General features: G+C 39.4%; 3 protein-coding genes and 1 non-coding gene across 15 annotated transcripts; 3 read left to right on the top strand and 1 right to left on the bottom strand.

Annotated features, from left to right (window-relative positions):
* Nucleotides 1-72,123: 72,123 nt before the first annotated feature.
* LOC131353944 (uncharacterized) lies at nt 72,124-81,548 on the bottom strand. Of its 4 annotated transcripts, XM_058391097.1 has the most exons (15): nt 81,318-81,548; nt 81,078-81,116; nt 80,493-80,537; nt 80,353-80,400; nt 79,557-79,601; nt 79,105-79,152; nt 78,961-79,008; nt 78,705-78,749; nt 78,228-78,350; nt 77,005-77,088; nt 76,398-76,505; nt 75,376-75,480; nt 74,045-74,182; nt 72,952-73,002; nt 72,125-72,857 (listed from the first exon to the last, which is right to left on the bottom strand). In XM_058391097.1, exons 2-15 carry the CDS (start codon nt 81,097-81,099, stop codon nt 72,526-72,528), a joined length of 1,242 nt encoding a protein of 413 aa, XP_058247080.1. In that variant the 5' UTR covers nt 81,100-81,116; nt 81,318-81,548; the 3' UTR covers nt 72,125-72,525. The 4 variants fall into 4 exon arrangements, with proteins under 4 accessions (XP_058247083.1, XP_058247080.1, XP_058247081.1 ...); XM_058391100.1 differs by lacking the exon at nt 76,398-76,505 and having other exon boundaries at nt 72,124-72,857; XM_058391098.1 differs by lacking the exon at nt 80,353-80,400.
* Nucleotides 81,549-82,939: 1,391 nt separating this feature from the next.
* On the top strand, nt 82,940-100,354 carry LOC131354646 (uncharacterized). Of its 6 annotated transcripts, none has more exons than XR_009204769.1 (17): nt 82,940-83,020; nt 86,678-86,712; nt 87,826-87,870; nt 89,563-89,607; nt 91,007-91,051; nt 91,545-91,598; nt 92,260-92,298; nt 92,835-92,879; nt 93,373-93,411; nt 94,499-94,537; nt 95,781-95,825; nt 95,931-96,014; nt 97,527-97,565; nt 97,749-97,871; nt 97,979-98,013; nt 99,538-99,588; nt 99,691-99,773. XR_009204769.1 is itself a non-coding variant. In XM_058392546.1 (17 exons), coding segments are annotated over exons 2-17 (966 nt in total). In that variant the 5' UTR covers nt 82,941-83,020; nt 86,678-86,687; the 3' UTR covers nt 100,217-100,354. The 6 variants fall into 6 exon arrangements, 5 of the variants coding, with proteins under 5 accessions (XP_058248530.1, XP_058248529.1, XP_058248528.1 ...); XM_058392546.1 differs by lacking the exon at nt 97,979-98,013 and adding an exon at nt 100,215-100,354 and having other exon boundaries at nt 82,941-83,020; nt 91,548-91,598; nt 99,691-99,939; XM_058392545.1 differs by lacking the exon at nt 97,979-98,013 and adding an exon at nt 100,215-100,354 and having other exon boundaries at nt 82,941-83,020; nt 99,691-99,939.
* A 458-nt stretch (nt 100,355-100,812) lies between these two features.
* Nucleotides 100,813-126,638, top strand: kansl1l (KAT8 regulatory NSL complex subunit 1-like). 4 transcript variants are annotated; one of them, XM_058392543.1, is made up of 17 exons: nt 100,813-100,952; nt 101,045-101,148; nt 105,628-106,740; nt 112,891-113,032; nt 113,738-113,911; nt 114,153-114,277; nt 115,572-115,767; nt 116,157-116,286; nt 118,407-118,529; nt 120,133-120,234; nt 120,375-120,481; nt 120,637-120,758; nt 122,479-122,539; nt 122,760-122,872; nt 123,895-123,994; nt 125,939-126,189; nt 126,279-126,638. In XM_058392543.1, exons 3-16 carry the CDS (start codon nt 105,686-105,688, stop codon nt 126,179-126,181), a joined length of 2,793 nt encoding a protein of 930 aa, XP_058248526.1. In that variant the 5' UTR covers nt 100,813-100,952; nt 101,045-101,148; nt 105,628-105,685; the 3' UTR covers nt 126,182-126,189; nt 126,279-126,638. The 4 variants fall into 4 exon arrangements, with proteins under 4 accessions (XP_058248526.1, XP_058248525.1, XP_058248524.1 ...); XM_058392542.1 differs by lacking the exons at nt 100,813-100,952; nt 101,045-101,148 and adding an exon at nt 103,605-103,830 and having other exon boundaries at nt 125,939-126,185; XM_058392541.1 differs by lacking the exons at nt 100,813-100,952; nt 101,045-101,148 and adding an exon at nt 103,605-103,830.
* Nucleotides 110,366-110,556, top strand: LOC131355356 (U2 spliceosomal RNA). The gene has a single exon (XR_009204863.1). It is a non-coding gene; the product is annotated as a U2 spliceosomal RNA (small nuclear RNA).
* Nucleotides 126,639-144,179: the final 17,541 nt, after the last annotated feature.

The raw sequence follows: 144,179 nt of genomic DNA, 5'->3' as shown, positions 1-144,179 counted from the left end.
ATCATTTATTCATTTTACTTCTTGTATTATGTTTACAGTTGAAAGAAAATGTATTATTCCAGCACTCTTGCACAGAAAATAATTTGAATAGGTTCCACACCTGGATGGAAAACATAACAAGCATCATTTATGAATCACAGATTCGGACGAGAGAATCCGTTAAAGGTTCATGACTAGTTAAGTGATATATTAATTGATCAATAATCAATAATTTCCTAAAAAAAATATAAGTATTATCTTAGTATGTGATACCTTCAATATAGTTAAAATGATGAAATACATTTACCCTTAATTTATGATTGTGATATTAAGTTGTCTTTATTTGTCACATATACTGTACATTACTGCACAGTGAAATTCTTTCTTCGCATAGCCCATCCTTGGAGGGTTGGGGTCAGGGCACAGGGTCAGCCAGGATGCAGCACCCCTGGAACAAGGGGAGGTTGAGGGCTTTGCTCAAGGGCCCAATGGTTGCAGCTTGGCAGTGCTGGAGCTTGAACCCTGATCTTCCAGTCGACCACCCAGAGCCGTTATAAGATTACAGTAAAACAAAAATAAGCCTTATTTCAAGTATTAAATGTTTTGGCAGATAATACTGGGTTTTTTGTACAGCATTAAATGCTTAATTAATTAATAAATAAATTAAAAATAAGTAATAAATTAAATGATCTGCAAATATCCATTTTACTAGCCATTTTCTAGCATTAAATGCTTAAAATTATCATCAAATAGCAAGCTAAAAATGAGTAATCTTACAACAGGAACTATTCAATCCATTTGGCTAGCTTTAAGATAATTCCACTAGCTGTTACTTTTGCGGAGAACAAAAGAACCAGAGACTGCGTATTACAACTCTTGTTTTTAGCACACAGTTCACAGTTTGTGAGTTTTGAATGAGTGTTTATTACACCGAATGCTTAGTGGAGAGATACAAAGACCATACTCACTAAAACTTTTTGGAATGTACAAAGCTGATTGATGCTAATCATATCTTATTTTAAGCAGAAATTATTACGTGTGTGCGCGCACTCTATACATATTATTGTTTTACACTCTTTCTCTATCACTGTGCCGATTCACTCATAAAGCATGGGCGGTGTGTCTACACCCTCGTGTAATTACAGATAATTAGCACCCCATTCTTGTCTATGGCTGAATGCAGGTGTTGAATACACCGGTTATTAGCACGGATAGGATGACAGCAATCTATCAGCCTGGTTGACGTCAGCGTGCAGTGAGATGGTGAGATCTGCGTCATCCAGGTGCCATAGAAACAGCATCACACATCAGACCTGCACTCCATCCTGTGTGAGTGGTATATTAATAGGAAAAAGAGGGGAGGATGTTCGAAAAGAAAAAAGCATGACTTTGAAAGTTAAAAGCAGCCTGATTCTTTTTGTTTCTTCCACACGCTGTCCCGTGCTTAAAAGCATGACCTTCACACTTGAAATTCGCTTTAGATTACCGGGGATTCATCTCCATCCTCCAGCCTCGAGAGAGACGCTGAATTTCAGCGTTTGTCCATTATCGCATTCTAATCTGATTCAACACGTCCCCTGCAGTCATTTCCAGACCTCACTTTGGCTTAATCAGGTGTTTGAATAGAAGGAAAAATCCTATAGTCTGCAGTGTCCTAACAATACAAGACCGGAATTCAATAGTGTTGCTCTACAGAGGTCGATAAGTGGCACTTCTTCAATTCTGATGTCATATGCAAAACTAAGAAATGTGTTGAAGTCATGCTTTTTACTGATTTACGGAGGTCAAAACTTCTGCAGCTTTTTTATGGTTTGGGGGTAGATGAATAAATAATTAATACCCCCTTGTCATAGTAGTATGGATTTATTTTAGGAAAACAATCCAGATATTCAAATATTATAAGATATTCTATTAAAAATACCCTTTTTAATAGAACAGGCAAAATGATTTACATTATACAAGCAAACATTCATGCATACTATATACAACATACAGGGGTTGGACAATGAAACTGAAACGCCTGGTTTTAGACCACAATTCATTAGTATGGTGTAGGGCCTCCTTTTGCGGCCAATACAGCATCAATTCGTCTTGGGAATGACAGATACAAGTCCTGCACAGTGGCCAGAGGGATTTTGAGCCATTCTTCTTGCAGAATAGTGGCCAGGCCACTACGTGATGCTGGTGGAGGAAAACGTTTCCTGACTCGCTCCTCCAAAACACCCCAAAGTGGCTCAATAATATTTAGATCGGGTGACTGTGCAGGCCATGGGAGATGTTCAACTTCACTTTCATGTTCATCAAACCACTCTGTCACCAGTCTTGCTGTGTATTGGTGCATTATCATCCTGATACACGGCACCGCCTTCAGGATACAATGTTTGAACCATTGGGTGCACATGGTCCTCCAGAATGGTTCGGTAGTCCTTGGCAGTGACGCGCCCATCTAGCACAAGTACTGGGCCTAGGGAATGCCATGATATTGCAGCCCAAACCATCACTGATCCACCCCAATGCTTCACTCTGGGCATGCAACAGTCTGGGTGGTACGCTTCTTTGGGGCTTCTCCACACTGTAACTCTCCCGGATGTGGGAAAGACAGTGAAGGTGGACTCATCAGAGAACAATACATGTTTCACATTGTCCACAGCCCAAGATTTTCACTGCTGGCACCATTGAAACCGACGTTTGGCACTGGCACGAGTGACCAAAGGTTTGGCTATAGCAGCCCGGCCATGTACATTGACCCTGTGGAGCTCCCGACGGACAGTTTTGGTGGAAACAGGAGAGTTGAGGTGCACATTTAATTCTGCAGTGAGTTGGGCAGCTGTGGTTTTATGTTTTTTGGATACAATCTGGGTTAGCACCCGGACATCCCTTTCAGACAGGTTCCTCTTGCGTCCACAGTTACTCCTGTTGGATGTGGTTCGTCCTTCTTGGTGGTATGCTGACATTATCCTGGATACCGTGGCTCTTGATACATCACAAAGACTTGCTGTCTTAGTCACAGATGCGCCAGAGAGACGTGCACCAACAATTTGTCCTCTTTTGAACTCTGATATGTCTCCCATAATGTTGTGTGCATTGCAATATTTTAAGCAAAACTGTGCTATTACTCTGCTAATTAAACCTTCACACTCTGCTCTTACTGGTGGAATGTGCAATCAATGAAGATTGGCCACCAGGCTGGTCAAATTTAGCCATGAAACCTCCAACACTAAATTGGCCAGTGTTTCAGTTTCATTGTCCAACCCCTGTATATACTACATGGCCAAAAGGATGTAGACACCTAACCATGATGTAGTTCTTCCCCAAACTGTTGGATTTGTCTAGAATGTCTCAGTATGCTGTAGCTTTACATTTTCCCTTCACTGGAACTAAGAGGCTGAAACCTGTCCCAGCATGACAGTACTCCTGTGCACAAAGCCCCTGAGCTCCATGAAGACATGATGTGAAGGTTAAGGTTGGAGTGGAAGAACTGGAGTGACCTGCAGAGCCCTGACTCTGACACAACCCAGCTCAACACCTTTGGGATGAACTGGAACACTGACTGAACCCAAGACCTCCTCACTCTTAAAATATCTCACTAATGCTCTTGTAACTGAATGAAGCCATGCTCTAACATCTAGTGGAAAACCTTCCCAGAAGAATGGAGCTTCTTATGTAAATGGAATGGGATGTTCACCAAGAACATATGAGTGTGATCGTTGTTTTGGTTGTGAGTTCAACTTCCAATGACCATCAAACTGCCACTGCTGGGCCCCTGAGCAAGGCCCTTAACAGTCAGTTGTATAAATCAAATAAATAAAATTCTCTCTGGATAAAGGAGTCTGCCAAAATGATAGTAGGGTTAAAATGTAAACAAAGTGTTACTTTTCCAGTGTTTTGTTCAAGTGTTGTTCTTTTGGCTGCCCCCTGTTTGGGGTCGCCACAGCAGATCATTTGGTCCACAGGTTTTGATTTAGCACAGGTTTTACACCGAATGCCCTTCCTGACTCAACCCTTTCATTTAATCAGGGTTTGTGACCAGTGCTGAGAGCTAACACTTCACTGGCTGGGTTAGCGCCATGCCAGGGCATCAAACCTGGACCGTGACAACGAGAGCACTGCTACTTGACCACCAGGAGACTTCCATTACTTTGTTCCATTATTACCATATAATAGCAAGGTATTGTTAATATTTTCTAAAACAAATCCATTTTTTCTCACTCATGCCAATTTATTCACGTTACTCCCCATGAGCACCCCAGATGTAGTTTTGCTTTCTAGGTGTTTCCTGGTCAAGGTTTTGTTGTTATAATGTTTTTGTGTTGTCACATGTGCCACAGTATCGCTTTGTACCACAGTTCATGTTTACACTCTTGGTTGTCACGTCGTTTGCTGTTTTATCACTTTAATAAATAATCTGCAGTTAAACCCGCCTGCGCTTCCAGCTTGTGACACAAACTCATTCTACATAATTCAATTAGAAACATGTTTATACTGTGTATAAACAATAAAATAATGTTTTGATTTAAAAAAAAAACTTTTTTGTAAACTGATCTCTTAAATCAACCAACCAATGACCAAACACATATTCTATTTCTATTTATTTCCAGTCTACAATGATGTAAATAATAGTAAGGTAATAGCAGTGCTGTTATAGTTACAATATGTAAATAAAACGAAGCAGATTTTCAGGAATCCGAATGATGATTTACATCCCAAAAGAAAGCACCGGGGTTGAGGGTTCAATTACTGCCTCCACCCTGCCCTGAGTGTGTGTTTCCTCCAGCTTCTCTAGTTTCCTTCCACAGACCAAAGACATGCCTTCTAGGTTGATTAGTATCTCTAGTATCTCTTGTCTGTAATGTGTAAATGAGTGTGTGATTGTGCCCTGTGATAGATTGGCAACCCGTTCAAGGTGTCTGCTGAGTTCTGCCCCAAGTCCCTTGGGATAGGCTCCAGGGTTCCTGCAACCCTGTGGAGGATAAGTGATACAGAAAATGGATGGATGGATGAATGAAGCCAAAGGAAAATCTCTGAGGAAAGAAATGTCAAGAGGAACCAGAATGGTCCTGAGTGTGTTTCCGAGATGTTTGCGAGAGTGTGAGCTGATTTTGGATGAAATAATCTTTAGACAGTCTTTAATATTTACAGCAGAAGGTTGCAGGAACAAATTTAGAGTAGCCAGGTGAGAGGATGTACTGGAGAAAGGGTAAGGTTTGAAGATCTTATTAAAATATTTTTATGTGTCTAAATGTCTGTGAAGTATTTTCTATATGGGACCATGCATAAGAGCAGATTAGTATTATTAGAAGAAGAAGCGTTTATTATCACCACACATTGGACAGCACAGTGGAATACTTTTCTTCAAATATCCCAGCAAAGGAAGTTTTGGTCAGAGCACAGGGGCAGCTATGATACAGTGCCACAGGAGCAGAGAGGGTTAAGTGCTTTGCTCAATTGCCCAGCAGTGGCAGCTTGACAACCTTCCAATCAACAATCCAGACCCTTTAACCACTCGAGCCCCCACTGCCCTGACAGGACCCAGCCCAGGAATCAAACCCGGCCGTGACGGTAAGAGCGTGGGATTCTGGCGCTAGAGCATGGGATTCTGTCATAGGTAGGCATGCTTATCCTGCATTGCTTTCAAACTTTGTCCTGTAGGATGGCTGTAGCTTGGGAGAATGAATCATCAAGACCATCTGTGGATTTTTTTCCGTTTGGGAAAAACTAACTATATTTTCCTCTCCTTGCTGTTTTCTTCGGAAAATAAATGTAGTTCTAAGATTAGCTAACTAACAAACCTTCAGCTTTGACTGATATGTGAAGAAAACAGACCAAAAAATACCTTACAGCACTGTCGATGAGACGTCATCCAGTAACTAAACACTTTGCCTTCTCCACCTCAGATTGCATTTTCGGCGTATGATGGATAGCTGGCCTCAAAACCCTTAAAAGTAATATAAGATGGAACACGAGAGTGACACAAAGATGCTCACGCTTCAGACGACTGCTTCTTCTGTTTTTTATTCTTCCCAAAAATATCAGCCTACGGATATTTCCTCTGAAATGCCGAGCCATTGCATATAAAGTATCTGCTGACAGAAACTCGTTATCAGTTTTCTCAGATGAAATGCAATACATGCTGAAGCTTACATAAGCGCTGACCTGAAGGTCGTTTCTCCAGGCGCCGGGAGTCTCTGCGGTGGATAATTATCAAACTGATCTTGTTTTTATTAAGCATATGCATACATCATTCACCATAGCCACTGATAATCACATTAATCAGTTGTACTACTGTTTATTCTTATCTGTAGAAAGAAAATGATATAATGTTTTAAAAATAAATGAATTGGAAAACTACGTTCGTGCATCTTCCTGGCAGCTGTTTCAGACTTTTTACTCGGCTTTTATCGTGCCATTCAATCGCAGGTTTTTTTGTGTGTCTATTTATTGTTGTGTCTTTTGTATTCTTTGGTTTTCCCAATGACAGTAGATGACAGAAGTTTTATGTAATTAATAATACACCAATCTGTGTCTATGTTCAAACAATTTACAATCTACCAAAAAAAAAATCACACACATTTTTAAGCTGTCTAAGCCAGTATAATTGTGGCTTTCTTGTTTGTTTAAAAAAACTGTTAGCAATAAAATACATTTTTAAGAAAACGAATTAGCAGCTACAATTATGATATGGCCATCTTGGCCATCCTGTATAGCACAAATGGATACAACATAACAATCACACAATGTAATGTTTCAGACATGGATTTTTAATGCCTGTTAATATCATAAATGGTGTAAATTATTTTGAGTATTTGGAATGTATATTATACACCGATCAGGCATAACATTATGAGCACTCAAAGGTGAAGTGAATAAGATCTCCTCATCATGGGACCTGTTAGTGGGTGGGATATATTAGGCAGCAAGTGAACATTTTATCCTCAAAGTTGATGTTAGAAGCAGGAAAAATGGACAAGCGTAAGGATTTGAGCGAGTTTGATGAAGGGCCAAATTGTGATGGGTAGACAACTGGATCTCCAAAACGACAGATCTTGTGAGGTGTTTCCAGTCTGCAGTGGCCAGTATCTATCAAAAGTATCCTTTGAGTCCTGTAAGATTCGAGATGGGGCCCATGGAGTCCCCCACCTTGCAACTTACAGGACTTAAAACATCTGCTGCTAACATCTTGGTACCAGATACCACAGAACACCTTGAGGGATCTAGTAGAGTCCATGCCTCGACAGGTCAGGGCTGTTTTGGGAGCAGAAAGGAGACTTACGTAGGTCATATTGTTATGCCTGATTGTACTGTACACTATGCACTTACGTTATGCACTATGTTCTTTATCGTCTAGTGTAAATTTTAGAAGGTATCATCATAGTGTCTCAAATAGAACACTAACGTTTTTACTAACCGGAAACACAAGCAGTTTCCCAGGTGATAGCAAATGATGACGTCAAACACACGTGATACGATGCCACTACTGTTGCTTTAGGAGACCATCTTTAAATTTTTTCTCATGCAGCGCCAGCGCCTGGTAGCCCCGCCCCACTTTCACCATGTAAGCAAAGGGCAAGTGTTGAGTCGATGGAACAGGAGGAGGACCGATACCCTCAGCATGAGATAAACTCTTATCCTTCTTGCTACATAAGTTCAGTTCTCACACTTTCACTGTTGATTCAACAGAAACTACGTCACCATCTTTCCCCGAAGTGATCATAATCACAGGAACAGGAAAAGGAGGGAGAGCCTTTGCTGAAAATCTGCATTACTGTTAATAGGGGTCAAGTGAATGTTATGTTGATTAGATGATGTAGATAAACAATAGAATTAATAAATAAGTAAATAAATATTTAATATTAGCCTGACCCTGGCACACTTCATTCCACACTTCAGATGTAAACCAGTTTCACAGGCACATTTTACATCAGAGAAATATTACACTCCTACACAATCCAGGAAATGAATCCCAAATAAATAATCTAGATCTAGAGACTGAATCGTTTAATGTGTTATTCCAGTTGCATTAAAATTCAGGAGTTTTAACTTTTAGATCTCATCAACTTTATGCCTGATTTGGTGTTACTCAGAGCAGAATGAGAACCAAATAAGCCATAAACAGTGTGCCTTATCCTGTAAAACTGCTATGACTGTGCAGAGACAATGGTGCAACAATCGTCTTAGATTTTGTTCATGTTTATATCATAAACCTGAATGTTAGTAGCTATATTGCAAACTACTTTCAACCAGATCTGTTTTATCCAGTGGAACCACGGCATATGAGTTTAATTCATGCTGGAGGCGAGTTCTTAAGGTGAAAATTTGAATTTAGAAACGAATTTTCCCATAAGAAATAATGTAAATGCAGATAATCCGTTCCAGACACCCAAAAATATGACCAATATGAAGCGTATGTAAACTGTATGGCTGTTTACAAAGAACTGACCCAAGCCAAGCATTCCATGTCAAGGGTCCTCACAGGAAGTCATGGCACCAAGCTTGGGCTAAAAATAGAACAGACCGCCCACACCACCAATCTATTATAAAAAAACACCCGAAGGCATCGTTGGTATCGTGGGGTTGACTGTTTCAAAAGAGCTTTCGCTGACAAAAAAATTTCATAAAATTCATAAACTCGCTTCGCTTGGTTTTCTACTGATGCAAACAAGTTTTGAACAGCTTCCGGACGTACGCGCAACTTAGCCGGCATTCGGTTCGTTCATATGCCAAAAATTCTTCGTATGCCAATGCAAATTTCTCACAAAATTTCAATTCTTAATGCGAAAATTCATAACGGGGGCATTCGTATCCACTGTATACATATACATAAAAATACATACATTATTGGCTTCCTGCTGTGGCTTTATTTTTATTTATTTTTTTTTATTTATTTCAAATTACGACTCAAAAGCCTCTTGAAGACAGTGCTACCATCATAACTGCTTTGACTTTTGAGGCACTTCTGAACAATATTGAGAATAGGCTTTCTTGATGGTTAGCATGTTAGTTATTTTGAGTTGTAAAGCTAAACAAAATACCCAGAAAGCTAGCTAACTCCATCAGGTAAACTCTTTTGTGGATAGTTAAATGTTAGCTAAAACATTTCTTGGACTAAACAATGTCCAGAAAGCAAGCCAATGTTATAATGTATACAAACTATAAAACGTTTTGTTTATTAGCTTGCTAGATGTTCATGTTCACTATAGATGTTCTTAATGACTATTCTGTTGATTTATTTTTAGTAGCGGTGTTAAATTATTGAAGTTATACATTGAGAATGTTAGCTAATGCCAGATAAATGACCATACAGTCTTTTAACCACCTTGTTCACTGGAAATGATTGGATAATTAGCCTGTTGCTTCATTTTAAATAGCGGTGTTAAACTTCCCAGAAATGTAATTTACAGTAAATGTAAAATCTTTTGTTCATTTTCTTGTTACTGGACTAGTTAGCAGAAATCCATGTCTATAGAACTAGCATGGTCTAGTAATGACAGTAAGCAAGCATGCAAACAAAACAGCCTTGCTAAATCCATAAGATATACAAACCATATACTATTTTGTTTGTTGACTAGATGGTTGAATAGTTGAAAACTAGCATGTCTATATATTTATTTATATTAGTAGTTTGTTGGCATTCTAGTTAGTGCTGGATAGAAAAACTTATATCTATTAATATTTAGTAGTGGCATATAAACTTTAAACTCCATCAAGGTATATAACCATAAAGCTTTATCCTTTTTAGCTAGCTAGTTAATCTCCACTTGAATCTTGCCATTTGTTGGGTTGCTAGTGAATTTTAGCAAGAAACTTTCATGAAAGTTAGCATGTTATACACCTGTAATCCCATGTAAATAAATCTTTTATTTTTATTTCATTGGCTTGTTAGCTGGCTTGTGTTAAATATAGACTACCCAGAAAGCTAGTTGAAGCCTTAATGTGTGTCTAAATCATAAACTATTTCTTTGCTGATTTGACTTTGCTGGCTAGCTAATGTTGGCCATAAAGTTTCTTGAAAGCTAGTATCTTTAATTCCATAATTAATAACCACAAAGATACTGTTTTTGCTAATTTATCAGCTGGCTAGTCTGTATGCCTGAAACATATTTGATAAACTAGTGGCAAGCAACTGAACTGAAAACTAGCTAACTCCACAAGTCATTTAAACCATAAACATTTTTAATACTTAATGCTAGCTTGGAAGCTACAGTAGAAATAAAGAATGATAGAAATCTAATTAGCTAAATTAGCTTTTTGGACAATCTTGAATACTAGACACATGTTTCTCACTGTGTGTTTATTTATATTCTGCCCGTGACACTAAGAAAAGACCAACGGATGAAAAGTCAGAGTGGACTGTGAAAGTCGTGTCACAGCTGCACTCCACAATGGATATCAATCAGTAACTCATCTTCAGCACACCAGCCTTTTATTAGTTTCCTATAACAGAACTTGCCTTCCTTACTCATCACACACTGCCTTGTAAGATGATATTTAGTTCAATAACACCGTTTACTGAATTGCAGCTGCTGTATATAATCCATTCATTATTTTCCAGCTTTGCTCTTTCCACTACATGTGGTAATGTAACTTCCTGTAATTGATTACACTATCTAATTAGACACACACAATTTCCTACACAATGGTGGAAGTATGGTGGCATAGTAGTTAGCATGTTTGCCTCACACCTCCACATTTGGTGGTTTGATTACTGTTTTGTGTAGAGATTGCAGGGTCTCTCTGTGCTTTAGAGGTTTTCCCCTGGTACTCTGGTTTCCTCCCCAGTCCAAAGATGTGTTGAAGGCAGACTGGCATCTCTGAATTTTCTGTAATGTGTGTGTGATTGTGCCCTGAATCCCCTGGGCTAGTTTTTGGGTTCCCTGTGACTCTGTTTAGGATAGGCACTATGATGGATGGATGGATGGAAGCATGGATGGGAGCATGGATGGATGGATGGAAAGATAGGAGGATGGAAGGGAGCATGGATGGATGGATGGGAGCATAGATGGATGGGAGCTCGGATGGGTCCATGGATAGAAGGGAGCATGGATTTATGGGAGAATGGATGGATGGATGGAAGGATAGGAGGATGGAAGGGAGCATGGATGGATGGTTGGGAAGATGGATGCTTAGAAGGAAAGAAGGATGGATGGATAGGAGGATGAATGGATGGATGGACAACACAAAAAAACAGGACACTTAGTGCCGAAAAAGAGAACATGTGCAATGAAATGTAAGATGAAATAAAATGAAATAATGTACAACATTTGAGAACTGTAGAAAAAAACAGGTAACTAATAACATATATGATTGTAACAGGTGTAACGAGTGACCAGGTGAAGTACCTAGGTGAATACCAAGGAATTTGGTGCTCTTGATGATCTCCACAGAGGATCCGTTGATGAACAGCGGAGAATGGTCACTCTGTGCTCTCCTGAAGTTAACAACCATCTCTTTAGTCTTGTCGACGTTCAGAGACAGTTTGTTGGCTTTACACCAGGCTGTTAGCTGTTGCACGTCCTCTCTGTATGCTGGACATTCATAAAAAGCATTTCACTACATGTCATACTGTGTATGTATAATGTCCAGGACCCCCCGGCCTATGCAGAGTTCAAACCAGGATGCCCGTGGTGTGTGTGCACACGCCAGCACACGGTGGAATGAGACCCATTCACAGGATTCAGTGAAGCGCTGCTTTTATTACATTTAAGACACAACATAGGGAAACAAACGTAACACAAGACATGGCGTGGTTTACAAAACAAAATGAGAACAAAACCTAGATCTTAACTTGGGCATGGAACTTAACAAACAAATCCCAGACAGAAACCACAGTACAGGTAACAATCATGGACAAAGACACAAAGACAAGGATCCCTATTTATAGGGATAAACATTAAGGTTAATAGGGTACAGGTGACACAATCAGGACTAGAACAATAGGAAAGGCTTAACACGAAAGACACACAAAGAAGCAGGCTTCCAGGGTTCACCTGCCAGCGCCATCCCCAGGCCCAGCAGGGAACTGTCCAGCTGTTCCTGATTGTATGATTTCGTATTTGGTAAATGAAATTTGAATATGAAGAAATGATGTGTAAAGATTGGAGTGGAACTCACAGCCCACTGAACAAATTTGGACATATAAAATTTAGTCTAATTTAAATCTAATATTATTATTATTATTATTATTATTATTATTATTATTATTATTATTATTATATATAATTGTAGAATATTATTATACAATATCAGTATTGTCAAATATAAAACCATTTAAATGGAAATTTTGCTTCAGTCTGAAATCACTAAAACCCCTTTCAAGCATCATCTCATCTTTATGGAATAGTCCAGCATTTTGCTAGTTTGTTTTGTTTTTTTTTGTTTGTTTTGTTTTGGGGTTTTTTGCTGAGACTTGAGATTATTTTCTGCTCGCTGAGTTAAATGTTCCCCATGTAGCTGTTGCATTATTGATGTTCCCCTGAGCTCACTGAGAGAATCTGAAATGAGCCTCTCATAGATTTCAGGCCAAAGAAATGGCTAAGCCGCCCTCGTATGCCCTCCTACACCTCCGCTATATTCACCAGGTGATGTTTAATTCACGAGCTGACACCTTGCTTATACAAAGGAAATATTAGTGTCCTTCCTTCATCACACCTGTGATTAGCTTCTGCGGCTCCGGTTTGAAAGAAGTCACTTATTTCCACTGGAATGGAGTTTCATAGAAAGTGGAAAATGCCTGTGTGGGGAATGAAGGCAGTTTGTTAGGGTGTGGAAGCCTGAAGCACAGATTCTCCATCATTTAGCTTCAAACTTGATTTGACGAGAACAGCGTGACAACAGGGTCCAGTGGTGTTGCTGATGATTTACAGCTTAACCCCAAATTTTATTTAAAGTGGTTGGGTGTAGAGTTGAAATTCTGCTGAGGTTTGCAATTTCTTGTGTTTTTGGGATTAAAATGAAGTTTGGAAGAAACAGTTTGTTTATATATATATACTGTATAAATAAAATGTGTATATGTGGTGTTGTAGCACAAATGTCCCTGGTTATCATTCTAGTAAACATAATTCTTGCCAAAAATAAAATGGGAGAGAAAATAGAGACTTTTAAATGGTACACGTTGTTCAGATAGGAATGTGGAAAATCAGCTGAAGATATCCCTTGTGGTGAGCTTTTTGCTACTTTTTATTTTTATCCAGTTTGTTTTCCAAAATAGACCACATAGCCTCTGAGACTCTTAAAGCCAAACCCTGTATTCTCTTTTTTTTTTTTTTGTACGAGTGCCATTCAGGGAGAGTGTTAACTGATCTGTTCTGTATACGAGTTAGCCGACTCGTAGCAGCGATTAGCAAGTGCCTCCATGCTGGGAAAAAGAGAGCAGGAGGCCATCAGTCCCCACACAGGCGCAGGGTTGATTATACCCTCTCAACAAATCAAATGTAAAAATCAATCAAGGAGGATTTCTAGGCATTGAAAGTGGATAATAAAGGTTTCCGTGGTTCCGTTTTCAATGTAGGCAATTAACATTTATTTGTATAGCACAAATAAAGCTTATGTTTGTATTTGTTTAAAAATAAATTTAAAATTGAAATTTATTTATTTATTTATTCATTTTTGGCCCAAATCAGTTGAGCGTGTAAATCTTTCAATTTCTCCAGTGTTGAATTTGACACATCAAATCCCTGGCCATTTTTTTTTATGCTCTCTCTCAGCTGAAAAACTGCCATTCTTGATGCACAGGGGAACGTTCTCTCTAACAATGTTGTTCGTGTTGATTTTCTGCTCTACTGGGTTTAATTCCAGCACTTGTACCACGCAGCCGTGTGGAGTATTGAGGTCCTGCTGAGGTCCGTGATTAGCTGGATCAAGTGTGCTGCATTAGGATTTGGAAGTGAAGCCTGCACTAAGCCTGTGTATCCATGCTCACTCCATCATTGTGCTTCTAATAAACATTTCCTCTTCACCAACAAACTATACATATCTACAACGTATAAACTGAAAATATCTGTAACATATTATTGTATACTTAATGTTAATAATATAGTCATTATGTAGTCATTATATAGTCACATACATTCAGAGCATTTCTAAAGTATTTATAACGTCCCTAGTGTAGTCATTATGTCTTATTTAGAATGTATTTCTAAACTCAATAGGGACATGTGCATTTCTGTGTGTTGATTTTCCAGCCTTTCTAACCTTCTAGATCACAGCACAGAAAAATTCCCTCAAGTCAGAATTCCTTCTTCTAAACCCCCTCAACCCCATATTCAACAAGTGTGCTGAATCAACATGGATGTATTTGCTAACTGTGGTGTAATCCTGCACTCTGCCTTCCCACTCCCAAAGTAAACTGAACACAGCATTAGTACCATTTATGGGAATCTGAATTGTTCCTTGTTATGTGGATGATGTATGTATGTATGGATGGTTGGATGCATGGATGGATAAATGGGCAGGATGATAAATGGATGGATGGATGGATGGATGGATGAAAGCATGGATGGATGGAAGCATGGATGGGAGCATGGATGGATGGATGGATGTGATGACAAGTGATGTCAAATCAGCAGGGATGTATTTGCTAGCTGTGGCCTAATCCTGAGCTCTGAGCTCTGCCTTCCCACTCCCAAGGTAAACTGAACACAGCATTAGTCCCATTTATGGGAATCTGTGATTGTTCCTTGTTAGATGGGTGGATGGATGGATGGTTGGATAGGTGGGTGGATGGATGGATGGGTGGACGGATGGACGGGAGGATGGACGGACGGGAGGACAGATGGACGGATGGATGGATGGAAGAATGGATAGATGGACGGATGGATGGATGGATGGATGAATAGATCAACCCTGAGTTCAACAAGTGATGTCAAATCAGCAAGGATGTATTTGCTAGGTGTGGCCTAATCCTGAGCTCTGACCTCTGCCTTCCCACTTCCAAGGTAAACTGAACACAGCATTAGTCCCATTTGTGGGAATCTGTAATTGTGTGTGTTTTTTGTGTGAGTCTCATTTGAATAGCTAAATGTTCCACTCTTGAGTAATAAGCATTAAGCTGATGAGATACAGTTAGTAGAAACTCATGGGAAAGTGCACTGCTGTTACAATCATGCTTGAAAAGTCATGCCCGGAAACCAGGCCTGGAATATCACACACACACACACACACACAGTTACACAAATTTAACCTTTTCAACCAGCAGTTTAATAGAAGTTAAAAACAAACACACTATACATGAGTGATGCTGTAATGACCATCAGATTCACATTTGGATTAATACAAATGATTTTAAATATAAGTCTAATATTAATATTGAACTTTTTGTACTGTATTTCCTATGTTCTGTAAAGCTGCTTTGATACAATTGTTAAATCATCCATTGTTAAAAGTACTATACAAATAAAATTGAATTGAATTAAATAATGACTATCCGTTATGACGATAACGACAAGCAATCACAATAATGACAATTATGACTGACAACAGTGACAATAATGACAATTATAAACCTTAACACATGTGGAACAGGACTGTCTGAGTTATCCATCCTTCAATCTCACCATCCTTCTCTCTCTGTGTTTTACAGTCATTGTGTCATTAAATCAGTGATTGATCTAATGCTAGCTTAAGCCAAAGTTCACCGAGTCTCTCTCCAGGCTGAACAGCAGGAAGATCAATACTGAAAGCTGTTAGAGTGGAAGTAGCAGTTCATCACCTCCCAATCCACAAGAGTTAATTCCCCATTTTGTTTACTATGGCTGGTATATGGATATTTTTTTTACTTTGAATAATTCCAGAGTATTATATTTATTGGTAGTTCATTTACTGTGTTAACTGAGTGGTGGTAACTCAAGTGATTAAGGCTCTGGGTTGTCGATTGCAATGTCTAGCAATGTCAAGCTGCCAGCATTGAGCAAGGCCCTCGGGCACACCCACCCCCGCACTCCAGGGGTTCTGCATCATGGCTGACCCTGTGCGTTGACCCCAGCCTCTAAGGATGGGATATGTGAAGAAAGAACTTCACTGTAATGTATATGTGACAAATAAAGGCTACTTAACTTATTAAAATATTAGAAACTTGGGTTTTAAACAGAAATGAAACATTTTCTTTGTGACCACACGAGTGTCTTTCAGCAAGGGAAATGTGAACATGTATATTATTGTTGTCAATTCTTAAATTAGTGCTGGTGGATCCTTGAATTAGATTTTGATTTTGTCATCTTTTTTCCCTTCAAAACATAACAGCTGCTCTAAAAGTACTGCAGCTGTCAAATCTAAGTTCACGCCAAATTATAAACAGTAACGATCTCACCAGTCTATTTTGTCACACTCTTGAGAAACTTCCAAGTTCCTTTTTCCTGCAGACTTTCCCATGTTAGCAAGCTTAAATTAATAGCTGTACCTTTGACACTGGACACTCCTACCAAAAATAATACATGAACAAAAATAACCTCTTCAGTGTGGTTCGTCCTTGTGTAAGATGTTACTATAGAAACGCTAAGGTGTTAAAACAAGCATGTTAATACAGCTGCTGTTACAGAAAACTGTATAATACACGCTGACCAATTAGATTTGAGACTTTAGCAGCGCTGTGGTCTCAAGCATTCTAACCTCCCGCTTGTTTCTCTGAACAGATGCCTGTAATTGTTTCGCACATCCTAGAGAGCAGGGCCAATTATGCTTTATTAAACTCCCAGCTGCAGACGGCTGTGTAATCAGCAGGGGTTGAACTTGTGGTCTCTAGATGATCTAGAGCTTAGATTCAACAGCTTTGCCTTTCAGAAGCTTTTCCATCCCGTTTAATGTGTGTATGAACGTAATCCAAGAAGGTGACAAGGTCATGGACATACATAACAGCTCTGTTGTAGTTTATCAAGTCATGTAAGTTACAGTGATTAGACAAACATTTGTGAGCTCATGTACTCTGAGGACTAAGGATAGTGCTGTGTGTTGTAGTTGTTTAGCTTGACGTGTCTCGGAGGAAGCACATGATGGTACATTTTGGATTTTCAAGTCACAAGGTCTATTTTAGTGGATATATAACGCATCTAAACGCTTGCATTAATCTTCTTTATGTTGAAGTTTGACCCTGAAGATCCGGTCCAGCTTACTCAGTAATCCATGTATAAAGATCCAGACCCTGGTGGCCTTAATGCACATTATCTGTAGTGTGTGAGGAGTCAGCTGTGATTTCCTCTCTATAATCACATCCTGGCTCTTGAAGCTTGGCCATGTTTCAGCTCCGTTCCTGGTCACTGACATGGCTATGGGTCAGACTCGGTGCAGTAATGTGGAAGAAAAGATTTCTGAGTGAACAGGAAGGGGTCATGACCCCCGCCACGCTCTGAACAGGATACGATGGCACCGAACATGCTCCTCTTCCTATCTAATTAGACCGGGGTAAGATCACTGCGGAAATGAGGGGCAGGAAGGGCTTCAAGCAATAACAACAATTAGTAGTGGCACTGAGTGCTGCCTCGACTTCAGCACAGTGCCGGGTTTTATGTTTACTACCACGATTCCTGCTTATCGCCTACATAAACAAATGATTTCAGTAAATGGGGAAAAAACAACAATTCCACCCTTCCTGTCATTTCTGAACAAATACAAATACACACACAAACACATGAAAACACAAAACTGTGGAACTAGGGTTTTTGTTTGTTTGCCTGTAGAAGGTTTGTTTGGAAATTAAATACAGAACATTTATGTACAGGTTAATGTTTATATTTAAGTAGATTCTATGTAGATAATTTCTACACAAGCCTACAGTCCCCCCCCCATACTACAGCATTTTGCCCCCGATTACAGTTTATATTTCTTAAAGAATTACACATAATTTTTTTGTCCTTTTTTGGTTACATTAAATGTGGATGTCTATGGAAAAACTTCCATTTATCACTTGTGTTTCCTCACCAGCTTCTCTTTCTCTTAATTGATGCAACTCCTCAGTCCTGAAGACTTTCCTGTTATGGCAGAGAAGCGCAAAACAAAATATAGATCTAAAATCACTAGGACAATTCAGACAAAGCGGAAAAAATAGGTATAGTTCGTGAATGGAATTCCAAAAGAATTGGATGAGACATTTGTCACTCAGGATATACAAGAAGTAGGAAATCGTGTATCTAATTGTGTATGCGGGTATATTTTGAAGACTATTCCAGATTAAAGGAGGTAAGGAGCGCAATAAGAGCAGAGCTGCATTTATACACACACCAATCCACTTTCTACTGCTGCAGCTACTGCTGGACTTCCTGTACATCCTGAGTGACAGATGTCTCGCCCAATCAGCGGTTTTGCTACCGTACTTTCCCAAACAGCTTCACATCACAGCTCTGACACTGACGTCTCCCTACAGAGAGCTTCATCAGAACATTTCACATTTTTGGCTTTCCCCTTCAGGGGTGGCCACAGCAAATCATCTCTCTCCACCTATCCCTATCTCCTGCATCCTCAACACTTACACCCACTAGCTTCCTATCCTCATTTATTCCATCCATATACCTCCTCTTTGGCCTTCCTCTTTGCCTCCTTCCTGGCAGCTCCATGTCCAACATTCTCCTACCAATATACTCACTCTCCCTCCTCTGGACATGTCCAAACCATCTTAATCTGTCCTCCCTAACTTTGTCCCCCAAACGTCCAACATGAGCCGTCCCTCTGATGTACTTGTTCCTAATCCTGTCCAACCGTGTCACCAGCTCTGACTCCTGTCTCTTCCTCAGTGAAGCTGCAATTACTCCTGTTATAGAAAATTAATCAACAAGTTCTGACCAATCGGAAACAGTGCTGTTGTATAAATACAGTAATTCTATATAATTCTAAAAGGGTTTCTTTTAAAGGGAATAAATTGTTAAAAAAGAAAACAAATAACTAAGTAAATATGTGTGTAAACAAACAACAACTAGGTTTTAAAAAATCGAACATTTTACTGGAATGTTGTTAAAGTGCACTGGAAATGATTATTATTCAAAAAAGAAATGGAAAAGGAAAAAGGAAATCTGTGATTAAATATTTTAATAAATGTTTTGTTTGGCAGTTGAATTTTCGTGATTTTCTTACAGCTTCTTAAACCATCATCATCCTAAAGTCTCAGTGAGCACGCCATCCCCCGATCTAAAGAAAATTCCAGGACTGCTCCCTAAAATAGAAACTAATCATTTTACAGAGATGTCTCTAAGGCTCTGGGGTGCAGCTGATCTACAGACAGAAGAGTCAGACAGAATCTGAGTCAGTTCCCAAACAGAGGAACCATTTGTGAACAGCGGTAAATCTTCCCACGGTCTTTAAAGGAACCAAGGCAACATCATCAGGCAAACTTCAGCAGGCCTCAGCTAAGGTCAGTCTTCATAACCTTGATATCAGAAAGCAGCTGGGCATTATGGGTGATTGAGCATCAACATCAAGGTCATTCCCAAGACTTTCATGTTTTATCAGAAGACAAGTGGAAAGTTCTACAGAAGAAGAAGAAGTTTGGTTGGTTCCTTGCTCAGGGCTTGAACCCGGACCACAAGCATGAGAACACAGGATCCTCGCCACAGGACCACCTGGGAATTGTTTACGCATAAATACAGGAAATATCATGATGGAGATCGCTAAAAAAATTCTAGTACAAATCAGAAGTATCAGGAATTTGAATAACAGGAAAAGCTTCACTTGTTTTTAGCGACTTGTTGGTTCAAAGTTTAAAACGTTGGTAACATCATTTAGACCCTCTCTGACTCTTTTAGGACATTTCAGGATGTGGGGATGTGGTAGCTCAAGTGGAATGTTGATTGAAAGATTCAAGGTTCAAGCTTCAGCACCGCCAAGCTGCCACCGTTTGGCCCTTGAGCAAGGCCCTCAACCTTCTCTTGCTCCAGAGGGCATCATGGCTGACCCTGCGCTCTGACCCCAACCCTCCAAGGATGGGCTATATGAAAAGAGAATTTCACTGTGCAGTAATGTATATGTGACAAATAAAGACAACTTACAATGTAATGGATGTTATAATTATATATATACATAACATATATATATATTTCCTTCGGGATTAATAAAGTTCTATCTTATCTTAATATCATTTTCAACCATTCAAATTGAAATTCTATTTGTCCTACGTGAGCATATACAGTACAGCATGGATGAAATGCTTTTTTACTGTCTGCATCATAAAAGTAGAATAAATAATAAAAGAATAAATAAAAATAATAAAAATTAAAAAATAGAACAAATAGAATTCAATAAAGTTAAAAGAAATATAGAATAAGCTATACAGGTGGAGAAGATAAGAAAGCGTATGGACAAAATAAAAGGTATATATTTAAATATATAAAATTTAGATGTGTGTATTTGAAGTGCAAAATTAACGCTGTGCAAAAAATAGAAGATATACTTCTCTTTTCTCAGGATAATCAAATGCATTATAGATGTTTCTTCTAGTTGTTAAACATAAATTGTGTGTTTCTGCTGTCAACAGCTTCATGATTGATTCTTGTAAATAATATCTATAACAAGACTGCTGAAAGAAGTGATACATGCAGCTGGAGAGCCTCTTCTTAATATTATTAACTCCTTGTTATATCTAGGCCTTGTCCCAAAATCTCTCAAGTTAGCAGTTATTAAGCCTCTTCTTAAGAAACCGAAACTGGACCCTGATGAAATATCAAATTACAGACCGATTTCAAACCTTCCGTGTATATCTAAAATATTAGAAAAGGTGGTGTCAGCTCAATTATGCTCCTTCCTACAGGAAAACAATATCCTTGAAGAATTTCAGTCAGATTTTAGGCCCCATCATAGTACAGAAACTGCACTAGTTAAAATCACAAATGATTTGCTTTTAGCTTCGGACCAAGGCTGCATCTCCATTTTAGTCCTGCTTGATCTTAGTGCTGCATTCGACACTATAGATCATAATATTCTCATAGATCGCTTACAAAATCACACAGGTATGCAGGGACAGGCATTAAAATGGGTTAGATCCTACCTGTCTGATCGATACCACTTTACAGATTTAAATGGAGAACTGTGCAGTGTAGTGCCAGTGAAATACGGGGTCCTGCAAGGGTCAGTTTTAGGACCTTTGCTTTTCTCAGTATACATGCTTCCATTGGGTGACATCATTAGAAGGCATGGGATTAGTTTCCATTGTTATGCCGATGATACCCAGCTATATATTTCATCAAAACCAGATGAAATAGACATAACATAGAGATTGGTCCAAAAACTAGTACACAGAAGCTCTCGCAATTCAGCTTGCACCTAGAAGGATGTACTGTTACCACTAGCTCAACAGTGAAAGACCTGGGCATAATATTAGACAGCAACTTATCCTTTGAAAATCATATATCCAATATTACAAAAACTGCCTTCTTCCGTCTTAGAAATATTGCCAAGCTTAGGAACATTTTATCTGTATCTGATGCAGAAAAGCTAGTTCATGCATTCATGACCTCCAGACTGGACTATTGTAATGCATTACTAGGTGGTTGTCCTGCATCTTCAATAAACAAGCTACAGTTAGTCCAGAATGCAGCCGCCAGAGTTCTTAACCTGTCAAGAAAATATGATCATATAACCCCAATATTATCATCCCTGCACTGGCTACCTGTTAAGTTTATTGACTATAAATTAGCTCTACTTATGTACAAGGCTCTAAATGGTTCAGCTCCCACCTATCTCTCCAGTCTTCTAACACGTTACAATCCACCACGCTCTTTAAGATCACAAAATTCCGGACTCCTAGTAGTTCCCAGAATATCAAAGTTCTGACAGTAGTCCTGGATTTAACACAAATATACAGGTTTATATTAATGCACTCAAACGAATCCCTTGTGTTTCTATAGTAACGGGAATAACAGGAATAAAGGTGGAATTGTTGATGTGGCGATTTTTCCTTTTAGCACATTTTTTGAGTCTCCGGTGTCAGTGCTTTGTATGAGTAGGTAAGGCTATAACTGTAAGACTTCCATTATGGGAATGTCCATTATTTTTAATAATTTGTATAACACGCCAAGATGTGTGTATTGTTTCGTTGTTGTTCTCTTTTACCCCAAGTGAGCTGAGGTTTCAAACATGTTTCTAAGATGGTATTTTTGCTAATTGACATAATGAAACGTTAGCCAGACATTCGCTGTGTGTTTGATCATGAATCAAGCAAAGGTTGAAACCTGACATGTTGAAATATTTATAATTACCCCAGAGACTCCTCGTGCATTGGCATGTTCACCAGACAACCAAATTTAGTGTCGTTACATGGGAAATGGAAAACGTGACACTCAAAAAAAATTCACTTTCTCGAGTTAAGAAAAGAAGAACTCTTCATTTCTCCATTTGGGAGGGTTTGTGGTAAGGAACAAAAAAATAAACAAAGACAGATAGATGCTTAGCTGTGATGCCTCTGTCCTCTAGGAAACTTTCCTGCATAAGAGCAGACTGGTGTGTGTGTGTGTGTCTGTGCAATAGAGAGAGAGAGAGAGAGAGAGAGAGAGAGAGAGAGCAGGGAAGATTTATACACAGGAAATGACTTCTACACTACTCTACTCTACACTACTTTGTCCATTAGTATGTACTTAGCATCAGTGAGAGTGAAGCAGTGGAAGTACCTTCAGTCTGTAACACTAACACTTACCGTACACAGTGGCTCTTAGGAGTGATTTACTTCTGACAGAGAAATAACTCATAATGAACGCTGACCATGAAAATCACAAAGTCACTGAACCACACAGATACCGGGACAAAGGGAGGCCATTTTTGCACACAAGAAAAAAAAAAAAATACAAGAGCAACACTAAGATGATTTAGGAGCCTGAAATATCAGGAGAGAGGATTTAGCTTTAGGAAGAATGAGAAAATCTATTAGAGTGGACTAAAATCTTCTAAAAGATCGTCATTATTATGTTTTGATCAAATTCATGATTCATGATGATGCGAGATCTTCTTCTTCTTCTTCCTATTCTTCTTCTTCTTCTTCTTCTTCTTCTTCTTCTTCTTCCTATTCTTCGTCTTCTTCTTCTTCTTCTTTCTATTCTTTCTATTCTTCTTCATATTCTTCTACTTCTTCTTCTTCTTCTTCGTCTTCTTCTTCTTCCTATTCTTCTACTTCTTTTACTTCTTCCTATTCTTCTTCTTCTTCTTCTTCTTCTTATTATTATTATTATTATTATTATTATTATTATTATTATTGAGACAATTATTGAGCTTAAGAATAGATTTGTGCAGTGGGTCTGTGACTTTCTGGCCCGAGGGAGTGGTCAGATATGATAGACCATGATGATATAACAGGAATTTGCAGCACTGATTTATTCATCCTTAGTAACTTCCTGGTCAGGGGCACTGTGGTGTAAATTATGCTACTAGTTTGTTTATATTGTGGAAAATAAATAGATCCAACTAAATTTGTTAAATATCATAGATATAAACAGATATAAACCAAAACCAAACCAAAACCAATAAAAGACCCCTGTCGAACTGTGGAGTGACGGAGCTGAGGCTGAGGAACTGCTGATGTCTTTCAACTTAGGATTTTTCCAGTGTATTTCTGGGGACAGGGTGGAAGGATTCAGCTTTAAATACATTAAATATAATGTTATTCATCTAATGCAATGCATTTCAGAATTTGTTTAAACAATACGTGACACGGGGCAGACACAGGCCCTCTGAGGGGCGCAAGAATAAAAATAACGTCTTCTATTACTCACTCATTAGGGTGCTTCATGATGTTCCTCACATGTAGGGAACCCTTACTGGGCACTGCAGCACACTTTCTCCACACTGAAGCACAACCTAGAAACCTGTGACACCCTAACGGCATTTCATCACATTTTTCCAATTCCTCATGCTTTCTCCAATGCATACTGTAGGGACATGCTACATGTACATTTACATTTCTGGCATATGGCAGACGCTCTTATCCAGAGCGACGTATAAAAGTGCTTTGAAGTCTTTGTCAGTGAATACATTAACACTGGTTCAATAGGTCACAGACTTAGGATACCATCAGCCTGAGCACGAAGTTAGATATATAAATATCAGCCGTAACATTCTGAGCAGTGACAGGTGAAGTGAATGAGACTGATGATCTCCTCATCATGGCACCTGTTAGTGGGTGGGATATATTAGGCAGAAAGTCAACATTTGGTCCTCAAAGTTGATGTTAGAATCAGGAAAAATGGACAAGTGTAAGAATTTGAGCGAGTTTGATGAAGGGCCAAATTGTGATGGCTAGACCACTGGATCAGAGCATCTCCAAAACTGCAGCTCTTGTGAGGTGTTCCCGGTCTGCAGTGGTCAGTATCTATCAAAAGTGGTCCAAGGAAGGAACAGTGGTGAACCGGTGACAGGGTCATAGGGGGCCAGGGCTCACTGATGCACGTGGAGAGTGAAGGCTATATATATATATATACATAACATACAACAATACATAAATAAGAATGTGTTAAATAGTTGGAAGGGTACTAGGATGGTACTTTAGAGGGTACTTAATCACATTTAAGTTACTAGAGGGTATTTCACATTTCTAGCACAATGACATTTTAGACTAACACTAAGACTAGTCTAAAGGTTTCTGCTGTAAACACGCTCTAGAGGGTATTTCACATTGTACCCACTGTAAGAGCACCCAAGAGACACCTTGTACTTTTTTCCACATTGTATGTACTGGCACCCAAGAGGGCAGGTCATAACATTTTAATCTATTGTATCTATAAACCCTATAGAGTACATTTTTTTTTACACTGTATCTACTGTAAGGGCAATTTTGAGAGTACTTAATCAGATTTAATGTGCTGTAGGTACCCTAAACAGTACTTTATCCCATTGTATCTACTGCAGGGGTGCTCTAGAGGGTACTTTATCATCTTTTATCACAAGACTATTCTTTTTTTCAACACATTTTATCTACTAAGGGTAGTCTAGTAGTTATCATTTTTCTACTGTAAGTTCACTCTAGAGGGTACTTTCACAATGTATTCATAGTAAAGACAGGGCAATTCATCAAAACTTATGTACAGTAAAACACCCAAGAGGGCACATTATGACATTTTTATTTATTGAAGGCACCATAGGGAGTACTTGTTCACTTAGCATCTTCTGTTAGGGCACTCTGGAGGGTAATTTATCAGATTTAATCTGCTGTAGATACCCTATAGAGTATTTACATAGTATCTACTGAAGAGGCACTCTACTTTAAATCTACTTTATTATATGTTACCTACTATAAGGCTAGTCTAGAGGGTGTTTTATCATTTGGGGTGCTGTAACAGCATTCTAAAAGGTATTTTATTATAATTTTGGTGTTGTAAAAGGGTCAACTTTATGTCTTAAAAAAAACTCTCAGGGAGAGTGAGATCAGGCATAACATTATGAGCAGTGCCAGGTGAAGTGAATAAGACTGATGATCTCCTCATCATGGCACCTGTTAGTGGGTGGGATATATTAGGCAGCAAGTCAACATTTTGTCCTCAAAGTTGATGTGTTAGAAGCAGGAAAAATGGACAAGTGTAAGGATTTGAGTGAGTTTGATGAAGGGCCAAATTGTGATGGCTAGACCACTGGGTCAGAGCATCTCCAAAACTGCAGCTCTTGTGAGGTGTTCCCGGTCTGCAGTGGTCAGTATCTATCAAAAGTGGTCCAAGGAAGGAACAGTGGTGAACCGGCAACAGGGTCATGGGCGGTCAAGGCTCATTGATGGACGCGGGGAGTGAAGTCTGGACCGTGTGATCTGATCCAACAGACGAGGTACAGTTGCTCAGATTGCTGAAGAGGTTAATGCTGGTTCTGATAGAAAGGTGTCAGAATACACAGTGCAGGACGGGTCAGGGCTGTTTTGGCAGCAAAAGGGGGACCAACACATTCATAATGTCATGCTTGGTTGGTGTATATTGTATGTCTCTAACCAGATTAGTTCTCTCTTTCTATATTAGTTCTTTCTCTAATAATGTGAGAAATAAATGGATTAAACTTTCCCATAAAAAAAGGCTAACTAATCCAACAGAAGTGTCATGAGAAGCAGATGAGTAAACCTGTAAAAATCCAATCTGATCGGAAATGACGACATTGTATATCACAGCTGAGAGGGAAAATTCTCTGCAAAAATGTCCCAAGGCCCACAAATAACATGAATCTTGCCACCTGATGCGTATATTTCACTGCTAGGCAATATGCTGTGAGATTCTCATGAAGTAGCGTTCCTCTGGAGAAGCCAAAGTGCATCACTCCGAGTGTGTAAAGACAGGTGTATGGCATTCACCAGCCAAACAAGGAGTGTGAAGAGATGGATAAAGGCAGTGCATAGCTGTGTGTGTGTGTGTGTGTAACCGGAGCTCCTCCTGCATGTGTGTATGTGTGTGTTTGTGTAAAGCTGCAAGCAGGGCCTTTAGAACATGGCACCAAGTGCAGCGTTACACTCCACAGCGTCGTAAACTGACTGTGAGATACAGATATGATCCAGATCCATGCCAGATCCTCGGCTGTCAAAAATAGCTCGAGTTCCATCGCCGTATCTTTGACGACTAAAACGTAAAAGCTGTCAGCGGCTCTCTGGAAAGCAACGGCGATTCTTTTTTTTTTCTGTGCTTCCTGAAAAATATAAAATCGAGGAGAGAAAAAATAGAGGTGTGAAGAAACAGCATGCTAACATGTTATATTTTACAATGGATTCAAAATCAACAACTCTTTTTATATAAGGAGATATTTATTTAACATTTAAAGAAGGAGTCTCCAGCACTTTGTAACTGACCAGAAGTAAAGCTGGAACATTATCTTCAGGCTGCGAGGCTTGTTTTCAACCTGCCTAAGTTTTCCCACACCGCCCCACTGCTGCGTTCCTCCACTGGCTTCCGGTAGCTACATGAATCAGATTCAAAACACTGAAGCCAAGAATGAACCAGCTCCATCTTACCTCAAAGCTCTTATTACTCTTCACACTGCACCTCGCTCCCTCAGATCTACTAGCACTGCTCGACTGTTCCCACCATCTCTCAGGGTAAGAGGTAGATGTACATCTAGACTCTATTCTGGCACCGAGGTGGTGGAATGAACTTGCTCTAGATGTCCGAACAGCTGAGTCACTGACCGTCTTCAAACACCGGGTGAAGAACTTCCTGAAACATATAAACTAGCTCTTATTTTCCCTTTGTCATGTTCCACTCCACAGTGGTGGTTAACATGAAGCTCATATGAAAGTAGACACGAAGAATTTGTAGTGTATTTCTGTTTTTATCTGTTCTACAAGGAGCAATATATTCATGGAAAAACTGATAGGTTTTTTTTTCCAATCTTCAAAGTAAATGTTGATATAAAACTTATTTCTGCTGTCTGAGATGGCCCAAGTTCTTGTTTGTAAGCAGCTAAAATGTGAAGGTGTTATCCTCAACCACTACAGTTCTGTGTAAGGTTATCCATCTGAGGGGAAATCACACAACCAACAGACTCATTTTATATCAGACTCACAGCCTGAACATCATTCATTCGTTTATAGTGATTGAAAATGCCCAAGTCGATATCTATTCAATTTCCAAATTGATGGAATTTGAATACTGGTAAAAAGGGGAGGGAGAGAGAGAGAGAGAGAGAGAGAGAGAGAGAGAGAGAGAGGGAGAAACAGGGTCTGGTGAGGGAAACTGTTTATAGCGTCCATGACATAAGTGAGAAGAGGAACTTAGCATTAAATGAAACGATAGATAGATAGATAGATAGATAGATAGATAGATAGATAGATAGATAGATAGATAGATAGATAGATAGATAGATAGATAGAATTTGTCATTCATATTCTATAAATTTTAAATATACTTTTTATTCTGACTTTTTTTTATTTCTGTAAAGCTGCTTTGCAACAACATTTATTGTTTAAACAAAATTTAATTCAATATAAGAGGAATAACAGACTTTAGGATCATCATCATCCTCCTCATCATCATCATACTCGTCATCATCCTCCTCATCATCATCATCACCATCATCATCATCTTCCTCCTCCTCCTCATCATCCTCCTCCTCCTCCTCATCATCATCACCATCATCACCCTCTTCCTCCTCCTCCTCCTCCTCATCATCATCCTCAACATCATCCTCCTCCTCCTTATCATCATCATCATCATCATCACCATCATCATCCTCTTCCTCCTCCTCCTCCTCCTCATCATCCTCAACATCATCCTCCTCCTCCTTATCATCATCCTCATCATCATCACCATCATCATCCTCTTCCTCCTCCTCCTCATCATCCTCATCATCATCCTCCTCCTCATCATCATCATCCTCATCATCACCATCATCATCCTCTTCCTCCTCCTCCTCATCATCACCATTATCATCCTCTTCCTCATCATCCTCATCACCATCCTCATCATCATCATCATAATGTAGTTGATTTTTTTTTCAATAACAGTACACCACCAAATGTTTTATTTCTCACTTGTTGTTGTTTTGACTCCTTTCTCTCGTGTCGTGAGTGTTTGGATGTGTTTGGATGGCCGGAGACATAAACAGGATCCATTTTGGTCTCCTTTTATAACCGACAGCGGGTTTGAGGAAAGGGAGCTCATCTTTCCACACAGTAATCGACTTTGGAAATGGTGCAGAAAGCCAGTTCCATTACTCGCCCTATTCATTACATGAAACACAGCTTAATGTGATTTCTATCCTGCAGGCTAAAAGATCTTATTCTTCTCTTTAGTGCATTAGAAAAACAAGCATCAATGTTTTTTCTTTCTTAAGTGATCAAACTGGCAGAGACATAACAATAACCGACCCCATTCATCTACAGCTGGCACGCTAATGCTATGTGTTGGATCATGGATAGTGGAGATTAGCTACTTTAAAACCTGCGGGGAAAAAACATGTTTAGTCGATTCAGAGCGGTCAAGTTAATGAGCCCAGCTCCAGCGCCGTCCTTCAGATGTGGCCGTTATCACAGAGAGGAAGTTTAGGTGACGAACGGGCTTCTGATCAGCTTTCCTGCGATTGTATACAAATCAATGAGAAGGAAGTTTTTTTGCTCGACCACTCCGAGTTACTGCTGCTAAAACAACATAAAGCCGGAAAACATCACAATAAAAAGTACTTTGGGGAAAATGGCTACTTTATCCAAAGCACACAATAAAATCCATGCAAGAATGTTACTTTTTATACACTCTTAAAATAGAAAGCTTTTTATCTAGGACCCTCAATGCTTGAAAATTGATCTGGTCCATCACTTTTCATTTAACTTTTCATTCTAAATTGTACTCATTGGTATAGGTTTTTTTTTTTAACACAAAAATTCAGTACTTTTCTCAAATTCTGTTAGCATAAAAATAAAACAATGACATGATTAATTAGTGATGATATTCAGGCTACTTTAACCCTTTTTAAAACCCATTTATAAGCAATCGTTGAAAAATAGCTGGTGTTTTTGTATGATTTTTTATTTTATTTTATTTTTATATATTTACTTTTTGCCTGAAACTTATTTTTTTTGCCAATTTTAAATAATTCATTCAGATTATGGATTCAGAATAAACTGTTTATATATTCACCCATTTATCCTCATTTAAAATACAGTGCTGTTGATTTCTTAATAATAATAATAATAATAATAATAATAATAATATTGCACATTTCATATATATGATATGTAGAAAAACCTACATAAAATAAATAATAAATAAAACAGAAAATAAGCAAATAATAATGCAATACATGAGACCAGTAAGAGAAATAAAAAAAAAACAAGAATAATATATAATATTAAAAAATAAAAAAAAACTGTGTACATATATAGAATAAAAGTGCAAAAATTAAACTAATATAAAAGTAATGTACATTGTGCATTTTACTACTTAAAAGCTAAAGTGAAAAAATAAAGATTTATTTTTTATTTTTTGGAAATCATAGATGATCAGATCTTGATGCACGTTTAATGGTAATGTGTTATGGATCTTTGGTGCATACATACTTTTTTTAAAAGTGTTTATCAGACATTTATAAAGGTACTGAATTTTCTATAATAATGGTGGTTATAGTTTCCATGGCAACAGCTAATTCACAGGGACTCTATGGCAGATGGTCAACATCATCATTACCATAGCAGTGCAGAAAAGAAATGTTATTTAACATGGTTTATGTGAGTTTTACGGTAGATTCAAGAAACAAGATTCTGTCATTTCCAGATTTTAGCTAGTGTTTAGCTGCAGAAATGATTGTACTCATTAGTACATTGCTGTTATACAAACGGAAGACAACTTCAGAGTGGCAGCAGTAAGTCATCATTGCAGCTCCCACCATCATGGCGATGATTTTTCATAACGAACACAGCAGGAGGAGTTAAAACATGAATAAATGAAGGAATTTTCCCAAGAGAAACATAATTCTTATGTTCTTCTAATGTTATCTTGATAAGAAAAAATTCATCCGGTCTGATTATCCCCACAGGACACTGTCAGAGAGATTTGTTAAACAAATATCAGGAAGTCCTAATCTTATTTTAATGATGTTTTCAAATGAGACTCATGACCCCCCTGGTGCGTTCTCCATAATGTAGAGCTGTCTACACAATGCACTCACGATAAAAAAAACTGAATGTTCTCTCAGGCCAGACGATCAGTTATTATGGATAAATCCTCATGAATGGACATGGACATAGCGTGTGCAATTCTCTTCAGGAGTGAATTGGGTTTAATACAAGAGATCTTATAGTACGACTCAAGTGCAGTCTTTTCCTGTAATGACTTGGATATGTCTCTGATTATTGGCCTTTGGGCTCAGACTTGGTCATTGGTGATTCTAAATAGATCTTAAGTGAGAAGATTGTACAATAATGATGTTTGTGTTGTCTTTTCTTTCCACATGTACAACGCTTGACAAAAAGTAATTCCTTCTACTAGAAAACAGACTAATGATTTGCACAGTGTACAAATGAAGCTAGATAAGATGAGGTTAAAATTTTGCTTCAAAAAGGATCTGATGGATTTCGGTCCTGATCTTGACTCATCTGATCTCGATCTTCAAGCAGGTCTTGATCTGCTTAGTCTTGGATAATCTCATTTTTGAGACAGATGGATTTTGATCCATCCAGACGCCCTACCCCTGGTTGGAGTCTCGTGGCTCGGTGGTGCTCACTGCTGCTAGGGATAGATCTGTGTGGACAGCCCATGGCCCAGGGGACTGCTGTGGATAGAACCACTGTCTCTGAACTGCCTTTGCTTCAGTCAGCATCGGCAGGATGGAATTAGTGCTAAGTCTATAATGAACTCAGAAACTACACTGACCAATCAACATTTACATTATTCACTGTCTAGTGTCACCCAAATGAAGATAAGGCTCCATTCGGAGCCTGGTTCCTCTCAAGGTTTCCTTCTTATATCATCTCAGGGAGTTTTTCCTCACCACCATCGCCTCAGGCTTCTCATTAGGGATAAATGTTAGAGATAAATAGTAACTTCATTTTCTATGTTTCTATTCTTATGTAAAGCTGGTTTGAGACAATGTCTATTGTTAAAAGTGCTGTACAAATAAATTACAGTGAATTAAATTGAATTGAATTGAAGGTGCTTCTCTAAAGTAAAAGCGTTTTATTTAAATGGGCAGACAGAAAAAAAATCAGAACAGGATAAAAGCAGAGGTCGGATAAACCAAAACACAGAGAACCAGAAACCAGAACAAGATCAAGAACAGGATGTAGCAACACGGCTCGGTGTTACTGAACACCTCAGAAGTATGCGCCATAGCAAGGGGGAAAAACCTGGATATTTAATATAGCCCGTTCAACTACCTGAAAAATTTAAGAAAGGCCATTAAAAAGCTGTGAAAGGTAACAATACCTGCTTGTGTGCAGAATGGCAAACCTGTCCTTTTTAATAACTGAAGAAAAAGTTCGAGAAAAGTCGTTTTTTAAAGTGGTTGCATGCTGTGTTAATCAAATCACGGTTGTCGACGTGGCAAATATGCAAATAAGAAGAAGGTTTAGGAATTTTTCCAAGTTAGATTATGAAAACTGTTAACCCTGGGTAAAGTATAAGCAGGATGAAACCAACATAACTCAGGATTCTGTTTACCTGGGGTTTACCATCACCCACGGAAATGTGTTTCACGTGTGAAAAAGCCCTTATTAGAGCTTTATGAGGCATTATTAGCATTCGGAATTTGATCCATTGATTTTCAGCTTACAAATAGTGATAAACAATTTTTTACACAGAAAGAGTTTACTTCTAATTTGTGTCTGTGGCGTACTTCAAATCATTTCTACACCATGAGAGTTTAGAGACCATGTATTGATTTCACTGCTTGAGAAAACAGATCTCTCCCACTAACAGGACCACCATGCCTGCGCCTTCATATGGTGACACGTAGGAATCATAAACCCTGCTATGAGGATTACAAATGTCCCCGCTCTGAGAGAGCTTACTCAAGTGTCACATAATTTCCGTCGCTTATGACGCAGATGACACGTCTGAGAATGACGTGCTAACATCGGCATTGTTCCCCTGCCGTGGGTTTTTGTTTTTTTGTGGGTGTGAACGTGATTATTGGTAGCACTCTGCTAATGAATGATAAAAGCTAGCGCTAACATAGAGGTGAGGGAGAACAGCACAGCAGCATCACGGTGCAATGTGGAGAAATCAAAGCGGAGAAAATATACTCTATGCAGAAAATAGCGGAGTCGATGCCAGTCTTTCAGAGGAAGCGGCGGATCAGAGACAAGCGGGCAGTTAGACAGGAAATGCTTTCTGTCAGTGTTATTACACGCTGCAGAGATTCATGAGGCTTTAAATTTTCTGTCGTAATAGCAGCAGGCCATGGGGTCAGATACTCATAAGCTTGGATACAAGAATCATCTCAGTGATAGATCATAGTGAATAATCATTGGAGCTGTAAAAGAATGTTGATTTAAAATGTTAATTATGAGTAAGAGTCAACATTTACATTTCTGGCATTTGGTAGATGCCCTGATCCAGAGTGGCTTACAATTTAACCCATCTTATACAGCAATTGAAGGTTAAGGGCCTTGCTCAGGGGCCCAGCAGTGGACCTAGGATTTAAACTCAGAACCTTCTAATCATTAATCCAACACCTTAACCACTAAGTTACCACATTCCCAACAGGGTCAACAGTTGATCATGTGACTTGGTTTTTCAATGGAATACAACTACATTTGAGCCACTTCTCTGAATACATTTGTTTTTGTTGGGACATTTGAGTCATTCATTCATTCATTCATTCATTCATCTTCATTAATTGACTTATTCTGGTCCACGGTGAAGTGGATCCAGAGTCTATCCTAGGAATACACCCTTGATGGGAATCCACCACCATGCACACTCACAGTACATTTCATACACATTCACATTTCATACACTCACAGTACATTTCATACACATAGGAGTGATTTAGCATATAGAATCCACTGGTCCATCAGACCAGACCACCTTCTTCCATTGCTCTGTGGTTCAGTTCTGATGCCCAAGTGTCCATTATTGGTGCTCTGTATGATTCATTGTCAAACTTTTGGCACTTGCATATGTATGTGTCATTCTGTGTTACAAAGCCATATTCACTGTCTTTTTTTGCTTTGCATCTATCCTTGTTTTTGTGCATGGTTGGTTTTGTAACATTGTTTAAATAAAACCTGCATTTGCAGTCAATGTCTCTAACACTCTGTGACAGAAAGCTTGGATGCAGCAGATTTATTTTGCTGTCTCAACACACCATACATGCCAGGTTACTTCACCTCTAGTATGGATGCAACAGGAAGGTGAGAGATGTGTTAATCTGGAATGACTACATCGGCCTTCAACTCCGTGCACTTCCCCTAGTGGACTTTCACTTATCCTCTGGACACCTTTGATGGTTCTGAAGACCTCCTGAAAGGATTCCTGCTTCAATAAAAAATGCATTTGCTTCCGCAGCCTTTAACAATTCATTACAGACCTTAAACATGGATGTAGCATTTTTTTTTTCACTGTCCAGGAAGCCATCCTAGAACAGAAACTCCGGCTGTGGGAGCAACAAGGAAAAAGAAGTTGCATCAGAGCCACTAGGGAGTGGTTCAACGCCATGTGCCCCCACCAAGAAATTTTCTGGGGACAGGGCTACCAACCCAATTAAACCAATCTCTCACCCACCCTGCCCCACTTCAGTTTTGTCTCTGCCTCCTTGCTCTTCTGAGGATGCGACCTGTTGAATCACTGTCCAGGAAGCCCTCCCAGAACAGAACCTCCGGCTGTGGGAGCAACAGGGAAAGGGAAGTTGGTTCAGAGCCACTAGGGAATGGCTGAACGCCATGTGCCCCCACTAAGACATTTTCTGAGGACGGGGCTACTGACCCAACTAAAACCATCTCTCACCCTCCCTACCCCACTTCAGTCTCTGCCTCCTTGCTCTTCTGAGGATGTCATTCCACCTTCTTGTGACATTGAGGGTGTCGCTCCACCTCCTTGCTCCAATGAGGGCATCACTCTGCCTACCTGCTACACCAAGGACATTGCTTCACCTCCTTGCTCCGAAGAGCACCTTGCTCCACCTACTTACTACATTGAGGATGTTGCTCCACATACTTGCTGAGGACATCACTCTGCCTAATTGCTAGACGTAGGATAATGCTCAGCCTTCTTGCTAGGCTGAGAACAGCAGTTTATTTCCTTGACTTGTGGAGGACATCACTTCTGTCTTTGACTTTGTGAAGGAATTATGTCCCCCCTCTTGCTCCACCTAGAAATACCCTCCCTCACTGGCTTCCCAGTGTCTGTCAATCCCATTGTCTGCCCATCACGTATCCTGCAAGATCCTTGATGGGTGGCACTCCTAAGAGCCCTGAAAAACTGGGGTATGTCTTGTCTTGGCTGTACAAGACCGCTCTCAAAATTTATTTGTATGTTAGCAGCAGCACCTTCAATTTCTGTCATGATCATAATCTATCCTGAACTACATTATTAATCAATCTCAGCATGTCCATCTCTCACGTCCATGTCAAGCTTTTGTCATTGCCTTGCTCTTAGTCTGCCTGCTTTTACTTTACATCTAGCTTTGGTTTATGGTTGCTGCTTCTAACAATTTGTGACCCCAACTTGCCTTCAAGTGGTGGAACCTTCTTCTGGCTGTCTGGCTTTTAAACTGAAGACTGAAGGTGTACCTCTTGAGTGCTAATAATAAAAAAAGCAATCCTCAACTAGTACTGGTGCTGTTCTAACATTTCTCCTGTTGAATCAGGCATGATATACTAAGTGCTCTCAGATACACAGGAAATGTCAAAAGAGCAATTACAAATGACAACTTGTATATATTCAGGCTCTAGAAAACTCAAACATATGCACCATTATACCTCAGTCATTTCCACTATTACCCAATAAATCTTTCCAGTGATGGTGGTGAACTACACGCTAGACTAAAATACACAAAAAACACCGGACACTTGCCTATAAACATGAATAGTTGTCTTATACAGCACAAGCCTTCTAATCCAAGGAACAAAATAAATAAAACACTCCTAATAATAATAAAAAAAACTTCTATAATACTCTGTGGCCAGCTTTCATCACAATCTATTAAAGTATTCCCATGAAACCATTTTCCATGAAGGTGTGTAGAATTTCATCTTCCTCTGTTTCCTCTTATTGTTTTGCCTGGATGTGTGGATGTCTGAGGTGTGAAAAGAGTCAAATAGATCACAGTTTCCTGCTTGCTAGTTGTTATGAAGGACATGACATGGAAGAGCAGTCAGAACATAGATCAGCGAAGTGAGTGAAGTATTTCCCTTAATTCAACTTGCAGCTGAAACTGAACAATTTAACTCACAATCATACAGTATATGATATTTTGCTGGTCCCCCTTTTGCTGCAAAACAGCCCTGACCCATCGAGTCATGGACTCCACTAGATCCCTGAAGGTGTTCTGTGGTATCTGGCCCCAAGATTTTAGCAGCAAATCCTTTAAGTCCTGTAAGTTGTGAGGTGGGGCCTTCATGGATCGGATTTGTTTGTCCAGCACATCCCACAGATGCTGGATTGGATTGAGATCTGGGGAATTTGGAGATCACTTCAACACCTCAAACTCTTTGTTGTGGTCATCAAACCATTCCTGAACCATTTTTGCTTTGTGGCACGGTCCTGCTGAAAGGGGCCACAGACATCAGGGAATAGCGTTTCCATGAAAGAGTGTACATGGTCTGCGACAATGCTTAGGTAGGTGGTATGTGTCAAAGTAACATCCACATGAATGGCAGGACCCAAGGTTTCCTAGGAGAACATTGCCCAAAGCATGGCACTGCTTCCGCCTGTTTGTCTTCTTCCCAGAGTGCATCCTGGTGCCATGTGTTCCCCAGGTAAGCGACACACATGCACCCGGTCATCCACTTGATGTAAAAGAAAACATGATTCATCAGACCAGACCACCTTCTTCCATTGCTCTGTGGTTCAGTTCTGATGCCCAAGTGTCCATTATTGGTGCTTTTGGTGGTGCACAGACTGCTATGCAGCTATGTAGCCCCATACACAACAAACTGTGATGCACTGTGTATTCTGACCCCTTTCTATCAGAACCAGCATTAACTTCTTCAGCAATTTGAGTAACAGTAGCTCGTCTGTTGGATCGGATCACACGGGCCAGCCTTCACTCCCCACGTGCATCAATGAGTCCTGCGGGTTTGGAGATGCTCTGATCCAGTGGTCTAGACATCACAATTTGGCCATTCGTCAAACTCGCTCAAATCCTTATGCTTGTCCATTTTTCCTGCTTCTAACACATCAACTTTGAGGACAAAATATTCACTGGCTGCCTAATATATCCCACCCACTAACAGGTGCCATAATGAGGAGATCATCAGTGTTATTCACTTCACCTGGCAGTGCTCACACATATATATATATGTGTGTGTGTGTGTATGTGTGTGTGTGTGTATGATGCCTTATGAACACCTGATAACATGAACATAATATCGTAGGTTGTTACTTACACCTAAAGCCTTCGCAGAAAATTTTGGATCCAGTTCAAGGATATTACAAATATAGTACACAGATGTTATTTACACCTGCTTTAGCTAAACTGTAATAGGATCAGATGCTTCTCTCTCTCTCTCTCTCTCTCTCTCTCTCTGATTGATATTCAATTTCTCACAGACGATGTTTCTTATTTTTCCTCCTCTTCATTTTCCTTGGACTGTTTATTTAATCTATTTTCATTTTTCGTCTTTTTAATCTGTTCTTAATCCTTAATCCTGTTCAGCAACATTCACCTCCTACTGAAGATTTCTTCTTTTTCAAATGTTCTGTCTTTCTGTTGCTCATCATCATCCCATCTACTTCTTCTTCCTCTTCTTTGTCTTCTTCTTCTTTACCTTCTTTCTTTCCTCGTTTCTTTCACATTTTTCATTTTACTATTTTTACTGAAACTGTATTCTGGCTGTATTTTTATTAAGATTGATCAAGCACTCTGAGCGCAGAAAAAAAGGCAAGAAGGCAAAAGGGAAAATAATTGCTGAAGGCAAAGCTAATTTATCACTGAATAATTTAGATTGATTATCAGCAGCAGAGAAACAGGAGAATTAATTACACACTGACTTCAATTTATTAAGTACACCTTGAAGATAATTAGTTCTAATTACAAAGAAGTGTGTAGTTCTTGAAATGTTGAACACACTAATATTAGCTTTTAGCTGAATAGCTAATGATCAAGAACTGTGAGAGTCAGAGGTGCATAATCAGGAAGAAGAGTCATGGCTATGGGGGAGCAGCGGATGCCCAGCAGATGACCAGCAGATGACCAGCGGATGCCCAGCAAATGACCAGCAGATAGTGGAAAAAACAGCTGAGCTTTTAGTCTGAGGTTATAAAAGTTATTCAACAATCATATATATTTAAATACACAAATAAATGTAAATATATTTAATATAATTTAAATATATAATATATATAATTATACCTATTATACGATACTAGTTAGGTGATTCAGGATCAGAGGATTCACTGAGTCAGGAGATTCACTCAGTTAGGAGATTCACTGAATCAGCAGATTTAGTGAGTTAGAAGATTCAGTGAGTCAGGAGATTCAATGAGACAGGAGAGTCACTGAGTCAGGTGTTTTACTGAGTCAGGAGATTCACTCAGTTAAGAGATTCAATGAGTTCTTAGAATCAATGATTCAGGAGATTCACTGAGTTATTAGATTCACTGAGTGAGGAGATTTACTGAATTGGGTGATTCACTAAGTCAGAAGATTCACTAAGTCAAGTGATTCACTGAGTCAGGAGATTCACTGAGTTATGAAATTATGAGTCAGGAGAGTTTCTTACATGGTTTTTATTAAGTAGATTCTACTTGCTACTTCTTCTAGGGAAGTAACATACATTTCAGAAGAAATTAAATAAAAATAATTTCAAACTAAATCTGGAAGTAGTAAGAAGGGGAGGTGTGCTAAAACGAGAAGCTGGTTGTAGGGTTGGAGAATTGGAAGGTGGAGATGTTGGGGGTGGATGGAGGTGTAGGGGGTAAGGGGTAGGGGGCGTGGTCAAGCACTGGTTTGACTGGGAGCAGGATTCTTGGAAAAGGATTTCAGTTGATTAAGAATTTTTTAAGTCTGCTCCTAGGAAAGTATGAAAAGCTTAATGTAACAGAGTAATTTCTGAATTGAATGTAAGGCAATGGGCTGTTGCATGCATGTGTGTGTAAGCCAGTCTGTCCTTTGGAGCTTGCTGTAGGCAATGGAGTGGGCACACGGATGAGTGTATGAGAACACGCCCCAGAGTTTTTGTGTTTTGTTCTGGGGAGAGGAAAAGAGGGTAATAAAGTGCACACTGTTCAGTGAACCTCGTTTCATTATTTTATTAATCCAAATGTGTTTAGGCGAACCCAATACGGAAGCTAGGTGACATTGGTGGCAGGGGTGGGATCTGATAATGACATGCTCTGTTCCTCTGAGACCACTGAGGGGGCTGGGAAAGTGACTGTGTCTGCTTGGTCCTTCAACGCAGACAACGTGATGAGTCTGTCTGATTTGTCGTATGATGCACTTATTAACAACACTAAAGAACAAACCCAAGAATCCTATCTAACATTGTTTTAGCTGCCTCCCCTTTGTGAGTGTCTGTTGAAGCTCTCACTGCTGAACAGCATTGCATCAAAGGCCTATGAGAAGACAGGATACACAAGAGTTACTAACAGTGTGGAATAAAACCAAAACACTGACTGACACAACACACACTGTCTGAGATGTAACAGGTTCAGCATTGTTCCAGTGGAATTCATGTAACTCTTCTTTCAGTGTAGAACACATGGCGAGAGGAAGAATGTAGTGGAAAGAACTATCCCAGATGAGCAAGGGGGGATCAGGGAGGTTGTACTGTGGGAACTTCCTGCACATCCTGTAATGAATCTGTCTGATTTAGACCAGTATTCTGGCCCCCGGTTTGCCCTCGCCATCATCCACTGACAGCCACTTTACTGTGCTTCGGGGACAGGATGTGTGTTTGGACATGAATTCTGCTACTCAATGCTTTTTAAGTGCTGCACATGTTTCGGGACAAAAAAAATCTCCAAAGAGATGGTATCACTCAAATGGATCAGTCCAAAGATCTCAAAATTCATAAAGCTCCAAATCACCTGAGGGAAAACAGGGTCAACCAAAAAAGATAAGAAACTGATAATAATAATAATAATAATAATAATAATAACAATAATAATAATAATAATAATAATGAGGGAATATAAGCCACAGACAAGCAGCAAGTTAAAGTACCAATAAAGAACAATAAAATGATGAAAGAGAAAGAAAGAAAGAAAGAGAAGAGAAGAGAAGAGAAGAGAAGAGAAGAGAAGAGAAGAGAAGAGAAGAGAAGAGAAGAGAAGAGAAAGAAAGAAAGAAAGAAAGAAAGAAAGAGAAGAGAAAGAAAGAAAGAAAGAAAGAAAGAAAGAAAGAAAGAAAGAAAGAAAGAAAGAAAGAACAGATAAAAAAACAGCTAAGAAAAGTAGAATAAAGTAAAAGAAGACAGCTGAAAAGAAAAAAGAAGCTGGATGGGGGAAGAAGGGAAAAAAAGAAAATGAAGGAAGAGGGTAAAATAGTAGAGGATGAAAAGGATAATTGAGAGGACAAATGAGAGAACTGAAAAGAGAAAAAAAGAAAAAGAAAAGAAGATGAAAAAGAAAAAAGGAATACAGTGAAAGTACAAATGTGGAATGAGAAAGAAAGAGCAACTGAGAGAGAGAGAGAGAGAGAGAGAGAGAGGAAATTAAGATGCAGGAAGAGTAAGAAAGAAAAAGAGAAGACAGAAGATAGATGAGTAGAGGAGTAGATGCAGAATAATAGAGAGACAGAGGAATAGAGAGAGAGAAATAAAATAGATAGAGGAACAGATATAGAGGGATGGAAATGGAGGAGTAGAGGAATATAAATAGCAGAATTGAGGAAAATGAAGACAGAAGAAATTGATATAAAGGAATATAAGATATGTAATAGATGGAGGAATAAAGGAATAAAGATAGGGGAATTTTAGTGTGTGTGGAATCTGAATCTGCAGCAGGAAGTGGATGTCACTGAACAGGAAGCAGACAGACAGAGAGTCGGTGCTGCTAATGAAGACTGTGATTTATTTTAATAAGCAGACGGGACTGAGAGATGGGAGTGTTTACTACATGATCACTACACTGATGATTACATCATCGCTTCAAATCATGACCTCAGTGTTAATAATCCAGAGAGAACTCTGAGCTAATTCACGATGGGTAAAGCTAATAACACTTAATAAGACCGAAGTGGCTTTTTAGCTAGCTATATCCTCTGGAATTTTAATCAGAATTACCTCAGGTAGCACAAAGTCTCCACTGAAACTCACATGAGGTAAACTTTCTAAATCTCTAACAAGAAATAAAAGCTATCTGAAAGGCTAGTCATGCTAATTACATTATAGAAACTGTCCTTCATTAGCTAGTTGATTATTAGCCATATTTCTTTATCTTTCCGGACGATTCTATGATCAGCTTTGTCCTTTAGGGTTACTAAACTTCTTTCTAAGCAATTCACTGTTAAGGGAAACTTCGAGGTACTTTAAGGTAAAGCACTTTAAGGTAATTGTTTTAAGGCTAAGACCAAAGTGTTTGTCTCAAGTAACACTTTAGCAAATATCATTTAACAGCTAGGAGCTATCGGAATTAAATGATGCACCTTTTAACAAATAAGTTCTATCCTTGCTATGACTGTCTATCTATCTATCTATCTATCTATCTATCTATCTATCTATCTATCTATCTATCTATCTATCTATTAGCTAGCTAGCTAAAATTGATAAGGCTAATCGATCACAAACTTTGGCTAGTGGTTGCATAGAGTAATTATTAATAGTAATTATCATTACAAACTGAGGGACCAAAATTCCTTCAGATCACTGAAAGTTAGCAGACACGTTGTCAAAATTCGTGATACACCCAGCGTAGCATCCTAACATGTCCGTGTCTGAAAGTTTTCCGCTAACACAGACAAGATCATTGAAATCTTCAAAGAAAATAATCAACAATAAGTGCTGTGATGAAACTGCTGCTATTGATAACATCCCAAAAGCGATTATTATCCATTAGAAGGAAGTCATGAAGTTTTATTTAGTCCTTTGCCCTTTAGCCACGCCCGTTTAGCATGCTATATTCCGTAATGATCTGATCCTCTTACATGGAAAAGCATAACTGAGAAGTCATTTCAAATCCCAAATTCTTCATTTCTAACTCAGGAAACTTTCTATACAGATTTTCACTTGAGCAGCATTTATGTCTGTTGTGTAAAATGTATCCAGCTGTTTTATGTTTCTTTTCAGTTCATTTCAGGTCCTTCAGAGCATTTTGCTAGCTAAAAGGTGAGCAGTAGCTTGTAGAAATGCTAAATGGAAATGAATGAATTCTTGGTAAATGAATCTGCTTCACACTGATGTGCATTTGTGTTATTATGTGAAGTGAATAATATTAGTATTACTATATTGTAATGTCCCTGATGTTATGTAAATGTGTGTGTGTGTGTGTGTGGTTTATTACTATTTTCAGACCATACACGTATAGAAAAAAAAGAAAAGAAAATGTGTAGGCACACAAGGGCTCAAGAGACAAACAGAGCTATGCTTTATTCAAAAGTATTGGATTAAATAAAGAATGGAACACTGTGTGGTTGTAAGAAAATAATCTTCGGAGCTTCTGTTAGCAGCGCAATCGATTCCCAATAACAGCAAGTGTTTTGCACACGGTTTTATTTATAAAAGATTCCCTTCATCTAATTTTAGTCATATTTCATGAAACACTTCCAGTGACAATAGAGCAGCTGCATCCGCAAAGCCAACAGCATCGTGGATGACCCCACACACCCCTCACACACACACACACTCCACCCTCCTGCTATCTGGAAAAAGGTACTAAAGCATTCAATCCCTCACAACCAGATTGTGGAACAGTTTCTTTCCTCAAGCCATCAGGCTCCTCAACACCCAGAACTGAACTGTACCAAACTCACACACACACACACACACACACACACACATACACAGACTTGCACAGACGCACACACAAACACACACACAGACACAAACAGACATACGCACACACACACACACACCTAGACACACACGCTCAACTGTGTGAACTGAACTGAATTGGTCTGAATTCAAACACACACTCAAACACTCCATTCAGTATACACCATGTTTATAGCACCACCCACATGCTGTCTTGCACATTCACTCAATTGCTTTTTTCACACACACCTCCATGGTAGCTCAAAAGGTTAAGGCTCTGGGTTGTTGCTCAGAAGATCAGGGTTTGAGCCCCAGCACTACCAAGCTGTCACCCCCCCCCCACCAGCTGCTCCAGGGGTGCTACATCATGCCAGACCCTGTGCTCTGACCCCAACCCTCCAAGGATGGGATATGTGAAGGAAGAATCCTACTATCTTTGCACAATGTACTGTATAATGTCCAGAAGTACACTGGACTTGACTTGATTAATATAGCAGTCTGACACTGGAGACTCCTTCCATTCATCCTGTTGAATCAGTTACTATAGAAACACTTATGTCTTAGAGCCAGCTAATTTGATTTGCTAGCATACATGTTGCATTTTCGCCGTTTTTAAATCCACCCTGTTTGTTTGTTCTGGATTTATGATGTTTAGATATCTACAGTGAAACAATAGAGGGACAAAATCAAATTAAAAAAAGAGTGAAGCATTACTGAATCTGAAGCAATGACTTCCATCACCATGGCGATACCCACCTCTGTATTACTCTCTCTTTCATGCTTTCTCTCTCTCTCTCTCTCACACATGCTGTCTCTCCTCTCCCACTCACATGCTCTCTCTCTCTCTCTTTCTTTTTCTCTCATGCTGTCTCTCACTCACTCTCTCACACATGCCCCCTCTCTCTCCTTTCTCTCTTTTACATGCTCTCACTCAATCTCTTTCACTCACTCTCTCTCACATGCTCTAACTCTCTCTTTTACATACTCTCTTCTCTCTCTCTCTCTCTCTCTCTCTCTCACCTGCTGTCTCTCCTCTCCTACTCACATGCTCTCTCTCTCTCTCTCTCTCTCTCTCTCTCTCTCTCTCTCTCTCTTTCTCTCTCTCACATGCTGTCTCTCCTCTCCCACTCACATGCTCTCTCTCTCTCTCTCTTTCTTTTTCTCTCATGCTGTCTCTCACTCACTCTCTCACACATGCCTCCTCTCTCTCCTTTCTCTCTTTTACATGCTCTCACTCACCCTCTTTCACTCACTCTCTCTCACATGCTCTAACTCTCTCTTTTACATACTCTCTTCTCTCTCTCTCTCTCTCTCTCTCTCTCACTCTCTCACGTTTACATGCTCTCTCTCACTCTCCTTCTCTTTTTCTCTCATATGCCCCCCCCTCTCTCACACATGCTCGCTCTCCTCTCTATCTCTCTCTCTCACTCTCTCACTTTTACTGCTCTCTCTCTCTCATTTGCTCTCTGTCCCCTCTCTCTCACATGCCCTCCCTCCTCTCTCTCTTTCACATGCTCTCTCTCTCTCTCTCTCTCTCTCTCTCTCTCTCTCTCTCTCTCTCTCTCTCTCTCTCTCTCTCTCTCTCTCTCTGTCTCTCTCTGTCTCTTTCTCCATCTGTCTCTTTCTCCGTCTGTCTTCTGTCCCTCTCTCTCTCTCTCTCTCTCTCTCTCTCTCTCGCTTTCTCTCTCATATGCTCTCTCTCTATCTCTCTTTCTCTCTCACACACACACACAGAAGCTGTAGAGAGAATGACAAGATTCACCTCATGAGTAATTCTCTTCACACCTTTGCGCTTTATTTCTCTCCCCACTGAATGGCCAGTTAATTAGGTACAGGATAAGTGCCCTTATACCACAGCACTGCTGAATTCTCAAACACGATCAGTCAAAAGGTGTCGAAAAAGGTTTCGAGAGCCTCAGCTCAGACAAGACCGCCGAGTATAATTCGAATCACAAGTCTACATTAATGCACTTGTTCTTATACATTAGCATTTCCATTCGTTTCTATAGTAACAAGTCATTCATGGAGATTTGTACCGCACAGTCTACACAAACTCCACTTCATAAAAACACACAATCATTTATTATTTTCCTAAAATAGCCCTGAGGCGTCTCTCAGGGTTCAAGCATTTTACACGAGTATATTTGCTTCGCCTTTGCTTTCTCATCTGCGCAGCGGCACGGACGTTAATCCTGTCCTCATTCGTTTGAGAAAAACTCATCATCTCTCACTCCTCAGTACGTGTCTCGGAGCAGCTCAATTAGCATTATTGCCTTTAAGAATCCTCCTTCTGAAGTGAAAGGCGGTTTTAATAAACTCTAAGCTGAGCTATCTGGGGCTTTTCCTGAACTCTAAGACCTGACTCCAACACTGAGATGAATATTTGAACTTCTGGTTCAAATGAGGCAGGAAGAGAAAGTCACGGGCATGAGCCGCCTGTAAAGAATGTCGAAAAGTCCAAGCATTAGCGCCTTATATCAATCCAATTTCTTTCTAAAGGATTAAATGTGATGGCCGGAGGTTTCTGAATGGTCACCTTAGATGTATTCGCAGTTCAGATCAGGTTTTAAGCGCATATCTGATTTCACAGTGACTTCATTTTACTTTATTCTTCAAATTGTATGCATCTCACTGCACAAATGCAGAATTCATTAAGACTTTATTCAGACTCTCCGAGTCAATTTAGGAGAAAAATTAAATGAAAGCTTGTGATTGTAGAATCCTAATTGTAGACGCATGTTAATGTCTTAAAAGTTTATACGCATCATTTTTGAAACACCTTGAATCATAGTGTACATGTAAAAATAAATAAAAATAAATAAATAAATAATAATAATAATAATAATAATAATAATAATAATAATAATAAATCCTTCCGACATACACTACACTTACATCGACTCCACCCAAGGAAGCCTTCAAATGCTGAGGCACAAACAATATTAACTGCTAATTATGTGATTAGTGATGGTGATTAGTGACTTCTACTAAAACAGACAAAAGGAATATCAGCTCTCGGTATCCAGTAGCAACTCGTGATCATGAGCTAAATCATGAGTGTGTCATTTGAGGGCATTAATGTAATGCGCGTTTATAGACGAGCAAACAAATAAAACCCCAGCACTGCCAAACTGCCATTGCTAGGCCCTTGAGCAAGGCCCTTAACCCTTTGTGCTCCAGGGGGGCTGTATTATAGATGTCCATATGCTCTGACCCCTCTTCAGTATATGTGAGGGAAAGAATTTAACTGTTGATTCATTCTAATCTATCATCTTTTCCTAGATGGAATTCTAATAAACATTAATCAATATGTTATTGTTTAATTATCGACTGGGGTGGCGATAGCTCAAGTGTTTAAAACTCTGGGTTGTGTTTAGAGATTGTGGTTCGGGCCCCAGCACTGCCAGGCTGCCACCGTTGGGCTCTTGAGCAAGGCCCCTGATCCACGCTGTATCATGGCTGACCCTGCGCTCTGACCCCAGCCCCCAAGGATGGGATATGCGAAGAAAGAATTTCACTGTACAGTAATGTATATATTACAAAAAAGGTACTTAGACAACTTAACTTAAATTAGGCACTCAGGTGTCCGTATATCCCCACTACCCAACTGCACAGTAGGTGAAAAGCAGTACAACAAAGGAGTAGTATTTTCGGATTCAGAGTAAACCAGTAAGAGAAAAGAAATCTGGATGTCTTATTGCTTATGCCAGGATTCTACAGTATGGAGCCAGTAAACACCGCGCTATCCCATAATGCAACAGGACTGGAGTGGAAAAGCTGAGTGTAAGTGTTATTGGTGTTAAACCCTTGTCTTCCTTGAGTAACCTTTGGAAGGTTTAAACAGATAAGGTTTTTGGTGCATGAAGAAGGATGTATAGGTTGTGAGTTTGAATCCCAGGTCCACCAAGCTACCTAAGCTGGGCCCTCAAGCAAGGCCCTTAAACCTTAATAGGATCAGTTGCATAAAATGAAGGTTTCTCTGGATAAAGGTGTCTGCCAAATGCTATAAATGTAATGAGTCTACATCATATAGATTCAGTGAGAGCATCAAAGTTCAGCTGATTTACTGCATTATATATTTGGTTAGCAATGGCATTCACTTCTGTGTGTGTGTGTGTTTGATAGCTGATGTGAAAGATATATGCTAGGAAAGACATCAGAGAGTTTCATGACATCAGCAGTTTTATGCCTAATGCCGAGTTCACACTGCACGATTTTCTGAGTGGGTGGATCATGGTTGTTTTCACACTGCGTGACTATCTAGGTTAGCATTCAGTCACTGCTGTGTTTACACTGCACCATGGATCGGCACCAGGAGGTTTCACACTGCATGACTTCACAATAGGAAGCATCGCCGACAACTCTGTCTGGTCCGCAAACTGAGTTTCACAATCGAACGCACGCTAGAAATAATAAAGAAATAATGCAAGATCACGTGTGAGATCAGAGTTCTCGCGCGAAACTGGAAATGGAACCCCGCAAAAAGTTCGCGATCCAAATGGTCTGTGCGAGGAACAAGGATTGTATGTTCTGCAGAATTGAACAAATGAATAATCTTGCAATGTGCTGCTGCTGGTCAAGCAATTGTTTCTGCTTTATTTCTGTTCAATGTAATTTAGCTGATTTATTCTGATATAACTATATTTAAGACATTTTTCTGATAAAAACCTCTATTAAACTATAATATTGTGCTCCATCTGAAGCAAAGCTTGCTGATATTGTGGTCTATAACTCCTCCCCGAACTGCCCTCTGCCCTGTATCTCGCTCTCTCATTAGCTGTAGATCATCACCGATGTATTTTTCAGTCAGAACTCCTTTCACACTGCAGGATTTTGAGTCACCGACAAGTCCAGATATTTAGCGTGTCAGATATTTCACGGACGTCTTTGGTAATTCACACTGCGTGACTCATGTGCATGAGCTCCTATTTGTCATCAATTTTGGCCATTTGTTGACGACTTTGCAAAACGAATTGACTGAAAATCAGGGCTAAAATCATGCATTGTGAACTAGGCATAACATGTAGTCTGGACTCCATGAAAATTGACTCCGGAAAAATGGAAAAAAAAAAAAATCAATAAATCACTGCAGGTTGTTGGATGTTTGAGTCTTTCTGTTTCTTGTGCTTTACAGTGAACCCTTGCTATGCTTTTCCCTGTAGGATACCATGAAGTGAAAAGCAAACAGGGTGATAAGTAGAGGTTTATGAGAGAGTAGAAATAACCTTTATTTGTCACATATACAATATAGCACATTGAAATTCTTTCTTCACATAGCCCATCCTTGGAGGTTGGGGTCAGAGCGCAGGGTCAGCCATGATACGGCACCCCTGGAGCAGAGAGGGTTAAGGGCCTTGCTCAAGGGCCCAACAGTGGCAACTTGGAGGTGCTGGGGCTTGAACCCCCAATCTTCTGGGTATCACACACTACATATCTCCTAAAATCTCCAGAGCAAATCCCAGGCCTGAATCAGTACACGTCACACTCCATTCCCATCACAAATGTCATCCATCCCCCACTTCTCTCCGACTTTACTAAATATAGAATCTTTTCTTTTCAATCGTGAGACTGGTTAGCTTTAGCATATCCTGTGTAAATACATTCGCTCAGTTCACCAAAGGTCTTTTTTTTTTTTTTTTTAATCTCAAACACTGCAGTATGATTCATACTAATGAATCTGTGGCTCATGGGGAGGATCGAGACTTATATTGCTTAAGCTGAGAGCTCTCTCATGGCCACCCACTATACCACAAAGTGCAATGTGAATAAACCTTCCAGCTAAAAATGCCAAGATTAACCCGAGAGAGCGAGGAGATAAAAACGGCATGGTTTTGAAGGTTTCGTTTACTTCCTCTTTCATCATCCATGCATTCAAATAGAAAATGTTAATTATAGCTTATAGTCATATGCTAAGTCTGCTGTAGACATTAAAACATTACATTAAAAAATCGAAAGGTTGTACGGCATTTATATAAGCTTCACTAATGCTATAAACTCCATTTATACACAGTTAGCGAGCTACAAAAGCATCAAGATCAGTTTGTCTGTGTTCCTGGTTGGACTTTTTGCTTGAGTATCTTGCTTGAGTATTTTTTAACCTACAGACCAAGATCTACCTAGTTGATGGATTAAATGTACAGCTTGAATAAATTGATAGAGTTTATTAGCGCTAATCTACCACCTGGTCCCAAAATAGTGTGACTAACTACAAGCTACTTGATTGAAAACACTATACTGCAACAATAGTTAGCAAAACTACCAATCTGTGTAAGGTGTGCTATATTTATATAGCAATAAACTTAATTTAGGCACCAGAGCTGATTTATTACTTCATTTTGTTAGCTAGTTAGCAAGCTAGTTCTCTTATTAACACTAGAGTTCAGCCTCCTGCTTCACAGTGCACTGAAAAGTGTGTAATTTCTGCTAGAATATTTGCCTTCAGTTATTTCAGTGATATCAGACAAATCTACGTATATATGTGCAATAACCCGGCAGTTTGATCCTGTGTTGGTGGCACAGCAGACCCAGGCCATGCTATCAGTTATCAGGAAATAGAGGTTGTGTTTGCTTATGTCACTAACACTGAAACTGTGAACCACTGGTTTTCTTTCACACTGCACACCAGCAGCATTGCCAAGTCTTTTCAGGGGAAAATTGATGCTTATAAATCTCTATATTTATATATATATATTTATATATATATATATATTTATATCTTATAAGTCACCATAAGGTGTTAGGTTCATTTGTATCTAATCATTTACTTATCAAAAATGGTTTAAATGAAGGAAGCTTCCTTCTGATGGTTGAATAGAATACAAGAGAAAAGTTTTAGCAGCATAAAAAATAATAGATTATATTGTTTTTTATAAAAACAAAATTTGTTGGTCATGGCATCACAAACTATTTATATATTTACTAGATTCAAAGTTACAGAATTGAATCAGTGAACAATTCTGATCAGTGTTTGGAACAGTGATGATCAATGATCATAAGTCATCATCAGTGATTAGTCATTGGGAAACACTGCTAATCAGTGATTGGTCATTGAGAATAACAGTGACCAGTGATTGGACCAATGCTGATCAGTGATTTGAGGATAGGAATAACGGTGACCGTTAACTAGTCACTGGAAAACATTGGTGATCAGTGATTGGTTGTTGGAAAAAGTAGTGATCATTGATTGGTCATTGGATAACACTGGAGCTCAGTGATTGGTCACTTGGTAACAAAAATGATCAGTGATTGGTCACTGGGTAACAATGACGCTCAGTGATTGGTTGGTAGAAATAATGATGATCAGAGATTGGTCAATAGAACTAATGGCAATCATCAAGTCATTGGGAAATGGTGACCAGTGATTGGTTGTTGGAAAGAAAAAGTGATCAGTGATTATTCATGGGGAAGAAATAGTGATTGGTGATTGGTTGTTGGGAAGAAATAGTGATCAGTGATTCGTCATTGGGAAGAAATTGTGATCAGTGATTCGTTGTTGGGAAGAAATAGTGATCAGTGATTGGTCACTGGGAAGAAACTGTGATCAGTGATTGGTCACTGGGAAGAAATTGTGATCAGTGATTGGTTGTTGGGAAGAAATTGTGATCAGTGATTGGTCATTGGGAAGAAATTGTGATCAGTGATTGGTTGTTGGGAAGAAATAGTGATCAGTGATTGGTCACTGGGAGGAAATAGTGATCAGTGATTGGTCACTGGGAGGAAATAGTGATCAGTGATTGGTCACTGGGAAGAAATAGTGATCAGTGATTGGTTGTTGGGAAGAAATAGTGATCAGTGATTGGTCACTGGGAGGAAATAGTGATCAGTGATTGGTCACTGGGAGGAAATAGTGATCAGTGATTGGTCACTGGGAAGAAATTGTGATCAGTGATTGGTCGTTGGGAAGAAATAGTGATCAGTGATTGGTCACTGGGAAGAAATTGTGATCAGTGATTGGTCGTTGGGAAGAAATAGTGATCAGTGATTGGTCACTGGGAAGAAATTGTGATCAGTGATTGGTTGTTGGAAAGAAGTAGTGATGACTGATTCGTTGTTGGGAATGATTCTGATCACTGATCAATCATTAGGAATCATGGCAGCCATTTACTAGTCATTGGGGAACAATGGTAATCAGTGATTTGCTCATTGGAAAGCAATAAAGCTCAGTGATTGGTTATTGGAAAAAATTAGTGATCAGTGATTGGTTGTTTGTAACATTAGTGATCAATCTTTAGTAGTTAGGAACAATGGCTTGTACAAGCACAATCAGGTATTACACAATAATGGTGAGTCGAGTAAACTGGCTCTCTCAATATCATATAATCAGTAGCTATGATGTGAGCTGGAGAGTCGTACAAAGTACAGGACACTTACTAAGATCTGCTCAAAAAAATCCCTTGCTTTGTCACCATGTTTTTTTTTATTAAGTAAAGCCATTAAAGGAGCCTCAAGAGACACCAAATCTAGTGAGAAAATCTCTCACAATGCAACAGCAGCAATCCAGCAAGCTTCATTCTCTCAGTTCTTGTATTAGACGTAATGCAAAAAGTATTGCACATGTTAAATCGAATTCCATCTTTATTAAGAATCAATAAAATGTCTTCGCCAAAATTGAATTTTCAGAGGCAGACTGGGAAGGTTCATTTTCGGAATACGTCCAGTAACACTATAATGTTAGAAGTACAATAAAGAGTAGTGGGAAATTCTGTTTTTTTAACTATAACAGAGATGTGCAATAGATCAGTATCCAGCAACAGATATTATACTCAGCAACTCAGACAGAAGTATAATAGTCCATTATTATAAATAGACCTCAGATCCTATCTTTGAGAGATCTATTACTTATATATAATACATGCAGATGGGTGGAATCATCTGAAAGCACACTGAACTATTTAAAGAAGATTTAAGAAAACATGTTAATTAACAATAAATGATGGACACGCAAGCTTTTCTCTAAACAAGCTGTATAATAAGTAGTTTCACAATAGCTCACAATACACATAAATCTAATCACATGAGCATTTTTGTACCACAAGCCACAGCAAAGCCACATCATTCGACCTTGCACATAGCAGATATCTCATCCTGCAGATCAGGGATCTAGTCATTTTCATGAAAGGCTGTCTCTATTCAGCACACCAGAACCCCAGATGCCAGAGGATATCAAAAAATGAAATATGTGTTTTATATGAGTGCAAAAAAAAAAAGGTCTTCATGCCAGACATCTTCACGGGAAATTTATGACTTAGATGTGGACTTATCAGATTAAAAGGACAATATCTTATGGAAATTATTCATAACATCTCTAAGAGATATGATTGATGAGTTGTGTTCAGAGGTGTCATGAGTCATGGTCCTTCTCTCTGTATTTTCTGCCTGTAATTTTTACAAGGTTAATTAAAAACACTCGCTAGAAGGAGCTTGGATTGAAACTGCTTTTATTCGGCAAAACAATTTTCATTCGACTTAGCTTTCAATTTAACGGTTTAAATTTAGCTTACGAAATTGATTTCATATTTTAAAGCGTACGTATTTAAGTTTAAACATCTTTAAGATCATATATATATATATATATATATGTTTCTCTGTTGAAGAATTAGTCAAATGTGTTATTTAAAGGATTACAGTTTCAAGAGGATGAAAGAGAATAGAGAGAAAGAGAATATTTATTTGGGACTATATGGTCTAATATCTACAGAGCCGGAGCACTGATGCTATTAAGGACTAATACCATGACTTCAATATTACAGCTCTAAGATATTTCTTGAATAGAAGCATCAGAGAGATGGTTTGTCTACAGCATCTAAATCACCACTTGTCTACACACAAGTACGTCCCAGGAAAATCAGGGATACTATAACAGGGATATGAATATAAAAGAAACTACAGAATACAAGGAATTCAGGCACTGAAATGAATCTAATAAGAGAAGAGTCTTGTGTACTGCAAAATGATACACAGCAATATCACTCCCATTGGTTTGCATAAAGCTCAACTTTTTTCAACAATTATCGCATTGCTGGACACGCCCACATCTAGTAGCCAATAGGTGCTGTCTCTCATGTTGATGAAAATCCCCAGCTCTCATTGAAAATGAAAGATTTCCTACATTTACATTTACATTTCTGGCATTTGGCAGACGCTTTAATCCAAAGCGACGTACAGAAGTGCTTTGAAGTCTCTATCAGTGAATACATTAACACTGGTTCAGTAGGTTACAGCCTTCCAGGATACCATCAGAATAACAACTGAGTACAGGGAAAATAAGAGCTAGTTTTAGTGTTTCAGGAAGAGGTAGATCTTCACCTCTTGAAGACGGTCAGTGTCTCAGCTGTTCGAACATCTAGAGGAAGTTCATTCCACCTCTTTGGTGCCAGAACAGAGAAGAGTCTAGATGTACATCTACCTCTTACCCTGAGAGATGGTGGGACCAGCTGAGCAGTGCTAGTAGATCTGAGGGAGCAAGGTGCAGTGTGAGGAGTAATAAGAGCTTTGAGGTAAGATGGAGCTGGTCCATTCCTGGCTTTGTAGGCAAGGGTCAGTGTTTTGAATCTGATTCATGTAGCTACTGGAAGCCAGTGAAGGAGCGCAGCAGTGGGGTGGTGTGGGAGAACTTAGGCAGGTTGAAAACAAGTCGCACAAGATCTTGACTTTAAGCTCAGGAAAATCAGGGATAGAAAATGTGGACTGAAGTAGCGAATAGCATTTCTTCTGCTCTGGTGTGAAATTTGTAGATTTCAAGCATGGAGATGTATCTATTAAGAGTCTAGTGTATTGCCTGTTTATTGTTTTGGATATCTGCATCACTTACAAGATGAAGGAGAAGCAGTGTGTGCTTTTTACCACGGATCACATGACTTCATTGTCACCAAATCACTCCATATTTGCATAAAGTTCAACTTTTCTCAACAACTGTCGCATCGCTGGACACGCCCACGTCTAGTAGCCAGTGGGTGCTGTCGCTTATGTTGATGGAAATCCTCAGCTCTGATTGAAAATGAAAGATCTCCTGTCACTGTGATTCTCTGTATGTGTGAACACAGCATTATACAGTGGTGCTGGATTGAATTCTGTTTCCCCCAAATGAGCCAATATCACGCAAGAAAAATGTGCCTATGTCTGCTTCACCCCAAGTTCATAACAGTTCACAATTGTTCACAATAACTCCTTAAAATGAATCCCAATGTATTCAAACATTTTACTGAGACTATAAAATAATCTATGGAACAAAAATCCAGCACGGTTTTACCAGTTTGGATGATACCCAGAATGGAGGCAGTAATGAAAAGTACCATTTAAAGAGGTATATTTTTTTTAGGAGGAAGCAAGGAAATACACCATCTTTAATAGAACATGGATTTTTTTTCTTATTACTGGGGAATGAAAGTCCAAATTACAGGGATCCTATCTGTCCTGTCTGTTCATTGTTGCCATGAAATAGTGTCAGCTTTTTCATTTGGGCTTACAAGGTCTAATCTTCCTCGAAGTGACCGAGTATTTGATGGTATTAATAGGCAGTACTGTAACCTCCACGCTAGAACTGGATGTTAGAAATGTCAATTTTCAAAACTTCTTTTTTTCTTTGTTTATTGATGTATTTTAGACATATTTCCAGTGCATATAGAAATTTGGTTTAAACAGAGCTTTATTTTGCACACGTTCACCTGCTGAATATCTCATTGAGGTGGTTACAGGCTAATTAGCTTTTTTTCTTTTTCTTTCCCGAAGACACTGCGGTGAAAGACAATGACTGTAATTATCTCATCAACGTCTACCCTATGATCATTCCTATTCATTTTACTGATTAGGGACTTATTATTTCACCTGCCTGAGGGTTCCTTGAGTAGGAGATGCATTTCTGCTCATTGTGTTTGTAAAGGGTGATTATTTAAGCTCCCGTTACCTTGAACTAGTCTGTCCAGTCTATATTGACCTCGCTTATCAACAAGGTAAAGAGAATGGATGTTTTTGGATCTGGTCTGGTTTTTTCTTTTTCTTTTTTTAATAGCATTTATTTCAACATTTAACACTAGATACTGTTGCATGAAGATCTAATCTTAGGAGATCCTCATACTTAAACTATACCACAATCAAATATACTGACATCACATTTTTTCTCTGTTCTGGTGATGGGTGTAATAGCTTAGTGGTTAAAGCATTGGACTACTAAATGGAAGGTTTTAATCCCAGGTCCATCAAGCTGCCATTGCTGGGCCCCTGAGCAAGTATCTTAACCCTCAATTGCTCGGTTGTATATATATATATATATATATATATATATATATATATATATATATATATATATATATATATATATATATATAAAGACAGAAACTGTAAGTTGCTCTGGATAAGAGTGTCTGCCAAATGCCAGAAATGTAAATGGAAGTGAACTTTATGTAAAGCTCTCCACCTGAGGATTTTATGTGTCGTGCTACTCGAGTTAATATACTTCATCACGAATTATATCACTTTGCACTTTCACAGAGTTACAGGATCATTACTCGGTGTGTCAATGCCATTGTATTTTAAAAATCAACAAAAATGTCTGCAAACAAGCAGCGCATAACGGTGTGCTAGCTCTTTATAAACGACCTCATTCATCACGCTGGAAACACGAATGGATCGTTCTTTTAAAATCGATTCGCAATGTGTTCTGCTTAGTAAGAGATTATTCCTGTATTAGATTTTTTTTGGGTTCATAGCCGAGTTCATCCACATGCAGATGAGTGGCACATCACGCTGGACATCCTGTTCTGATTTCGGCATGAAAGAGCAGAATGAAATTATCTGAAATAGCAGCCAAAATGATATGTTCTAGTATTCAGTGCTACATTACATGCTGTTTTTCTCTCATTATTAAATTAAGAGGGATTTACTCCTCATACCCAGTTGTAACACTAGTAACAGTGAAGTTCATATAATCTTTTGAACTTTTGAAGCATTTTCTCTGTCTAAAATCCACAAGTGTCGTATCAAGCCATGTGTGACTCCCCGGAGGCAGACGGTGACTCTGTAATAGAATGATTTGTCTGGGAAAGTGGTCTTTGTAACCAGGCAGTTCACTTTGTCGCATGCGAGCTAAAGGAAAGACATGGGGCACAGAGTGAACTCATAGAGAAAAAGAAAAAACCTTTGGGATATAGTAACAGCTGTGTTCAGTGCAATGTCAAATGCAGATAAAGCCAGAAAACTACATAATCATGATCTGGAAGTTGACTCATGTCAAATGGACTTCTTTCTAGTTAGATTGGAGCATTTTACTACTCATCCCAGCAGCTTGTTCAGTCTAAGGGAAATTGGCACGAATTTCCATAAATTTGTATCCTCCAGGGTCAAGGATCCACCTCTCCCTGGGGAGCCTCTTTGATTGTATGAGTTTAACAATAAAAGTTAACAAGCTAGAAATTGTCTTTCAGCATTAAGATCAGCCATAACATTGACAGGTGAAGTGAATAAGACTGATGATCTCCTCATCATGGCACCTGTTAGTGGGTGGGATTTATTAGGCAGCAAGTGAACATTTTGTCCTCAAAGTTGATGTTAGAATCAGGAAAAATGGAGTGTAAAAAAGTGTAAGGATTTGAGCGAGTTTGATGAAGGGCCAAATTGTGACAGACGACTGGATCAGAGCATCTCCAAAACTGCAGCTCTTGTGGGGTGTTCCCGGTCTGGAGTGGTCAGTATCTATCAAAAGTATCCTTAAAATCCTTTAAGTCCTGTAAGTTGCGAGATGGGACCTCTACAGTACTTAAAGGATCTGCTGCTAACATCTTGGTGCCAGGTACCACAGCACACCTTCAGGGATCTAGTGGAGTTCATTCCTTGATGGGTCAGGGCTGTTTTGGCAGCAAAAGGTCATAATGTTATGCCTGATTGGTGTGTGTCATCGAGATATACATTTTTTGGGCCCCTCTAGGCTATAAGATGTGTGTCTGATATAATAGAAATCTGTCATTTGATTATTCGCTTTTTTCTGTAACTAATTCCAGGCGATGGGGTGGTGTAGCAGGTAGAATTGCCACCTCACAGCTTCATGACCGGTTAGATCCTGAGCTCAGGTTACTGTCTGTGTGGAGTTTTGCATGTTCTGTTCTAATGTGTCCGTGTGTGTTACTTCACTGGTTTCCTGAATCAGTGTGTGCATTCTCTCATATAAAGGACTGGCTTCTGTTCCCATTTCACACACACTGTTCCCAAGAAGGACTCTGGATTCACTCGACAGAGATAAAATGTGGTTACTAAAAACTACTAAAGAAAATATAAAGTAAAAAAAAAAAACACTATTAGAATATGATTTAGTTTTCCATTCTCTGCCCTTGTTTTGTCATGTGCGTGTCTCCTTCATGTGTCCAGCTGTATTGTGTTAGCTTGGCTATTTATACCCTCTTGTGTATTTCTGTCTGCTCATGTCTGCGTTTAATTTTGTTTCTCAAGTCTGCCCTGCCCTTCGTTATAATTCTAAATGATCCCTTATTGGCATTGCCTGCTTGTCCTGATTGCCACAGAATAAATTCTCAAGTTGTCTTCATTTACACGCTCAAGTTTTATTCAATGAGAATGATATTGCTGGTGCAAATGAATTGCCACCTTCTTGTGTGTGTGGGTTTTTTGTTTTTCACCTTAAACTGGAAATAGTGCTAGTTGCACTGATTAATGTGACAAAACCGACACACTTAATATTGCAAGTGTAACTCCTAGTGTTTGTGTAATTTTTTGTTTTCACATGCTTTTCACTCAGTTCTTAATTACAATATTTTTTAACCTTGAACATCTTGTTAGCCGTACACACATTTAAATCAAATTCCAATTTTATTTGTCACATACACAGACACAGCATGACGTGAAGTGAAATGCTTTGAAATGCTTTAACTGTCCATGCTATAACAATAGGCAAATAACAAATAGAAATAAGGTAAAGGAATAAATATAAGACACAGATCTTCAGTGTTATTCATTTCACCTGTCACTGCTCATCATGGTCAGTGTACGTAGATAAAAGGTTTAAATAAAACCAGTAGAACTTATACATTACAAGTGTGAAAGGCAACAACATTGGGCAAATGGAGTTTAATGTAATGCTGATTTAAGTCATTACCCAATTATTGAGCCCTCCATAGGCTAACTGAGGTGTATTACATCACCCCCTGGTATTGCTGCAGGCCGTTTGCTCCTACAGTAACATAGTTATTTTGTGGCATAAAAAAGCTGAAAAGTCCAAACGTGATCATGCAAAACTCAGTCAGAGCTTTGTCCTTTCTGAGGGAACTAATGTCATTTCTCCTAATGAAATCCCCACTCTGATCTCTGCCTGATGTAGATGAATAAATCTGATTCCGGCTTCTCCAAAAGCGTAACATGACCCTGAAAAGTGCCATCCATGCATATTCATTATTATGCAACACCCATGGCAAAGTGCTGTTCATGTGAGATACAAGAACCCTTGTGATTAAAATATTAACTCTCATGTAGAAAATAACTTTCATACAAACATAATCCCTAACATAATATCGTTTACCATAGATAAATATCCTGCAAAAAGGGATGCTGCTAATACTTTCCAAGAGTTTCTCCCAGTTTTAAAACCAGTTACATAAGCAGCCTTCCATTCTCTTTCCTTACTGAACTAGCAAAGTCATCATGCGGGATTGTAACAAATTCTGACGGTTATAAGTGTTGATACCTTCCTTTTTTTTGAGGATCAGAACCACTCAAAGTACTCATACTGCTCTCTACTGAAAATGAGAATCATCCCCTTGAACTTTTCCACATTTTGTAGTGTTTTCATAGTGAAGTGGGGGGAAATATATATATATATATATATATATATATATATATATATATATATATATATATAGTTTGGCAAAAAGAAAAATGCAAAGAATCAGGCATAACAGTGAAAGTCAGTGACTGGGTAGAGAGGAAAAGTAATCAAATCTAACCCTAAAGCATCTAGAGAGATCCACAGTTCAAATGGAAGATGAAATCAGAGAGTAGCCATAGCCTGGACACTCCATAAAGCTGAGATTCATATGGAACAAAAAGTTCTCAGCAAACATGTGGACAAAAAAGGTCTCTGGTCTGATAAGACCACGATTATCTTTTTGGCCTTGGCATAAAAGTCTATATTTTGGTTGAAACCTAACACTTCTAATCACCCTGAGAAGTCTGTGCACATTGTGAAGCATGGTGGTGGTAGTACCATGTTGTAGGAATGCAGTGGGAGATGGATGGAACCAAATACGTAATTCCTATGAGGTTAAATTTTCCAATTTCAGCATCAATAATCTGAAAGTTTGAGACTTGAAATTGATGCTCACCTATAGTCTCCATCCAGCCTGACAACGTTTGAGCAGTTCTCTGAAGAAGATTGGGCAAAAATATAAAGATCCAGATGTGTAGAGTTTAAAGAAATATACCCAAGACTTACGGCTTTTTTTTTTTTTACGTAGCTGGATGAATAGCTATGCAACAAAAAAATGTCTGTTGTTTTATTTAATTCAGTTTACACTTCATGTCATCAGTTTTACATATATGATAGATAGATAGATAGATAGATAGATAGATAGATAGATAGATAGATAGATAGATAGATAGATAGATAGATAGATAGTATCTTCTGTACCATTCATCTAGCAGAATATCTTCTAGTTGCTTCAGAGAGGTCGTAGCAGGGAATCTGCTTCCCACTCTTCTCTCCAAAATGTCCCACACTGGTTGAATGCTATTCATGTCAGGTGATTGAGCTGGCCAGGCCAGATGTTAAAGTTCATACAGATGCTCCTCAAACCAAGACTGAACTGTCTTGACTGTGTGTATGGGCAAAAAATGGCATCACTGTTTGGAAACTGCATTTGAACATGGTCAAGTTTGTCAATATATCCCATTTCAGCTGACTTTTCATTTAATGAACAAATGTGTCTTTAATCATGTCGGTCCTTTTGCAAGATGTGAAGCTGGAACAAAGAAAGAAGCTCCTGGAATCGTCAAGCCGATCTACGGGTCCTGCAATGATCAAAAGTATGTATTACTTTTCTTTACCAGCACTCTGTCACCAGTCTTGCTGTGTGTATTGGTGCATTATCATCCTGATACACGGCACTGCCTTCAGGATACAATGTTTGAACCATTGGGTGCACATGGTCCTCCAGAATGGTTCGGTAGTCCTTGGCAGTGACGCGCCCATCTAGCACAAGTATTGGGCCTAGGGAATGCCATGATATTGCAGCCCAAACCATCACTGATCCACCCCCATGCTTCACTCTGGGCATGCAACAGTCTGGGTGGTACGCTTCTTTGGGGCTTCTCCACACCGTAACTCTCCCGGATGTGGGAAAGACAGTGAAAGTGGACTCATCAGAGAACAATACATGTTTCACATTGTCCACAGCCCAAGATTTTCGCTGCTGGCACCATTGAAACTGACGTTTGGCATTGGCACGAGTGACCAAAGTTTTGGCTATAGCAGCCCGGCCATGTACATTGACCCTGTGGAGCTCCTGACGGACAGTTTTGGTGGAGAGTTGAGGTGCACATTTAATTCTGCAGTGAGTTGGGCAGCTGTGGTTTTATGTTTTTTGGATACAATCCGGGTTAGCACCCGGACATCCCTTTCAGACAGCTTCCTCTTGCGTCCACAGTTACTCCTGTTGGATGTGGTTCGTCCTTCTTGGTGGTACGCTGACATTATCCTGGATACCGTGGCTCTTGATACATCACAAAGACTTGTTGTCTTAGTCACAGATGCGCCAGAGAGACGTGCACCAACAATTTGTCCTCTTTTGAACTCTGATATGTCTCCCATAATGTTGTGTGCATTGCAATATTTTAAGCAAAACTGTGCTATTACTCTGCTGATTAAACCTTCACACTCTGCTCTTACTGGTGGAATGTGCAATCAATGAAGATTGGCCACCAGGCTGGTCAAATTTAGCCATTAAACCTCCAACACTAAATTGGCCAGTGTTTCAGTTTCATTGTCCAACCCCTGTAGTTCTCTGTTGAGAGCAGTTCTCAGTTGTGTGAGTGTGTCTGCATTCAATTTGGTAAGTGATCTCTGGGGGGATGTGGTAACTAAGTGGTTAAGGCAATGGCTTACTGATTAAAAGGTTGTGAGTTCAATCCCCAGGTCCACCAAGACACCACTGCTAGCCCCTGAGTAAGGCCTTTAACCTTCAGTTGCTTAGTTGTATAAAACTGAGATAAAATGTAAGTTTCTCTGGATAAGGGCATCTGCCAAATGCCAGAAATGAAATGGAAATCTCTACAAGATATGTTTCTTGGGCATATATATATATATATATATACGTAATACACAAGCATAGAATGTAGACCTCTGTATGTAATACATTATATAACATCAGCTTGTTTTTTGTATTGGTAGAAAATACACTATATTGCCAAAAGTATTCGCTCACCTGCCTTGACTCGCATATGAACTTAAGTGACATCCCATTCCTAATCCATAGGGTTCAATATGAAGTCGGTCCACCCTTTGCAGCTATAACAGCTTCAACTCTTCTGGGAAGGCTGTCCACAAGGTTTAGGAGTGTGTTTATGGGAATTTTTGACCTTTCTTCCAGAAGCGCATTTGTGAGGTCACACACTGATGTTGGACGAGAAGGCCTGGCTCTCAGTCTCCGCTCTAATTCATCCCAAAGGTGTTCTATCGGGTTGAGGTCAGGACTCTGTGCAGGCCAGTCAAGTTCATCCACACCAGACTCTGTCATCCATGTCTTTATGGACCTTGCTTTGTGCACTGGTGCACAGTCATGTTGGAAGAGGAAGGGGCCAGCTCCAAACTGTTCCCACAAAGTTGGGAGCATGGAATTGTCCAAAATGTCTTGGTATGCTGAAGCATTCAGAGTTCCTTTCACTGGAACTAAGGGGCCAAGCCCAGCTCCTGAAAAACAACCCCACACCATAATCCCCCCTCCACCAAACTTTACATTTGGCACAATGCAGTCAGACAAGTACCGTTCTCCTGGCAACCGCCAAACCCAGACTCGTCCATCAGATTGCCAGATGGAGAAGCGCGATTCGTCACTCCAGAGAACGCGTCTCCACTGCTCTAGAGTCCAGTGGCGGCGTGCTTTACACCACTGCATCCGGCACTTTGCATTGCACTTGGTGATGTATGGCTTGGATGCAGCTGCTCGGCCATGGAAACCCATTCCATGAAGCTCTCTGCGCACTGTTCTTGAGCTAATCTGAAGGCCACATGAAGTTTGGAGGTCTGTAGCGATTGACTCTGCAGAAAGTTGGTGACCTCTTCGCACTATGCGCCTCAGCATCCGCTGACCCCGCTCCGTCAGTTTACGTGGCCTACCACTTCGTGGCTGAGTTGCTGTCGTTCCCAAACACTTCCACGTTCTTATAATACAGCTGACAGTTGACTGTGGAATATTTAGGAGTGAGGAAATTTCACGACTGGATTTGTTGCACAGGTGGCATCCTATCACAGTTCCACGCTGGAATTCACTGAGCTCCTGAGAGCGACCCATTCTTTCACAAATGTCTGCATGCCTAGGTGCTTGATTTTATACACCTGTGGCCATGGAAGCGATTGGAACACCTGATTCTGATTATTTGGATGGGTGAGCGAATACTTTTGGCAATATAGTGTATATCCAGTGTGTGTCAGTTTGGTTGTATGAATTTCTCAAGAAAAGTACCTGAATTATTATTAATCACTTAAATCTTTGGTTGATGAAGAAATCCAGCAAAAATAACATTTGGTCATATGTTGTATGATTTATACCTCACACACCCACTGCATCAAAGATGTAACCTCTCATCATGGGCCCAATGTAGTCTTAACCACATTAACCATTCCCTTTCATCCACCCATTTTAGGACATGTCAGGTCTCCTTCTATCTTCACCAGGGTCTCGTGTGGATTTCAAATAAATCATCATAAACTTAGCTCTAAAAAGCGTTCTGTATTAAAAAAGTTCTTCTCTGGTAGACTTGACTTTAATATACTGCTTATTTCTTATTTGTATATTTACAGAGACATCCAAGCTAAGAAGAGGGAATTCAATCCATTTAATTTGCCATGTTGTATTTCTTAAATTTTTATTCTTGTGTTTATTACGTTTTGGCTCGTAGCCCACGGGGAAACCAGGCTCTGCAGATATTAATTTTCCATCCAAACAGAACTATATATATATTTGTATATGTATATATATATATATATATATATATATATATATATATATATATATATATATATATATATATATATATATATATACTGTATATATATATATAGAAAGTAAATGGACACAGTTGTGTCTCAGCAATGGAAGAAAGTTAGTCTAGTCTAATCTAATCTATTTCATCAATATATGTTGAAATCAGCCCACAAAGAAATTTTCTAACTGCACAGATCTCAGTGTTCACTATGGGAGCAAAATATAAGACGACAAGCACTAGACATAAGCATAAGTCATAAGTCGCTATCAGTATATCCAAAATCACGGCATGTCACCGTTCCTCAGTGTAGCGCTGAATGAACTCCATTTTCTTATGAATATAAATACATATGTTTGTTATTGTCTTTAAAAGATATTAAGTTGAACGCAGGACTCCACACATGTACAAGAAATAAAGTTAAATACACAATTTCTTACTTCTTGTATATCCTGAGTGACAGATATCTCATGAAAGATGAAGCTCACTGACCCAGACAGAAAACTAAACATAATGATAAATGACATGAAAACAAAAATATTCAAACCTATAGAGATTTTAAATGAAAGAGATTAGACTAATTAGATCTTAATACGAATCTGACATGATGCAGAAAGGGAAAGAGGAGGAGCTAAGACAGGGAATTAACAGGGATTACACGGTCCGAAACTTTAAAGGGGAATATGCAGACATACACACAAGCATATCAGGTATATATTTTACCATTTTGTGTAATTCTAAATACAATAAATCCAGGCAATAAAACAGTGCACTTCCCACTGTAAATAAAAGGTTGGACCTCGTTTCATTTTTTTTTTTTTCATGACTCGACATTTTCATAATTCATCATTTCATTATTTTCTACACATGCGAGATAATTAATACTGAATGCATTCAAATGAGAAATGGCCGATGCATCAGAAATGCTGCTTCACCACACATGCAAATTAGGATGTTTTAATTTTGCCCTGTGAAGCCCTGAGCGATGATCAGTCACTAACAGAACAGCTAACGGCACTCATGGCCATGTGGTACAATGCTATGCATAAGAATTTGCCCCCTGGAACATTTCCACATGTTGTAGTGGAACAAGCTGGAATTGAATTGAGATTATCTGTCTTGTATCTACACAAAATAGCTCGTTATATCAAAAGTAGAAAGAAAAATCAATAAAGTTCTAGGAAGATTCATGAATAATTGTGTAAACATTGTGATTGCATAAGTTTTCACCCCCACGGGTGTGAATCTGGATAGAAACGGCATATAATAGGATCACAAAGACTAAGCAGAAGTTTTTTAGCAAGTTTTTATCAGCTATTTTGTATAGATTCATGGCATATAATCAATAACGCATTTCAGTTCCGGCTTGGAACACTACCGTCAGGGTTTTTTCAGGCGAATGCGGATGAACACGATGAAAACAAACAAAACTGAGACTGCAAACATGAATATTAACATGAAGACCATTGGTATCGTAAATACCAGAACTAAAATACAAGTGCTTAATTAAAATATATTCAGGTATCATTCAAGGGGGTGAATACTGCAGTGCAAGCAGCTGTAGTAGATATTACATGATGTTTGTTTTAAGAAATGATTTTTAAGGATCTAGAGCCACTGATGGTGGAATAATCCAAATTTCAGATTATGGATAATCACATTTGGCCCTGTGATGGACTGGTGACCTGTCCAGGGTGTACCCCTGCCTTTTGCCCAATGTGCATCTCCAGCAGATCCCCGTGACCCTAATTAGGAAAATGGATGGATGGACGGATGGATGGATTATCGCATTTTTGGATTTTTTTTGTCATGATTTTTAAATTAATATTTCTATTTCTATTTATTTATTTATTTATTTATTTATTTATTTATTTATTTATTTTATTTTTTTTGTAAAGTCTTTTTATTGGTAGCATATATGAATCACATAATGGTGAACATTACAGAATCTCATTCCCAAGTCTAATAATAATAATAATAATAATAATAATAATAATGCTGACAATAAAGAAAAAAAAATAAAATAAATAAAATAAAAAAATAAATAATAAAAATAAATAAATTAAAAAACACTCTACTCTATGGCCTAATTTAATATCAAATTATTGTATAAGTAAAGCAGAATTGAATTGCTGGTTTCTTGATATTTTTATTAATACTGATTTTTATTACTTTAGTAAGCTAGGACTACAGGCACATGCAATCTAAATTATTCCTACACATATTTAATAAAAAATAAATTGATGATTTTAAGAATTGAATATTGAAGAATCGCTTTAATGCTTAGAACGCATAAATCCGTGTCAGTGACTATAAACAGCATCTTATTGTGTCATATTGTGTATTAGCATAAATGAATGTCCCCAGGTTTATATTAACGTCTTCTTTTAAGATATAAGTGGCTAATTCCTGGTCAGACTAAATGCAAAATTTAACCACTGCGTTTTCGGAACATGCTTAAAAAGCAGACATGAGAACTGAACTGCATGCTGGATGAGTTTTGCTGTATAATAAAGCCAAACTAAGCACCATCTGGGAGTTCGTGTTAATCCGGTGACACAGCAGGACAAACAGCTGCAGGATTTTTTAGTGCCAAATGAACACTATCACATTCCATCAGAGGAAGATTAAAAAAAGAAAAGAAAAAAAACAGAAAGAGAGAGCAGCCCTGGTGTTCATCAGTCACGGAAATGTGTTCAGTATGTCAGATGGTTGACTCGTGTGTGTGTGTGTGTGTGTGTGTGTGTTTAATTACAGAAGAACTGGCCATGAATTCGTTGCTCCTTTCATCTTTTCCGACGCCTTACAGATGTTTTCCTGTTGTTTAAACACAACTTTAAATTATTATTTAAGGCAAGACACTACAGGTGAATGAGATCATTTTTAAAACACTCCATCTTTCCCAGCTGATATTCCGAAACTCTGTATATTTCAAACGTATTATTTGTGCAAATAATACTTCCTTACACCTAATGAACGATGGCTAGGTAATAAAAGCATGAAAAATGTTTGAAAGATATTCATACTGAATTTTCATTTATTTATTTAATTATTTATTTATTTTACTGTGATGACATTCTTCAGAGAAAGAGGTCTACAGAAAAAAAAAATCATTTAATTGTTGTTTAATCAGAAAAATACCACAGAACTAAACAAACATATTTTCAGTACAAATTCCAGCAGGAATCCAATAAAAATATAATATAATAAATCATTTGTAATGTCCTTTAAAAAAACGATTTAAACTTTAAAAAATTTCCACAGTAGGATGGGTAGTTCGTAAGACTTTTTTTTTTTATTTATAAATATATGACATGACTGGATTGGGACGGAGCAAAAGTCTTCATCAGAGTTGCTAAGTTTCAGGTTATACGGCTAAAAACACTGAAATGAACCTTTTACTGCTGACTGTTGAATTTTTATTTGTTGCTCAACGAAGACATTTCAGAGATGCAATTTATCAAATATTCTGAAAATAATGATAGACATGAGGCAAAAGTCATTTCTATTTCTCTGTATTGTCTTGCCTAAATTCTGCTTTTAAAATAAAGTTGCAACAATTATTGTCTTTTAAGCATTGTTTATTTCAGAAAAAGTGTGCTTTCAGGGAGTCTGAGAAAAGCTCACAATTAAATAATATGCCAAAATCAGGTTTTGGTGCTTTTTCACAGGTTAGGTGCCTCTGGTATAATCTATCACAATCTCACAGAGGCTTGTGTTTTTCTAACCCTCTTTCCTGTCTTTATGTCCTTTTTTTAGTGTCCACTCATGACACAATGGCCTTCAAACTCTGAACTCTAAAGCTGGAGAACTGATACCAACCTTATCTGGACCCAGACACGAAGCATGGAAAGATAAGGAGGTTCTTTGTTGAGTTTTGCATTCAGTTTAGAAGGTTTAGTTCAACTCTTAGGCTAATTATCAAACCCTTCAGTGGATTTCCTTTTGAGATTGATCAACCTAAAAAAAAGTTAACAATCTGTTGTTACATCTAATCCTGATTTCAGACTTCAGTCATATTTTGTATGATCCTGGATTATGCAATATATTCACAGGAAAGCTACATGAAACGTAAGGAGAATCATGATAATGAACATTATATCAAGGATTATTTTCACTTATCCAAGCCCACTGACACTGACACTGACTTTTGAGGAACTTCCTTTTCAGAACTTCCAGTTTCTTTTATCTGAGGTCTATGATTAGAGGTTTGTTATAGAATTCAGCTAAGATTTTATACTGTGCCATCCTCCTATCCTATGGTGTCTCCTATCCAAACATTGTACAACTACTAAAATTCGAGAGATGTTAATCAAAACATTTCTCTCACTGTCTATGGTCTCACTGACCCAATATTGCCCACCAGTAAGTACCTCAGATTATGAGTTCTAAGAGCTCTGATCACTCATAACTAGATTTAAGAACAAGGCTTATAACACAACAAGATTTCTTTAAGGATATGAGATTTTTGACTACAGCAGGGCGACTTTTTTTAGTCACTTGACACTCCTGCTATCAGGCACGGATCATCAGCATGGCAGAAAGATAAAAGAAACCTTGAGGAAGACCAAGGGGAAATCTGTGTATTCTGTGTTGCTATATGATTAGCTGTGAAAGTGAGGAGTTGACAGAAAATTGAGTGTGTTAAATTTTGGAGCATAATATCACTGTATATATTCTCTGTATATTCATATACATATATATATATATATACACTATATTGCCAAAAGTATTCGCTCACCCATCCAAATAATCAGAATCAGGTGTTCCAATCACTTCCATGGCCACAGGTGTATAAAATCAAGCACCTAGGCATGCAGACTGTTTTTACAAACATTTGTGAAAGAATGGGTCGCTCTCAGGAGCTCAGTGAATTCCAGCGTGGAACTGTGATAGGATGCCACCTGTGCAACAAATCCAGTCGTGAAATTTCCTCGCTCCTAAATATTCCACAGTCACACTCCTAAATACTCAGTATTCCACACTCCTAAACCTTGTGGACAGCCTTCCCAGAAGAGTTGAAGCTGTTATAGCTGCAAAGGGTGGACCGACGTCATATTGAACCCTATGGATTAGGAATGGGATGTCACTTAAGTTCATATGCAAGTCAAGGCAGGTGAGCGAATACTTTTGGCAATATATGTGTATATATATATATATATGCAATGACAATAAAGTGGAATCTAATCCAATCCAATCTAATATAACATAATATTTAAATTTTAATGCATATGTTCCTGATATAGATCACAAACAGCTTTAGAGACCATGTGTGAGTACAGTCCCACACACACACACACACACACACACTGCAGCATTAGACCTTGCAGTGTAGGCTCCCCTGACCCTGACCTATAGAATACTGTAAACTGATCCACCACTATGTTGTGTGCCAAGGGAGAACCATTGGCATGGAAAAATAGGAAGTGTGCTGACACCCGAGACCTCGTATCCTGGTGCCCTCGTTTACTGGGGAAAAAAAAAAGAGCTCTCCCAATCCCAGTGTTGCTATTTAGAGTGCTTTAAAGTCTGGAGTGTATTGTGGGTATGGTGTAGCTGACAGGAGAAATAGCCCTACATAGCACATGGCTCTCAAATTCTCTCTCTAGTCATCTCTCTCTCTCTCTCTCTCTCTCTCTCTCGGCAGCTGGTCTTATTACTGATACTGTGAGTAATAAAGCACAGAATGTAGAAACCATACCTAAGAGTCACTGCCAGGTTTATAATGCAAGATTCTCATTTCATTTGTAGTAGTTTACTCCCTATTTGTGATTCACTAAGACAGAGACAGGAGTCAGAGCTGGAGGTAGCAGAGCTGAAGATGTTGAGGTTCTCTTTGGGAGTGACACGGTTGGACAGGATTAGGAACGAGTACATCAGAGGGACAGCTCATGTTGGACGTTTGGGGGACAAATTTAGGGAGGCCAGATTAAGATGGTTTGGACATGTCCAGAGGAGGGAGAGTGAGTATATTGGTAGGAGAATGTTGGACATGGAGCTGCCAGGCAGGAGGCAAAGAGGAAGGCCAAAGAGGAGGTATATGGATGGAATAAATGAGGATAGGAAGCTAGTGGGTGTAAGTGTTGAGGATGCAGAAGATAGGGATAGGTGGAGAGAGATGATTCGCTGTGGAGACCCCTGAAGGGAAAAGCAGAAAGAAGAACATGAAGACTCACTACTTAATAAAATAAAATAAACGTGTATCCCATCAAGTACATAAATTTGTTTATTTAAAGACTTCTTCACTGTTCATTCTCAGATTCACAATGTTTTATAAAAAGGCGATTTAAGCAGATTGCATTTGAAACACATTGCTGGTGTTGTAATGAAGAATGATGCTGATTGTTGAAGAAATAAATGTTTGTGTTGAAGTTAGAATGAAGATTTTTATTGGGGAATATTTGTATTTGATCAAGAATGTTTGTGATGGAGAATCTTGCTGTTTGATGGAGATTGTTAGTGTTTGTTTGAGAGCACTGGAGTTTAAACAATGATTCGGTTTAATATTGAATGTTTGTGTTGAATGAAGAAGGCTGTTGGGAAATGTGGTGTTTGTAAAAGGATGTTGGTCTGTAATGGAAAATACGAATATTGGTATTTGAGTGAGAATGTTTGTGATGGAGAATTGTTGGTGTAGAATTTTGGTGTTTAATGGAGAATGTTGGTGTTTAACCATGAATTATATTGGAGGATGTTGGTGTTGAATGAAGAACTTTATTGGAGGCTGTTGGCGTTTGATAGAGAGTGTTGGTGTTTATTGGAGACTGGTGTTTGATGGAGAATGCTGGTGTTTAATTTAGAATTCAGGATTTGAACAGCAAATGTTAGTGTTGAAGAATGTTTTGGGAGAAGGTTTATGTTTGATAGAGAATGTTGATGTTGATTGGGGAATGTTATTGGAGAATGTTGGTGTTTGATAGAAAATGTTGAACAATTTAGAATTTTGGTGTTTAATGGAGACTGTTGGTTTTGGAGGCTGAAGGAAGGGGAATTAATGAAGAATCTTGGTGTTTAATGAAGCTTGCTATTGGAGAATGTTGATAGAGAAGGTTGGTGTTGAATGGAATTTTTTCTGCTGCTTGACAGAGAGTGATGGTGTTTGTTGTGGAATGTTGTTGCTTCTGCATTCTCCCATTTGAGCAGGAAATAACTAATGCCTAAAATATCAAGATAAAAACCCATCTTTTTCCTGTCACCTTGTTCACTCACTTATTTTCGCTGAAACCCATTATCTTTTTCCCTCTCACACAAATACAACACCAACTGTGGGAAAGAACGGAGCGGAGAACCTGAGCTTTGTTCCCATTTGGTTTGAAGTGTTTTAACCCTCGCTAACAGTGCGTAGATTTTCTTCCATAATGAACCCGGATTCTCTCAAGGTTCCACCCTTTCCAGCTTCCTGCACTCGAGTAGAAGTGTACATCTACCTGTATGCTTGTTCCATCTCAGCGTCAGATTTTTTCAACCATTTTGAGGTACAAGAGGCAAAGGTAACTCGGACAGAGCCGTTACTAATCAGCCACTCGAGCGAGACAAAATGGCTCTCGCTCTGTTTACCAGCTGAAAGAGAGAGAGAGACGAGAAGTGGCTGTTAGTGTGTCGCTTTGTGCTCACACATCAGAGAAATAACCTGCAGAGAGGCCACTTCAATCAGGTAAAGACAGAATGAGGAAATGAGCTACCGCCAAGAGTCCAAAATACACACACACACACACACTCTCTCTCTCCATATCTATAATGGAATACCACTAAGCCTACAACAAATCAACACACCCAGATTTTGTCTTTCTATACCATTTCATTCCACAGCAATGGATAATAAGATTATCATCCATTCCTCTGCTAAATAGGAAACAAAAAAATAAATGATTGGATTCTTCACCTCTTTACCTTTGGCATTCAGTCAATGCTGACAGTCCTCTGGTGGCTGAAATGAAATCTTTAAACTAGCCTTGCACTTATAACATGATGTTTAAGTGGTTCTCCTTCAATCCAAAAATAATCTTCATCAGTCTGTTCATCTTTGACAGAAAGTGGTTAAGATGTTGACCTGCTTGGCCCTTAATGCTGAGTTTTATAAATAATAAAGAGAGAGAGAGAGTCCTGGATTTGAGTATCTGCCAAATGCTTTGAATGTAATATATATATATAGTAGTATAGTAGTTCACAGCATTTTTGCCTCACACTGCTTGGAGTTGGGGGTTCAATTCCCTCTTCCACCCTGTGTGTCCAGTTTCCTCTGCCAGTCCAGAGACATTGTGGGCGGATCAGCATCTTCTGTAGTTTTAGGGTGCCCCCTGCCTTGTGTTCTAAGTCACCTATATATAAAATATCGCTGAATAAATGCATTTTAGAAGCACTTTCATGAGTGCTTATTCAGACATGTAGGTACAAGCTGTTTTTCCAGCTCAAGTGCTGTGAGAACAGATGTCTATTACGGCTGAAAAAACATGTGGCTGATTAAAGCAAGCTGTTAGGGGTTTTTAATTAAGTTACCCTGACTATTAGCTGCGACTTTAAATCCCTCTTGCTTTTATTACTAATGCATTTCTTGCATGCGGTGATAATTGCGTTCCCCTGTGTAGGGTTTGTTTATGGTACACAAATATTTCTGTGTCTCTTATAGCATGAACTCTTCGGTTGTGTAAAGTTGAGTAGTTTGTTCAGTGTATTCATGGGGCAACAAATCAGGACTAGCATGAGCTCACACTACAGTGCTCCTGGATTTTATATGTAAGGAATAATATATGATGGGTATAGGAAAATAATCAACAACTGGGTGCTGATCGCTGATTATTTCCCCGTAAAACCACGTTCTCAAGAGTTTTTTTATTTCTTTATTTTTATTTCCATATTGAGGGGATAACGATATTAAGCCAGAGATCCCACAAACATTTATACAGTTATATACTAAATACTATTTCTATTCATATCATTGTAGAATTAGGGATTGTTTGATTTTATGTAATATGATGCTGATGACAGAACCATTACATTTCAGTATCTGACATCTGACTCCAATTTATTATCTTCTGTTCACCTAAACTTCTCGAGCATTAATAGTAGCCCATGTGTGTAACCCTATCCTATCCCATCTTTTTTTAATGCCTGTCTGTCCACATTTACTTCCAAGTGATGGCTATACAGGCCTGTAGTTTTTAAGCTGCCACCACCCCCTAGTGATAAAACTAGTGATTTTTACATGTTCCTCAAACCTGGACCTGGAGTACAGTACACCTCTCCTGCCCTAAACAAAAATGTGGAGGACACATGGGTTCTGTCCAGTTTCCCATTCCCAGCCCTGGGAAACATTTGGGTGAAATATTCTAAAAAATAAAATATTTATTTTATATATAAAATATAATACTTTACTTTTATTACACTACTTTTTTTTATATTAAATTGTTTTTATGGCTGTTCACAGATCAAATCAAATACATTATTATAAAATTAAGGATTTATCATAATTTATTTATTTATTTTTATTTCATTCACCAAAAAAAAAAAAGTTTTTTTTTTCCCTTTTAATTGACCTTTTTTTAAATAGTCAAGTAAGGGGATTGGTATTTTAACATATAAAACATTAAAATAAATAAATAAAACATTACAAACTTATTGGTTGTAAATAACTTTTGATGGAATTAAAATTAAAAATGCATAGCGGTGAAAGAAACTGTCATTAGATGATGAAGATGGGTAAAATGCCAAAAATTGTTTATCAGTCACAGTATCTGTCAGTCATCCTATAATAAATAGTACAGTATCTCTAGTAAATATTCCCAAAACATGACATTGAAAGGTTATTTCACTGTTGCTGGTAAAGTAAATCTAAAAAGGTCTTCATTTTCTATTTCCATTATATGTCAACAACTTTAATTATGATGCTCATTCACATACAGAATTATTTTTATGTTATTTTTGTACCAAGGGAATCACTGCTCTGTATTATCCTCAGTGACAGCATCAGCATTATCATCATCCCCTGCATCATACCCAACATCATCCTCCACACCTTCAGTAAGATCCTCCATGACATCATCTGCTTGTTCCCACAGGACATTAAGCAGGCGCTCTGCAGCACGTTTGGTCGTTGTGAACTCCAGAAGTTTCCTCATCTTGGCCTGGTCCGTTAACTGCGCTCGCACAATCGCTGCTTTTTCATTGGATAGCTCGAGGTCATCTACTATCCTAACTACATTTTTCACTTTATCAATTAACTCGGATTTGTGGTCCTCTAGAAACAGCAGGTATTTGTCTGTGATTTCTAAAAGGGTTGATAAACATGTGTAAGATTTTACTTGAGCACAAGATGATGTTGATTTCTGTTATGTGTTAGTGTAGGCATTTACTACACCTACCTGCAATACTCTCGTCATCAGCTTGAGAGTTGTCTGGCTTATGGCTCTGAGCTATAAAAGAGATCAAATATAGTACAATCTATCATATCTATAGAGGACAGACATACAGAAATTTCATTTACTGACAAACATCAATAGGTCTGAACAATCCATGGTTCATACTGAGCCCAAATTTAAGTTCTGTAGTATCTTTTATCTTCCCTATACCACTGTTTGACCTGTAGCTGTACATGTAGCTTTAAGTACGGACACACCTGACCATCACACCAATATGTGCCAATATGTTAAACGTCCCATTACGAAACCATGGACATTGATATAAAGAAAATCCCCTCTTTGCTGTTCTACCTCTTTGATCCACTCGTCTGGGAAGGTTTTCCACTAGATTTTGGCCAAAAGACCATTAATAAAGGTCAGGCACAAAATCTGTGAAAGCCACTCGAGTTCTTCCACTCCAGCTTTGGCAGAAGATGTCTTCATGGAGCTCGTAACCCTAATTCATACAATGACACTCTGTACAATTGTGGGCTTCCAACAGTTTGAAGAAGAACCACATATGAGTATGATGATAAGATGTCCACATACTTTTGGTCACACAACGTAACTGGGATTATATGCTAAGAATCTACACAATAATAGTGTATGAAATATATTAAAGTGGGGATAGGGCTCAATATTGATTGGAAAATGGAAGTACTATGGTACAGTGCAACTCCCGTGATGCCTAGGAGGGTAAGAAGGTAATTATTTAGAAAAGATTATCAACATGATGCTACCACCACCAAGCTTCACTGTGCAGATCGTGTTCTCAGGATGATCAGCAGGGTTGGATTTCTACCAAACATGTCATGGACTGCTGGACAGTTTCCGGCTTGCCTCTTGGCCATTTAAGCCCAGATTTGTAAGTCTGAGCTATGGCTCTTTCTGGGTCCTTAAGAGTTACCCTTGACCACTTCCTGCTTCCCTGCTTTTCTAAATAATGTCCATTTTACCCAAACACATTTTCATGGCCTCTACACCCATACATCAAGATGTAACATGATGGTGCTTATGGAAAGGACAAACATTCTTGAATATTAAGCATAATATTTACCAGAGGCTGCTGAACTACTGGCCACTTGTTGGCTAGAGCTGTGGTCAGCTGGTTGTGGAGTCATGTTTCTTCGGTCATGATGGACTTCATATTGTGGTTGGTAAGAAACTGTATGTGCTGGAGCATGGAAAGTAGGTGCTGATATAGAAAGAAATACATACAGATATAAATAGATATAGAACTGAATCAATCATGGTGGGTAAAAATTTCTGGATGACTGTTTATAGCAAGCTCTCATAACAGATTTTTGTAACAGATTAATGCATTATACTCTTAATCATAAGAGCTCAAACTTCAAAAATCCTAAAGACGCAAACATTGAACATGAGACTTAACTGCTTTATTACATACCCATTTTCTGCAAAATGATATTCAAGGAGATGTAATAAAGCATCGATTGATGATCAGCATTGTTTTATGTTATTTTTATTATTTAAGTGTCTTTGAAACATTGATGGATTTAAACTACATTTAAATGGGTATTGTAATAGACTTTTATAAAAATGAGTAGCCTGGTGTCATTGCTCTGTAGTAGTAGAACATTTAGTCTATTACCAGAAGAGGTACTATTTGTTAAAGTGAGCGTATTCAGAGAAATATCACAATATACACTGACCAGGCATAACATTATGACCACCTTATATTTTACCCTTTTGCTGCCAAATCAGTCCTGACCCGTCCTGCACTGTGTATTCGGAGACCTTTCTATCAGAACCAGCATTAACTTCTTCAGCAGTTTGATCAACAGTAGCTCGTCTGTTGGATCGGATCACACGGACCAGCCTTCTCTCCCCACGTGCATCAATGAGCCTTGACCGCCCATGACCCTGTCACCGGTTCACCACTGTTCCTTCCTTGGACCACTTTTGATAGATACTGACCACTGCAGACCGGGAACACCCCACAAGAGCTGCAGTTTTGGAGATGCTCTGATCCAGTGGTCTAGCCACCACAATTTGGCCCTTCGTCAAACTCGCTCAAATCCTTACACTTGTCCATTTTTCCTGCTTCTAACATCAACTTTGAGGACAAAATGTTGACCTGCTGCCTAATATATCCCACCCACTAACAGGTGCCATGATGAGGAGATCACCAGTCTTATTCACTTCACCTGGCACTGCTCATAATGTAAAGCCTGATCAGTGTATAAGTCAAGTGTATTTATAAATGGTAACAGTGGTACAGTGTGATATTGTGTTCACTTCCATCTCGTGTGTATTAACTTCATTCTCATGTAGGAAGAGATGAAGCCTCTGTGTTCATTTCGAACAGTTATTGTGAAAATGACTTCAATATACTGTTATGTTGTGTGCATGAATATAGTAACTGACCCACAGGAACAGGATTTAGAGTCACAGCAGGTGTAATATGTTGGACTCTCGGATGAACAGTCAGAACTCGATTAGATTTCAGCCTCTGTTTCAGCATCTGGAGCACTGCATAAAGAAAATAGTATAAAAGGAAGTATTCATTGTATTCATTTTTTTAATTCAATTTTATTTATTCGATTTTTTTTTGTTTTATTGCTGTCTTTGTTTTTAATAATATTTCTGTGTATTTAACACAGGAACTGAAATTTCCCCCAAATATCATAATCACCTGTTTGGTATTCTGTCATTATTCACCTTATTTAAGCTCATTTGTTTCACCATGTCTTTGAACCTGCTTGTTTACTAAGTATACAAGCCTCCCTATCAAAATCTCATTAGAAATAGCATTAACAGCAGCATTAAAATAGATATAATGCAAGCTATAGGCCATGAATCACTTTGCAGCCCGATCTGATTTTTGTACTAAGATTCTTGTAGAAACTGCACTGAAATATTTCTATTCAAAAGCTACGTGTACAGTAACGTTCCCCAAAACTATAAACGGTGTGTTAGAAAGGCCGCATGTATGTAAACACTCGAGGGATCAACAAGAAGATTCATAATCGTCAATGTGAACCAAGATATTATTTTACAAAGCTCTGATTTGTTGATTTTTATTGAAAAATAAAACATAATCAATCAAATACAGCTGATAGCAAAGATTTGCCTGAAAATATGGAAACATTCACCAATAGTGATCTGGAATTAATAGAGAATTTTGCAAACTTTAATGTGTGTGTGTGTGTGTGTGCATGGTTAGGTGAAAGGAGATGGTGGACACTGGAATCCTTGGACAATTTGAAGGCCTTCCTTTTGCCAAACCCCTAGATGTTTAAAGGCACTTATATCTCTAGTATAGTATCTCCTCCTATATCTGTGCATCCAGCTTCAATAGCAGGTCTAGATGCTAGATAATGTCTGTATATGTACAATAATATATTAATATATAATCAGGCTTATCACATGATTAGGAAGCAACTGACCACTATGGACAGGAAGAACCTTTCCAGCATGTGGAATCGTCCTTTGGACTTTGGGACAAATCGTCAACACTCGATTAGCTTTTAGTTTCTGTTTCATCAACTCCAGCACTGTGTGAAGACAAATGTTTACAAAACAGACCTGTAAGGTTAAAGAGGAATGAAGGATTAACCTGTTTATTAAGTCTTAAGGTGATGAACGGCATAAAAGAAGAATAATGCATAACACTTGCAGTGTTACAATCGCAGCAATTTATAAAGTAATGAGATTAATCAGTAACTGATTTCATGGCTAGTTCTGGCTGAGGTTTATTTTAATGCAGCCTGTCATTATTTTTTTTTGTTTTCTGTGTTTTTTTCATCGACATCAATTTTATTTTATTGTTCTATTTTATTTATTTTATTATTATTTTTTTTAAACCTTACATAAGGACTTGTATATCACACACTATACATAAGCCATGTTGATATGGTGAGGAAATGTTTATTAATTGCGTATTAATTATATAAAGAATTGAAATATTTTTGAATAGCACAAACAGCCCTTTAGATTTTTTAGTATTAATAAATAAGTAAATAAATGAATAAAAGAGAGAGGAAATCATCTGACCTGGCATGCTTTTCCTGTTGGGTGGCATTGAGCTCTTGACTACCTGAACAGTGAGTTTCCTCTTGTCCAGCACCTTTCTGTTTCCTGCACCAATAAAGAAAGCAAACATTTTACAGACTTGTTAATAATATCTGAAGTAATTAACTTCACTAATTATAAAAACCTGAATTTCAGTTAGATTATAATTATCTCTTTCTGCAGTATGCAGATATAAAGATATTTTAGTACCTTTACAGTTAATATACATCCTTTATCCATGAGATCTTATAATAGAAATTCTTCTGTACTTTGTGGACACAGTATCTGAATGTACACAGATCACGCATAACATTATGACCACTGAGAGGTGAAGTGAATAAGACTGATGATCTCCTCATCATGGCACCTGTTAGTGGGTGGGATATATTAGGCAGCAAGTCAACATTTTGTCCTCATAGTTGATGTTAGAGGCAGGAAAAATGGACAAGTGTAAGGATTTGAGCAAATTTGATGAAGGGACAAATTGTGATGGCTAGACCACTGGATCAGAGCATCTCCAAAACTGCAGCTCTTGTGGGGTGTTCCCGGTCTGCAGTGGTCAGTATCTATCAAAAGTGGTCCAAGGAAGGAACAGTGGTCACCCGGTGACATGGTCATGGGTGGTCAAGGATCACTGATGCATGTGGGGAGTGAAGGCTGGCCCGTGTGATCTGATCCAACAGACGAGCTACTGTTGATCAAACTGCTGAAGAAGTTAATGCTGGTTCTGATAGAAAGGTCTCCGAATACACAGTGCAGGACGGGTCAGGACTGATTTGGCAACAAAAGGAGGACCAACACAATATTAGGCAGGTGGTCATAATGTTATGCCTGATCGGTGTACACTTGCCATAGACTGTGTTTCCAGAAATTGATTACAGTTGTTTAATATTTGCTTTTAAACTAAAATGGTGGCAACAGAATATTTTATAGAATTATTACTATTACTATTATTCTCATGTGGACAAAATGATCCTCTGTGGCGACCCCAAACAAGGAGCAGCCGAAAGAACAACAACAACATTACTATTACTATTATTAATTTTTACTTTTTTAAAGACTTTTTCAGGTAAGGAAATAAACACAACCTGGCAGAAAATCATGATGCTGACAAACCTGAGTATGTCTGTTCCCGAAAGATAATAATCATCATTTAAAATATACATCATGCCCAGATTTATGGATAAAAGGAAAGAAAACCTGACCTGGATTAGGATTTGTCCTCTTGTTGTGATGGACGTTTCCTCTAACACCTGGAGCAGTACTGTTAGTCTTCTGACCTGAATTAGGATGTCTCGATGTGGTGGGATGTGTTTTTCCTCTTAACCCTTGGACAAGGTGAGACAATATAATACAATATTGGCAATGAACAAAAATATCCCTGAAAAAATAAAGGAATTTCACCTGAACTAACACTATAACCAGTTAAAATGACTGTTAAAATTAGTGTTTTGTAGCATTCATGTAAAATTTTAGTGAGAGAGAGAGAGAGAGAGAGAGAGAGAGAGAGAGAGCATACACTGCATGTTTTAATCAATGATAAACTATATTTCTCTATTAAAAAATCTTAAGTTATTTATTAAAGGTATGCTCTAGTTACATTTCCAGGCAAAATATCCACTCTCTATTAAAAGTACAAAATATGTGTTTGTTTGATATTTTCATTACTAAAGGGACAATACCTGGATTAGGATTTCCTCTTTGGCCTGGCCGTACGCCTCCTCTCCCTGCGTTCACTCAACAAAATGCAAGTATTAAATAAGCTGAAATCAAATATATCTGGATCTGTTTTCAGCAATCAGTGCTTCGGTTCTGGGAGCAAGATTCACTCTTTGTAATATTTCGAACATATTTGAAATCCCAAGGCTGTGAGAATGTAATACAGTATAATCACCATTTAATGCTCAAATTATTGACAAAAAGGAATGAAGATCTGACCTGGATTAGGATTGGTCCTTCTGTTGTGATGGACGTTTCCTCCAACACCTTGGGAAAACATGGCAGTGTAAAAGAGAAAGAATTTAATGTGCTCAGATTTATTATTTAAAAATAATACTAAATTAAAAATCGGAGGTTTCTGACCTGGATTAGAATGTGTTCTTGTTGTGTGATTTGTTTTCCCTCTAAATCCTTGGACCAAAAAAAAAAAAATATCAAATATTGGTCATGAGAAGGAAAATTGTTATATCTTATAATTAATTATAAAGGAATTTCACCAGTTCTAACATCGGGACGAGTGACTGATAGAAAATAACTGTATCATGTACAATGAATGGATTTGTGTGTGTGTGTGTGTGTGTGGTGGGGTTAATCATTGCTTATAGGCATACCTCTAAAACTTATTGATGTATTTGTTTATAGAAAAAAAATCTATTTAAAAAGAAAAAAATCCAGATTTCAGACTTCCATGTTTCTGCATCGTTCTTGATTTTACCCTTTATATACCTTAAGTTAGGCCCCCGACAGCATGGCTCCCAGGATCTTTTGGGTTACCTGCATTTCTTTATAATTTTTTTTTTCCTTTTGTAAAATACCTGGATTAGGATTTCTTCTCTGGTCTGGCCGTACCCCTCCTCTCCCTACATCCAAAAAAAGTGACACTTTTGTTATATTTATAACAAATTTAAAAACCAAGACTGTGTTGAAAAACCAGATATCATGCACCATCAGGGTTAGCAGGTCTCAGGAAAAAAAGTTCCAACTCAACACTATTTCAAACAAATTGTCAAAAAATTATGACCCTGATAAACCTGAGAACATTTACCATTTTTTTTACCAAGAATGTTCATGTTCAAAGTGACATCGATCAGGCATAACATTATGACCAACTGTCTAATATAGTGTTGGTCCCCCTTTGCTGCCAAAACAGCCCTGACCCCTCGAGGCATGGACTCCACTAGATCCCTGAAGGTGTGCTGTGGTATCTGGCACCAAGATGTTAGCAGCAAAAGTCCTGTAAGTTGTGAGGAGGGACTTAAAGGATACCTTTGATAGATACTGACCACTGCAGACCAGGAACACCTCACAAGAGCTGCAGTTTTGGAGATGCTCTGATCCAGTGGTCTAGCCATCACAATTTGGCCCTTGTAAAATTTGCTCAAATCCTTACACTTGTCCATTTTTCCTGCTTCTAACATCAACTCTGAGGACAAAATGTTGACTTGCTGCCTAATATATCCCACCCACTAACAGGTACCATGATGAGGAGATCATCAGTCTTATTCACTTCACCTGTCAGTGTTCATAATGTTATGCCTGATGGGTGTACATATATAAATGTAAAATATATTTTGTGGTCAGATTTATGGACAAGAGGAATGAAAAGCTGACCTCTATTATAATGTGTTCTTGTTGTGTGGTGTGTGTTTCCTCTAAATCCTTGGACAAAAGGTGACAGAATATTAAACGTTAGTGATGAGAAGAAATGAATGCATGTCTCTAAAAAAAATCATTGTTAATGAAATACTGACCTGTATTAGTTCTCATTGTGCTTCTTGGAGGCATACGGGCACTGACTGCATAAATTAAAGGAAATATATATATATATATATATATATATATATATATATATATATATATATATATATATAATTTTTAAAAATGTACTAGTGTTTTGGTGCCATCTTTGTCAAATCTGATCCTAAAATCTAAACTAAAATTACTTCTTATAACATAGGTTAGTGGCTAACTAGCTGGCCGATGTATCGGCTAAATATCACATTAAACTAAAAGTCTTCGTTCTGATTTATTTATTGTTTTATCGTGATTAGTCCCTTGTCTCCTGTTTGCTCCCAGTGCTCCCCCAGATTTTACTATGCAAACAAAGCAAACAAACAAACAAAAATCCCACTAGCATTAAATTGTCAGTAATGATTGAAGTACATTGAACACAATTATACAAATTTGGGGATTGTAGATTCCCTACATGTATCAACAAATGACAAATAAAATTAAAAAAAAAAACAGGTTGCCAGATGCATAGAATTTCTGGGAAGACCCTTAAAGAGAGAATTTATTATTATTATTTTTAATATAAATTGTACACATATTCCAACCTCTAGAAACGTGTCTTGGCATCTTTTCCTCTTCTGCACCTGCAAAATAATGTACTTGATTAAAATCACACATATCTGATCAAACAGACACTTTAGGAAGGTGACTGCAATCCATCCATTTCATGCATTTTCTGTACCGATCATCCTTCACAGACTATAGAAGACTGAGAGTAGAATGAAATACAAAACTGGATTAAAATGCAGTTATGGCAAATTGAGAAATCTTTCCGCTTCACTCACCGACAGAAATGCAAAATAAACCTAAAACGCACGAGCAAAAGTAAAGAGAAATAGGCTACTTCCTCGTTTAACGAAGACTGTACTGTACTGCGCTGCATGAAGAACTGATATTCGCACCGTTTGCGGCTCAAACTAAACTGCGCATGCGCACAACTTCAAATAAGAAAGAACTTCGGTTCTGGTTCTGGTTCTTCAGTCCGCATCCCAGGCTCGAGGGACACAACTTCCGCGCATGCGCACACATATGTAAGGGTGTGTAAATAAGTTAAATGTTAAATATTGGTGTGTAAATGGGGACAGCGCCATCTATCTGTTGAATAAGGGTATAGTGGGGTGAAATCTGGGGTTTCTCACAACAGATGTAATGCTGTGGGTTAGCTAAGCTGTGTGGTTTGAGTGGTTTAGAGATTTATTAGGAAAATGGATTAATACGCTATTAAGTATTTTTTAATAAACATTTAATAAACTAGTCGATATTTGTTTAGCTTTGGATGTGTCATTTCACATCAGCTCTATTTATTTATTTATTTATTTATTTATTTATTTATTTATTTATTCTCTGTACCCAACACCTGATATTACCACTGGGGGGTGGGGGGTGTTTCCTGTTTAAAATAATCTGTATGTGTAAGTTTTCATAATATTAATTGATATCTAATACATATACACCAATCAGGCATAACATTATGACCACCTGCCTAGAATTTTGTTGTTCCCCCCTTCGCTGCCAAAACAGCCCTGACCCATCGAGTCAGGGACTCCACTAGATCTGTGAAGGTGTTCTGTGGTATCTGGCTCCAAGATGTTAGCAGCAGATCCTTTAAGTCCTGTAAGTTGTGAGGTGGGGCCTCCATGGATCCGACTTGGTTGTTCAGCACATCCCACAGATGCTGGATTGGATTGAGGTCACGTCAACACCTCAAACTCCTTGTTGTGGTCATCAAACCATTCCTGAATCGTTTTTGCTTTGTGGCACGGTGCATTATCCTGCTGAAAGAGGCCACAGGTATCAGGGAATACCGTTTCCATGAAAGAGTGTACAGTACATGGTCTGCGACAATGCTTAGGTAGGTGGAACGTGTCAAAGTAACATCCACATGGATGTCAGGACCCAAGGTTTTCCAGCAGAACGTTAAGCAAAGCATGATATTTTTGTGTGTGTTGTATGTTGTAACTAAGCTGCTGTAACAAAAGAATTTCTCTTGTGGGATTAATAAAGTTTTGGCTCTTTTTGTAGCATGTTTGGATTCATGGGTTAGTATACTGTTAGTAACTATGGTGTATGCATTTTTATATTGTTTTTAAACTGACTTGATAGATAGATAGATAGATAGATAGATAGATAGATAGATAGATAGATAGATAGATAGATAGATAGATAGATAGATAGATAGATTGCTTGTGTATTTAGTTCTGTGTTTGTTTTGTGTACCTCACCCTCACCACCTGAAAAGTGAGTAAAATAACAGAACAATATTTTACGCATGTCAGATATTTATTTACTGCTTTCATTATTTGCTTGTTTGCCTGTTTCTTTGATTGATTTCTTTTCCTTTCTGCGTTTGTCTATCGTGGTTGTTTGTGAGTGATTCTGCATTGTCTGAACTCTGTTACCGGGCATAAAATTGTGCGCATGCGCAGAACATAACTTTCGTTTTAGCGCCCAAGTTTTACACGTAGCGCGTGATTAAAGAGTAAAACGAGTAAGTAGCGTATTATCCCTTTTGTTTGCTCTTTTTTTTGGCTCTGTGTATGTGTGAACTTTCTGTTACATGCTTACATTTCTGCTGTGTCTCTGTTAGTTTGTAAATCAGGTTGTTTGCGCGCGCGCTCAAATTTGCCGCGCGTGCGTCGGGTTTCTCCTTTACAACGCTACAAGAATTCGGGCATTCTTATCCACACAGGTCGTTAAGGTGCTGGTTTTAGGTCTCTTCTCATTGGGAGACTCGACTACTGCAAGTCTATCAGTAAGCGCAATTGGATCAGCTTTGCAAAAAAATATTTTTAAAAAGTTTTCCCACACCACCCAGTTCCATCCACTGGTTGCATCCGATTCTGATGCTTGCCTACAAAGCCAAAAATGGACCCGAACCTTCTTACCTCAAAGCTCTGCACCAGATCTTCCAGCACTGCTCAACTGGTCCCAGTATCTCTCAGGGTACAAGGAAGACACATACACTATATTGCCAAAAGTATTCGCTCACCTGCCTTGACTTGCATATGAACTTAAGTGACATCCCATTCCTAATCCATAGGGTTCAATATGACGTCGGTCCACCCTTTGCAGCTATAACAGCTTCAACTCTTCTGGGAAGGCTGTCCACAAGGTTTAGGAGTGTGTTTATGGGAATTTTTGACCATTCTTCCAGAAGCGCATTTGTGAGGTCACACACTGATGTTGGACGAGAAGGCCTGGCTCTCAGTCTCCGCTCTAATTCATCCCAAAGGTGTTCTATCGGGTTGAGGTCAGGACTCTGTGCAGGCCAGTCAAGTTCATCCACACCAGACTCTGTCATCCATGTCTTTATGGACCTTGCTTTGTGCACTGGTGCACAGTCATGTTGGAAGAGGAAGGGGCCAGCTCCAAACTGTTCCCACAAAGTTGGGAGCATGGAATTGTCCAAAATGTCTTGGTATGCTGAAGCATTCAGAGTTCCTTTCACTGGAACTAAGGGGCCAAGCCCAGCTCCTGAAAAACAACCCCACACCATAATCCCCCCTCCACCAAACTTTACACTTGGCACAATGCAGTCAGACAAGTACCGTTCTCCTGGCAACCGCCAAACCCAGACTCGTCCATCAGATTGCCAGATGGAGAAGCGCGATTCGTCACTCCAGAGAACGCGTCTCCACTGCTCTAGAGTCCAGTGGCGGCGTGCTTTACACCACTGCATCCGACGCTTTGCATTGCACTTGGTGATGTATGGCTTGGATGCAGCTGCTCGGCCATGGAAACCCATTCCATGAAGCTCTCTGCGCACTGTTCTTGAGCTAATCTGAAGGCCACATGAAGTTTGGAGGTCTGTAGCGATTGACTCTGCAGAAAGTTGGCGACCTCTTCGCACTATGCGCCTCAGCATCCGCTGACCCCGCTCCGTCAGTTTACGTGGCCTACCACTTCGTGGCTGAGTTGCTGTCGTTCCCAAACACTTCCACGTTCTTATAATACAGCTGACAGTTGACTGTGGAATATTTAGGAGCGAGGAAATTTCACGACTGGATTTGTTGCACAGGTGGCATCCTATCACAGTTCCACGCTGGAATTCACTGAGCTACTGAGAGCGACCCATTCTTTCACAAATGTTTGTAAAAACAGTCTGCATGCCTAGGTGCTTGATTTTATACACCTGTGGCCATGGAAGTGATTGGAACACCTGATTCTGATTATTTGGATGGGTGAGCGAATACTTTTGGCAATATAGTGTATATATGTGTCAGTGACTGAGGTGGACAATATCTCTCAACCTATCATAATAATCTGCATATTTTTAGTCCACACTCTTAGATGATGTGTCACTGAGGAAGAGACAGACAGGAGTCAGAGCTGAAGATGTTGAGGTTCTCTTTGGGAGTGACACGGTTGGACAGGATTAGGAACGAGTACATCAGAGGGACGGCTTATGTTGGACGTTTGGGGGACAAAGTTAGGGAGGCCAGATTAAGATGGTTTGGACATGTCCAGAGGAGGGAGAGTGAGTATATCGGTAGGAGAATGATGGACATGGAGCTGCCAGGCAGGAGGCAAAGAGGAAGGCCAAGGAGGAGGTATATGGATGGAATAAATGAGGATATGAAGCTAGTGGGTGTAAGTGTTGAGGATGCAGAAGATAGGGATAGGTGGAGAGAGATGATTCTTGAATGGGGTGGACTAAGCGAGGTAAGCAGCCGCTTAGAGCCCCGGGGAATTAGGGGGCCCCAGGAAGCCTATATAAATCATATAGTACATATTACTTTTCTATCATATATTGTATGGTCTGTCTATAACCATTAAGATTTTAACATTATTATTACATCTTTTCAAATACGGGCCCCCCCATGATTCATGAATAGTGGAACGTTCCTATCGTACTGCACATGCGTGAGATTCCTGTACCTGGAAACGCTTAGGGCATTATTATGTGGACAGGAAATAGTAAGGGTGTATGTTCTTGTCTCGGTGCTGTTAAAGTTTGCTTCTCGTAACAATCTGTGTGTTGGCTGTATCTCAGGTCACACCCATGCTTTCTCACATCTTTGTGGGGAAAAAAAAGGCAGAATCTCTACAAACCGTCCTCACAGCTTAGTCGTAGATGGCTGTAATGACATTCATGCCCAAAACAAACATTTCATGTGGTACACTTGGTGCCAGATTTTCCTCTGTCTGGCAGTCTCTGTGATTGTAAAATACCGTTCATGTTATAAGTCAAAGAAATGGCATTTTTCTACGTGTTTATTACGTTTATTTAACATTTATGGAAGGAGTCTCCAGTGTCTGTGCTTTATAACTGTCAGTAAGATGTTCTGTGAGAGTTTCTCTGTGATTTCTGTTTAAACAGCAGGAAATACAGAAACGCTGCTGAGGGACCAACCTTTAAAAGCCGTAATGACAAGAACCGAACATGTCTCCCAACATTCAGTGTAACTTTAAATGGATAAAATATACAGTGTGTCGCTCAGTAATTTAGTAAGGATTTTTTTGAAAGCAGAAAATAGCTCTGGTATAAGAAAATGATTCTAGTGTGTTATAATAAAAACACAAGTCAGTGTTAACTCTGCTTCCCAATGCATCATCACCCTGTTAATTATTTTCCTATAGCAGCATGCCTCCAAGTGTGTTATTTTCTTCTACATTTTGCAGTATCTACTGTCTCTATTTTTTAGGTGGATAGTTATGAAATAGTATAAATGTAATATGCTGATAATTACATAATAGGTAACATGATGCAAAATAATAATAAATAAATAAATTCAATTAAAAAATGTTAGCTCATGGTAAGTGTATTAAATAACTACTACAGCAAGCACTGCTTTAGGAACATAAATATTAAATCAACTTACTAATGTACTATATATGATCGGCGTACACTTTATTTATTATTTGAAGGACTTGAAATGCTGTGATGATTCAGACTGAAAGTGTCAGCTGCTTGCAAGTGCAGGTTGACCTTAATGCCACGAGTAAACAAAACTGAATCAGCAATCAGAATCGATGCAAAAATAAACTAAATAAATAAGTCCATATTTGTCTTTAATTCAAAATTTGCAATTAATTTGAAAAAATGCTGGTGTTTTTAGAATAAAAATTGAGGCTTGGCTGCCCAGGAAAGGTACAAAATAATATTGATTATACAATATTGAACTGTTTATTTTGTTCTTTGCAGAAACGAAACTATGCCACCAAAAAAGACTGGCAAAGGTAAGAAAATCTTTTTCCAAAAAAAAACACCCCATTTAATTGCGTTTTAAATACAATAACATCCTGAAAGAAGTCACTCTGAATATTTACAACATTGACCGCACAGGTTGTTATTTTTTTTCTAGAGTAGTAATGCCAGATTTAACTACATTTTTTTAAATAAAAAAAAAAATTTTAGTTGTATTGTCATTTTAATTATTTCCTTTTTGCCTTTTTTTCATAACTAAAGGATACGCTTATTTTATGAGCAGTAGTAGCTCAAGTGGTTAAGGCTCTGGGTTTGTTGATCGGAGGATCAGGGTCCAAGCCCCAGCACCACCAAGCTCCGCTGTTGGGCAATTGAGCAAAGCCCTTAACCCTCTCTGCTCCAGGGGCACTGTCTCATAGCTGCCCCTGCATATAGACATATACAAATATTTAAACTGAAACTAAATAATGCAGGAAAATTATGCTTAGTTACCTCCATAGGGTAACATTACCTAACATTACTCTTCATTTATTTGTACGACTTGTTTGTACAGCACTTTGAGCTACCCCATGTAGCATTTAAAGTGTTTCATACATAAATATACACCAATCAGCCATAACATTATAACCACTGAGATAGACAGACAGACAGACGGGTAGATAGATAGATAGATAGATAGATAGATAGATAGATAGATAGATAGATAGATAGATGGGTGGGTGGGTGGATGGATTGATTAATAAATAAACATTTTGAGGGAGGAAAAGTTGCAGCAAAATCAAGCCCTTTTAATCAGCAATCACAAAAATGAATTAATAAACAAACAAACAAACACATACGTAAATAAATAAATATCGCAAAATCTGTGAAGGACTGATGATTTATTTTTCTTTACTTCTTCCAGTGTTACATAAACACCGTGTTCTCTGTGTTTATACCTTCTTATTTGTATTGTAATTTTCCAGTTTAATAATTCCTATGCTTTATGTGAAGCGTTAAACTCTAGGCCTAAGGCAGTTTTATAATAAGTCTTGATTTCAGGTTTGTTATTAGTGTTAAAAATCTGATATAAAGTCTTCTGTAAAAAGCTCAGATTCGGTTAAAAGATGCCTCTGTATAATTGTTGGCATTCTTCTCTCACACAGCCAGAGCAAAAACAGCTTCGAAAAAGAAAGCCAAGGCTAATACAGGTCAGTGTGTTTCAGTGGTGGATTTCAGTGTCTGAACTGCTTAAAAGATATTACTATACACTACCAGTCAAAAGTTTCGACACACTTTTTAATGCAATGTTTTTTGTTTAGGGATTTATTTTCTACATTCTAGAACAATACAGGAGATAGACACCTCAGATTAGAGCCGTTATGAAGGCTTTACAGAGCATCAGTAGCAGACATACACTATATTGCCAAAAGTATTCGCTCACCCATCCAAATAATCAGAATCAGGTGTTCCAATCACTTCCATGGCCACAGGTGTATAAAATCAAGCACCTAGGCATGCAGACTGTTTTTACAAACATTTGTGAAAGAATGGGTCGCTCTCAGGAGCTCAGTGAATTCCAGCGTGGAACTGTGATAGGATGCCACCTGTGCAACAAATCCAGTCGTGAAATTTCCTCGCTCCTAAATATTCCACAGTCAACTGTCAGCTGTATTATAAGAACGTGGAAGTGTTTGGGAACGGCAGCAACTCAGCCACGAAGTGGTAGGCCACGTAAACTGACGGAGCGGGGTCAGCGGATGCTGAGGCGCATAGTGCGAAGAGGTCGCCAACTTTCTGCAGAGTCAATCGCTACAGACCTCCAAACTTCATGTGGCCTTCAGATTAGCTCAAGAACAGTGCGCAGAGAGCTTCATGGAATGGGTTTCCATGGCCGAGCAGCTGCATCCAAGCCATACATCACCAAGTGCAATGCAAAGCGTCGGATGCAGTGGTGTAAAGCACGCCGCCACTGGACTCTAGAGCAGTGGAGACGCGTTCTCTGGAGTGACGAATCGCGCTTCTGCATCTGGCAATCTGATGGACGAGTCTGGGTTTGGCGGTTGCCAGGAGAACGGTACTTGTCTGACTGCATTGTGCCAAGTGTAAAGTTTGGCGGAGGGGGGATTATGGTGTGGGGTTGTTTTTCAGGAGCTGGGCTTGGCCCCTTAGTTCCAGTGAAAGGAACTCTGAATGCTTCAGCATACCAAGACATTTTGGACAATTCCATGCTCCCAACTTTGTGGGAACAGTTTGGAGCTGGCCCCTTCCTCTTCCAACATGACTGTGCACCAGTGACCAAAGCAAGGTCCATAAAGACATGGATGACAGAGTCTGGTGTGGATGAACTTGACTGGCCTGCACAGAGTCCTGACCTCAACCCCATAGAACACCTTTGGGATGAATTAGAGTGGAGACTGAGAGCCAGGCCTTCTCGTCCAACATCAGTGTGTGACCTCACAAATGCGCTTCTGGAAGAATGGTCAAAAATTCCCATAAACACACTCCTAAACCTTGTGGACAGCCTTCCCAGAAGAGTTGAAGCTGTTATAGCTGCAAAGGGTGGACCAACGTCATATTGAACCCTATGGATTAGGAATGGGATGTCACTTAAGTTCATATGCGAGTCAAGGCAGGTGAGTGAATACTTTTGGCAATATAGTGTATCTCAATATCAACTGTTCAGAGGACATTATTGTGTATTTCAGCCACCTTCAGCATTGTTTTATAATGTAGAAAGAAATAAACATCAGGAAAGACCATGGAATTAGAAGATGTGTCCAAACTTTTGACTGGTAGTGTATATTGTAGCGACGAATAATGCAGGTTGGTAGTTTTTGAGCTGTTTCAGGATTTTAATAGCTATTACATCGTTTTAATATTTGCTTTCTTCACTTATATAGTCGGAGCAAAAAAGCCTGTGAAAGTGAAAACCAAGAAGAATCCAGGTCAGTTACAGATCAGAAAATGCTCTTAGCTTGTGATACATGTCTTTCTTATTATGCATTCAATCAAGCTATGGAGTCTAGATTTTTTTTCTTCCGTATTGTCGTTATTGATGGCTAAATAGACTTTAAAATTTGATTTACATACATAAATATCTTTAGTCAGTTTACCATTTTTAAGCTGTACATTTTTTTGTCTTTCTATAAATAAATGCTTAAAATTAGTAAAATTATCAACAAGAAAACATAAAAATAATAAAATACACCGATCAAGCAAAACATTATGAGCAGTGCCAGGTGAAGTGAATAAGACTGATGATCTCCTCATCATGGCACCTGTTAGTGGGTGGGATATATTAGGCAGCAAGTCAACATTTTGTCCTCAGAGTTGATGTTAGAAGCAGAAAAAATGGACAAGCGTAAGGATTTGAGCGAGTTTGACGAAGGGCCAAATTGTGATGGCTAGACCACTGGATCAGAGCATCTCCAAAACTGCAGCTCTTGTGGGGTGTTCCCGGTCTGCAGTGGTCAGTATCTATCAAAAGTATCTTTTAAGTATCCTTTAAGTCCTGTCACATGGAGTCCCCCACCTTGCAACTTAAAGGACTTAAAGGATCTGCTGCTAACATCTTGTTGCCAGATACCACAGCACACCTTCAGGGATCTAGTGGAGTCCATGCCTCGAGGGGTCAGGGCTGTTTTGGCAGCAAAATGGGGACCATCACAATATTAGGCAGATGGTCATAATGTTATGCCTGATTAGTATATATACAGTGTATAAATAAGTTAAATGTCAAATGGAAACTCTAGATCATTTTGAGTCTTTAAAAGATACAGTGTGGTAGCTCATTAAGATGTCATTTTTTGCAGTGCATTAGAGATTTGATCTTAGATTTCGTTTCTTTTACTCTTCCTTTCTGTTCGAAATACCACAGCAAACAAACCTGCATGCCTGAAAAAGGAAACCAATCCAAACACAGATCAGAAAACTCTTAATTCACTCCCAATAAACAAATAAATAAATGAAAGAATAAGACATTCTTAGTAATATTGTGCTTTTTGGTTTAAAGCCTTTAGTTTAAGTCCAAATCATTTTATTTTTCTATTTATACGTTTATGAAATTATAAAGGAAATGCATTAACAGTTGCAGGACAAAATAGATTCTTGTGTTAGTCTGTTACAAAATACAACACACACAAAAATATAAAATCTAAATATATATACAAGAATACAAGTATATTATTAATGTAATGTATAATAAATATTAATATGTTACTATTTTATATATATATATATATATATATATATATACATATTGCATTAGAAATTTGTTCTTCTTATGTGTTTTATGTGCTTAAAAGTGGTTTATTCTTGTTTCTATTTTCTTCCGAATATTACAAGGAAAAATACCTGCAGGTCCCAAAAAAGAAAAAAATCCAAAGCCAGGTCAGAGAACTCTAACTGCTTCCTATAAATCCTTTTTCAGTGAATGAATTTGCAATCCTGATGATTTGTCTAACATTCTGTTGACATTTGCTCTATTTGTTATAACTCATTTCAGGCCCATTTTAGTCCTATTTCCATTTTGTTTTCCAAATAATTTAAAGTATGCATTAACAATTGCAGGATCAAATAGTTTGTATATTAATACCGGTTGTATTTACTTCTTTTCACTTAACCAGTCAACAAAATATGTGATTTTGGTGAGGTGCACAAACGTTTGCTTACGGCTGTATATTTTTTAAAATCCAAAATTGTTGCACTTATCTTTCTCATGGTGATATGATTAGAACTGTTTTCAAGTGCCTCCTCATTCATTCATTCGTTCATTTGTTCATACCATGTTAATGTATAATGTGGTAAAGATAAACAAGAAGTCAAAGAGTAATGCATGTAATTTTAATATATATTCACTTTGTTTTTTCGTTTTCTCTCCCAGCAGCTAAGGGAAACAAACCTGCACCTCCCAAAAAGGAAACAAATCCAAACCCAGGTCTATTTACATTCTATAAATCCTTTCTAGTGAATGAATGAATAAATTCATCTGCAATCCTACAATTCACAGTAATATTTTGCCATGTCCGTGTAGCACGGTGGCTTAGTGGTTAGCACTGTTGCCTCACAGCAAGAAATTCCTGGCTCTGAATCCCGGGTTCGAACAGGCAGGGGTCTTTCTGTGTGTAGCATGTTCTCCCCGTGCCTTTGTGGGTTTACTCCGGGTACTCCGGTTTCCTCCCACAGTACATTAGGTTGATTGGTCATTCTAAATTGCCCATAGGAGTGTGTGTGGTTGTCTGTCTATATGTGTGGCCCTGTGATGGACTGGAGACCTGTCCAGGGTGTAGTTTAATTTCGATCAAATTACTTTATTTCTATTTTAACATCATCAGATTTACAGTAAGTATGCGTTAACAATTGCAGGGTAAATTTCTGTACGGTTTGAATAGTAGAGGTTGTGTTTATTTCCTTTCACTTCACAAATTAACAAAATATGTGATTTTGGTGAGGTGCACAAACTTTTGCTTACGGCTGTATATTTTTTGCACGTATCTTTCTTATGGTGATATGGTTAGAACTGTTTTCAAGTGTGTCTTCATTCATTCACACATTCGCTCACTTGCTTACTCACATTCATTTTAACGCTTGAATTGTAGGAATTAAGACACCGAAGAAGAAACCCAAAGCTGATGCAGGTCAGTGTATTAAAGTTATAAAGATAGATAGAACTGTGTCTGTCTGTCTGTCTGTCTATCTATTAGACAATCTGTCTATCTGATTGCTGTACACCTTTTTTTTCCAATACTGGAACCTTGAGGCCAGGTTAATATTTTTTTTTAAATCACACAAACAAATTAATAAAATCTGACTAAAATCACAATTTACTGCTGCTTTTACACAAAACCCACTAACACTGCAATTATAATAAATGTATTAAAGCATGAATGCAATTAATCACAATAAAAAGAAATCAAGCGTCAGTCTATAATTTTTCAATATATATATATAAAACCTGTTTGTAGTATATATATATACTCATATGTATTATTTATAGTATACCAGAAAATGTAGCAGATTATTATATTCTAAGTAAAGCTTAAAAATAGTAAAATATGTCTAGAAATTTTAGTAAAAAATGTCTAGAAATGTATTAAGATATTTACAATGTATTGTACAATGCTGTTCTTTAAGTGTCTTATTCTTTTTTTTTTTTTTCTTCTGAAAATTAAAGGGAAAAAACCTGCACATCCCAAAAAGGACATGAATCCAAGTCCAGGTCAGAGAACGTTTTCTCTCTATTAACTTATTAAATCCATTAGTAATAGAGTGTATTAAGACATTAGTAATATTTTGCTCTAACTCTGTTCAGTCCCTTTTAGTCCAATTCGGTCCAAATATTTTTTTATACATTTTTTTCAAGTCCATCAAAGTAAAGTATGCATTACCAATTACACAATAAAATCAAGTAGTGTGTATATGAACAGAGGTTGTATTTATTTCTTTTCACATCACCAGTCAACAAAATATGTGATTTTGGATGAGATGCACATTTTTTTAGATCCAAAATTGTTGGAATTGCAATTATTCTTTACTCATATTATCATAACATTATTTACGTGTCTGTTCTTTCACTCGTTTATTCATTCATCCATCTCTGCAGTGTAAATGTATATTATGTTGAATATTGCAGTTTTTATCTCTGGCTTCTTTTTCCCCCATAATGCACTCTGTTAATGTTTGTAACATTAATAATAATGCTTCAATTGTAGGAATAACGTCACCAAACATGAAACCCAAAGCTGAAGCAGGTCAGGGTATTTAAGTTATTATTAAAAATATATAGATAGAACTATGTCTCTCTGCCTGCCTTTCTCTCTCTCTCTCTCTCTCTCTCTCTCTCTCTCTCTGTCTCTCTCTCTCTCTCTCTCTCTCTCTGACTCTCTCTCTCTCTCTCTCTCCCTCCCTCTCTCTCTCTCTCTCTCTCTGACTCTCTCTCTCTCTCCCTCCCTCTCTCTCTCTCTCTCTCTCTCTCAATCTGCCTTTCTGTCTGTCTGTCTCTCTAACTTTCTCTCTGACTGTCTGCCTGTCTCTCTGACTGTCTGTCTGTCTTTCTATGTCTGTCTGTCTCTCTGTCTTTCTGTCTGTCTGTCTCTGTCTGTTTCTCTGACTGTCTGTTTGTCTGTCTGTCTGTCTGTCTCTGTCTGTTTCTCTGTCTGTCTGTCTGTCTGTCTTTCTGACTGTCTTCCTGTCTCTCTCTCTCTGTCTTTCTGTCTGTCTTTCTGTCTGTGTCTCTGTCTGTCTGTCTGTCTTTCTGTCTGTCTGTTTGTATTTCTCTCTGTCTGTCTGTCACTCTGTTTGTCTGTCTCTCTGTCTGTCTGTCTCTCTGTCTGTCTGGCACAATACAACTTTTTTTTTCTTGAAAAATGCAAGCTTTTTTTAAAAACTGAAGCACATTCTGTTTATGCACACAAAAAAAACAGAAAATAATACATGACTAAAAACATGATTTACACAAAACCACAACTTTCATACAAAACTCAATAACATTGCAAATAATAAATGTAGTATGAATTCAATAAAATGAAAAAAGAAAAAAAACAAGCAAGTCTCTTACAGAAATATTTTTTTTCTTCTATATCCAATCCACCAAGTTTTCTGTTTTTAAACACAGACGAAGTGAAAGAAAGCTGGATTATTATTATTATTATTATTATTATTATTATTATTATTATTATTATTATTATTATATGTCTATTGTCCTTTTTTCCTTGGTAAATTAAATTATTTAGCTGCAAAAACAGCTGTGAGGCCAAAGAACTGCATTGTTTTTATACCAATAGTGCATGTGCTGCTGTTATACATATATACAAATATTTAAAAGCATTTGATTTATAGGAAAGAAGCCAATAACCAAGAAACAAAACACAGATCCAGGTCAGTACACAACCTCGTTCTTTATGAGAGGAAGATGGAGTTTATAATAATGTTTTTGTTCAGTACTATGAAGTGATTTCTTTACAGTTTGCAGCTTGGTATACATTTGTAGAGCACAGGGTCAGCCATGTTTCTGGCCCTCTGGAATAGTTACGGGTTGAGAGTTGTGCTCAGGGGCCAATAACAGTGATAACTGCTATCTCAGGGTTTAGCTGATGAGCTTCTCCAAGGTGTCATCAGTTAAGGTTCTGGGTCAAAAGGTTTATGAGTTCAAGTCCCTACTTAAGTTGTCTTTATTTGTCACATATACACTACCAGTCAAAAGTTTGGACACACCCTTTTAATTCAATGTTTTTTGTTTAGGGATTTATTTTCTACATTCTAGAACAATACTGGAGATTCAAAACTATGAAATAACACACATGGACTTAAGTAATCCATATGTAACGACAACAAAAAACACTCAGTTGTTATTTTAAGACACGAAGGTCAGGTGTTCTGGAATAGTTCCTGCAAGAACAGTATTGTCAAGTGCATTTGCAAAACCCATCAAGCACCATGATGAAACTGGCTCACATGAAGACCATCCCAGTAAAGCAAGACCAAAACTGACCTCTGCTGCAGAGGAGAAGTTCATTTAGAGTGACCAGCCTCAGAAATCACCAATTAACAGCACCTCAGATTAGAGGCGTTATGAAGGCTTTACAGAGCATCAGTAGCAGACATATCTCAATATCAACTGTTCAGAGGACATTATTGTGGATTTCGGCCGCCTTCAGCATTGTTTTACAATGTAGAAAGAAATAAACATCAGGAAAGACCATGGAATTAGGTGTGTCCAAACTTTTGACTGGTAGTGTATATTACTGCACAGTGAAATTCTTTCTTCGCATATCCCATCCTTGTAGTTTGGGGTCAGAGCACAGGGTCAGCCATGATGCAGTGCCACAGGAGCAGGGTGTGTTAGGGGCCTTGCTCAAGGGCCCAACGGTGGCAGCTTGGCAGTGCTGGGGCTTGAACCCCAATCTTTAGGTCAACGACCCAGAGCCTTAAACACTTGAGCTACCACCGCCCCAAACTGATGATAATAATCGATATCTGCCAGATAAATGAACATAAATGCAGCCATATAGATGTAATGTTTTGGTCTGTTTTAGTCTCTTGCTGAATGCTGTGAAATACGATCAGATATACTGTATTTGTTATTAGTGTGTTTTAATACTTGAATTCTTTATTTATGCAGTGAAAGGATCAGTGAAATCGAAGAAGAGAAAAAATCCTAATCTAGGTATTTCAGGGTGTTGACAAAATTTCATATAGAAATGTATTCCCCTGAATTAATTTATGAACCAGAAATTTGATGTTGGCATGTTTTATTTTCATTTTTGTCCAGCACAAGGTCAGAATCCAGCAAAAAGAAAGAGGACATCTCTAGCATCTGAGGATATGTCAATGTTTTCTAATTATCGGCAACCAGGTAAAGTGTATAGGATCAATATGAATAAAAATATACAAATATAAAATAATAGAATAAATATAAAAGTATAGAATTTCAAATCAGATGATATAGAAATTTATAATACAAAATTGACCATACAAGTGGAAAAGGGAAGAATATGAAATGCATATATGAATGCAGGCGGTAGAACAGTATGACTGCTGTGAGTAAAATCCAGATGTGTGCAGATGTAGTGCAGGAATTGTGCAGTATGTTGTGTATCTCTGGTAGAGATAGCGTGTGTTGAGATGCAAGTCCAGAAAAAGTCTAGTCCTGGTTCTAGGTATTGCTCTGGTTTGTGTGTGTGTTACTTTAAATCTACAATACATGGCCAAACGTTTGTGGACACCTCATCAGCACATCCTTATGCGGTCCTTCTTCAAATTGTTGTGACAAATTTGGAAGCACACAATTGTATAGAATGTTTTCCTATCCTGCAATATTACAAATTTCCTTCACTTCAACTAAGTGTCACAAATATGTTCCATCATGACTAAGTGAGGACATCATTTTCTAAGGTGGAAGAACATGAGCGTCCCTCACAGAGCCTTGACCTCAATCCTACTGAACATCTTTGAGATTGACTAGAATGCCAGTCGCACCCCAGACCTCCTCAGTGATATCGGTGCCTAACCTCATTAATGGCTGAATGATCACAAATCCCCACAGCCATGCTCCAAATCTAGTTGAAATCCTTCCTGGAGTAGTAGTGGGTATTATAAGAGCAAAATGGGCAATAAATCTGGAACAGGATGTTAAAAAGCACAAAGGTGTTTGATGGTCAGATGTCCACAAACTTTTGGCCATGTAGAGTATTCATGTGGTAATGATCTGAGGTCAGAAGCCACGTAGTCTAGTACATGGTAATCCATTGCTTGACTATTTATGAGGTGAAACATAAAGTTTTTAAGGCAGTGAGTGAATTTTTGTTTCGAAGTTTAACCATCTTGAAATGTTTTACCATGACAGTGCACAGTAATAAGGTGTATTAAACGTGTTAAATGGGATACATTTGGTCCCCGACGCAACAAATGCTAGTCTTGACCATCGCCTGTTGGTGTCTGACGCGTGATGAGAAAGTTAGCTAGTGTTCAGGGATCGGCAAAATGACCCGAACGGGTGTACAAACAAATTATTTTTTGTTAAATTGAGATCATTTAGCAATTGAATGTCACATTAGAAGTAAATATTTTTCAATTACATCTCCTCTGGCCATTCTGTCAGAACAATCGAGTTCTTTACTGTTCTTTAGCCCATGGGTGAATTTCTGTATGATGATGCTTTGTGGAGACGAGACAAAATGTTGTTACAAGATTTGTATATATTTCCATGGCTTGTACTATGATAATGTATATACAGGCGTTACATGTGTTAGTATATAAATACTCAAAAGTTGACCTTAGGGTATAAGGATAAGGAGTCACCCAAGCAGTATTACTGGACATAATTAATAAACTGTCTTTCTTCATCAACATAATATTCCTGCTACAGCTCCGGTTCAGCCCATTGTGCATGCTCCTGTTTCCATGGGTCAGTTCTTAAGTCTTTCATAAAAGTACAATTAGTTATTTAAGTAAACGTATCTAAGTGTACTGCAGTACTGCATATTCAACAGCATGTCTTACAGAAACTTACATCTAACAACTTGTAATAAAATATCCCCCTGATATTATCGTTCAGTATAAATTGCAATATTGCGTTCTGTAATAACAGGTAACATCACAGTACAAACATCTGGAAAGAGTGATTACTACCAACCCTTAGCTATCCTAGTGAATAGATTTAATAACGATGAAGTGATCAACCAAAGAGTGACCAACGATGCTGCAGTGTCTGGTAAATATTACAGCTACTATTTAAGAAAATACATTTTCTTGTTGCGTATGATTCCACCAAGCCCCTCCCTCTAACTGTGTATGATTGCTCCTATCCCCACCCTACAGCTGTGTGTGATTTCACCTAGTTCCACTCTCTAAAGGTATATGTACTATATACTTCGCTCCACCCTCCAGCTGTTTGTGGCCCCCACCCTCCAGCTGTGTGATTACACTTTGCTTCACCCTCTATTTGTGTGATTACACTTAGCTCCACCATTTAGCTGTGTGTAATTCCACTTAGCTCCACCCTCTGTGTGTGTGATTACACTTAGCTCCACCCTCTATTTCTGTGATTCCTCCTAGATCCACCCTATAGCTGTGTGTCATTCCTCTTAGCTCCATCCTCTAGCTGTGTTTGATTCCACTAAGCTCCACCATCTAGCTGTGTGATTCATCCTAGCTCCATCCTCCATCTGTGTGATTACACTTAGCTCCACCCTCTATCCTTGTGTAATTGCACTTAGCTCCACCCTATGTGTGTGTGATTCCACTAAGCTCCACCATCTAGCTGTGTGTGATTCGTCCTAGCTCCATCCTCCATCTGTGTGATTACACTTAGCTCCACCCTCTATCCTTGTGTAATTGCACTTAGCTCCACCCTATGTGTGTGTGATTCCACTAAGCTCCACCATCTAGCTGTGTGTCATTCCTCTTAGCTCCACCCTCTAGCTGTGTTTGATTCCACTAAGCTCCACCATCTAGCTGTGTGTGAGTCATCCTAGCTCCATCCTCCATCTGTGTGATTACACTTAGCTCCACCCTCTATCCTTGTGTAATTGCACTTAGCTCCACCCTATGTGTGTGTGATTCCGCTTAGCTCCACCATCTAGCTGTGTGTGATTCGTCCTAGCTCCACCCTCGAGCTGTGTTTGATTTCACTTAGCCATACCCTCTGTTTTTTTTTTATTATTATTATTATTATTTCACCTAGCTCTTTCCTCTAGCTGTATATGATTTCACTTTGCTCCACCCTCTAGTTGTGTATGATTCCACTTAGCTCCACCCTTCAGATGTGTATGATTCCACTTAGCCCCACCCTCTAGCTGTGATTAATTTCTCTTAGCTCCACCATCTACCTGTGTGTGATTACATCTAGCTCCACTCTCTGACTGTTTGAGATTACTTCTAGCTCCAGACCCTAGCTGCATATGATTCCACTTGGGTCCACCCTCTAGCTGTGCGTGGTTCCTCTTAGCTCCATCCTCTAGCTGCATATGATTCCACTTAGTTCCACCCTCTAGCTGCATATGATTCCACTTAGGTCCACCCTCTAGCTATGTGTGGTTCCTCTTAGCTCCACCCTCTAGCTATGTGTGGTTCCTCTTAGCTCCACCCTCTAGCTGCATATGATTCCACTTAGGTCCACCCTCTAGCTATGTGTGGTTCCTCTTAGCTCCACCCTCTAGCTATGTGTGTTTCCTCTTAGCTCCACCCTCTAGCTGCATATGATTCCACTTAGTTCCACCCTCTAGCTGTGTGTGATTCCTCCTAGCCCCACCCTCTAGCTGTGCATTATGCCACTTAGCTCCACCCTCTAGCTGTGTCTCAGGCGAATGAGAATTGCTATTGTTTTGTCCTTGAAAGTGTGTTTCCTATAAATTTCACCTTTTTTTATTGTTTTGCAGCACAGAGCCATAAAATAGACAACTCTCAAACTGGAAACAAGAATGATACAGGTATCTCTACTATAATCCCTACCAAATAACGCAAAAAATACCAATCTTGTGCTCCATTGTGTCGGTGTTTGACCAGTGTTTTTACCCCCGTTTTAATTACAGATGAAAATCAGCTGTTTCTAAGGAAATACTGTGCTGAGTTAATCGACAAAATAAAAAACGTCACTGAAATCGTCGATCACCTCAAATTAGGAAATGAACAAGCAGCGATAGTACGAGCACGGAGGACCGAACAGGAAAAGATGAGGACGCTTTTGGGGTTTACAACCAGCAAAAGCGCTGCAAAGGATCTAGTCTTAGGCTTGTGGCGCTGCGCACGTGATGTCATGGAAGACCTGACCGACTCCAACTGTGAGCACACATTTAACATACGTGATGTGATGTAATATAACACATGCATTTTAGTGGATCAGGCTCCAGATATGTCTGGTCTGATCTCATTTTATTTAGGCTTAAAATGACAAGTGTGAAAATTAGAATAAAAATTTTGTTAAGAATATTTAGTAGAGTAACCCTAATACTATATACATTTTCGCGGTATAGATATTAGCCGGATGGAGATGGATTTTTGATAAAGTGGTAACAATTCCCTGGTGTTAAAGTGTTGTGTGTTTGTTCATGTTTAGGAAGATCCACGAATAGATTCCAGCTCTGATGGATCACTCCTGATTTCGTCAATGCGCGACCTTCAAAGGGTCATATCACATTTCTCATGTTTTTATCATTTTTTAAAAAAATTTTATTATTATTTCATTAAATAATTTTTTTTTATCAAATCTATGAATTTTTTTTCAGTCAACTGTTAGCTATTAATGTACAATTTGACTGTCTATTAGTTGTATACCAAGTGTAGCACCTCCACCCAACTAGCTAGCTGCTCATTCAGACATTCAGCAATCAATTGTGGTCAGAGAATTCAATCATCAATCAACGGTGGTCAGAGAATTCAATCAGCAATCAAATGTGGTCAGAGAATTCAATCAGCAATCAAATGTGGTCAGAGAATTCAATCAGCAATCAAATGTGGTCAGAGAATTCAATCAGCAATCAAATGTGGCAAAAAAGAAGCTGTACTTGTTGTAGTTGTTGTAGCTGTAGTGGAGTTTTTCTGTTGGTGCTAAAGACCATATCATGCAACATAGGCTTCATGTACCACTTTAGTTTTTGAGACCTAACTCAATCACATAGAACAGGAAGAAGTGCCACCAGTTCTGGAAAAATTGGCAATCAATTCAAAAGGACAGAGAGTTGAACCACCGGGGATGTTGATGATGAGGCCAGAGGTTGGGGAATCATTTTGAACACTGCCATTCTACCTTCTGAACAGGACAGCTATGACAACCTACACACTACACCACAGCTAGGTATGGTTAGTAGGTAGGAATGTACAATTTGCTCAGTTGATGGATGATCAGATCAGTGTTTGAATAAAATTATTTGTTGCATTGCTCTGCAGACATCTGTGTAGCCTTTGCTCATTGAAACATCCTCCAGCTTAGACTTCTGTCAGTTGTTATAGTGCTCTCCTTACAACAGATGGCAGCATTTAACAACATGATCGTAAGTACATCATATGTGAGTGACATTTCAAGCAACCCTATGATGGGCAAAGATTTATCTTGGCCAGACATATTGCTAATAATAATAACCAGTTAAGCAGGTAAGTAAACTTATCAAGTAAAATAATCAACAGCAGGTTGGTGTGATTGGTTTTTAGTCCAATGCACATTTACTACCTTGTTACCCTAGGGCATGCTTTTGCCCTAGTGTTTTATTCCTCTTACACTCCAGCAATTTGGCTACATTGATCATTTTTCATTCACTGTACTTTGAATCCGACTTTGCATCCATCCACAGATAAATTGACATGCAGCTGCCACTTTTGCCAAAAAAAAAACAAAAAAACACTGACACCATCTAACCAATCAGAATCAAAAAGAGCTGAGGTGGTATATAGAAGCCCTTTAGTTTGAGCCAGGTAACATACCTGGCTGTAAGAAAAGTGGATGTTGCTGACAGATTCATGCTGTCATTCTTTACTTGTAGCCTAGAGCTCAAATTTGGCAAAGCTACTGCCTCACAAAGATTTCTCTCTCTGTGCCAATAAAACTGTCCCTCAGGGGGTTCACTTTTCCCATCTGTGCCTGTGTGAGTATCACTTAAGTCTCGCAGCTGTTATAAACATAATTGAGAGTTTGGACCAGGGCTTGTTCCTGCATGAGTTTTACAGTGGAAGCCATTCGACACGTGATTTGACACACACAAATTCAACACGACATTCTACACACAATCCGACACGAGGGTACAACAGGCCTAATGTCCTGACTGGAGCTAACGATTATAAACATATGAATTATAAAAATAACCTGACATTTAGAGAAGCATGAATGTGTTGCAGTTTATTCATTCTCTAACAGTGTGGTAGTTTCACAGGAAGATCTTGTGACTCAGATGTGAGTCCAAGACATTTTTTCATTTGTTCAAACATACCTCACATACTCTTCCAGCATGCCAGGCTGCATCTGCCATCTTTAGTAATGCATGCATGTCTTTATTTACGCTCATAGCACAGCATGTTAAATTATTGATTCTGGTTGCTCATGAGGCATTGATTTGGGGTAAATGTTTAGTGTGATTTAGGACACACTTTGGGGTAAATGTTTAGTGTGATTTAGGACACACTTTGGGGTAAATGTTTAGTGTGATTTAGGACACACTTTGGGGTAAATGTTTAGTCTGATTTAGGACACACTTTGGGGTAAATGTTTAGTCTGATTTAGGACACACTTTGGGGTAAATGTTTAGTGTGATTTAGGACACACTTTGGGGTAAATGTTTAGTGTGATTTAGGACACACTTTGGGGTAAATGTTTAGTCTGATTTAGGACATACTTTGGGGTAAATGTTTAGTCTGATTTAGGACACACTTTGGGGTAAATGTTTAGTGTGATTTAGGACACACTTTGGGGTAAATGTTTAGTGTGATTTAGGACACACTTTGGGGTAAATGTTTAGTCTGATTTAGGACACACTTTGGGGTAAATGTTTAGTCTGATTTAGGACACACTTTGGGGTAAATGTTTAGTGTGATTTAGGACACACTTTGGGGTAAATGTTTAGTGTGATTTAGGACACACTTTGGGGTAAATGTTTAGTCTGATTTAGGACATACTTTGGGGTAAATGTTTAGTCTGATTTAGGACACACTTTGGGGTAAATGTTTAGTGTGATTTAGGACACACTTTGGGGTAAATGTTTAGTGTGATTTAGGACACACTTTGGGGTAAATGTTTAGTGTGATTTAGGACACACTTTGGGGTAAATGTTTAGTGTGATTTAGGACACACTTTGGGGTAAATGTTTAGTGTAGGAGAGTCTGATTTAGGACACACTTTGGGGTAAATGTTTAGTGTGATTTAGGACACACTTTGGGGTAAATGTTTAGTGTAGGAGAGTCTGATTTAGGACACACTTTGGGGTAAATGTTTAGTGTGATTTAGGACACACTTTGGGGTAAATGTTTAGTGTGATTTAGGACACACTTTGGGGTAAATGTTTAGTGTGATTTAGGACACACTTTGGGGTAAATGTTTAGTGTGATTTAGGACACACTTTGGGGTAAATGTTTAGTGTGATTTAGGACACACTTTGGGGTAAATGTTTAGTGTGATTTAGGACACACTTTGGGGTAAATGTTTAGTGTGATTTAGGACACACTTTGGGGTAAATGTTTAGTGTGATTTAGGACACACTTTGGGGTAAATGTTTAGTGTGATTTAGGACACACTTTGGGGTAAATGTTTAGTGTGATTTAGGACACACTTTGGGGTAAATGTTTAGTGTGATTTAGGACACACTTTGGGGTAAATGTTTAGTGTGATTTAGGACACACTTTGGGGTAAATGTTTAGTGTGATTTAGGACACACTTTGGGGTAAATGTTTAGTGTGATTTAGGACACACTTTGGGGTAAATGTTTAGTGTGATTTAGGACACACTTTGGGGTAAATGTTTAGTGTAGGAGAAGTCTGTGATTTTGGACACAGATTGACTCACAGGATACGTTGCCATGGTGAATGCGCCACGACGCGCGAGACTCCCCTGCTCGAGCCGTTTGCTTAGTGCTGCTCGAGCGCAGTCAGGGTTTCTCTCGGGTTCTCTCGCGCGCGCTGGTTTAACGGTAGTTTAACAGCATTTCCAAATCTCAGCGGTTTTTATTCCTTTCCGAAATCGCGATTTTTTGGTAAGTTTATCATCATCATTATTATTATTCTGCAAAAGAATTCTTTACATTCTAAACATTTTCTGCGATTTATCACGGAGATCAGAGTAACAAAAAAATGTGTCGACTGCTAACCAAATAGTTCGCGGCTAACCAGATTAAAAAAAAGTTAACTAACTAGGTTAACCAGCTACTGTAAACCCTTCCCAGGGTTGAAATATAATCGCTTTCTTATCATTTACACAACTCTAGTTTTGAAGTGCAAACCTTTTTAAAAAGCTCAGACTTGAGCTCCGTCCCAAACCGCGGAGTAGTGCACTAAATAGGACGCCAGAAGTTAGACATTATAACTGTCACTGTTGTTAGTGCAGGCGCCCTATTAAGTCAGTGTTGTGCGGTTTAGGACGAAGCCATATCTATTCTAGCCTAATGCAGAGAGCTGCTTTAAGCATGTAAATAAATCGAATAAAGGGATTTTTTTCACCGTTTACATGTAATAACGGAGCAAAAATCAATTCTTATACATTTAAATAGGTTGGGTTGGATCATCATTACTTATTTTGTAAAAGAAAGAAAAGGCAATAAATATTGAAAATACCTTTCTAAAGTGTTTGCAAAAGATTAGGCTTTACATTCTGAATGATGAGCATGGTGTAAACACACGGTGTAAATAAAAGCACCTTAAATCTGCTTCCTTTAACCAAAAACAAATAACAGATTAAGAAATTAGGATAAAGGAATATGTGAACAAATTCAGACGCATGCATAAATAAAGATCAGTCAGGGTTTGATTATAAAATATTGTTAAACACTGGATAGAACATGGCACAACATTGACTCTAAAAAGCTATAGCTATATTCTTTCTTATCAGTTTATTAGAACATAATCCAGACTTCATGGGTCTGTCCAAATCTTATATTTTTAGTGTTTCCAGAACCAATAAAAAGTCCTTATGACAGAATTGCTCATGCCACATTGTTTCAGATCATCGTCTGAGTTAAAATATTGTAGTTTAACAAACATCCATGGCAATTTGTAAAGTATTTACGTTAAATTATATACACCGATCAGGCATAACTTTATGACCACCTGGTTTAATATTGTGTTGGTCCCCCTTTTTGCTCCTAAAACAGCCCTGACCCGTCCTGCACTGTGTATTCTGACACCTTTCCATCAGAACCAGCATTAACTTCTTCAGCAGTTTGAGCAACAGTAGCTCGTCTGTTGGATCGGATCACACGGGCCAGCTTTCGCCCCCCACGTGTATCAGTGAGACTTGGCCGTCCATGACCCTGTCGCCGGTTCAACACTGTGCCTTCCTTGGACCACTTTTGATAGATACTGACCACTGCAGGCTGGGAACACCCCACAAGAGCTACAGTTTTGGAGATGCTCTGATCCAGTGGTCTAGCCATCACAATTTGGCCCTTCGTCAAACTCGCTCAAATCCTTCTCTCCTCTTGTCCATGTTTCCTGCTTCTAACATCAACTTTGAGGACAAAATGTTCACTTGCTGCCTAATATATCCCACCCACTAACAGGTGCCATGATGAGGAGATCATCAGTCTTATTCACTTCACCTGTCAGGGGTCAGAATGTTATGCCTGATCGGTGTAAATTCATCATTTTATGGCACATTTCTTATGTGAGATATAATTTAACTCAAACTCATTTGTATACAAATGTTTAAATAAATCAGTGGATTAAAATTTAGCAATTCCAGGACACAGCATAGATTAAAATAATAAGAAATGTGGTCATCCATTAAGTTCCAGTTCTCAGCACATGAGGTTAATCATTTGTGTTCTTATTTCCAGCCCAAGATACTGAATAACCGGCCTTATTTTGGAGATTTGTAAAAGAATTTGGTTCAGAATGCCACCAGCCCTAGACAAGACTTTAGAGAAAGACGGCAGGATTCACATTTCATCTCCAGTTTTATCCCGAGATGTGGATTCCAGCAGAGACGTGGATCCTCAGGTTAAACTGCTAGACGACAGCTATACTAGGTTTTGGCTTAATCTCTCCTCCTTGTCTGCTTTAGACTCCTGTAACATGAAAAGTCCCCTGGAGCTACCAGAAATGCCCCTACAGTCACTGTTTCACAACTCAGCGTCTTATAAAATTGATCTCCAGCCAAGCTTGGGATCTTTCCTCGGCTGTGTGTCCTTGGAGGAAAGTGTTGCAGATTGTCCATTGCTTCCTGAGGACTCGAGTTTCAAAGGAAAAACAGCGTCCGAAGAGGAGACCAGGAAGGTTTCAAAAGATCGTCAGAACTTAACGCAGTCCTTTTCACTTCCGCAGTACTTCCAAAGAGAAAGAGAACCGATTTCTTCGAGTGGAATCAAGAACAGTAACCAGAGCAATGCTTTAAGACCAGAATGTCACTCAGCATCTCACCGCATCTCAGTTCAGGAGGAAGTGGATGCTTGGAGAATGCGACTCGCTTCTCAACATCGTGTATTAGCAACCCGTACAGAGCGAGCAAAACTGAGTCTCCATGCACTGCTGGGTGAAAATGCTCTGCAGAACTTCAACAAGCGACTAGAGGAAATGAAGAAGAAACTCTTACCCTCATCTATCAAAACTGAACCTGATCAACTCTGTCCTGCACAAAACAAATGTGATGATGCTTTAGGGGCTGAGGAGGAAGGTGACTGTCTTTATGATCACCTTTCTCAACAGAAAACCTCAAAGATAAATGATCCAGCAGTGCAGCAGGGAAGCTGTGCTCTAAACAGTTCCTCTGCAGGCTCCTTGTTGGAGAAAACCTCAGAGAGTTTTCAGCTTATCCGAGGTGTACAAACATTGGTACGGTGTGCACAGGTAGTACTTCACAAAGCACAGCAGGCTTTGGACTCCGATGCTACAGAGAGCAGCTCAGACGATGAGGGAGAAGAAGAGAGAAGAGGAAAGAGACCCAGCTCAAGGTGAGTGTGAAACTGAGGTGATTTCATACATAACATTCTTGAACATCACCTTTCAGATTTAGTTCCTTCTTTGCTGTTATAATAAGCTCCACTCTTCTGGGAAGGCTTTCCATTAGATGTTGAAGCATGGCTATGGGGACTTGTGATCATTCTGCTACAAGAACATTAATGAGATCAGGGTGAGGAGGTCTGGTGTGCAGTCGTTGTTCCAGTTCATCCCAAAGGTGTTCAGTGGGATTGAGTCAGAGTCAGGGCTCTGTGCAGGACACTCCAGTTCTTCCACTTCAGACTTAACACACCATGTCTTCATGGTGCTTGCTTGGTGCACAGGAATATTTCTGGTTTTGCTGCAACAAGTACAACATGTAATGTTACAACATACAAAAGACATTCTATAATATGTGCTTCCAACTGTGAGTTTGGGGAAGACTCATACTGCATGGCTGTGATGCTTGGGTGTCCACATACCTTTGGGTATATAAGGTATCTGTTGTGTTTGTGATGCAATTATATCCAAATTTAATGATGAAGTCTGATCCAAGACTGAGTCATTCTCAAACATTCAGGTTCTTGGTGTGAACCACCTCGGTTATCATGCCAGACAACATGCCAGGCTCACATCTCTTGCAGACTAGAACAGATTTTCCTCTAGGATAGCCATGGCTTCCTTTAAGCCTTCAACTCTAACCAGTTCTTCAGCACCACAATATATGTTCCAGAGTGATGGGTTTCCTCCAAATGTAGCACTTTCTTTGTGCCAAGAGCAAAAAAGCCTCATCATCGGTTTGCTGAGTGTCCAACATTTTATATGCACTTTTGAATACTAGCTTTTTTCCATTACAACTATATAAAATCATGCGTTGTGGATTTTCCTGGCTATGGTTGTCTTGTGAACAGCTTCTTCCATTTGAGCTCTCACTAACCTTCAGGTACCCTTGATTTCTTTATAACTTCACCGATTATGGCCTTACTTACCTAATCACTCTTTGTGGACGGCCTCCTCTAAGCAGAGTTGCCATTGTGCCTTAGTATGCATCATGGGATGTACAAAGCAATCTAGATCGATCCTTGTTCAGAACTTCCTGGAAATGTTTTCTTGTGCTTCATGCTGGTATGTTCTCTAACAGACTCTGGGATCTTTCACGAGCAGGTGTATTTATATTGCGATCATATGATGCTTTAATTGCACACAGGGGACTTAGTTCTCATTTAATAATAACCGTTCAGTCCGATTAAGTCTATTTCAATTCCAGGTTGTGGCACTACACAGGTAGTGGGGGTGAATAATTTTTCAATGCACTTTATAGGCAATATTTTTGGAGTCCTGCTCTCCTCATGCTGTGAATCCTCTTCTTCTTAAGTATCACTGTAGCGTTCATTAGTAACTGCCCTGGCAAATCACATAGGCATATATTCTATGGTGAGAGTCTTAAGCTTGTACACAAAGTCTTATAATTAGGAACTGTCGTCTATGTCAAGACTGGAACTTGTCCAGGAACGCATAAACATCGGTCTCCTGCAGATCAGAGGAAGAGGAAAGAGCTTTTAAGTCTCTGAAGTCTGGACATAAATAAGACCTTGTGGACAGTTTTGAGCCAAAAGCTTATTTTTGCCTTGAGCTAAGCTTCAGCTATCTGGAAATACCAATGTAATGGCTTTAAGATCTCAGCAGGACCGATGTAGTCAAAATCCCTTTTTATTATGTCTAGTGGGTGAGATCATCTCTAACATACATCTCTATCATAGTCAGGTTTATCATTATTGACCACTTGAAATATGAACCAGCCTGGATCCAATTCCCTAACAAAAAAAGCAAATAATTATTGAGTTTAATGCTTAAACCATAACTGCATTTGTCTGTAATGATTTCAGCATTAAAATTAGACAGAAAGGTTTTCTAAAAGGGGAAACATACAAAAATCAGGGGTAAATTCTAATAGAAATGCCCACCGGTGGCAGGCTGAACCTGTGTTTTCTACACACATGCTTTTTTTATACTTTTTTACAAATATAATGAAATACTGGTATGTAATTCGTTTGGCATTAAATTGTTTCATTGGCATTAATTGTTTCAGACAGACAATCATCAATCAAAGTGTGTTTATGTTGTGCTTCTAGCCATGAACCATATTAGAAACCATGTAGATGGCTTTGGACCGCAATTGCCATACAGTTTTGCACTCAAATCTCCATCAATGATAACATAAGTAAGACAGCTGCATTTGGAAACTAGAATGAATTTCCTGGTTACGCAATTTGACCATATGGTACACGGTTGTAGAAATGATTCGTTTTTGGATTGTTTTCTCATTTTTATAATCACACCATGGCTTTTGAATCTGGTTCCTCTCGAGGTTTCTACCTCATGGACCGGTGTCTCCTCACCACTGATGTCTCTGTCTTTAGAGATCATTAAGGTTAAGTTTAAAATGTTTAATTCACATCCTGAATTAATATATTCCTGTGCGACATTTGTCCATTGTTAAAAGCGCTACACAAATACAGTTGACTTGAACTGAATGAAGTCCTCCTGCTGAGTTTTTATGGTTGAGATGATATGACATTCGAATAACATCTTTAATATAGAACGTAGTTTATTAGCACTGGGTATCAGATCATTTTTCTGGAAAATCAAGCTTTCAGACCCTTACCCAGTACTACCATCAGTAACAATGGTAACAGCTTTTATTAATGATATTAGAATTATATTATCATCTGAATCACATTTAACATCTGTGCAGAGGAAGAACATGATGAAGCTTTGAGAACAGCTCCTGCTGTGTTATCTCTGTGATGTCCTTTTGTTTGTTTTGATGAATAACAGAGTCATACAGAGTTATTGAACACGTTGTGGAGGTTTGAGATGAATGTGACATGCAGCTCCTTACTTGTTAGCAGCAAAAAGTGACGCAGATTTCAGGCATGAGACATGCCTTGACCGGTCCGCTTATGTGGGTAGGGGTAAACTGTGTAAGTGTTATTTTTTTAATTAACTATCTATTCGTCTTTGCGTTTTATTTTGCTTTGAAGTATGCTGAATGTGGGTTAGGCTTCAGATAAGTTTGAGGCTTGAAAGAGATGCAGAAATAAATCAGATCTGAAAAAAGCTTGCTCTGGATATCTAATCTTGACAAACATATTCTCCATGCCTGGTTACTTGCAGGTTTAGATGGAATGCAGGAAGAGGAAGGTGTGTGTGTGTGTGTGTGTAGAGACCAGGAAGTACACAGGATACCTTTTATAATACCCCAGACTGAGCTTTCCAATAAAGACAAAGAATGACAAAAGCCCATCACTTCATGAGCTCCAGGAACAAAAAAAGGCGGGGGTCCATGATTTTTTTTTTTTTTAATGGCATGATCTTGTGGGTAAATGACAAGCTTTGTTAGTGCCTTCACCTCAAGCTGTGGCTAAACGCCCTCACTCTGTCCTCCAAGGTCAGTAGTGTATTTGTACATTGTCTTTATGACACTGTGTCTCAGTGTGTTCTTGGGCCATGCCGGTTGTCCTTGTGGTTTCATCTTCCTTTGTAGTGTCAAATGGATTTGAAAGGCATCAAAATGAACATTATGACCCACACATCTCTTTATAGCTGCTGTGATAACAACGACAAACTTATTTACTTATCACTTCTCAGACTTTTGGCTAAGATCAAGTGTAGTATCTGTTCTCATCAGTTTAAGATCTGATATGCCCTCTATATAAGAACTCTATATTAAACAGATTTTTAGAGATGGAAGCCAGAAAAGGGGCTTGCTCCATTCGCTCCATGCATCGACCCGGTATTGTGGTACTTCCAGGCTTGGTGCACTGTTTTGGGGGCTTTTAGTGGTTAAGGGTGTGGGTTGTTGAGTAGGAGGTTAGGGTTCAAGCCCCAGTGCTGACAGTGTTTGGCAATTGAGTAAGGCCCTTAACCCTCTCTGCTACAGGGGTACTGTATCATAGCCGAGCCCCGCGCTCTGACCCCAACTGTGCTGTAATGTATGTGTGGCGATAATAAAGGCTACTTAAGTTGTCCTTATTTGTCACATTACTGCACAGTGAAATTCTTTCTTCGCATATCCCATCCTTGGAGCAGGGTGGCCTTTCTCGAGGGCCCAATCATGGCAGCATGGCAGTGTTGGGGCTTGAACCACAACGTTCCGGTCAATGACCCAAAGCCTTAACCACTTGAGCTACCACCATCCCCAACTTCTTCAAAAGGATGTACTGTAGAACATTAAAACAACCAACCCTTCTGACCTGTTATAATCTCTTCCTGCTTTGGATAGGATTGGAAATGCAACTCTGAAATGTTTAACATTTTAATTAAAATACCTACAGGGACATATCATGGCACAATTTAGACCAATGTAAGCTCAAACACCAAGGAAAACAGGGGTCTGTCCTAAGAACGGTTTCATATTCATGGAAAAATCTGACCAGTCTGCTGTGTCCTCGGTTCAGCTTCTGTTATACACATGTTCACAATTTAACGTGGTGTAGTTGTGGTCTGCAAACCTTTTGGAAAAGGAAAAGAGTTTAAAGGCACACCCAGGTGCAGCGTGGGTTCATACGGCAGGGAAAATGAAAGGAGAAACAGAACATATGAAGAATATGTAGGAACAAATATCCTACTATCTCACAGAGGAGAGCTTGTGTGTGTGTGTGTAGTCATTGACCAGGAATATTTGTGATTTGTGTCTCAGCAGGAGATATCAGAACTTTACCTCCCCTGTGTGTGTGTGTGTGTTTGTTTTCATTGCTGCTCCACTGCACTCTAACTATTCATGGAATTTTCCTATTAGCTAGTCGGTCTGGAGAGACACTTTGCTGGTTGTATATATATATACACTGGAACAGGAAGAAAAGGTCGCAGGGTTCAGACAGAGTAAAGCACATAATATTTTTTCCTCAGAGAAGCAGGATTTATTGGCTTAATATGTCTGATTCTGTTCATCAAAATAGCATAAAGTTAAATCTTCAATATGAAACAAGCGCACACAAAAGCCACCAACATGAGAACATGTGTAAATATCAGTATGTTTTATATATCCGTATTATTAATAATGACAGTAAGTGTAGATAGGAGAAGGATTGTTACGCATTTCCAGCTCTCAGTGAGAGCCACAAGTCACCACTTGCTATTTTGTTCAGGCCACAAACATTTGTTTTGTTCCCTCCACATCTTATCGTTGGCTTGTTACCCTTATGTGTACACCTGTTCTGTGTTTCTGTTCCTTTAGCTCATCTGCGAAGTCTTTCGAGTGTTTCAGGTAGATTTGTGTATTGTTTCTCTGCGTATCTCTTCTGTGTTTCTAACTCATGCTTGTATCATCATGTCTGGATATAGATGATCCTTCTGTGTTGTGTTATGTACCTGTGTATTGTTTAAGTTTCAGGGTTTAAACCTGAGCTCAGATGAGTGTGTGGTGGTTCATTTATACGTGATCAAATCAGTACATTCATTCAGAATCAGTGTACACTTCTTAATCGAATGAATTTTATTCTTTCAATGCAGCGAAAGCATAAAGAGTATAAAATCGTGCCTTAGAATAGAATTAAAAAGTCTGCAGTTATGTGACTTTTGTAATAATCCACTGTTTGTACTTGAGGATCAATTACGTTTTGACTGTTGAGCTACTTTTATTCTATTATGTTTTAATTCTTACATTTGTTTTATTCTTGCATACTTATTCTGTCATATGTTTTTTTGCCATGCTGCTTCTCCAGCTTTGTTAATTACAGAGGTATTGCTTTTATTTGTGATGATACTCTTGCTCTTGTTGTATAATTTAATTTGAATTCATTGTATAGCCGGAGTAAAAACGCTGCTTTCTCATTGGCTTGACCTTTACTCAACAGGCTCATTGTACACTGCGTGCAGATGCATGAGCCTTTAACTTGTAAATTGTCTGCTTGACTTTGCAGAAATAAGTTCCACTTGAACTTCACTGATGAAGCTAAACAAGCCTGGATTGACCTGCTCACATCAAGCAAGTCTATTTCAAATAAGCCCCACTTTGATTATCTTCAGGGAATACCCCTGAGGTCTTCTCCATAGAGGGAAAATATCCCATCCGTGTTGTTCTTGAGTGAGTAAAGGAGATGCTAAGAGTTCCAGTAACTCTCTCTCTCTCTCTCCTCTCTCTCTCTCTCTCTCTCTCTCAGCTGTCTGGGATGCGAGTGGAGATATCAGTGTGAGAGAGCGAAGCTGGCGAGTCAGTGGACATGGCTGAAGCTCAGGTTGTCTGAGCTGGATTCACAGATTCAGCAGTTGTCACAGCTCCATCAGCACTTAATCGCCAACAAGGTATTAATAATAAGTTGATTCACTGCTGTAATAAAGTCAATTAGATAGAATTAATTGAAGCCCAAATGAAATTAGACAAGCAAGAACAAAGACAGTCAAGGAAGAAGAAGAAGAAGAGGCCAAAATGGAGTCACAAATTTAGGGAATCAGAGGAAACACCTCAGAACTTATATATCTCTGATAAAATGCCAAGACGTCACTAAAACAAACTGAAGAGTATGTGATTATGTATTGAGCAAACCAACACGTCAGTGGGAAATGATCAGCTGATTAGAACCCTGGAGATATTGACCCCTGCTGGTGGCATCAGTACTGTTCTGGGCTGTTGTAAACCACTAACAAAAACAAATTGTGGTGTATTGTTTTTATTTGTGGTACGATTTTATACCTGACAAAATTCACCTGATCCCATCCCAAATAACCCAAATATAATCTCACAGAAATAAACATGAGAACTAAATAAAGATGTATATTAATGCCAGATATATATATAGTAGCTTCGTACATCTCATTGTACGAAAGGCTCATCGGATATGCCGTCGATTTGTTTTTGATGTTGCCGGTGCAAAGGTTCAAACTTCCTAGCTAGCTAACCTTAACTGATCACCCTCACGCGGGCCTGTTTTTCTTGTTGCACCTCATTAAATAAAATAGCCAGGTGAAAGTCCAGTGTGAGCCGCTTTAATCTGTACCTTTTTCCCTCAGGGAAGTGTTGTTTTGGCTGAGGCTCAGCCTTTGACTGACCTGCAGATCCAACAGACTCTGCTGACTGAGACGGCTGGTTTAACGTTAACAGCGAGACAGACACGTGATCTCAACTCCGAGCTGGACACCGAGCCCAGCAGCCCCACACGCCTCCTCCAAAACATCGAGAGACAGGTGAGAGTTAGGCACTTGTTCTAGTTTTAGCGATTCTTTAATATGACCAAATTAAAAACAGCTTTAAATATTTGAAGGCATATTTATGCTATACTGAAAATGTTTCTATACTTCTGTAAAGATGCTCTGGGACAATTTCCATTGTTAAAAGCGCTATACAAATAAATTGAATTGAAGTTGAATTGACTGTTTCCTGGCCTTGTGCTGTCATGCGTTAAGGGTAATGTGTGTTTGTGTGCAGAGTGCCCAGCTGAGTCAGATAGTGAACAGTCTGATGTCTCCTCTGAGTGACTTGCCCTCATGCTGTCCTGTAGCTAAAGGAGACAGCAGGTGCTGGAGAGGCTCGAGAAAAAGACGCTTTAACAGGTCAGAACTACATTCTGCCCTTTCTCTGTGTCTCAGCATGTTTCAGATTCACCCACAGCTTTTATATGATGTTCAATCAAATGCCTGTGAGGACCAGTCCAAAAGCTTCAGCTTGGGTTTCCTGAAGTAGGTGAGGTGTGTTTTTTTCATCACTGTCATGTTGTAAAAGCTCTTTTCAGATTCAGGTTCTTGATTCACATTTGCATCAAGAATTAGCTGATATTGACCGAAATCCATTTCTACCATCTACCTGTGCCAGTGGCTGCCACAAAACCCCAAAGCATAGTAGATCCAACCTCATGCTTATCAAATGTTACTTATTTTGTCCAAAGATACTATAGGTAATTGTCGTCAAAGAGTTCAATTTTGATTTCAAAACATTTCTTTCCAAAATTTCCTGCTTCTGGTTTTATTTCAGTTTTATTCTAAATACATCAAGCTGACTGTTGATATACATAAGACTTAGTTATGACTGATGACTCTTCCATGCACATCTTGTTCATAAAAGCAGTGCTACACAGTAGATATAAGCAGTGCACAACCACCCCTGTGTCAGCTAAACCACTGTGAGCTGGCTTTCATATATATATATATTTTATATAACATTTCACTGTTGTTTACGCATCAGTTAGCTTAATTTTTCAGTCAGCTGCTTATTATTTCATTCTTTATTTTATGTTGAACTCAAATTCAGTGATTGATACAGGTTAATATTGATATTGTTGCTAATAATAATAATAATAACATGTCACAATGTGTTTTAGCTTCTTTCTGTTTTTGTCAGAAGACTTATTTGTATCTAGCACACTTGGGATTAGACTCCTGAGAGAAGTCATGAAGGTGTGATATTCAGATAAGGAATTCCTCAAGTTCAGTGAACTGGGTTTATGCTGAATGTAAACAATGTGGGCTAAACACAGGAAGTCTGGCAGCTCTAGAGCAGCTGAAGCTCTGGCACATTATATTTAACACTGTATACATACAGTATAACAGACAGTGAATAAATAAAGAAAGAAACACAACAGGCATGCTGTTAAAGGAAAATGATCAACGAAAGGATGGTGTGATGTGGTCTGATGGCAAGCAGAGGTACTGGTATCACCCCAAAGTGGATTATTTTCCTATAGTGTTTTATTCCTCTTAAAGTACTGGAACAGGAGGCTCCCTCCAGAAATTATATGTAAATGTGTTCTTTTAGAATATGTTTTTATTTGTGATTTTGTGGATCAAATTCTAATTTTATTTGTCACCTACATGATCATACACATTCGTTCTCTCCCTCTCCATTATGTAGCTGTGTGACAGACATGTTCCAGCACACCGCCTCCACGTGTGTAGGCAGGACAAATCAGAAGAAGAGGCGTGTGTGTCGCCGAGGTCAGTTCCTGTCTCAGGTGGACGTCACTCAAGTGTGTGCAAGGACTCGCCCTTTACTGACTTATCACAAGCCCCGCCTTTTCATCATGGACCAATCACCAGTCTCACAACAGGTCACACAGATTCTGTCCATCTTTGTGTGTGTGTGTAGAAACTTAGGCTTAGTGAAATGCATTTCCTTCATCAACCTCACTTCATCGACCTTCAGCACTAAAAGTCTCAGAGGACTAATTTGTAATTTGGCATCTTCTTAATTTGAGGATGTGTTAGACAGCGTACAATGATTGGGGAAAAAATGGTTTCCTCTTGCTAAGGTTGGCGTCTGAGGTTGATTGTTTCACTGGTCCAACAAGGTTAATGTATCTAAAGCAATGACTATAGCTACAGAGTTATCATTGTGCCATGTGCTTGACTAAATAATCACACAGAACCATTTTTGATATTTTGATAGTATTCTATAGTTTTCTGATGCTCTCTCTCTCTTTCTCTTTTCACTTATTAGGGAGCAGACTTTTCAACCAACTGGTGCTCAAGCCCTGTTTCCTGTGATCCCATGAGGGTGTGTCCGGATCCAGACTCCAAAAGCACAAACAGTAGAGCCAATATAATTAGCGGCATGCTCAAGCCAAACAGTGAGTGTGTATGTGTGTGCATGAGAGAGAGAGAGAGAGATTACATTATCACAGTGGAATTGTTCCTTGGCTTTTAAAGATTTAGCTCTAATTTCATTACGCATGTCTCACAGACACTGTATTAGAATATTTCCTTAAAAATATTCAGTTAAATCTCATGGATCCTAGAGATGCTTTCTATGTTAAAGCTTGATGCACTTACACATAACGGTAATAAATGCGCATATTAAAGTGGTCTTCTATGGGCTTAGAGCAACCAGACTGCTGAGTAGATGGAAATTCACAGGCACTTGATCCTCCATGTGTTCACATGACAATCATCAGTCACTGGAGTTGACTTTTCAGGAACCAGCAGACTGCTAATGTGCTAAAGGACGGCAATTTGCGTAGATGATGAGTGGCGTTACAGGTCTAAAACTGATGAAGCCACTCAGCTGAGTGGGAAAATGTCATCAAGATGATTACATTTACATTTATTTATTAGTCAAATGCGGTAGTTGAAAACACAATGATGATGTGAAAAACGAGGAATCAGGAGGTAAAAGTTTAGAGGCTACATGTGGAACAAGTCAGAATCTTAATGAGGACCTGAGAGAATGCATATTTAATGGCGGTGTAATCATGAAGAATATGAAGTCGGTGCGTTGCTAATTTGTGCAGCATAAACCAATTTAGTTTCAGTCAGAAATGAACACACCTGTGTTGACTGTGCTGATATATTTACAATCCATTGGCTTAGTGGTATTTTCCACGCACTTTGAGCCAAACTTGTGCTTATGCAACCAAGAAACCATGTTGTAGTGCAGAGACAAGACTAAAATAGCATTCCTCTGACTTCGGGTCTCGTTTCTAACAACCCTGATCTCTGGATGTTCACTATTATTGTCACGCAATTTCAACTTAATTAGGCACCTAAATGTTATAAAATGAATTATTTTATTAGGAACAATTAATACAGGGTTTTCTTAAACTTTGTGTGCACACAACCCCATAGGCTTTATGGAATTTCCACGATCCGAAATTCCAGATTTATTATATAGGACTACATTAACATTTAAACACCTTTTATTATTTCAGTACCATATATAGTATAGTATGTGTAATGTGTAATGTAAGTGACTAAAAACCTAAGGAATATTCATTGCTCTGACCTAGCAGTGGGAAGTGTTGTGTTATAGGAAATGTCCCACTGTGATGGTTGTGACATGAAACAGCCTGGTTTATACATGATGTATTATTTTGTCCGCGTGTGCAGAAGCAACTGTAAAATGTTTAGCAAATGTTTATGCAAGACGACATTAAACAGCCAGATTAGACGAGCTCTTCCCTCTTAAACGTTGGCGATGTTGTCATGATTGTTGTCATCTAAAAGCTAACACCTTACATTCTAAAGTATTTTCCAATCTTGAAAAGCCAGCAAATTGTTATGCAAAACAAACCTTTTGGTAGGTTTGAAGGTGACGTGAGAGGGTTTTTAAAATTCAAACACAACCTGTTATAGGAAAACTAGTTAGTTTTAGTGAGGTAGTTAGCTAGTCTTAGTTATCAGTAATGGTCTAGAATATGACAACATGTGATTTGAGACAGCATGTTAGGATTTTCAGAGTAGGATGATGGACAGGGAATTTTCAGTTGTTTGCTGAACATGTCACTTGTCTGGATGTGACTTTCAGCAACATTTCAAAATATGAGAACACAGAATCTGCCTTTAATATTTCTTATATAAACCATTATAAAATGAACCAAGAGACAAGACCCCCATATGTAAATCAAGCAACCTACATGGGTTTGTAACCCTAGTTTGAGAAACAATGAATGAATGAAAAACAAATAGCTAGTAAGTATAAGTAGCTATAGTAAATGTCAGTTAATGTGCCCCTAAGCAGTGAACATTTGCTTCATGTGTCTGATGTACAAACCTACTGCTTCATTAAATATAGCAAATATAGAGATCACTCAACATTATCTCTTAAGAATCATCTTTCAGTATATCACAACACTTAACAGCAGGTGTCCCCTAGACCATATCAGAAACTGAAGCTGTTTTTTTTATTGTGTTACATCACAACATCTGCCTGGTGTTTCTATTGAGTGTATGCTGTTTTTATCCTGTTCCACAGAGAACTCAGAGTCCCACTGTATCCGTACGGGTTCCTTCAAAGCGGACTGGCTCCATCAGTCGCAATCCACCATTCTCTCACCCGGCATCACCACTGCACTGGAATGTGCATCCTCAATATTCAGTAAGAAATCGCTCAAGTTACACAAAATCCTGTCAAGATTCAACATGCATAGAATCCCAGTGTATTTTCATCATTGTAACAGAAAAGCGAAAGTAGGGTTGTTTCACAGTAAAACTCACCGTCACTGAAAGAAAAGTTTCAATTAGTTCCCAGTTAGTTTTATAGAATAATTATTTTATGGAAATCCACACAACTGTGCTGCTTCCATTCCAGCCAGAATAAAAAGTAAATTCATTTGATTTTCTGTAGCTATAAAATAATAATTTGAACCAAGTATAAACACCAACGAACATTAGTACTTCTTAAATAAGATATTGATATTGTTCTTTTAGCAGGCAGACTTTTTTAGGATTCATTTATACCCCAGAGAAGATGGTAAACATGACTCTAAAAATGTGTATATGTTCACGTCAAGATATACCCAGTGTTAAGTTCATTCTGAGCTGATTTTGCAGCTGTTCTCTTTGGCCTGGCACCAAGAAAACATCTCACACACACACACACTCAATCGCCCATTCAGCCATTTTAATCATTACTTTTGGTGCTCAAAGATTTAATCCATAAAAACAGCCAGAGAATTATCCTTGATGCAAGTGAGTGGCACATCTGTATGCCAAGTGAACATCAACTGTTTAAAAACACACCTGGACATGCATTAATAATAAATAAATAAATTAAATAAATGTGTCCTAACTAAAAGCATAACCACATTACTGATTATTAATAATGTTTTACTTTGTTAAAAAACAAACAAACTCATTTTTAAAACCTGTTTGTTATTAGTTTTATAATCTGTGGAGCATAAGTCACTGTCTATGAGCTGCTGCTATAGAAACAATAACACATTAGAACAAGTGCATTAATATGAGCAGTAATATACGCTATATTGCCAAACGTTTTGGGACGTCTGCCTTTACATGCACATGAAGGTAATATGGAGTTGTCCCGCCCTTTGCAGCTATAACAGCTTCAACTCTTCTGGGAAGGCTTTCCACAAGGTTTAGGAGTGTGTTTATGGGAATTTTTGACCATTCCTCTAGAAGCACATTGTGAGGTCAGGCACTGATGTTGGACGAGAAGGTCTGGCTCACAGTCTCCACTCTAATTCATCACAAAAGTGTTCTATGGGGTTGAGGTCAGGACTCTGTGCAGGACAGTCAAGTTCCTCCACACCAAACTCACTCATCCATGTCTTTATGGACCTTGCTTTGGTCACTGGTGTGCAGTCATGTTGGAACAGGAAGGGGTCATCCCCAAAATGTTCCCACAAAGTTGGGAGCATGAAATTGTCCAAAATGTCTGAAAGCATTAAGAGTTCCTTTCACTGGAACTAAGGGGCCGAGCCCAACCCCTGAAAAACAAAACCTGAATTCAATTATTTGGGGTGTCCCAAAACTTTTGCCAATATAATGTATATTAATATTATTCACGCTACAGCCAGATCTGCTATAGCTGTTTCAAAGTAAAAATATGATTTATAAAGTGCCTCATTACACCTAATGTGGTTGACAGTCTAAAGCATGTTGATTGTACAGGAATAGATGGGATAAAATGTGTGAGGGAAATGTATTCATTTAATATGTAGGTAAATGTCTTGTTACAGATTGCACTCATGATCTCCAGGCTGCACAGACGCACAGCAAGGCAACACAGATTCAGGCGACGCCCACGATGAAGAGACGCCGCCAGCAACGGGCAGACATTGGTAAGGCTCACTCTGTGTTCTGTCATTCGCAGAAATATTGTGCATCACAAAAGTCAGTAAAGGTGTGATCTACATGGTGTGTATCACTGATCCAATTTCCACTGAATGTAGCTATGATTCTGCTGTTTATCGTTGCTCAGCAGACATGTGTGCGGCCCAGTCTGGCATGTTTTCTCCCAGTACTGAGGACAGTACAGAGGACGTGCTCACACCCAACCGCACAAACCTACACCAGAAAAAGTCACAGGTACACAACTGGTTAATGTTAACTACTGCTAAACTACACTCTGTAGTTATAATGAGAACTGAATCAGATGTCAAGTTATACCCAGGACTTTTACTAGTGTGAAGTGATTCAGTTGAACAGGTGGAGATAAATGTTGTGTGGTTCGTTCTTCCCAGTTTCCAGTGCACAGGAGAAACGGTGAAAGTGTCTACAACATAAACAACATTGTCATCCCAATGTCTCTGGCTGCCTCTACCACAGTGGAGAAGCTGCAGTATAAGGACATTCCTACACCCAGGTATCATGCTGAGGCTTCTTCTTCTTCTTCTTCTTCTTCAAATTAGAAGATAAAACAACATAAAGTGTATCAGTAGCTGGACAGCCCACTACCAGAACAGATTCTCTGGAACTGTTCTACCCACCTATCATTGTTTTATTTTTTTTTGCAAAAGATATTGGTGTTTTGATGATTGTGGTGGAAAGTGCTATCTAACACACTGCTCCAGGATCTCTTACAATTGGGAGCTGTGACATATTTTTATACATTATTCTTCATTCATTCATGGGGGGGGTGGAGTTGTACTGGAAGATCTGGAAAAGACAGGATAGAAATGTTTTGGTTTACAGTGACTCTTCATTCTAAGAAGACAAGTGGAGCCAAACCCTTAAACAATGAACGAACTCCCCATCACACCCATATGTAGGTCGTGTACAAACTGTCGTCACAAAGTTGGAAGCAGCCATGTTTTATAATGTGTTTGTATACTGTTACATTACCAATTCTGTTAACTACAACTAAGGGGTCCAAACCTGCCCCAGCATGACAAAAAACCAGCTCTATGAAGACAGGGCGTTCCGAGGTTGGAGTGGAAGACCTCAGCCTTGCTGAACAACTTTGTAATGCACTGGAATTCTGTTTTCATGCCAAGCCTGACCTCAGTGCCTGTTCTCACTAAATCTCTCATGGTAGAACGGGCAAATCCTTATAGCCATGTTCCAAAATCTAGTAGAATGCCTTTCCAGAAGAGTGGAGGTTATTATAGTGGCAACCTCCATATTAATGCCCATGGATCTAGAATGCTCAATAAACATATATGGATCTGGTGGTCCACATGCATGTGGGTTTTTTAAGCTGTCTATAGTCTGTAGGATTGCAAACATTAAATTTAATATAAACTAAAGGTTGATTAGGAAGCAGCTGCCTTTATCTTGCCTTTCCAAATGGAAAGTGATGGAAAATGATACTGGTTTCATTGAGATACAGTGCTCAATTAATTGTACTTGTATTTTTGTAAATTCTGCTAATACCAGTGTCGTATACCAAGTGATTTTATTTGATATAAGCCGAAAGTTGTCATGTCACACTTATAAACAGACAACACAAAATGACTTATTTCTTGAATAAATCAAAATGATATATTACACAATTAATGGTGGAAATCAGAACAGAGCAGACTGCAAACTGTGCTCTGTAAAAAACATCAACAGGAGATATTACAACATCTTTCCACAATACCAGAAACCTGATAAAAATCTGTATTCCAGTAAATTCCTCGCATTTGTGAAACCTGTAAGAGTGCTAGAAAAGCAAAAAGCACAAAAAGTTTTGCCAACTAAAGCTGCAGCAAACAATGCCAAGGCCAAAATAAAATATCTAGCAAAAACGCTAGCTGAGTGAAAATTACAGCAATTACCCAGTATGGTGCTCTCGAGTATTAAGCTTCTATCAGTCATAATAAAACATATTTAATGCTATATAGAAGTGCTTTCCTGGAATGAAACAAAATCTACATGACTGTAAAGTTACAAAGCTAACAAATGTAGCTAGCGAAATCACTTTGTTTAATTGCTAATCAACTAGCTGAAGCCTAAGTGCTTCAACACAAGTGTGTGCTTATAATGGTTATTATTTGAACTGGGAAACAACAAGAATAGCGGTGGTGCCGTAAAGTGTGGAGAATATTGAAATAAATTGGCTAGCACATAAATATGTGTTTTTATGATCTGTGTTCTTTCAGCTGGAGGGTAGTGGAGTTTTCCCCACTCCTTAAGAAAGAGGACGAGAAGGACATAAATAAGGTACATATTGTATATCTATACACACCAACATTTCTATTCCTCTGTAATAGACACTGGGTTTTTAAAACCGCAGTTACATGATAAAAATGATTGTAAAATTGTTTCATGTCTTGGATGATCAACAAAAAAATGGAACTTATTTGGAGACAAATGATGTAATCAGTGTTCTCTGCCTTTAATCTTCAGGTGAAGTGTATGTTCTTCTTGTCCCTTCTCGCAGGTGGAGTCACTATCAGATGAGGTGTTTATTCAGCGACACCAGAGCTACGAGCGCAGAGAGAAACTCAGCTGGAGCTCCTGGGAAAAGGGCAGGAGATGCACACACAGTGCTAGGTCAGTGTGTGTGTGTGTGTGTGTGTGTCTGTAAATCAAAGCACAGAGCAACTGAGGCTGCTTTCTTGCGTTCTTTCGCCAGAACACATTTTACATGAGATTAGCTGAGCTTTGTTTCAAACAGCGCTTTAAGTAATCTCGACAGATGTAAAACATTCTTTTTGCAACCAATCAGGACCCAAATTGGGGATGAGGCAAACAAGAAAAACAAACATGTAGTAAGTGTTGGTGAAGGATTTTATCCTGCTACTAAATATGAAGAAATTTACATTTCCATGATGTTGCACTATTGCTAAAAATACACAGTTTTTTAGATCTGGAACAGTCACTTGAATCTCTTGATTTTCTGCCTCTAAAGCTACAGAGAAGACACATAACTTATTTCTAACTAAAACTAAAAATCAACATTAATGAAAACTGGTTACAGCGTATTTACACCGATCAGGCATAACATTATGACCACCTGCCTAATATTCTGTTGGTCCCCGTTTTTGCTGCCAAAACAGCCCTGGCCCGTCCTGCACTGTGTATTCTGACACCTTTCCATCAGAACCAGCATTAACTTCTTCAGCAATTTGAGCAACAGTAGCTCGTCTGTTGGATCAGATCACACGGGCCAGCCTTCTCTCCCCACGTGCATCAATGAGTCTTGACCGCCCATGACCCTGTCACCGGTTCACCACTGTTCCTTCCTTGGACCACTTTTGATAGATACTGACCACTGCAGACCGGGAACACCCCACAAGAGCTGCAGTTTTGGAGATGCTCTGATCCAGTGGTCTAGCCATCACAATTTGGCCCTTCGTCAAACTCACTCAAATTCTGCTTCTAACACAAGGGGGTCAAGTTTGTTCTAATTGAGTCTTTGTGCTTAGCGTAATGAATGTGACTCAAAACGTTGTGTATGATAATAAAGTTTAATTAAACATTTCATGTAATTTGGATATTTTTTGCTGATTATTCTGTATATACTGTAAAGTATTTGCCCTAATGTCTGTGTCATCTCCACTCCTGTCACGCAGGTCTTCCAGCAGCACAGACATATCTTCTGATTGCGAACCAACGTCATGGATGTGCAGCAGACCTACAGACACAGCACAGGACAACATGAAGGAAAGGGAGGTGAGAATGACTGTAGCATGAACCATACAGTGAACCAGCCTTGCTAATAAATATTAGTTGTAATAAATAATAGTGTGTTCCTGCGTGTGTGGTGTTGGGTATTGCATGTTGTGTATGTATGTGTATTGTCGTGAGCCATTAATCCTGAAGCACTCTTCAGCAGCACTGTGGATGATTGTGTTGCATCTGTCTGACGAATTGGCTTGATTGCCCTCAGCCTGATGCCTGCACACACACAGACACACACACACACAAATGCACACACACACACACACACACAAATGCACACACACACACACACAAATGCACACACACCTGCATCCTCTGTAGTGTTAGATCTATTTTTACAGCTCCTTTATCTCCGTTGTGCAGTAGTAAATGTCAAAAGGTGATGGCTTCTTTCCACACCATTTCTCTTTCTCTATCATACTCACACACACACACCCTCTGAATGGCATGAAAGTCAGCACAGACACACAGCTTGTGCCACAGACACCTCGATTTACTGCTCTGTCTGAGCACTTCAGGGCGAAACCTTGTAGAGAGAAGTGTAAGAAATACAAATAAGAGAGGAGTCCCAGGAATGAAGGAGAGTGTGTACAGGATACTTATCCTGTATTTGAAGCCAGGTTTCAACTTGCAGTTGCCTACACCCGATAAAATCTACACTACAGACACCCCTTAACAATTTCATCTCATCGCTTATGGTAGTTTTCTCAACTACTAGCACCTTCCCTATTTTTGAAGTGGCATCAAATCAACATGGCCGCTCACACTGTAATGCCTCCATTGTTTACTTTTATAACAGCATTAGATTTAGATCAGTTAATATACAGACACATCTATAGTACCGGCCATATTAACCACTGTTTTGAGTAGATAATCATCATTCACTAACATTAGCAAGTTCTCTCATTGCTAATGTGACTTGCTATTGTCTCCTGGCTAGCTTGTTGCTGTTTGCTTTTGTTCCTGAACTACAATTTATGTGCAAAATATTGTCATGAATGTTTACTACTGTACAACTGAACTACTAGAAACTCAGGCCTATAACTGTAAAAGTACAGTTAATTAGCTGTGTACACCGATCAGCCGTAACATTCTGAGCAGTGACAGGTGACGTGAATAAGACTGATGATCTCCTCATCATGGCACCTGTTAGTGGGTGGGATATATTAGGCAGAAAGTGAACATTTTGTCCTCAAAGTTGATGTTAGAAGCAGGAAAAATGGACAAGCGTAAGGATTTGAGCGAGTTTGATGAAGGGCCAAATTGTGATGGCTAGACCACTGGATCAGAGCATCTCCAAACCTGCAGCTCTTGTGGGGTGTTCCCGGTCTACAGTGGTCAGTATCCATCACAAGTGATCCAAGGAAGGAACAGTGGTGAACCGGTGACAGGGTCATGGGCGGTCAAGGCTCATTGATGCACGTGGGGAGTGAAGGCTGGCCCGTGTGCTCCGATCCAACAGACGAGCTACTGTTGATCAAACTTCTGAAGAAGTTAATGCTGGTTCTGATAGAAAGGTGTCAGAATACACAGTGCAGGACGGGTCAGGGCTGTTTTGGCAGCAAAAGGGGGACCAACTCAGTATTAGGCAGGTGGTCATAATGTTATGCCTGGTCGGTGTAAAAGAGCAAAAGCTTGTATGTTGAACATCCTGAGGAGGGAAATGACATTTTTGCAACAGAAACACGTATACAGTACAACACTACATACCAGGAGATTATCCAGCTCTTGACCTGTTTGTGACCAAAAATATTTATATACACCTGAATCTAACTCTAACACCAAGAATTTTACAGCAGATTAGAATTAGAAAGCCAATTTATAAAAATATAATATATTTAAGTGTTTTTTTTAACTGGTTTCACTGAAAGCTCTGTAACAGATCAGCATGATACTGTCCCTGCGTTCACATACTTGTTCCTCATGTCCATGTAGCCTCAGCTGCCTTGGGAGAGACGCGAATTCCCACTGTCTAAGACCGAAGAGGAGACTCTGAGATGTGACGAAGACGCACTCAAGGCAGAGGATGCACTCTGCTCAAAGAACGAGCAGATGGATTCCAGTTTGTCAGACAGCAGCTTCAAGAATAGCGTCTCTTCCCTTCGCTGTGCTCACACACCTCCCCCTGCAGGACACACACGGAGCAACAAGCGCAGAGGGACTTCAAGCCCTAATTAATCCAGTAGGTCAGTTAAACCCTACGTAATTATGTTTTGCACTCTGTGCTGTTCATTGCGATGGAATTAATTCTGGCTTTTTTTTTTTATTCACACAGACTTCTTACCAGAGGGCTATGAAGCAGGAAGTGACATCACATTGAAAGAATAAGCAGATGTAAAAAGCATCATTGCTGATTGCTACTTTAAGATGCTTTTGATTTCATCTCTCTGACACAGAGTTTTAACATGGTTTTATTCTGTATTTTATTAACACACATGGTTTTACTGCAGTTTTAAGACAAATTTTAATGCAATGTAATGTAGTATATATATTTATTTTTTATATCATTCTTTTTAAATATATATTGTAGGCTTTTCCCGAGATGTAGCCTTAACATTGGTTTCGGGGTTTTTTTTAATGGAAAAAAGGCAGACTGTTTTTCTCAGTAAATCGACATAAAATGAAGCGGACTCTGGACTGATCATTGGACAAAACTAAACACACTTTAATACAAAATCTTGCTCCAGCATACAGATAGATTCAAGATAAGTGTGTGCTTGCACATTTACTGCTTTGTGGTAACAGTCTGGAGAAGAAGCACCTGTACAGCAGATGCTCAGATGTTCCTATAGTGTAATAACTCCAGCCACACCTCAAGACAGACGATAAAACGATCATAGCTTTCTAAATTTCACTTTCACATTGTCTCATGACTTTGCTTTCTTTCACTTACTGCAGCAGTGTGATTGGTCTAAAGCAGGACTGAAATATACTGTATTATGTACTGAAACAAAAGCAATCGTCTGCGACTAGATGTGGGTGTGTCCGGTGATGTGACAAAGCTGAGAAGAGTTAAGGGCACATGATCTGTGACAAAGAGCACACACCGCTGTTCCTTCATCTCGTATAATATGATGCAGGTATATACTGATCAGACATAACATTCTAAGCAGTGAGAGGTGAAGTGAATAAGACTGATGATCTCCTCATCATGGCACCTGTTAGTGGGTGGGATATATTAGGCAGCAAGTCAACATTTTGTCCTCAAAGTTGATGTTAGAAGCAGGAAAAATGGACGAGTGTAAGGATTTGAGAGAGTTTGACAAAGAGGGCCAAATTGTGATGGCTAGACCACTGGGTCAGAGCATCTCCAAAACTGCAGCTCTTGCGGGGTGTTCCCGGTCTGCAGTGGTCAGTATCTATCAAAAGTGGTCCAAGGAAGGAACAGTGGTGAACCGGTGACAGGGTCATGGGTGGTCAAGGCTCATTGATGGACGTGGGGAGTGAAGGCTGGCCCATGTGATCCGATCCAACAGACAAGCTACTGTTGATCAAACTGCTGAAGAACTTAATGCTGGTTCTGATAGAAAGGTGTCAGAATACACAGTGCAGGACGGGTCAGGGCTGTTTTGGTGGCAAAAGGGGGACCAACACAATATTAGGCAGGTGGTCATAATGTTATGCCTGAGCTTACTGGTTAAGATGTTGGATTACTTATCAGAGTGTTGTGAGTTTGAATCCTACGACCACCAAGCTGCCACTGCTGGTTCATTGGGCAAGGCCCTTAACTCTCAATAGCTCACTTTCTATAAATAAGATAAATGTAAGTCGCTAAAGTTATACACTATATTGCCAAAAGTATTCGCTCACCCATCCAAATAATCAGAATCAGGTGTTCCAATCACTTCCATGGCCACAGGTGTATAAAATCAAGCACCTAGGCATGCAGACTGTTTTTACAAACATTTGTGAAAGAATGGGTCGCTCTCAGGAGCTCAGTGAATTCCAGCGTGGAACTGTGATAGGATGCCACCTGTGCAACAAATCCAGTCGTGAAATTTCCTCGCTCCTAAATATTCCACAGTCAACTGTCAGCTGTATTATAAGAACGTGGAAGTGTTTAGGAACGACAGCAACTCAGCCACGAAGTGGTAGGCCACGTAAACTGACGGAGCGGGGTCAGCGGATGCTGAGGTCGCCAACTTTCTGCAGAGTCAATCGCTACAGACCTCCAAACTTCATGTGGCCTTCAGATTAGCTCAAGAACAGTGCGCAGAGAACTCTGAATGCTTCAGCATACCAAGACATTTTGGACAATTCCATGCTCCCAACTTTGTGGGAACAGTTTGGAGCTGGCCCCTTCCTCTTCCAACATGACTGTGCACCAGTGACCAAAGCAAGGTCCATAAAGACATGGATGACAGAGTCTGGTGTGGAGGAACTTGACTGGCCTGCACAGAGTCCTGACCTCAACCCCATAGAACACCTTTGGGATGAATTAGAGCGGAGACTGAGAGCCAGGCCTTCTCATCCAACATCAGTGTGTGACCTCACAAATGCGCTTCTGGAAGAATGGTCAAAAATTCCCATAAACACACTCCTAAACCTTGTGGACAGCCTTCCCAGAAGAGTTGAAGCTGTTATAGCTGCAAAGGGTGGACCGACGTCATATTGAACCCTATGGATTAGGAATGGGATGTCACTTAAGTTCATATGCGAGTCAAGGCAGGTGAGTGAATACTTTTGGCAACATAGTGTATGTGATGTGACAAAATGACATGGTGGAAGGCAGCTCAGCAATGACGAGCCACATTTGTTTGTGTAGCACAATTAAATTCAAATGTCCAGTGTTGGGCAAAGCTCTATAAAATTAAATTCCTTGTTCCAAATATCAATTCATTAAAATTAAAGTTAAATAAATTAATAAAAATAAAATAAATGAATGAAAATCAAATTTGACAAAAAGGAAGATGCTGTAATACAGACCATAAAAAACTCAAACACCTGAGAAAAGTTTGAGAGTATGTAAGAGTCCGTGTTTGATAACATAATATGAAAAAATTAATAAATAGATTTTTTTTAGAATTTAGAATTTGGTCTGTTCTTATGGAAATTTAAAAATAAAAAAGAAATCTGGATATAAAATGTAGGACAAAGAGATGTGTGTTATGTGCAGTGGCCACAGAGCGGCGCTGCTGAGTCACATATGAAATAAAACAAGCCGGTATACAATATAACCCCACCTGCCATTTTATTAGGAACAACTGCATATCAATGCACTTGTCCAGGCAGGCCATCAAGGCAGTGCCGCAATGCATAAAATCATGTAGATAAATAAATAAATAAATAATAAATATGTATTTACAAATGTATATATGGTGTACTATATTTAAAAATATATATATATATAATTTAAATATTTTATCAGTAATTTTGCATGTTGAAGATGTGCAGGAGTTATAGATATCTCAAATCTGGTTTGCTGTAATGGAGAGCTGCTGGGAGTTGGTGTTGGTGCAGCTGGTGGTGTGTGTGTGTGTGTGTGTGTGTGTGTGTGTGATGAATGAATGAACATGTAAGAGGTCTGGCTGCGTGTTTGACTCAGTGATGTCATGAGAATGTTTATGGGAAATGAGATTAGGTTACTGTTGTGAAGCTTTATCTATACATCTCTACAGGAAATGGCGAAATGTGGGAAAGACAAGGAGCTGCATTCCCGTGTGTGTGTGTGTGTGTGTGTGTGTGTGTGTGTGTGGACAGCTGTAGAGTATCTAACACACACACTTCTCTACTGGAAATGTTCCCTGTTTCATACACACTTCAAAATCTCTGTGATATCTATAGATTTTGTTTGAAATTAAAATTTTAATAGCAGTTTTGCTCACCCTCATTAATCTAGTTGCATCCACTTGTCGGAATTTGTAATGAAATTTGCAATCAATTTTATTTTAAACTTCATTTATCTACATGTTGCTCTATTTTCACTTTAGTTACATTTTATTTCATTACGCATAATGCCCATAATGCAGTGCTGCTAGGAGTGCAGTAGGATTTCGACGTCTATTCATTTCTACCTAAAGTGTAATGCAGCGGCGCTTTAGTGTGTGAGTCTGTTCAGCTTTCTCACTCCTTTTGTTCCAAAGCTTTAATTTTAACTAGCTGATCTAAGTGGATCTGTGCAGCGGCATTGCATTCTGGGACTACGACATCTCCAGTAGTTTACTGCTGGATTTCTCATTATCTCTGGAGCTCAGTTTGACATCTCTGGAAAATGGTAGGTGAGATAAGAAGCATTTAAAGACGCTTTTCATAAACTCAGACTGTAATCTCTTATGTTGACATTCACACATCCCCTTTATATTTAACCAAAATAATAGAAATACGGCAAAACAACCAGCAATTTAGATACACTATATTGCAAAAAGTATTCGCTCACCTGCCTTGACTTGCATATGAACTTAAGTGACATCCCATTCCTAATCCATAGGGTTCAATATGACGTCGGTCCACCCTTTGCAGCTATAACAGCTTCAACTCTTCTGGGAAGGCTGTCCACAAGGTTTAGGAGTGTGTTTATGGGAATTTTTGACCATTCTTGCAGAAGCGCATTTGTGAGGTCACACACTGATGTTGGACGAGAAGGCCTGGCTCTCAGTCTCCGCTCTCATTCATCCCAAAGGTGTTCTATCGGGTTGAGGTCAGGACTCTGTGCAGGCCAGTCAAGTTCATCCACACCAGACTCTGTCATCCATGTCTTTATGGACCTTGCTTTGTGCACTGGTGCACAGTCATGTTGGAAGAGGAAGGGGCCAGCTCCAAACTGTTCCCACAAAGTTGGGAGCATGGAATTGTCCAAAATGTCTTGGTATGCTGAAGCATTCAGAGTTCCTTTCACTGGAACTAAGGGGCCAAGCCCAGCTCCTGAAAAACAACCCCACACCATAATCCCCCCTCCACCAAACTTTACACTTGGCACAATGCAGTCAGACAAGTACCGTTCTCCTGGCAACCGCCAAACCCAGACTCGTCCATCAGATTGCCAGATGGAGAAGCACGATTCGTCACTCCAGAGAACGCGTCTCCACTGCTCTAGAGTCCAGTGGCGGCGTGCTTTACACCACTGCATCCGACGCTTTGCATTGCACTTGGTGATGTATGGCTTGGATGCAGCTGCTCGGCCATGGAAACCCATTCCATGAAGCTCTCTGCGCACTGTTCTTGAGCTAATCTGAAGGCCACATGAAGTTTGGAGGTCTGTAGCGATTGACTCTGCAGAAAGTTGGTGACCTCTTCACACTATGCACCTCAGCATCCGCTGACCCCGCTCCGTCAGTTTACGTGGCCTACCACTTCGTGGCTGAGTTGCTGTCGTTCCCAAACACTTCCACGTTCTTATAATACAGCTGACAGTTGACTGTGGAATATTTAGGAGCGAGGAAATTTCACGACTGGATTTGTTGCACAGGTGGCATCCTATCACAGTTCCACGCTGGAATTCACTGAGCTCCTGAGAGCGACCCATTCTTTCACAAATGTTTGTAAAAACAGTCTGCATGCCTAGGTGCTTGATTTTATACACCTGTGGCCATGGAAGTGATTGGAACACCTGAATCTGATTATTTGGATGGGTGAGCGAATACTTTTGGCAATATAGTGTATGTTAGATAAGTTCTGGTGACGTGAGTCTGAGACAAGATAAAGTAGAGATTTTTCAGATCAGATCGAGTCAGAGTCATATTTTGGAATAAATAAAATGATCAGACTAATGCGCAAATGATCGAGGAACGAATAGAAGATGTACTAGCAAAGTGCTAATAGTATGCTAATAGTAGTGATAGAAACAATAATACCAATGGCAACAATAATAGTTCATAAATAAATGATTAATTAGTTTATTTATATAGCACTCTTTACTTTTAAAGAGCTCTACCAAAAATTAGAATAGAATTAGAAGAATAGACGAAAATAAACAATGCATTTATATGACTAGAAGGAATTATAAATAAATAAATAAATAAATAAATTCTAGAAAATTTGAAAATTCTAAAATGAATTAAAATTTAGAGTGAAAAAGTGTAAAGATATTTGTGTAGTCATTTTGTTTGTAATAATAATAATAATAATAATAATAATAATAATAATAATAATAATAATAATTGTATGTCCAATATTTTATTATTATTATTATTATGATTATTATTATTATTATTATTGTTTTTTTAGTTTGGAATATATACTTAAAAGGAACATATACCTAAAAGTATTATTTAAACCAGGGAACACACACACACACACACCTTTAATTTATTTTTTTTAAATAAAAAATATTTGTATTTAAACAAATTTTATTTTATATGTTATTTATTACCTACTTAATTACCTATGATTGTGGATATTGCTGGAAGTTGTAAATTTCCCATTGGGATGAATAAAGTATCTATCTATCTATCTATCTATCTATCTATCTATCTATCTATCTATCTATCTATCTATCTATCTATCTATCTATCTATCTATCTATCTATCTATCTATCTATCTATCTACACACACACACACACACACACTTTTTCTCAGGGACACGGTGCATGTAAAGGTCGGAGCTCTTGAGTGTTAAACACGCACTTCACCCAGGTCACTTGCTGTTGAATGAAAAGATCAGCGTTCACTCACTCACTCCACCTCTTTACCTTTATCTCTATGGCAACACATCCGTCTCCACTGGCATGTGTGAGAGCAACGTTGATGGAGTTGGGCTCTAGGGCTTTTCAGCAACACCTCTGAGTAATCACAGGAAAACCTCAGAGTCTTCCAGCACCTCAGAGAGGGTGAAGAACAGAATAGACAACAATGATATAAACATCATTTTCTCTTCCACTCCTAATGGAATCCATCAGCTAAGACACATACACACACACACACACACACAGTGCTCGGCTCAGTAACACGCTCAGTAACAAGCTGACGTCTGATTGGTCAGAAGACGTGGATGCACTTCCTGTCTTAAAATCAGAACACAGGATTATATTCCTGCTCTCGTCCGAACGTGTTGCTGTTTCTATAGTAACAGCTCATTTCCAGGGACTTGTACAGCAGACACTTGATATAAACCCTGCTGAAGACATGGTGACGTTTTCCACCAGGAGATTTAAGTTTTAAATCTCTTAAATCTTAAAGTTTTCCCGAAGTTTAAAGTTTTCCCGACATCTTCAAGAATTTTCTTTATGTTTTTTTTTGGTGATAAACTGTCTTAATTTTGTGTAAGAGAGGTTGTTGAGGGAATGACTGTTTACAGCTCCTATAACATAAGTGAGGACAGGAAATAATTTGTTTTATTCCTCAAGCATGTTTGGGGGTTTGATCCCGTCTGTGTGTGTGTGTGTGTGCGTGTGTGTGTGTGTGTGTGTGTGTGTGTGTGTGTGTGTGTGTGTGTGTGTGTGTGTGGAGTTTGCATGTTTTCTCAGGATTCTCCAGTTTCCTCCCCAAGTCCAAAGACATGTATCTTAGGCTGATTGGCATCTCTAAATTGTCCGTACAGTGTGAATGGGTGTGTGTGTGTGTGTGTGTGTGTGTGTGTGTGTGTGTGTGATTGTGCCATGTGATAGAAAGGCATCCTGTCTAGAGTATTTCCTGTCTTATGCCCTGAGTCACCTGGGATAGACTATTCTGCTCCATTCTATTCAAGTCTAGCCTGGTTGTTGTATTCTATTCTATTCTACACTGTTACACTACTGTATCCTATTGTGTTCCATTTTACTCTATTGTATTCTATTCTATTCTGCACTGTTCTACTGCACCTATTCTATTCTATTCTATTCTATTCTATTCTATAGTGTAATCTAGCCAATTGGTTCTATTCTATTCTACACAGTATTGTACCATATTGTGTTTCATTTTATTGTATGCCTCTATATTCTGTTCTATTCTATTCTGCTCTATTCTATTCTATTGTATTCTACATTGTTGTACTGTATTCCATTTTGTTCTATTTTATTCTGTTCTTTTCTTGTTCTATTTTACTGTATTCTATTTTATACTGTTACTGTTACACTACTGTATCCTACTGTGTTCCATTTTACCATATTCTTTTCATTCTATTCTATTCTATTTTATTCTATAGTCTAATCTAGTCATATGGTTCTATTTATTGATTTACTGATTTATTTATATTTATTTCTATTTACTTTATTTATTTTCTTTTTTGTTATTTCTTTTTACTTTATCTTATATAACATGTAGTATGATAAAACTGCTGGAGTGTAAGATGAGGATCTTCAGGATGTGCTGTAAAGGAAATGTAAATATTAACAGTAAGTCTGCTTCATCACATGACCCTTTTCTAATTTCTAATTTTGTAATGTACAATTTCACCTTCGATCCCTGAATCCTGCCTGAGTCTGAGTCTGATGCTGACGTGGACTGACACCAAATTATCTGCTGAGGAAGACATTAATTCCAGCTTCAGGATGGGAGCTACAACAAATCGGAGAGACTGAACAGCTTGAGAAGCGTGTGGTGATTTCAGCATGTGGTGCGCATCATGCTGTACTTGATTGTGTTTTTATTCTCATTTATAGAAGATATTAGTTGATGACTCTTGTATGATCTTTTTGACTTTTTGAATGCTTTGGCAATGCATGTGTTAATCTTTATCATGCCAATAAAGCAACGTTTGACTTTAAAGACATCTTTAAAGACACGAAATGTTTCAGCTGAAAATTTTGATCCGATGCTTAAGTAATTATTATTGATTTATGAAATCTTTCCATCCAGATTTTTTAATCACATGACCAAATTGCCATCAGGAAAGAAGAAAAGTAAAACCATTTAATTTTTTAATTTAATTTTTTTTTTTTTTTTTTTGGATCTTGTCACTATTTAAATGTTAATTAATAGTTTATTATTATAAAACTAATGTTTTTCTAAGGTTTTTATTCTTAGTAGTTGGGTGATAGACAAAAACTAATAAATCAGACATAATAATTAATAAAAAGCTTTTATCTTTGTGTAGAGAAAAAATAAATAAATAAATAAAAAGACAAATAAGAGATCCAATTCATTCTATTCTTTTCTATTTATTTATTATTTTTAAATAAAATGAAATTAAATGAAATTAATTAAAATGAAATATAATTGTATTAATTGTATTGAAATCATATATATATGATTCCAATTAATTCTATTTATTTATTTATTTATTTAAAAATAGTTAGAGTTTGCCTGTTTATTTTCTTTGTTGTGTTTTTTTTTCCTCAGTAATTATTATATGAGAATATTGTATTGGAGTTTATTTTAAATTGACAGTACCATCATTTTTCTTATTTTGTGTGTGTGCATAGTGTTTTGGTGGAGTGTTATTTATTTATTTTTACTGACAATGGCAGGTTTGCAGCTGAAAGGCAGTAAAACTATACACACACACACACACACACACACACACACACTGGTGCAGCTCTAAAGAGAACATAAACCACTCTTTTTATTTTTGTTTAACAGAAAAAGTGCCTCCTGTGTTTAGCTTCTCTACATTTATCCAACACATCTCATTATTTTTAGATGTTCACAGAATAGATGTTTGAATTGTTCAGAATCTCCCAGGATTTTCACACACAACAGTCTCCAGAGTTTATACAGGATGGTGGAAAATCAAAAAACAACCAGACAGTGTAAACACTACACCACATATCAGACCCTACACCACATATCAGAACCTACACCACATCTCAGAACCTACACCACATCTCAGACCCTACTACACCACATCTCAGAACCTACACCACATCTCAGACCCTACACCACATCTCAGAACCTACACCACATCTCAGAACCTACACCACATCTCAGACCCTACACCACATCTCAGACCCTACTACACCACATCTCAGACCCTACTACACCACATCTCAGAACCTACACCACATCTCAGACCCTACACCACATCTCAGACCCTACACCACATCTCAGAACCTACACCACATCTCAGACCCTACACCACATCTCAGACCCTACTACACCACATCTCAGACCCTACACCACATCTCAGACCCTACTATACCACATCTCAGAACCTACACCACATCTCAGACCCTACACCACATCTCAGAACCTACACCACATCTCAGAACCTACACCACATCTCAGACCCTACACCACATCTCAGACCCTACTACACCACATCTCAGACCCTACTACACCACATCTCAGAACCTACACCACATCTCAGACCCTACACCACATCTCAGACCCTACACCACATCTCAGAACCTACACCACATCTCAGACCCTACACCACATCTCAGACCCTACTACACCACATCTCAGACCCTACTACACCACATATCAGACCCTACACCACATCTCAGACCCTACACCACATCTCAGAACCTACACCACATCTCAGACCCTACACCACATCTCAGACCCTACTACACCACATCTCAGACCCTACTACACCACATCTCAGACCCTACACCACATCTCAGAACCTACACCACATCTCAGAACCTACACCACATCTCAGAACCTACACCACATCTCAGACCCTACACCACATCTCAGACCCTACTACACCACATCTCAGACCCTACTACACCACATCTCAGACCCTACTACACCACATATCAGACCCTACACCACATCTCAGAACCTACACCACATCTCAGAACCTACACCACATCTCAGAACCTACACCACATATCAGACCCTACTACACCACATCTCAGACCCTACTACACCACATCTCAGACTCTACACCACATCTCAGACCCTACTACACCACATATCAGAACCTACACCACATCTCAGAACCTACACCACATCTCAGAACCTACACCACATCTCAGACCCTACTACACCACATCTCAGACTCTACACCACATCTCAGACCCTACTACACCACATCTCAGACTCTACACCACATCTCAGAACCTACACCACATCTCAGAACCTACACCACATCTCAGAACCTACACCACATCTCAGAACCTACACCACATATCAGACCCTACTACACCACATCTCAGACCCTACTACACCACATCTCAGACTCTACACCACATCTCAGACCCTACTACACCACATATCAGAACCTACACCACATCTCAGAACCTACACCACATCTCAGAACCTACACCACATCTCAGACCCTACTACACCACATCTCAGACCCTACTACACCACATCTCAGACTCTACACCACATCTCAGACCCTACTACACCACATCTCAGACCCTACTACACCACATCTCAGACCCTACACCACATCTCAGACCCTACACCACATCTCAGACCCTACTACACCCCATCTCAGACCCTACTACACTACATATCAGACCCTACACCACATCTCAGAACCTACACCACATCTCAGAACCTACACCACATCTCAGAACCTACACCACATCTCAGACCCTACACCACATCTCAGACCCTACTACACCACATCTCAGACCCTACTACACCACATCTCAGACCCTACACCACATCTCAGACCCTACTACACCACATATCAGACCCTACACCACATCTCAGAACCTACACCACATTTCAGAACCTACGCCACATCTCAGAACCTACACCACATCTCAGACCCTACTACACCACATCTCAGAATCTACACCACATCTCAGACCCTACACCACATCTCAGACCCTACTACACCACATATCAGACCCTACTACACCACATCTCAGACCCTACACCACATCTCAGACCCTACTACACCACATCTCAGACCCTACTACACCACATCTCAGACCCTACACCACATCTCAGACCCTACTACACCACATCTCAGACCCTACACCACATCTCAGACCCTACACCACATCTCAGAACCTACACCACATCTCAGACCCTACTACACCACATCTCAGACCCTACACCACATCTCAGACCCTACACCACATCTCAGAACCTACACCACATCTCAGACCCTACTACACCACATCTCAGACCCTACTACACCACATCTCAGACCCTACACCACATCTCAGACCCTACACCACATCTCAGACCCTACTACACCACATCTCAGACCCTACTACACCACATCTCAGACCCTACACCACATCTCAGACCCTACACCACATCTCAGACCCTACTACACCACATCTCAGACCCTACACCACATCTCAGACCCTACTACACCACATCTCAGACCCTACTACACCACATCTCAGACCCTACACCACATCTCAGACCCTACACCACATCTCAGACCCTACACCACATCTCAGACCCTACTACACCACATCTCAGACCCTACACCACATCTCAGACCCTACACCACATCTCAGACCCTACTACACCACATCTCAGACCCTACACCACATCTCAGACCCTACACCACATCTCAGACCCTACTACACCACATCTCAGACCCTACTACACCACATCTCAGACCCTACTACACCACATCTCAGACCCTACTTCACCACATCTCAGACCCTATACCACATCTCAGACCCTACTACACCACATCTCAGACCCTACACCACATCTCAGACCCTACTACACCACTTCTCAGACCCTACTACACCACATCTCAGACCCTACACCACATCTCAGACCCTACTACACCACATCTCAGACCCTATACCACATCTCAGACCCTATACCACATCTCAGACCCTACTACACCACATCTCAGACCCTACACCACATCTCAGACCCTACTACACCACATCTCAGACCCTACTACACCACATCTCAGACCCTACACCACATCTCAGAACCTACACCACATCTCAGAACCTACACCACATCTCAGAACCTACACCACATCTCAGACCCTACACCACATCTCAGACCCTACTACACCACATCTCAGACCCTACTACACCACATCTCAGACCCTACTACACCACATATCAGACCCTACACCACATCTCAGAACCTACACCACATCTCAGAACCTACACCACATCTCAGAACCTACACCACATCTCAGAACCTACACCACATATCAGACCCTACTACACCACATCTCAGACCCTACTACACCACATCTCAGACTCTACTACACCACATCTCAGACTCTACACCACATATCAGACCCTACACCACATCTCAGACCCTACACCACATCTCAGACCCTACACCACATCTCAGACCCTACTACACTACATCTCAGACCCTACACCACATCTCAGACCCTACTACACCACATCTCAGACCCTACACCACATCTCAGACCCTACACCACATCTCAGACCCTACTACACCACATCTCAGACCCTACACCACATCTCAGACCCTACACCACATCTCAGACCCTACTACACCACATCTCAGACCCTACTACACCACATCTCAGACCCTACTACACCACATCTCAGACCCTACTACACCACATCTCAGACTCTACACCACATCTCAGACCCTACACCACATCTCAGACCCTACACCACATCTCAGACTCTACACCACATCTCAGACCCTACACCACATCTCAGACCCTACACCACATCTCAGACCCTACACCACATCTCAGACCCTACTACACCACATCTCAGACCCTACTACACCACATCTCAGACCCTACTACACCACATCTCAGACTCTACACCACATCTCAGACCCTATACCACATCTCAGACCCTACTACACCACATCTCAGACCCTACACCACATCTCAGACCCTACTACACCACATCTCAGACCCTATACCACATCTCAGACCCTATACCACATCTCAGACCCTACTACACCACATCTCAGACCCTACACCACATCTCAGACCCTACACCACATCTCAGACCCTACACCACATCTCAGACCCTACTACACCACATCTCAGACCCTACTACACCACATCTCAGACCCTACTACACCACATCTCAGACCCTATACCACATCTCAGACCCTACACCACATCTCAGAACCTACTACACCACATCTCAGACCCTACTACACCACATCTCAGACCCTACTACACCACATCTCAGACCCTACTACACCACATCTCAGACCCTACTTCACCACATCTCAGACCCTACACCACATCTCAGACCCTACTACACCACATCTCAGACCCTACTACACCACATCTCAGACCCTATACCACATCTCAAACCCTACACCACATCTCAGACCCTACTACACAACATCTCAGACCCTACACCACATCTCAGAACCTACACCACATCTCAGACCCTACTACACCACATCTCAGACCCTACACCACATCTCAGACCCTACTACACCACATCTCAGACCCTACTACACCACATCTCAGACCCTACTACACCACATCTCAGACCCTACTACACCACATCTCAGAACCTACACCACATATCAGACCCTACACCACATCTCAGAACCTACACCACATCTCAGAACCTACACCACATATCAGACCCTACACCACATCTCAGAACCTACACCACATCTCAGAACCTACACCACATCTCAGACCCTACTACACCACATCTCAGACCCTACTACACCACATCTCAGACCCTACTACACCACATCTCAGACCCTACTACACCACATCTCAGAACCTACACCACATCTCAGACCCTACTACACCACATCTCAGAACCTACACCACATCTCAGACCCTACTACACCACATCTCAGAACCTACACCACATCTCAGACCCTACACCACATCTCAGAACCTACACCACATCTCAGACCCTACACCACATCTCAGAACCTACACCACATCTCAGACCCTACACCACATCTCAGACCCTACTACACCACATCTCAGACCCTACACCACATCTCAGACCCTACACCACATCTCAGACCCTACTACACCACATCTCAGACCCTACTACACCACATCTCAGACCCTACTACACCACATCTCAGACCCTACTACACCACATCTCAGACCCTACTACACCACATCTCAGAACCTACACCACATATCAGACCCTACACCACATCTCAGAACCTACACCACATCTCAGACCCTACACCACATCTCAGACCCTACTACACCACATCTCAGACCCTACACCACATCTCAGACCCTACACCACATCTCAGACCCTGCTTCACCACATCTCAGACCCTACTACACCACATCTCAGACTCTACACCACATCTCAGACCCTACTACACCACATCTCAGACCCTACTACACCACATCTCAGACCCTACTACACCACATATCAGACCCTACACCACATCTCAGAACCTACACCACATCTCAGAACCTACACCACATCTCAGACCCTACTACACCACATCTCAGACCCTACTACACCACATCTCAGAACCTACACCACATCTCAGACCCTACTACACCACATCTCAGACCCTACTACACCACATCTCAGACCCTATACCACATCTCAAACCCTACACCACATCTCAGACCCTACTACACAACATCTCAGACCCTACACCACATCTCAGAACCTACACCACATCTCAGACCCTACACCACATCTCAGACCCTACTACACCACATCTCAGACCCTACACCACATCTCAGACCCTACTACACCACATCTCAGACCCTACTACACCACATCTCAGACCCTACTACACCACATCTCAGACTCTACACCACATCTCAGACCCTACTACACCACATCTCAGACTCTACACCACATCTCAGACCCTATACCACATCTCAGACCCTACTACACCACATCTCAGACCCTACTACACCACATCTCAGACTCTACACCACATCTCAGACCCTATACCACATCTCAGACCCTACACCACATCTCAGACCCTACACCACATCTCAGACCCTACTACACCACATCTCAGACCCTACACCACATCTCAGACCCTACACCACATCTCAGACCCTACTACACCACATCTCAGACCCTATACCACATCTCAGACCCTACTACACCACATCTCAGACCCTACACCACATCTCAGACCCTACACCACATCTCAGACCCTATACCACATCTCAGACCCTACTACACCACATCTCAGACCCTATACCACATCTCAGACCCTACACCACATCTCAGACCCTACTACACCACATCTCAGACCCTACTACACCACATCTCAGACCCTACTACACCACATCTCAGACCCTACACCACATCTCAGACCCTACACCACATCTCAGACCCTACTACACCACATCTCAGACCCTACTACACCACATCTCAGACCCTACACCACATCTCAGACCCTACACCACATCTCAGACCCTACTACACCACATCTCAGACCCTACACCACATCTCAGACCCTACACCACATCTCAGACCCTACTACACCACATCTCAGACCCTATACCACATCTCAGACCCTACTACACCACATCTCAGACCCTACACCACATCTCAGACCCTACTACACCACATCTCAGACCCTACACCACATCTCAGACCCTACACCACATCTCAGACCCTACTACACCACATCTCAGACCCTACACCACATCTCAGACCCTACACCACATCTCAGACCCTACTACACCACATCTCAGACCCTACTACACCACATCTCAGACCCTACTACACCACATCTCAGACCCTACTTCACCACATCTCAGACCCTATACCACATCTCAGACCCTACTACACCACATCTCAGACCCTACACCACATCTCAGACCCTACTACACCACTTCTCAGACCCTACTACACCACATCTCAGACCCTACACCACATCTCAGACCCTACTACACCACATCTCAGACCCTATACCACATCTCAGACCCTATACCACATCTCAGACCCTACTACACCACATCTCAGACCCTACACCACATCTCAGACCCTACACCACATCTCAGACCCTACACCACATCTCAGACCCTACTACACCACATCTCAGACCCTACTACACCACATCTCAGACCCTACTACACAACATCTCAGACCCTACACCACATCTCAGACCCTACTACACCACATCTCAGACCCTACACCACATCTCAGACCCTACTACACCACATCTCAGACCCTACTACACCACATCTCAGACCCTATACCACATCTCAAACCCTACACCACATCTCAGACCCTACACCACATCTCAGACCCTACTACACCACATCTCAGACCCTACACCACATCTCAGACCCTACACCACATCTCAGAACCTACACCACATCTCAGACCCTACTACACCACATCTCAGACCCTACTACACCACATCTCAGACCCTACTACACCACATCTCAGACCCTACTACACCACATCTCAGAACCTACACCACATCTCAGACCCTACACCACATCTCAGAACCTACACCACATCTCAGACCCTACACCACATCTCAGAACCTACACCACATCTCAGACCCTACACCACATCTCAGAACCTACACCACATCTCAGACCCTACACCACATCTCAGACCCTACTACACCACATCTCAGACCCTACACCACATCTCAGACCCTACACCACATCTCAGACCCTACTACACCACATCTCAGACCCTACTACACCACATCTCAGACCCTACTACACCACATCTCAGACCCTACTACACCACATCTCAGACCCTACTTCACCACATCTCAGACCCTACACCACATCTCAGACCCTACTACACCACATCTCAGACCCTACTACACCACATCTCAGACCCTACACCACATCTCAGACCCTACACCACATCTCAGACCCTACTACACCACATCTCAGACCCTACACCACATCTCAGACCCTACACCACATCTCAGACCCTACACCACATCTCAGACCCTACTACACCACATCTCAGACCCTACTACACCACATCTCAGACCCTACTACACCACATCTCAGACCCTACTACACCACATCTCAGACTCTACACCACATCTCAGAACCTACACCACATATCAGACCCTACACCACATCTCAGAACCTACACCACATCTCAGACCCTACACCACATCTCAGACCCTACTACACCACATCTCAGACCCTACACCACATCTCAGACCCTACACCACATCTCAGACCCTACTACACCACAGCTCAGACCCTACTACACCACATCTCAGACCCTACTACACCACATCTCAGACTCTACACCACATCTCAGACCCTATACCACATCTCAGGCCCTACACCACATCTCAGACCCTACACCACATCTCAGACCCTACTACACCACATCTCAGACCCTATACCACATCTCAGACCCTACACCACATCTCAGACCCTACACCACATCTCAGACCCTACTACACCACATCTCAGACCCTACACCACATCTCAGACCCTACACCACATCTCAGACCCTACTACACCACATCTCAGACCCTATACCACATCTCAGACCCTACTACACCACATCT

Source organism: Hemibagrus wyckioides, linkage group LG06 (genome assembly GCF_019097595.1).
Source record: "Hemibagrus wyckioides isolate EC202008001 linkage group LG06, SWU_Hwy_1.0, whole genome shotgun sequence".
Lineage (NCBI taxonomy): Eukaryota > Metazoa > Chordata > Actinopteri > Siluriformes > Bagridae > Hemibagrus > Hemibagrus wyckioides.
Note: the sequence above shows the minus strand (reverse complement) of the source record. Positions and strands in the feature narration are given on the sequence as shown.

Excerpts from the sequence above, each read along its gene's own strand:
- LOC131354646 (XM_058392545.1), top strand. The coding sequence starts at position 86,688 with ATGCCACCAAAAAAGACTGGCAAAG. Across the intron at positions 92,299-92,834 it reads GAAACCCAAAGCTGATGCAG|GGAAAAAACCTGCACATCCC; the intron begins GTCAGTGTATTA and ends TGAAAATTAAAG. Across the intron at positions 95,826-95,930 it reads GAGAAAAAATCCTAATCTAG|CACAAGGTCAGAATCCAGCA; the intron begins GTATTTCAGGGT and ends ATTTTTGTCCAG.
- LOC131353944 (XM_058391097.1), bottom strand. The coding sequence starts at position 81,099 with ATGCCAAGACACGTTTCTAGAG. Across the intron at positions 78,750-78,960 it reads AAGGACCAATCCTAATCCAG|GGAGAGGAGGCGTACGGCCA; the intron begins GTCAGATCTTCA and ends GAGTGAACGCAG. Across the intron at positions 76,506-77,004 it reads CAACAGGAAAAGCATGCCAG|TGCTGGAGTTGATGAAACAG; the intron begins GTCAGATGATTT and ends GTCTTCACACAG.
- kansl1l (XM_058392543.1), top strand. The coding sequence starts at position 105,686 with ATGCCACCAGCCCTAGACAAGACTTTAGAGAAAGACGGCAGGATTCAC. Across the intron at positions 120,759-122,478 it reads AAGGACATTCCTACACCCAG|CTGGAGGGTAGTGGAGTTTT; the intron begins GTATCATGCTGA and ends GTGTTCTTTCAG. Across the intron at positions 122,540-122,759 it reads ACGAGAAGGACATAAATAAG|GTGGAGTCACTATCAGATGA; the intron begins GTACATATTGTA and ends CCCTTCTCGCAG.